This window comes from Crotalus tigris, unplaced genomic scaffold (assembly GCF_016545835.1).
Source record: "Crotalus tigris isolate CLP2741 ecotype Arizona unplaced genomic scaffold, ASM1654583v1 scf7180000018371.15429387391:27106975, whole genome shotgun sequence".
Lineage (NCBI taxonomy): Eukaryota > Metazoa > Chordata > Lepidosauria > Squamata > Viperidae > Crotalus > Crotalus tigris.
This window is the reverse complement of record NW_024096970.1, coordinates 10,877,931-11,022,109: the sequence shown is the minus strand read 5'-3', so window position 1 is coordinate 11,022,109 and position 144,179 is coordinate 10,877,931. Positions and strand designations below refer to the sequence as shown.

Genomic DNA, 144,179 nt, shown 5'->3' with positions numbered 1-144,179 from the left:
AGTCAATTCACATGTCTAGTCAAAATAGATTTCTCACTCTGATGCACGGCAAGTTTATGATCCAGGAGCAATTGTTTTATATAATAGGCTATAGTGGCAAAACATCTTACAACAAAACATTTAGGTAGCCATGTTTCTTTCCACTATTCAAAGATTGTCTCCATAAAAGAAAATTATAATGTTCTAAGCAGCCATGAAATTTCCAGTCTGTTCCTGATTTACAGTATGTTGATATTCAATGGAGTAAGGACATTTCTGAGGACAGTGCTTCATTTTAACTCAGCAAAATTTATCAATTTTGCAATTGTTTCAATAAGGAAAAGACATAAAACTCTGCAGATTTTAATCTTTTGTCTTTTTGTCTTAAATATGTTATTTTTGGTAGAGTTTCACTTCGCAACAAAGATATTTTAATAGATTTTGAAAATGTATTTTCATCTTTTTTTATGTTCTTAATGACACATTTGTCAAGTTGAAAAAGGAAGGACACTGGGATACTCTGACAAATTTTATTTACTGAAATCTTTTACAAATTTTATTTTAAGAATTTTTCAAATTTTCAAGCCATAAAAATTGTAAGTATCTAAGTGGCATTACCTAGTCAACTTTGGATATTACAGCTAAGCAGGATCATGCCTGTATTTGGATGGAGCTCTTTCAGGAATATCAGAGCATAAATTATATTGTGAACAAAATATGCCCTGGAAAAAGGCAATAGCAAGCCACTTCAGTGTTGTTGCCAAGAAAGTAAACAGAGGTTTATTTATTTTACTAGGCTACAAAACAGTGACAGCTTGTAAAGAGAATTTATACAGATTCATTCTAATAAAGAAAACCCAGTATGCAAGGATTGTAAATCAGAAATCTCCTTTTGAAATGCTCAAAAATATTTCCAAAAAGGGAAGGAAAATAAAATTTCTTTTGATGGTAACTTCATGGAAATATTCATGTTTTCTTGGGAATAATAAAGAACAGTGCCTTCTTCCAATATATTTTTTTCAGCTTCCTAATCAAGCCTTTAGCTATCCCCTCCTGGGATTTCTTTGTGATAATCCCATTTAAGTACTAACTTGATATGACTGTTTTGCATTTTTAGATTAGCACATGCTGTCTAGATGTTGCCACCTGGTGGGGCATCCAAGAAACATCAAATAACTTCCTGACATGTTTGCTAAAGGAATATATCTCTATAGCAGGGGTCCCCAACCTGTGGGCTGTGGCTCACTACTGGGCCATGCGTGCATAGCCTCATTCATGAGAACAGCACCATGAGCATCAGGGGCATTTGTGGCCCCACTTGTGCAACAATTGTGGGCGTTCTTGGCGCCACTCACTCAAGGGTTGTTGCAGGCACTTGCGCCCCACTTGCACAAGCTTCATTGCGGGCGCTTGAGACCCCATTCGAGTGAGCATCACTGTGAATGTCCCCTCTTTCCCTCCTCCCCTCCCCCCGCTCCAGGCCACCAACCCGGAATGGTTGAGAAACTCTGCTCTATAGGACATTCATAAAAATGCAGAAAATATTGCCTTAATATTCCAAGTGCTGGATAACAATAATAGATTAATGAATGAGAAGAAGCGTTTGTATTATCATTATTTTCTAGATCTCTTTGTTGAAGAGAATAATGATTACATTTTGAAACCTGGAAGATAAGATAATTTAAAACTCATTAATAGACCCCTTTTCACATAAGTAAAATATTCTTACAGTAGCTATTATTAGGCAACTTGAACCTCCTGACACAGCTCAGTGTACCTGATTAGGGTGAATGATTGCTGCTTTGTCCAGTCAAGTAGCATGTTCTGTCTCTTGAACTGGGTGCTGAGAAAAGAAAGTGAAATTGAGCCTTTCTTGTACTGCATATGAGCACTTCACTTGCCGCAAAGAATAAAACTCTAGATCTAAATCCACTAAGTCAAAAGTCAAGTTGCAATTTAATGGCACAATTAAATCACATTTTTCTGTTAGAATTGAAAACTTAGTGAGATTTAGTTGAGGCAGACTAAAATTGCAGGTGCCTTTTTGTAGGCATGTCACACTATGTGGTAACTGAAAGGTAATCTTAAAGAGAGACAAAGTGGGCATTAGCTGAGTGTGTGTCCACGCATGGAGATGGATGATCCATCTCACATTGTGTGTTTGCTGTTTGCCCTTCACAAAATAAAGTCAAAAGCTATGCATTAGAAAGAGAAGCCTATCGTGGATAGGTAATTGGCTAAAGGACAGGAAAGAAAGATATCAACATTGACTTAGAGAAGTAGGAGAATTTTCATGTAATTTCTTTGTCATTCACTCTGTTGTCTACTTGCTGAAATGCATGCAATTGTTATACGAGTTTGGTAGAAGGGTAGAGAATAGAAACCAGAGAAAGTAGCATCCCAATACCAAAAGCAATGTATGTCTAAAAAAGAATTATTTTCAAATAGATGTAGAAAATATTTAGATTTCCAATATTTATTTATGTACTAAATTTATATGCCACGGATCTCAGTGTCAGGTAATTCTGGGCAGCTTACAATAACATTAAAAGATATATTTATAGATATATTTAAAAATTAATATTAAATTACACAGAAATTAAATAAACTAGGAACCGTAATACAATGGGATGAGAATAGGATCTTCTTCCTAGTCCACCAACCCACCTCCAGCATGGAATGGGCCATCAAGATCCCAGACTGATTGGCAGAGCCAGGTTTTGAGACTTTTTTAGAAGGTCAAGCAGGCTGGGCTAGATCTCTCCTTGAGGGGCACAAAGTTCCAGAGTGTAGACAGAAAGGACCCTTCTCCTGGACCCTGCTAGCCAGAATTTCTTGACCAATGAGGTCCACAGCATGTCCCTTCCGCTGGAGCGAGTGGGGTGGGCCAATCCCATTGGGGTGAGACAGTTCCTTAGGTAGCTTGGACCTGTGCCATAAAGGGCTTTAAAGGTGATAACCATCATCTTTAAAATATCTTTTAGTTCAAGTTTAGGTGCCTGGTAGGAAAGGGAGAGCATGGAGCTCTAGCCCTGATGTTGCCTTGGGCTCCCAAATTCCTTAAACTGCCTGTAATTCCCAATACATTTGCCTTAAGTGTTACCAAGCAACTGAAACAACTTGTTAGGACAACTGTTTTAATTCTTCACTACCATTTTAGATGCTTCTTTTAGATCAGAGGTAGTCAACCTTGGTTCTTTTATGACTCGTGGACTTCAACTCCCAGAATTCCTGAGCCAGCCTGTTTTAGATGATGATGTTGTCATTAAATGTGGCCTGCAGAGAGACAGCCCCCCAAAAAATGAAAACATTTTATTGACAAATGCAATAGCAGATTATTTGGCAAAACACACTTTACTTTTTCTGCTTAAAAACTTGAACAATTGGAGAGAATTACAAATTGTTATTTTCCGCCTTCCGATCACTGTGCCTGCTGGAATATCAGTGGAGGTTGCCATAAAGGCTGTGCGTTTCTAGGTTTGCCAATTGTTTAAATTGATTTTGTGATATTCAGAGAAAATAGGAGGCAAAAACAGTCTTGTTGCTTTCTCCCTTGAAACCTTCATTCAGCATATTTTTTTAACTTGCTTGTTTCAAAATTCCACAGAATATTCAACTAGCAGTAAAGAAAATCTGCATGGCATCTGATGCCTTGCTAATTCTCCTTCAGATGTCTGATTCTCCAAGCTTGTTCAAATTATATTATATCCTGACTTGTTCTATTTTTGTGAGTGTAATAACATTTATCAATCCACGCTCTGATTAGTATACAGATTGTACTTCGATATGCATGAAACAACATCCTGATGTTGTTTACCTTTTCAAGCAACATTTTTGTGTATTAGTACAATTACTGAACAAATTCCAAAATGCCCGCTGCATAAGAATTGATAATCCTGCTGAGTCTATTGCAGAACCAATATGCACCTTCACTGCAAGCACAGGAAAATGTAACAAATGAGATATATATTTCCAAATACCAAATCAAATCCACATCCTGAGTCAAGTGAAATAGCAATTCTTATGAAAGAGGTCTTGGAAGGTGATCCTTGCCAATCCTTACCTATTACTTGAACATGGGACAGCAGAAATAAATTGTAATTCTGTACTTTCTTAGCAAGATGTAAACCAGGAGACCTGTGTAAAAACTATACTGTTTTCAAAGAAATTTAGCTCATCTGTCAATGTTTAGTAAATGATAAGAATCTTGGCTCTGAAGAGAGAAGCATAGACCTTGAGGAGCAATAGTGAGAGATCAAGGCAGGATGAGAGGCAGCTGAAGAGAAGAAGAAAAGCAGTGAAAACTATTTCTTTTCATTTTCTCTCTCTCGCCCATTAATTTTTAGAAGACTAGTTCTTCTCCAGAGAAGATTACAGGTAGTCCACAACTTACAACAGTTCATTTAGTGACTGTTCAAAGTTATAATGACACTGAAGAAAGTTACTTATGATCATTTGTCACCGTTGCAGCATCCTCAAGGTCATGTGATCAAAATTCAGAAGCTTGGCAACTGAAACATATTTATGATGGTTGCAGTGTCAGGGATCATGTGATCATCTTTTGCAACCTTCTGTCATTTAACAACCATGTGACTAACTTAAAAACTGAAAAGATTCACTTAACAACTGTGGCAAGAAAGGTCATGGGGCAAAACTCAACAACATCTGTCTCACCTTGCAACAGAAACATTGGGTTCAATTGTGTTCGTAAGTTGAGGACTACCTGTATTATTGTACAAAATTCTAAAATAATTTTTAATTGGCAAAATCTGAGATCTTTAATTTCAAACTTTGGAGAACTGCCATTCATCAGAGTATTTCAGCTTATGTATATAAAACGTCACTTCTGGTTAACTTTTTATGACTATTTGCAAAGAGACTACTCACATCATGAATTCAATTCAGACCTTCATTCACCTCAGAGCTGTATTAAAATTGCCAAAGAAAACTCAGCAGCTTCATCCTTGCCTTCGGATGAATCATTCCTAAATTCTCTTCCAAAATGAACCACTTGAAAATTGAATAAAATGTCATCCAGGGCCTAAGATTGTGTACCAGCAGCAGAAAGTGCTCCAGTTCAGATGGCTACTGCCTGTTGAGAGTCTTCACTTTGCTAGGGTAGTTGAGGATAGAGTTCATTTATATAAACTGAAAATGCATTCTTGTTTAACATAAGGACTTGGTGTCAACGCTGCTAACATCGGATGTTCTTGCTTTGACAACAGATGGAAATGTAGCCATTTTCTCTATTGCTTTAGAATTAGTTGCTGCTGGGAGGGGGAATAAGGATGAGAGTCCAGCTAGTCATAACAATAATAACTTAATCATGGGAACCCAAGGACATTGGGCCCAAAGCTGGGGAGAAAGCCCGTGCTTCAAGCTAACTGGGGAATGTGATTTATGACAGTTTATTGGAGGAAGGAATTGCACTTTGTTACTTTGTTTCCAGAGGAGAGGAATTTAGTTTCTGGTTTCAACTACGTAGTGCCAATACTTTGTTTCTCAAATAAAAGATTCTTTAAGGTAAACAATGCCTCAAAGTTCTTTTCAAGAGTTTCATCTATTGGAACCATGACACTTGGATTGCCGAAGAAGAGGTCAAAATATTATTTTATAGCTTTAAAGCACCAATTCATCTAAAGTGTGACTTACTTTAATGAGATATACATGGATGTATTCTGGTTGAAAAATATAGAAAGCCCTGGAAAACTAGGGCTCCATATTAATCTAAACCTTGACTTAAACAAAGAATTTGAAAAAAAAACCTAAGAATAGCAGTAATAAAAAATAAAAATAAGATATTGCAAATTGAAAAAAAGTATACTGAAAATAACCCAAATATCCATATGTCTAATCTTGAGGACATGTTTAACAACATATAACATCACCACCATAGTCCAAAATAATATTAATGCAAAATGATTTTTAAAGAATAAATATGTGTCTTTTATTTTAGAAATGAAAACTTCATTTCATTTTTTGTTGTGGCTTTTTTTGGAAGTGGGGGTTAGGACAGACAACAATCAAAAAGGCATTTGATGGGTTCCATATCATTCTGGAGTCCCCAGGCCCATTAGCAGAACCATTTCTTCAGAGCCTTGCAAAGAAGTGTCAAAGTGGGGCCAATCATATTTCTGCAGGATGATATTCCACAGGGAGTGAGCCACCATGGAAAAAATCCTTCTCTTGATCCTGCTAGATGGATCTCCTTAGGAGAGGATACCTATAGCATTCCCTGTCTACTTGTTCTGATGGATCGGGTGGTTATGACTGGGAAAATACTGTGCTTCAAATAACCATGTTTCCAGCCATGTAGGGTTTTGAAGGTGACAACCAGCAGTTTGAATGGGCTATGGAAGCAAATTAGCAGCCAATGCAGTTCCCATAGGAGAGGTGACACATGTGCAAATCTAGGCTTGCACAAAATCATCCAGGACATTGTATTTTGAACAAATTGAAATACATTTTAAAGGCAGTCACATGTAGAGTACATTCTTTTCTTTGGACCAAAGAATCCCAAACCCAGAGCTATTTCATCTTTCCAGAATTCATTTTTAGTCATTGCTCCCCATCCAGCCCTGTGAGAGGAAGATCACGGCATCACTTAACTCATCATAGGCTGAGACATACAGCTGGGTGTCATAGCATATTGATGATATCTCAGACCATGGTAGTGGGATGATCTTGCCCAGCATATTCATGTTAATGTTAAACAGAAGCAGAGAAATTACCAAGCCCTGCAGGACCTTGGAAAACCAGATGAGAGGATGAGGACCAGAAATCTCACTTCTTATTAATACCATCTGAGAGCAACCACAGAGGAAAAATGTGAAGCAGGACAACAGAGTACTCTCCACTCCCAATCCCTGAAGCTTCTCCAGAAGAATCATAATCAATTATACCAAAGGCCACTGAGAGATAAAGTAGAGTGAGAATAGACACATTAACCCCATCCCCTTCCCACCAGAGATCAACAAATGAGCAAACAATGATGTTTCCATGCAGGTCTGAACCCTAACTGAAAGAGTCCAGATAATACATTTTATCAAGGAACCTCTTCAGCTGCCACATAACAACCTTCTCAACAACCGTCCCCAGAAAGGAAAGGACAAAAATGACCCAACAGGGTGGAGTGTAGCAATGGTCGCTTAAGAAGAGAGTGGACCACAGACAGACTCACTACCAGAAGCCACATGCGGGTCACTTGAATATGCTGAATATTTATATTATATTATAATATTTATGTTGAATATGCATTGGGAAACATACATTGTAAAGAAAATATTAGTGATCCCCCCCCCCACAATTTCAATAGAAAACTAAAAGCACTGCTTAAATAAGCATTTTCACCAAAGGCCAATTGGGTAACATTCTTGCCAACATTAACCAGAACTATTGCAAGTTATTCAGTGTAATCTTAGCAGATAACAATGATATATATGGACTATTTTATAGTAAAGTTTTAGTGATATGCTGAAATATTTAAAAATAATTCTATATCATAACATAGTTTGATGAAATTCATCAAATTAAAGCTCAGATCACCTTCTCAGGATTTCTTTCAAGGTAATCTGTCATGCTTAATGCAATAGTTTTTATATAAAACTGATGAAATACCCCTATCCATATGTACCATTTTAAATATTGTTAACAGTTTTGGTTGCTGAAATTTTATTTAGGATGGGATAATTTAATTTGACTCATTTCACACAAAGTTAGTACTTGAGTTTATTCCTTTTTAAAGATGTTCAGACACTGCCTGATTGATGCGTACAAATAAAACTTTAATTCTTTTTTCCCATTTTTCATACTGAATTAATTTGAATAAACTATAAAGATCTAGGAATAGAAGAAGAAATTACATAGGTGCCAAAAGTTATTTCTAGCTTCTCAAAAGCCCTGATGGGATTTTAATAACCTTAATCTTTATTTCGTTTCCAAACAGAGAGGAAAAATTCAATATTTCTTAATTGTCTTTTCTAACCCAAATGATTAATTTTGGCCTTTCTTCTTGGTCTTTCAGACTATCTAGTATCATAACAGCACATTTTGACTAGGAGAAGCAATAAAATTTGTTATTAGTGCAAAAGGTTTGACAACCCAAAACGATACATTGAAAATAGATTGGATCCTCAAATTGATTTTAATTCTGTTCTTTTAATGTACAGGGGTAGGGCATTTAAAACAAGAACAGAATGAGAGAAATATTTAAGGTTGTTAATTCTGTATAATATTCTAATACTTTTTATAATGTATTTTTACAATGTATTTATGAAATATGTTATGGAATATTGTTTTCTCTCATTAACTGCACAGTAAGGTTAATTTACCTGAAAAGTCATTGAAATATATATACCATTCAGAGAAGATGTTTTTATATTCTATTTTACAAAATATGTTTCTAATAAAAAAAGATATTAAAAATAAATAGAACCTGGATATAGTGGCTTAAGGCAGACTTGCTAAAACTAATTATTTGCAGTAAATGAATTTAGGCTGCTGTTCACAGAACTGACATAAAATTATCTTTACCCAATTTTTTTTAATATCCTTGAGCACCTTCCATTCAAAAAAGAGAAACTTTATTCTACAAGTGTCAAACTTGATCATGTCACATGACGTATTGTGACGTTTTTTGCCTTTGCCAAGCCAGGGTGTGGGTGTGCTTTGTGTATGATGCATCAAGCCCATGGGCCACCAGTTTGACACCCCTAGTCTATTTCATTGAAAATGGCCTACTTAATATTTGAATTATTTTTCTCTAGAAATGCTGACTTGCTTAAACCATTTCCCTAAAATATACATCATATCCAATTTTCCTTGTTAAGGGATAACAATATAACAGGAGAAAACATTGTAATGAACAATGACGGATAGGAATGAAACATACAACATTGAGATAATGACTCAAGTTACCTAAAATGGTGAAAAATACGCACTAAAAGCACATTATATTATTTTATATACATATAACATAAATGCCTTTAAGTTTAATTATGTTAGCTTTTTTTTCAGATTTCCCCTTATCTCCAGTAACTTGGATTCTGTTATTATAATTATCAGTCTTACTTCTCAGGTTAAAATGTTCTGATGAACTCCTGTTTCTCTTTATCATTATACAAAATGACACAATCGTTGCTGAAAAATAATTAGTAGGATGCAGTACAGTTAAACTTGAAAGTTAGGCATTGTCCATTATATATGGAATCAGAAATTTTGGAAATTAAAGTGAAATAAGGCTAATGATTTAACCCAAAATTAGAATCAATTGACTCTTTTACCTGAAAAAGCAATACTTTCTTACAGGATTTGATTCAGATGGCAGGACTCTGTTACTGAGCGTGTCTCCATTAATTTTCTTTGGGAAAAGTTCTGGCAATGAAACAGAGCAATTAAATAATTTTATCATTTCCCTGGGTGATAGCTTTTTTTAATGCTGTATACATGGAAATGTCTCCTCAATCAAGTAAACCTCAAGCACTTTTTTAAAAACAGAGATTAATAATAAACCCCCAGTGAGGCACTACCTTGACGTGGTTGTGGGGCTTGTGTACTCTGAGGAAGATGAGAGCTATGCCAGAGGTTCAACCATACTGGACAGGTCTCATCAGAGGAGTCAGACAAAGAGTGTCTCTCCCATAAAAATATGGTGAGACGTAAATTTCAGAATGCCATACGGCTCGGATGTCGCCCGGGTTAACAAGGTCCACACTAGATATTGGAGTTCCTTGGATATCTGGTGAAAAATGGGTTACAGGACTCAGGACTGTTGGCTGAGCAACCAGGGCCAGCAGCTGCAGAACTACTGGAAGAAAAGGTGTTTACCCGTCGCAGATACACAGTGATGGAAAACAAAGAAATAATGATCTGTTACTACAGATCAAGTCCAACAAGAAGAGGATATCTAAAACGAATGCACCAGTTCTGGAAAGAACAACATCCAGAATCAGAAATAACAGAACAGAGACTAGCAGATCAACGCCGATTTATAACACGAAATAAAATATTCACAGAAACAGAATTGGACGAACTGCAAAGGTTTACCCAGGGCAAAGAAATCAAAGCCTTACCAGAAGTAATTCAGAATGTAGAGGCAAACCAGGGGGAGTTGGCAGTGAAGGAATCTAGCAGAGATATACAACTGTTCTCATTTGGAAACCAGGCACCTCTACCTCAGGAAGAACAAAACCCTCTAACTAAAGAAATAAAAGAATTGAAACAAAGAATAACTGAGCATCTAGAACAGCACAAAAACAACAGAATAAGGCTGCCTGCATTGAAGCTTGTTCCAAAGAAACAGCTAGCACAAGCATTAAAAGATGCAAATACTGCAATATCAAGTATAAGCACCAATTCATTGCAAGAAAAAAACCAACTAATGTACAGCACAGCTGCAGTTATAACAGAATACCTGGGGTGCAAAATCAACAAAGAAGAAAAACAAACAAACAGTGCACCAGAAAAATGGAAGGTTAGACTAGAAAATAAGATCAGCAAGTGAAGATCACATGCAAGCAAGCTAGAACAGATGAAAGAAAAGAAGCTGAAGAACAAGAAGACCAAAGAATACCTAATCAAGAAATACCACTTAGAAACAAGGAAGATCAAGGAAGCACTGGAAATAATAAAGCAACAAATAACAGCTATAGCAGGAAAATCAGTAGATATGAAGCTCGAATTGCAAACTATAGGCAGAACCTCCAATTTCAATCCAATCAGAAACATTTCTACCAATCCATCAATGGAGAAACTGCAAGGAATCAGTCAGTACCTGACAAGGAAGAAACAATGCAGTTCTGGAAGCAGATATGGGATAACCCAAAGAAATACAACAAGGATGCAGCTTGGTTAAAAGAGGTGGATGCAAATAAAACAGAAGTTGAAATGAAAGAACTAGTAATAACAACAAAAATGGTAGAAAAAAGAGCAAGGAAAATCAAAAATTGGTCAGCATCAGGTGAAGATGAACTGCATGGGTTTTGGTTGAAACATCTAACTGTTATACACCCACTCATTGCCAAACAGTTCAACAATATACTACAAGGAGGAGAAATTGAAAAGTGGCTAACAACTGGGAAAACCTACCTATAATGAAAAATCCAGCAAAAGGGGCAACACCAGGTAACTACAGGCCAATTACCTGCTTACCAACAACTTTCAAATTACTAACTGGTGTAGTAGCTGATGCAGTGCAACAGCATCTAGTTGAAAACAATCTCTTTCCACCTGAGCAGAAAGGAAACCGCCCCAATAGCAGAGGAACAAAAGATCAACTCCTAATAGACAAAATGATCTTGGAAAACTGCAAGAGAAGGAAGACCAACCTGAATGTGGCATGGATTGACTACAAAAGGCATTTGACTCTCTGCCACATGACTGGATAATCAAGTGCCTAGAAATAACAGGAGTCAGTAGAAACATCAGAAAATTTGTGCAAAGATCGATGGCACAATGGAAGACACAGTTGCAGATCAATGGTGAGAGGCTGGGAGAGGTTAATATCAAGAGAGGAATATTTCAAGGAGATTCATTATCACCATTACTATTTGTTATTGCACTGTTTCCTCTGTCAACAATACTGAATAACTCAGGACATGGCTATCAAACATCAAAAACATCTGCCAGACTATCCCACCTCCTTTACATGGATGATCTGAAGCTGTATGGAAAAACATCATCTGAAATAGAATCGCTGCTCAACACTGTCCGTATATATAGCCAAGATATTGTAATGGAGTTTGGCTTGGACAAATGTGCCACACTTACTATCAAACAAGGAAAAATAATGAAAACTGAAGGAATCAAGATGCCCCACGAAAATAACATTAAGAGTCTGGATGAGGAAGAGTACTACAAATACTTGGGTATCCTTCAAGCTGACAACATCAAGCACACTGAAGTCAAGAAAAAGATTAGAGGTGAATACATCAAGAGAGTGAAGAAGATCTTAAAATCCAAACTCAATGGAGGAAATACCATAAAGGCAATCAACACCTGGGCAATCCCAGTCATTAGGTACACAGCTGGAATAGTGGACTGGACTCAAGCAGAACTAAAAGCAATGGATAGGCAGACCAGAAAAATAATGACAATGAATCATGCCCTTCATCCACGCAGTGACATTGATAGACTTTATCTACCAAGGCAAATAGGTGGGCGTGGAATGCTACAAGTACATCAGATGGTTGAAGAAGAAAAATGGCTTTGGAAGAATATCTGAAGAACAATGATGAAGATGCACTGAAATTAGTATATCAGGAAGCTTACTAACTACTGGAGAGACCAAACTGGCCCTCAAGAAAGACCAAATGAAGAACAGAATAGAGGCATGGGAAGACAAAGCACTACATGGCCGATACATGAAAAAAATAGCTGGGAAAGCAGATAACAATAAAACCTGGCAATGGCTAAGAGCAGGAAAATTGAAGAAAGAGACCGAGGGACTAATTCTGGCTGCACAAGACCAAGCCTTAAGGACAATGCATACAAAGTCAAAATTGAGAAGACAGCAACAGACAGTAAGTGCCGCCTATGCAAAGAAGCTGAAGAAACAGTGGACCACTTGGTAAGCTGTTGCAAGAAGATTGCACAGACTGATTACAAGCAGCGGCATGACAAAGTAGCAACAATGGTGCATTGGAAGATCTGCAAAAAATATCATTTGCCTGTAAGCAAAAACTGGTGGAATCATAAAATAGAGAAAGTCATAGAAAATGATAAAATTAAACTGCTCTGGGACTTCAGAATTCAAACAGACAAGCACCTGCAACATAACACCCCAGACTTAACAATTGTCGACAAGAAAGACAAAAAAGTCTGGATAGTGGACGTGGCAGTGCCTGGAGATAGCAGAATAGAAGAGAAAGAACTGGAGAAGATAACAAAATACAAAGACCTACAAATAGAAATAGAAAGACTGTGGCAAAAGCAAGCAAGGGTAGTACCAATAGTCATAGGCTCCTTGGGTGCAATCCCAAAACAACTGGAGCACCACTTGAACACCATTGGCATTGACAAATTCGCTATTAGTCAATTGCAAAAGGCAGCCTTATTAGGAACTGCTTCCATCCTGCGACGATATCTGTAATACCATCAAACATCCACATCTGCCTATCCCAGGTCCTGGGTAAGGACTCGATAGGTAGACAAAATGTCAAATCCAGTCTGAACATCTGGCTGACTGTGCGATGATCGATAATAATAATATAAAGTCCAACCCCCTGTGCAGGCAGGAAACCCTATACCATTTCGGAAAAATGGCTGTCCAGTCTCTTCTTAAAAACTTCCAGTATTAGAGCATTCACCACTTCTAGAGGCAGGTTGTTCCACTGGTTAATTGTTCTAACTGTCAGGAAATTTCTTCTTAGTTCTAGGTTGCTTTTCTCCTTGATTAGTTTCCACCTGTTGCTTCTTGTCCTGCCTTTAGGCGCTTTTTGAAAATAGCTTGACACCCTTTTCTTTGTGGCAACCCCTGAGATATTGGAACACTGCTATCATGTCCCCCCTTGTCTTTCTCTTTATTAAACTAGACATACCCAATTCCAGCAACCGTTCCTTATATGCTTTAGCCTCCAGTCCCCTAAATCATAGTATTAACATAAACATCTGAATAATTCATTTTTTAAAAAAGGTGCTTCTATAATATGCTTTTTTCATTATAGGTATCACTCATGATTCTTACCAGCACAGCATAATATGATGAAATTTTGATTAGAAGCCATAGAAGAATAAATTACCCAACCATCTGGGTATTTATCCATTATAGTACTTTTTAAGTATCTGACGATATTGAAATATAAAAGAGGTAACAGATCAAAAGAAAAATGAGCTAATAAATAATGCATATGTTTTTTTAGCTGGACTTTCTTTGCCTCCCATATCAGCTATATAGTAATCCTTGTTTAACAACCACTTGTTCAAAGTTATGATAGCACTGACTGAGTGGAAATTAAAACTGATTCTAGAAGCTCTGGGCATCAAAAAATGTCCCTGTGGTTATATAATCATGATCTGAGCCCTTTACAACTAGCTCACAATTTGATATCATAGTATCACATAAGCCTGTGATTGCCATTTGCAACCTGTTCCAATATTTGAGGAACTGTCACAGAGAGGAGGGGAGGTCAACCTATTTTCCAAAGCACCTGAAGGCCAGACAAGCAATAACGGATGGAAACTGATCAAGGAGAGATTCAACCTAGAAATAAGGAGAAACTTTCTGACAATGAGAACAATCAACCAATGGAATAGATTGCCTTCAGAGGTTGTGGGAGCATCATCACTGGAAGCTTTCAAGAAGAGACTGGCCTGCCATCTGTCAGAAATGGTGTAGGGTCTCCTGCTTGCACAGGGGGTTGGAGTAGATAACTTACAAGGTCCCTTTCAACTTTGTTATTCTATTCTGTTCTGTTCTGTTCTATCAAGCAAAGTCATTGGGGAAGCCATCAGGAAGTCACAAATGGCAATCACATGACGTTGCACTTAAACATGGCATGAAATTCACTTAACAATGACAACTGGAAATGCCCAAACAGCCATAGCTAACTGGCCTGGTTATGTGATGTCAGACTTTATGACTGCATGGCTTAGTAATGGAAATTCCAGTCCCAATTATTGTAAATAGCTGAGGGCTATGTAGATTTCCAACACAAGAGATTTGTTAAATCTTTGACTGGCTACATCTCAACTTTAGCCAAAGCAATAGCACTTAGATTTATATACCTTTTCACAGTGCTTTACAGCCCTCTCTAAGTGGTTTACAGAGTCAGCCTATTGGCCCCAACAATCTGGGTCCTCATTTTACCAACCTCGGAAGGATGGAAGACTGAGTCAAACTTGAGCTGGTGAGAATCAAACTGCTGAACTGCTGGAAATCAGCAGTCAGCTGAATTAGCCTGTAATGCTGCATTCTAACTACTACGCCATCATGGTTCTTTAACTTTACAATGGATCCGGTATCTTTAGGAACCTAAGTTGTGTTATCATTAATTTCCTTATTTATTGATTTTATTCTTTCATAGGCAAAGATTTTAGAAGAATCTAGATATTGCACAAGTGGTTCTGTTTTAAATAATAAAATAATATAAATCAGAAGAGATTGTGGACTTAGGAGAAATTGGATTTAGTAACCACAGGGATACTGAGACAGCTACAACTATGAGGACCTGTTGTAAATATACCTTGTTCAGTGTTGTTATATCTTTGAATGGTTATTAAATGAAAAGATGTTAAACGAGACCTACCTGTAATACTCCTTTCACACAACAGATGAACATGTGCCATCAGCATTTTCCTCATTCCAACTATTTTTGTAACCCTCTAAGTAAGCTCTTACATTGTTCAGGAGAGCAGAAGCTGCAACATGGGCCACTAAATTGACCTCCACAGTTCTACATTTGTAAATGTCTTTTTACAATAGTATTTATATAGGTATGGTATGCTTTCTAATATTTACTTTAAAATCACAGCAATACCAGCAAAAAAGAAAAGAAAAGAAGAAAAAAAACTTAAGCATGGTGTTCAACGGGAGATACAATTTCCACCCCAGAAAACCAGGATTGAAGAGATGACTGGAATATTGCTGCTGAAGAGGCAGCATATCCTGGTCCATATAATCAGTAGGGTTTGAGCTCAACTCAAAAAAAAAAAAAAGCTTCTTTTTTTTCCTAAAGAAAGAATTATTGTTTTCTTGTAGTAATGTGTTCAGATTTTGCTGCCCAATAAGCTAGACAATATGCTAAGAGAAATACAAAGAACTATTTGCCAGATTAGGCAATACTTCCCTACTAATTACTATGACTCTTAAGGACAGCAAACCTAGTCATGGGACACTATATTAGCATACAATGGAACAAGAAGCAAAGCTAACTGTTGACTTATAGTGCTTTATTTTGTAGTGGAGATTTCTTGAACTCTAACTTACAGGGTTTTTCTGCTCTTGGCTACATAACATTTGTGCACTTAGAAATGTCAGATATTTACTCCCAACAGAAATCAAATCAAGCTATTTTTCTATTGAAATTTAAATCTGATATCAAACAAAAATGATGCAATGGAGGTTAAACCAAGTTGCCTGTCCTAGACCATTAGATTCTTACCTAAGAGAGGGAGAAAAGTACAAATAATAATACTCTTTTGGAAGATTAAATAGGGTGATAGAACCTTCCTTTTCAAACTGAATTATGACACAGAAAATCATATTTATTGTCAGACTTTTGGAAGAAAAAACTCTGCACAATATCCAAGAATGAACTAAGAAATTTAACAGAATTCACCTCAAGTAAGTAAGCCAGTTACCATCTTTTATCTGTAATAGTAATTTAAAATGTGCTGCTTCAAAACAGGATGTTAAAAATACCCTCATTAATTGCTAATTGAAAAAGCTAGATTTTAATTTGTCTGGTACTATTCATCTTGCAGATAAACATGTCTGAAAATTGCTGAAAATCAATTCTATTATTGCTACATTCATCTTTCTTGCTAATCATTTTTGGTATTATAGTGAACCATTTAAAAACAGGCAGAGAAAATTAGCAACTGAGATATTAAAATATATTAATATTTCTGCAAGAAAGGAAAAGGACAGAGGAGTATACAATCTATTGCTTATAACAAAGGTTTACTTGAATATTGCCGCATTCAATCAACATGTTCTTTTTTGTGTGGTCCTTGTTGCTCTCTGAGCTTGGTTGTTTTCTTCCAGATGTAGATAACATCGCCATGTTCTTTTTTCGTGGAGAAAATAACATACCTCAAACCATCTAGAAACAGGTTTTATTGGGAATTTAATGAATATACCTGGCCAAGTTATATAACTTTGACTTTATAATCTTACAGAGCTATTAAATCGTCCTGCAACATCTGAATGATCATAATGTGGTAGGAAAGATTTTTTGCTATCATTTGTTAACAAAGATGTGTTTGTGTACATCTTGCCCATTTATTCAGTATTATCCTATCTTACATGGTGTACTTATAAATAATTGCTATACCTCAGATGAACTCAGAGATACGGTAGTATATCTGCAAAACTGAGTATATTTCTCCTAAGCTCTCCATAGTAAGAAAACCCTGGGGTAGAGAGAGAAGAACAAATAGGGCATAGTTCTACAACTGATTGTCTTATCTTCCATCAAAGTGAATAGTTTTATGAAATTTTCCAATTACAGTTCTTTGCAGTGTCCAGTACATTTGAAATCTATTTTTTATTTTTAGAAGCAGGAAAGATAGTTTTGGCAAAACACATTCTACTGAAGATTACAACGCTAAACATGCTGATATTCAAGTTTTGCTTATCTTTTGTTTGTTTTCCATCCATCATCCATCTTTATCTTATAGCATTTATTAAAGTTAGCCCCAATTCAATCCAATAGAAAGTTAACACCAATCAAATAGGAAAAAAAATAGCTTAGTAATTTTACTCTGCATTTATCTCTCTGACATTTTGTAGGTTACTTGTATATTTATGTGTGTGCCATTTTCATAGTTTGCAAATAAACAAGCAACATGCTATGGAGGAGGAATCACTCTTCTGCAAAACCCACCTCAGTTTTCATTCTGACATGTCTTAGATCTATATTCTACTAATGTAACTTTCTAAATATTTTACTAAATATTGCTTTCTGAATTTCTTTCAATATCTTTAGACAAGGCTGAAAGAAACTTAAAACACTTCTGCTTATGGAATTTGACTAACATGTTATAGTGATGCATCAATCTGTTCAACAGAACATTATTTCCCAGTTGCTGCATTTATGAATGAGATAGAATAACTTTCATTCTGTTATTGAGCAAATAAAAATCATATCGGGAAAAAGTTATTGTAACCTCTCTAAAAAATATAAACTGTACTGAAGTGCCCTCTAGTGGTGATTTAAATGTGATGTGCTTTGTATACGATAACATAAAATATATTTTTGTATTTTATTTTTTTCATCTTTGTCAGACACCCAATGTCACATTTGTAAGATCAGGAGCCTTATAAATTGATTTCAATAAATATATTAAAAATAAAATAGCAAATATTAAAAATTAGCTAAAATGTTTATTTTATAAATCCATTGTTGATTATTAAATACTTTTCTTGAAAAGGTAACACTATCTTTTGGGCTTATGCATTCCATAGATGCATTTAAGTAGTTTTCATCTGCACTGATATGCATGGTCACCATCTATATTTGTCAGTGAATAAGAAAATTTATATTTTTACAGAGGTGGGTTTATAAAGGCATGGTACACAAATCACATTTCCTGCATCACTATCAATATAACCAACTCATACTGTAACATGTCTCCAACTGAGAAATCAACTGACACTCAAGAGTGGAAGGAAGCTAGCTGGAGAGGCAGCAATGGATTCACTCTGGTTCAACAGCTTCTGAGCATAAACAATTGAAAAGGAAGGGAATGAGCTATATCTAATGTTCAGTTTCTATTTAGAGTTGGAGAAGAGAATATAAATATGGTAGAATGGAGATACGTTGTTTGTTAAAAATGGTGACTGGCATACAAGCCAGGAAAAGGGTTGACAGAAGAACTTTTGTATACAGTTGATTCACCGAAGAAGCTCCATATCTGTCCAAAATTATCGTGGTGAGGTGTGGTGAAGTCCTGGAACTTTCAGATGTCTCACTTATTAAATAAATCTAGTCTTGAAAATACAGCATTAACAGGGCTGATTTAAGGGCCTGTTGCTAAGGGTATTTTCCTCTTTAAGGAAAAGGTGGAAGAGTCAGGATTAGAAAAAGGAAAGGAGGCGAATCTAATTTGAGGGCTAATCCACATGGAGTTCCATTTCCATCTGTCCTGTTTGCCATCGTTCGCTCCCTAGAGATTAAAATGGATGATCTAAAACTTCAGCTGGAAGCCATGAACAAGGAGTGTATATCGGAGGTGATGGCCCTTTGAGAGCTGTATCATTTTGGTATATGCAGATTGGTATATATTCAAAGTGACAATAAAGTTGTTGTTGTTGTTGTATTCTTCCCTCCATAGGAATGAGGGTGAAGTCTATGAATACTTAGTAGCATTTAAGACTCATATTACTTCTGAATTGGGGGGAACTATGCTTATGCTAGAAAGCATCCCATGCACATTTGTGTAGCCACTGGGTGAAATAAAATGTTGGTCTAAATAGGCCTTAGCCCCTCCTTTAATCTTTCACCACTTACAGCAGGTCTTTTAGACACTGATTTTAGAAGTTCTGTCAGAAAAGGAAAGATTCTTTCAGAGTTTCAGGAATTGCCCCAAGACTACCACTGCTTCAAACAAGGAAAACATTTTCCTGGGAAACCAAATGAGCACACTGCAACAAAGAGGGTAAGGGCCAGGTCATCAAGGAAAAATAAAAGCATAAACCACAGTGAACCCTAGAGTCTAAAAAAATATCTCCTTAAGTATGGAACTTGGTACACTGGATTTAGGGTCAGCACTAACCTTTGCATCTACTTTTCAGGACAGTGAGCAGAGGGAGAAGTGCTCTTGTTGTCTAATAAGCACAAATAAATTCCATGCCCAAAATGCTGCTTATATGTTTTTTTACTGTCAGAACTGATGCAGAAGGAAGCCAAACCCCATATAACTCAAAATGCCCTTCAGTTACTGGTATTCCACAAATGCCTTGTTGGCAGCAAGAGGAAGTCTTAATTGCATTTTCTTATTACATATTTTCCCAATGCTCCCTATAGAATTTTCAGTCCATGTCTTCTTCTGGTGTAGGATAACACAAGAATAGCCGCATAACCCCCATAAAAACTTTGAGTAAAATCAGAAGCTGTATCGGGGGATGGAGTGACAGGCAGGAAGTTTTAGTGGATGGCTACAAGACTTCAGTGACTGAGGAGAATATTGTTCATCAGGCATTCCCATGTGTTGAACTAGGACCAGGGGAACTCAGGTTTAAGTCCATTTTCAGCCACTGAAGCTCATTAGATAATCTTAAGACCCATCACTCTCTTTTAGCTTAACCTTTCTCACAAGCTGATGGATGTGGCAAAAAATGGAGAAAGTGCTATATGTAGGACAAGGAGAAAACGCCAGATATAAACTACAAATAAGTAAAATAAAACAAAGACATGGGAACACCATTTGTCTCTTAACCTCTCCCTCAAGTTTATTTAAAAATATATGAGAATGTAAATAATTTGAAAGTATGGAGAAAAAAGAAGGGAGAGAATTTGGATGGATAGGATAAACTGCTCCTCCTGGTTTTCAAGTCTGCTCCCAACGTCTTAAGTTTTTTCTTCTGGACCTTTAGTTTATTCTCCCTGTTGAGAAATGTCAAGCTTTGTAACCATGTCTGGCTGTGACGCTTTGATTTGAATTTCATGTCTGTTTATGCTCCCTTTACTATTTTGCACTGTAAAGTTTGTTCTAACGTGAGATAGACCAGAATGTGATTGTTCAGCCTTTGTGTGTTCTAAGCATGCTTTCTCCTGGGTGCAGATATTAACAATAACTATACATTTGCATGAAAACCTAATACACTAATTCCATATCGAAATACTGTTTTGCCCATTTAATGATTTAAGATTATCTTGTTCCATCAGCATTTAGCAAAACTCTGTCTAGAATCTTAGCACTGATGATGTTACCTAGATTAAGTAATTAAATGACTGTACAAAAACAACCAAGCTCTAAGAGCATCAAGGATCCCTCATTTCAACCCTGAGATATAAATATTCTCCTTTAATGATCCTTTTGTATTTTCCAACTGATGGACTCCTATAGGTACTCCTCGACTTACAACCATCATTTAGTGACTTTTCAAAATTATGATGGCACTGAAAATGGCTTAGGACCAGTCCTGACATTTACAATTATTGCAGAATGCCTATGGTTACGTTATTGTGATTCATGTGCTTGGCAAGTGGCATTTATTTACCAGAGTTGCAGCATTCTAGGTCACATGATCACCATTTGCAAGCTTCCCAGCCAGGTTCTCACAAACAAAGTCTACAGGGAAAGCTGGATTCACTTAACTACTGCAAGATTTGCTTAATGGCTTTGGCAAAAAAGACTGTGCAAGTAGTCCTTGACTTACCACAATTGGGACCGGACATTGTGTCACTAAGCAATGCAGTCATTAAGTTAACATCAGCACAGATATTCCTTCTGTTACCTTTAGGGAATATCTGCAGTTTTACAAGAGGAGAGGATTACAAATATTATAGTAAAACCAAAGGTACTTACATAAGAATTTCAATAATGGAAAGGACTTTTTTGTATCTTTGCCAATATGGGGTGGTCCCTCTCCTTTTAAGTGGAGACTTTATTAACAAAATATGTGGGAATTCCCAAATACAATCTAGGCTATTGTCAAAAATAAAATGCTCACATTGGTCCATCTCTGGAAACATCCGATATCACAATATTTTTTTATCACTGATTTATCTCTTTTTCAACCTCGTCAACTTGATTTTATTGTGACAATGACTAGAGAAATAAAATGTTTCCTATTCTCATAAAACATCTTATTCTTTTCTAGATTACATTGTGAATGGTAACCAAACTTAAAAGGAAACCTTGGAGCACAAGTGTAACATTTCCTTTCACAAGAATTTTTTATTCAATACAGGTAATGAAACTAAAAAGATACATGGCAGAGGGTGGATAAACATGCCGCCCCAGTTTTCCCAATGTGCAACATCCTTGGTAAAGACAACAGTTTGGACATAGATATGTACACACACACACACACACACACACACACACACACACACACACAGCACGACAGAAATAAAAATGAGCTACATGCAGGCAAGTGCAGAGATCTAGAGCATGATTCTACCATGATAAAAAAAACAAACCTGGAGATACAATGAACCAGCACTGGAGAACAATGAGAAACTTAGAGGTTAGTTAGGCAGTGTTCCATATGAGAAGATGAAAAGTTAGAATTGAAGCAGAAACAGTCTAGTAAAACAAAAATTATTGTCCAATAAGGAAAAGAAACACTGAATTCTGGAAGTGACAGAATCTACAGTGCCCCTGTAGCTAACAAAGACATTCTTTCTTTGCCCATCTATATCAGAGTCTGGTGAGACTCTAACAGCACTTGTTTTCTGCTCCATAAACATGATCTACAGGGAGATAAACATGCTATTCTGTTTTCCTGAGTTCAATACAATACATTCTTAATGGGTGTGTACTGGGTTCCCTGTCACATAAAGTGACAAAGACTGAGTCACTTCCCATGTTGGCTGGTATTTTAGTTACTACTGGTATGATCAACTAGTTGGTACTTCCTATGAGTTTGTATTTGTCATAGAAGTCAAAAGCAAACACATCAAAGATCCAAGATCCTCTGCCCACATGGGGAGTCTCCTCCAGTCCTTTAATATTTCTGTTTCTTGCACTTGCAGAAAATGAAATCAGAGCTAAGGGCAGCTGGAATGGCTCCATTTTGCTTCTATTGTCTCTAGATTATTTAAATATAATCTAATATAATAAACGTAGCATAGCACAACATAGCATAGCACAGCAAAACACAACATAGCCATAACATAACATAAATGTTCTGCATTATAGTCTGTACCCATGATTTGTTTTGTGTCACCCTTAACCATGGTGTTGCCTATTATCCCAACATTGGAAAAATGGAGTTAATGTTAATCTACAGTCTATGTAAATATATATATGGAGTAAGTGTTAATCTACAGTCTACAGTAAATTTCTCTTTTTAAATCTATCTATCTGTCTCTCTCTCTCTCTCTGTGTGTGTGTGTGTGTGTGCATGTGTGTGTGGGAGAGAGAGAGAGAGAGAGAGAGAGAGAAAGAAAGATTTTTAAAAAGAAATTTACTGTAGACTGTAGATCAGTGGTTCTCAACCTTTTTAATGCCACGACCCCCCAACCGGTCGTAAGTCGAGGACTACTCAACTGGTCGTAAGTCGAGGACTACTCAACTGGTGCAGCACTGTTTGCAGAATGGGACTTTTGGCGGTCTCAGCAGGGCAGAGACAGCCTGGACAATTCCTATTGGCTTTTGAAAGCCAACAGAATTAGACTCTATTCAAAAGAGTCTCTTCTATTGGCTTTCAAAAGCCAATAGAATAAAAGGGAGTAGCACAGCTAAGGAAAAGGGGGGGAAAATGGCCGACTGCATTGTTTGGCAACCCCCGTGAAATGGTTGTTCGACCCCAAATGGGGTCCCGACCCACAGGTTGAGAACCACTGCTGTAGATTAACACTAACTCCATTTCTTCAGTGTTGAGATAATAGGCAACACTATGGTTAAGGTTGATGCAAAACAAACCATAGGTACAAACTATATTTAGTGCAGAACACAAAGATGTTTAATGTATAGTCTAGGCTTTAACATCACATTATATTGGGTCAACCGGGTCAGTACAGGAGCTTTTCCCTTAAATCAGTTTTTTTCACTCTATATTGTTCATCAGTAGTATTATAGTATTGTAAAACTATAGTATTATAATTTTAAAAAGGTATTTTAGAATGTACAGGAATGCAAGCACAACAGATGTGTCTTCTGCATGAGCCTGCAAAAAAAATTTGGCTGCTTTAGGGAGTCCTGTTAAGGACAAGGCTGTATCTTGTGAGGAAGCCAGAAAAAAAGACTCAGTAGCTTTAAAGAGATACTATGTTCCTACCCATTCTGAAGCATCCTTCCTAAATCTGTTTTGAAGCATGCAAAACTATAATACACAGCAATCAACCCTTGTTCCCTTTTTGCTGGTCAAAATGGTTTTTTTTTTTTTTTTGCCTGCCAATCAGTTTTGCACACTAATCAATTGTCTGCTTATTTTGGTTGTCTTGCTTTTTTTCTTTTTTTCTTTTTTCTTTTGCCAAATGGGCTAGGATTAGAGTTATTGATCAATGGCTGACAGCTATCTTTGCAAATGTATGTACCCATACCATAATCACAAGAATATTACAATTGTGTCTCTGGCAGGCAAAAACCTTTTGGACATTAGATTTTTAACACTAACAGCAGACTAAAATGGGATCAATAACCAATAGTCTCCTGCCTCAAACTCTTCCAGTTGTTTGAAGCTTCTGGGATAATTGAGAAGTTTCAATGCAGTTCACTAAAATATTTCTGACTATATTCCCACTTGAAAAGTTTTGCTTATAGTTTTTTATGGCATGTGAAACCATGCAATTATGACTCATTCAGATAGCTGTGGTTAAACAAAACATTGCTTTGTGCAATATATAAACAAGGCAAAAGATTTTCTCCTATGATAATTATAATTAAGGCATCTATGATGATATCCAATGCATAGTAAAAAAAAAATCAGGTATTTGGCTTACTTTGAGAAACCATAATCTCATCAAAACATTATAAACAGTACAAATATAAAAAAAACATATTTTTCCACAGGGTGCATTACCTCTATAGGATTACATTAATATATCAGAATTACAGCCATAACAGTAGCTCATTTTTAATTACATAATCATATATTTCAACCAAGTCCTAAAATACTGTATATCAGTGGTGTCAAACTGCTGGCCCGTGGGCCAGATGCATCACGCCAAAACCGCGCCCACCCCATTGCCGGCAATGAGGAAAAAATCACGATACGTCGCGACACATCATTTGAAGTCGCAAGTTTGACACCTGTGCTGTAGATAGATCATGTTGATTGAAAACTTTCTGGGCCTTATCACTTGAAAATTTAAAAATATTCTTCTACCATAACATCACTTCCTTACACATGCTAAGCAAGAAATCAACAATGACCCACTCAGTATTGTACAGTTTAGGTCAAATTATCTGCTTCAATGAATTCCTAAGTGAACAGAAACTGACACAATCTCTACATGGTATAAAACGCAGTATATTTCCACAAATTTGCATGCACAACTATTTATGGCGGTTGTTATTAAGAAATTAATACGGCATTAATAATTGACATGACAGATCCATATGTTTTGCAGAGCCTTTTAGTTGGTAATTTGTGACAACTCTACCTTCAATTATTTTCTGTAGCCAATTAAGAGCCTTTTTTTCTTATATTTCATTTTTTTCGCCACTTTTCTTTGCAGAATTCTTGTAATATAGTTCAGAAATATTTTTAGTCCTCCTTGCATGCACTACATTGAGATTTGCTGACATATTATTCAATATTATTCCAGGGGCCCTGTGAAAACCATGTCTATGACAACACATGTGTCTATTAAAAAGTGTTCCTCATAGCCACATTCTCTGAATTAGCTAGATAAAAGAAGCAACTTAGAACTAAGATGAAATTTCCTGTTAGAGCAATTAATCAGTGGAACAACTTGCCTCCAGAAGTTGTGAATGCTCCAATACTGGAAGTTTTTAAGAAGAGATTGGACAACCATTTGTCTGAAATGGTATAGGATTTCCTGCCTGAACAGGAGGTTGGACTAGAAGACCTCCAAGGTCCCTTCCAACTCTGTAGATGAAAATGCCATGATGAACTCTGTGCCCAGATAAGGGCTATCCTTACTGTTTTAATGTGGGACTGGCTAAAAACGGGAACTTTTGAATGATCCTTGCTATTTTGCTCTTCTCATAGTATCACTAACTAGCAGGAGAAACAGCTATCAACCACTGTCCTTAATATGTAGCAATTTATTGATTAATCTTATGGCCATATCAAAGAAAATAAAAGCACAGGGTCTAATTCCAGGGTAAAATGGATAAAAAAATACAATAATAAAATACATATGTGGTAAATACAAAGAATTAGCATTCAGACAGATGCATCACCTTTATATGATACCCCAATTATTTGATATAACGAGTTCTTAGCAAAACTACCTTAACTAAGCAGTTCTGCTCACAATGTATACATTAGAACCCAGGAGAAAATAGACAATCGTGATTCAGATCCTAGTGCGCTGTTCTTTCAAGTATCAATGCTAAATATTTAAGATAATTAAATAAAATATGAGCAATATTTTTGATAGCTGGGGCATTGCACATACTGTACATGTTCACTCATGATATGGCAGGTAATGGAAGTAACCATGGAATCCAACAACTCAAATCTTGCTTTAGAATATGATCTGCTTAAGAACTGCATCAAACTCATTGGCAGTTATTTTTCAAATTGGAAAAGTTTTGTTCTTAGCCAGCCAATTTGAAGATCTATTTTTGCCAAGAACTCCATGTCAATTTGGGCACTGATATATTTACGGCTCTGTTTAAAAATGTCCCTTGTCTGGGAGGCAGTTGAGAGTAAATTCAGGTCGAAAACCCATTTTGTGAACTAACTTTGGTAAGTCAGCTTAGCCAGGAATGGGGCTGAACGATACTTAGCTGTCCCACTAAACATACATTAGGTAGATCCTCTGCCAATGTTTTCTTATAAGTTCCTGGAATGCTTCTTGAAAAATGGCTCTGAATTTGTTCAAGTGAGGTAAGGCCCCACAATTCCACACATTGGAATTCCACACATTTTTACCTCCAGTAATTTTAGTATAGGGGCATCCTTAGTATGCACTGAGCCAGTCTTAGGGGATAGCTGCTGGAGGAAGGCTGTAGGTATCTTTAAAGGGGTGCAGGAGTATTCTGTGATTGTGTCCAGCTACTCAGACTATTTCTAAGTATGGGCCTATTGGTCTTCTGGAAGTTCAGGGTTCTCATATCCAAAATAGCAAGGATGATTCAAAAGTTCCTGTCTTTAACCAGTCCCACATTAAAACAGTAAGGATAGCCCTTATCTGGACACAGAGTTCATCACGGCATTTTCATCTACGGAATAACAGAGTTGGAAGGGACTTTGGAGGTCTTCTAGTCCAACCTCCTGTTCAGGCAGAAAATCCTATACCATTTCAGACAAATGGTTGTCCAATCTCTTCTTGATACGGCATAGGAAGATACATGAAGGATGAAGCAGGAATCAGCTTCCAGGACTTATCAAGACAGTTCCCTCCTCTTTCATCCCTCTTATGTCCCAGAAATCTGTTGGGTAGGATATTTGTGAATACTAATCTTCCTGATGATCACTACTCATATATTTTTTTTTTAAAAAAATCTTGACTGACATTGATGGGATGTAGGAGGATGCACAATAAAGTGGGAGTTCCATGATCTTGTATAGTGCAATGAAAAAGCATCTTTCTTCATTGTATTAACAGGGATATTTTGTGGGTGAAGCTTTGCCACACTTCTAGAAGATCAGTAGATCTATGATCAGAAATAGGACAAATCACTAGTTATAAGCACAATGGAGTTCTGAGAAACATCAGGTGCATTCCTTTCCACCTCATATTATGCGTTTTGGTTGGTGTGTGACTTGTTACAAGAGGATGCTTGTCAACTTCACACCAACTCTTAAATATTAAAAATCGGTAGATACTGCATGAAAAAGCAATGCTAACAATAAGTGATCCCTGATGGAAGCATCTAGTAATAGCAATAGCAAAAGTAGGGGGGGGGGCAGGACTTACCCTTGGGCTTGGTTTGTATGGAAAGCGAGTCCGGTCAGGAAGGGAGAAGGCTGGTGAGGGTGGGGGTACTCCGGGGAGGGGAGAAGGTCGGAGCATCCCGGTCATGACTGGGATGGGCAGATACGGCGGGAGCCGAGGGGCAGGCCATCTTCGGGGAACAAGGACCCGCTATGTTAGAGCGATTCCTTGTTCCGGCCCCTCAAAAGGCTCAGCCTGTAGTACTGGTGACAGGGGAGTACAGGGCCCTAATTGTAGGCTGCTGTTGCTTAATGCCAGGTCCGTTGTCAGCAAAGCCCCCCTTGTCCGTGATTTAATATTGGACGGCGGGGCGGACCTGGCATGTATAACCGAAACCTGGCTGGGCCCTGAGGGGGGTGTCTCCCTCTCGGAGATGTGCCCGGACGGGTTTGTGGTGCTTCATCAGCCTCGACATCAGGGCAGGGTGGGGGAGTGGCAGTCATCGCTCGGAAGTCCTTGAGTCCTCGTGGGATTCCTGCCCCGGAGGTTGTTGGGTGTGAGTCCCTCCTATTGAAGTTGGGTTCATGGGTTCAGTTGGGCTTGTTGCTGACGTACCTACCTCCCAGCTGCGTTGCAACAGCCCTGCCTGCGTTGCTGGAGTCAGTAGCCGGGTTGGCGGTGGAGTTCCCCAGACTTATAGTACTGGGGGACTTTAACCTACCATCACTCGGCGATCACTCAGAGGCGGCACAGGAGTTCATGGCTTCCATGGCAACCATGGACCTGACCCAGGTAATTCAGGATCCGACCCATAGGGGTGGTCACACACTCGACCTTGTGTTTCTCTCGGGGCAATGGAGACATGATCTGGAATTAAGGGGAATAGAGATTTCGCCCTTGTCATGGACAGATCATTTCCTATTGAGGCTGGACTTCAGAGCATCACTCCCCCATCGCAGGGAGAGGGAACCGACTAGGTGGTTCCGCCCCAGGCACCTAATGGACCCAGATCGGTTCCAGGAGGAGCTTGGGGAAATACCTGACTCCCTTGTCCACAACTCGTCCGGGTCCCTGGTTGCGGCCTGGAATGAGGCGGCGTCCGGGGCCCTGGATCGAATTGCGCCTTTGCGACCTCTCTGTGGTGGTGGTCCCCGGAGGGCGCCTTGGTTCACTGAGGAGCTCCGGGAGATGAAGCGCCACAAGAGACGTCTAGAGCGACGTTGGAGGGCCAGTAACTCTGAATCTGACCGATCACTATTAAGAGCCTATCTTAGGACTTATTTAGTGGCGATAAGAGCGGCAAAGCGTGTTCACTTTTCCACACTTATTGCGTCCGCAGAATCTCGCCCAGCCGCCTTGTTTAGGGTGACCCGCTCCCTTCTTAAAGTGGAGGAGGCAGAGGAACCCTTGCAGGGGAGAGCTGAGGAGTTTGTTCAGTTTCTTTCGGACAAAATCGCTCAGATTCAGACGGACCTGGACTCTGACTGGGCAGTGCCAGCCGAGTTGCCAGGGGCTGGTCTTAGTCATATTATCTGGAGCGAGTTTGAGCCTGTGACCCCTGATGAAGTGGACAAGGCCGTGAGGGCAATGAATGCCGCCACCTGTTTATTGGACCCGTGCCCCTCCTGGCTGGTTTCGGCCAGTAGGGAGGTGACACGAGGCTGGCTCCAGGCGATAATTAATGCTTCCTTGATGGAGGGGTCTTTCCCGCAACCCTTAAAGGAAGCGGTGGTGAGGCCCCTCCTCAAGAAGCCTTCCCTGGACCCAGCTGTTTTGAAGAACTTTCGTCCCGTCTCCAACCTCCCCTTTGTGGGAAGGTTGTAGAGAAGGTGGTGGCATCTCAAATCTTGCGATCCTTGGATGAAACCAATTACCTGGACCCTTTTCAATCTGGTTTCAGGCCCGGCTACAGCACTGAGACTGCTTTGGTCGCACTGACCGATGACCTCTGGCGAGCCCGGGATAGGGGTCATTCCTCTATCCTGGTGCTTCTTGACCTCTCAGCGGCTTTCGATACCATCGACCATGGTATCCTTCTGCGTCGTCTCGGAGAGGTGGGGGTGGGTGGCACTGTATTGCGGTGGTTCTCCTCCTACCTCTCTGACAGGTCGCAGTCGGTGTTGGCGGGCGGACAGAGATCGACCCCTAGGCGCCTCGATTATGGGGTGCCTCAGGGCTCGGTCCTGTCCCCCCTCCTTTTCAACATCTACATGAAACCGCTGGGTGAGATCATTCGGCGACACGGGGTGAGGTATCATCAGTATGCAGATGATACCCAATTATATATCTCCACCCCGTGCCCTTTCAGTGAAGCGGTCGACGTGATGTGCCGGTGCCTGGAAGATGTGAGGGTCTGGATGGGGGTGAACAGGCTTAGACTCAACCCTGACAAGACCGAGTGGCTCTGGGTCTTGCCTCCCAAAGGCCAACTGGATGTCCATCTTTAGTCCTGGGGGGGGGCAAATTTACCTCCCTCAGTGCAGGCACGCAACTTGGGTGTCCTCCTAGACTCACAGCTAAATCTGGAACAACATCTATCGGCTGTGGCCAGGGGGACCTTTGCACAGGTTCGCCTAGTGCACCAGTTGCGGCCTTATTTGGACCGAGAGGCTTTACTCACAGTCACTCATGCCGTTGTCACCTCAAGACTGGATTACTGCAATGCGCTCTACATGGGGCTACCCTTGAAGAGCGTTCGGAGGCTGCAGTTGGTTCAGAACGCAGCCGCGAGAGCGATTGTGGGCGCGCCGAGGTACGCCCACGTGTCACCTATCCTCCCCGAGCTGCACTGGCTTCCTGTGGGTCTCCGGACGCAATTCAAGGTGTTGGTTATCACCTTTAAAGCCCTTCATGGCATAGGGCCAGGTTACTTACAGGACCGCATTCTGCCGCATAGCTCCCAGAGACCGGTGAGGTCCCATAGAGTGGGCCTCCTTCAGGTCCCGTCGGCCAGACAATGTCGGCTGGCGGGCCCTCGGGGAAGGGCCTTTTCCGTGGTGGCTCCGACCTGGTGGAACCAACTTCCCCCCGAGGTTCGAACTACTCCCACCCTGCCGGCCTTTAAGAAGGCTGTTAAAACCCTCCTGTTCCGGCAGGCCTGGGGCTGATGTCCCCGGGGGGCCGGGATATGACCGGACTCGCAGTATGATCGCAGTATGATTGTATTATTTTATTATTTTATTGTTTTTTGACTGTTTTTTAACTTTGTACGCCGCCCTGAGTCCTTCGGGATTGGGCGGCATATAAATATTAAAAATAAATAAATAAATAAATAAATGTACAAAAGTATATTGAAGTTGGAAAAAATGGGGCTCCAGTTCAAATAATAAATACAATAGAAAGTACAGACAAAAGAAACTCCTTGTCAACAGAAAATCTGTAATGCTCTCTCTGGCGCCAAAATCAGCAACACACAGTTGAAAGAACCCAGGTTTATTTCCTGGTTTAAATCTTCTTGCAGCCCATTTCTTAAACAAAGATTTACCACTGTTTTTAAAGCAACATTATGTCCATGTTTAAAACCAGATCAAATGCTTTTCTAGAAGAATGCTAAGCATCATGCAGTCAGATGTCTTTGCAGAATCACATGCACAATTTCTTCTTGCCAGAAAGTCAACCTTGGCATCTGGGTGATATGTGGGGGCTTCCAAGAAAGTGGCTGGGAAATTTTGGGAATTGAAGTCTACACGTGCCAAAGTTGCCAAGGTTGAGAAACAATAGACTAGATTAAGATGGCAAACATGCACGCATCTCTCTCTCTCCCTCCCTGAAAAAGATTGAACTAATCCAGTTCCCTGTATTTGAGTCAACCTTATCATCCTATTTTTTTCCTTCTGTCAATTCCAGGGGACTTCGGGCGCCGCTCTACCCAAGAGGCCACGAGGTTCTCTCTATGGTTGTTCTGCACCTCCACAACTCGTCTATCCGGTTTGTGACTTTACCCAACGTGCACTGCGGCGAAAATAGGCGACGACAATAACAAACAGCGGTAGCAAGGGTGGCGCGTAAGCCCGCGGGGCCCGATACACAGCCCGGACCGTCTAAGTACATTCGCCGCTCCCGCGGGCATCATCTCACTCTCCGGTGACAGCTCGGTCTCTTCGCGCCGCTGCCGTTCCTCATACTTCTTTCCGACACTTGTCTTCTCCGGGCGCCGGACCCTGAAGCTCTGGGTGAAGCCGCAGAAGAGGGGAGGAGCTCCCGCAGCCGCCGGTCCCCGGCGCGGGACGGTGCCCGGGGCCGCCCAGCTGTTGCTCTTGAGATGGCTCCCTGGGGGTGAGTGGCGGGAAAGGGGATATCCCAAAGCAGAGAGGAGCCCTCCGGCCGTGCCCGTGGCTGTCATGGAGACGACCAACGCCCGCCCCCCTGCGCCCCCCCATCCCTACCCCAACCCCTGAACTGCTGTGTCTTTTGCGCGAGCGGACTTGGCACGTTGGTCCCGAAAATGTAGCGTTTAACTTGTCCCGGACTCCCTTTTCCCCGAAGTTAACTCCGTGGGGGAATGACTCAGCCGTCCCGCACTTCTATAGTTCCGCCTTCCCCACCTTGTTGTGTAAGAAAGGCAGTGTAATTTTAGGGGTGTTTCTTTTTTCTTTTTTCTTTCCTGTTTTCCACTAAGCGCTGTCTTTTAAAGCAGTCTATGTAGATAGGAGAAATGGCTCGTTCCACCTCTTGGTTGTTTTTCATTTTTAATTTCTTGCCGACTTGATAGCTTTTTCGTTAAAGCCTGTATATAATTATATCAGTTTGTCGTTTTTTTGCATGGCTAATATTACCTACATTTGACTCTTTTTGTTGTTGTTGTTGTTGTGGTGGTGGTGGTGGCTGAAGTCTGATTTTCCCATAGCTAAAAAATCAGTCAACATAGAACATTTATACCAGCCCCCCTTCCCCAATGCTGAGATTCCATGTTATCTTGTGGCTGCAGGTCTTCATCAGGTTGGATGGTGAATTGTTTGAGTTTGTAGGCAACAATGGTAAATTACACTGATGTATTATTTTTCCTGTGGTACATATGAAATCTGTAAATACAGCCTGTACTCAATGCATATTTTGAAAGTAACTCCAATATAAGATACATTCCCATTAATTTTGTTCATAAAGATAACACAAGCTATAACATTGGTTTGTAAAAATTAACTGGATTTGCCCCAAATTGGCAATTCTCAGTATTCTGAACTAGCCACCTACAGTGTTACTTGGATTAGTTTGTGAGTTCCTTGCTATAGCTGACAAGCTTTTGCATTAAATTCTTATAAATGTGTTTAATCTGTTTTACAAAGTAACAGTTATTATAAAATTAATAGCTACTGTATAATGTTTCTACAAAATGTTTTGTTTTCCTTTGGTATTGTTTTCCTTTTTATGCATTCTGTTTTTCAGAGAATATTAACTAAATATTTTAATTTTATAAAAAGAAATTATAATTAAACTGACAGAATATATCAATAAGAATCTATATTAGTTGTCATGCCAATATCTTTCTTTAAGCACAATTGAAGTTGGCACAATTATTATATGGTGCAAAGTTCAACTGACATTTTTTTCTGTAAATTTAAATGCATACTTACTATTAATGTGCAGTTCAGTGTACATAGTAAAGAAAGAAGTTTAGACAATTAAAAAGTGGTTAGATATTTCAGCAACAGAGTAATCTAGAATTCCCCAGAACAACCATTATATATTTAAAAGGAAACTGAAGGTCTTGGTATGGCTTTGACAATTTGTAGATCTGAATATTATTGAAAGAGAAAAAACATGTAGTGCTTATAGAGACCTCAGATAGCAAGAATGGAAAGATTCTTAACTGACTATAGGAAATATTTGGAAGCTGTTATTTCTGCCAAAGAAGGTGTTCCAATGTACTGATTTGAAAGGGTGTCCAAACTTATGCACCTGCCATAGAGACCATTTCCTTGCTTTAAATTATTGAACATCTATACATAGTTGATGAACATGCATTCAGATTTTTTAAAAGATGGCATATTCTGTTCTGTGCCATGGAGAGGTTATGCCTGCTTGTGCTCACTCCAAAATTCATTGAAACATAAAATTGGTCCATGGGTGCCTAAAACTTTTTGTGCAACTATAAATTGTTGCAATTTCATACAAATTTTCCAGGTTTATAGTTGGTATAAAATTATTGCTGCACAATTTTGTCATGTGATAATGCATGTGGGTCTCATGTTTATATCAAATAAATGACTCATAGTTTTAAATATTTCCTTTAATTTGCAAGGATTTTTCGGGAGGAACAGACATAGTAGAATGAAGAAACAATATTCTATATTCAGAATTTTCTGTTCTTTCCAAGTATGCTATTTTACTGTAACTACCCAATGCGTGTTCCAGGATTTTCTGATGGCTGATTTAAGTTTCAGCTTTGATTGAGAGTTGTCTTCATTTTGTGCACATTTTCATTTTTAACTATAATTGTTTTGATATTTTTATCCTATGTTTATTCACCTAACTATAAGCTCCACTGAACTCAGTAACGTTTATTTTGAAGGGATATATTTACTATTGTGCTATGATCTCATGATTTAGGCTACTGTAGAAATTAAAGTGCGTTTGAAATTGGCATAAACACCACATTTTCTTATAGCATGTAAGCATGCTATTAGTGTTAAAAACCTAAACAATATTGATGGGAGAAATGAAACAATACAAATTTCTACTGATAGCATGCCTTATTTATGGAATAATGACTGAAAGTTCTAATTTTATATCTTTGCTAATATTCATAAGATTTTTATACATGTTGCAATAATCAACATCAACATCAAACATCATACCTATACAATACAAAGCATTGGGTTTTTGATCTCTGAACTATTAGGCAAATAATCTGACTTTATTTTTTTTTTCATTTAAATAATTGCCTTTTTCAGAACAGCTGGCACACATGGGACCCTCACCTACTAGGAGGCCTTGATCAGCCAGGAGGAGATAGGATTTAAAGAACAGGTGGCTGAATTCACAATTCCATGGTCCCTGTTTCAGGACAAACAAATTCAAATTCTTCCCAGATTATATATTTCTTCATTATATTGTCAATAACTCAAGGCATCAAACATACCTAATACTCCATCGTCCTCTTTTCCCCACAGCAACAACCCTGTGAGGTAAATTGGGCCGAGAGAAAATGACTAATCCAAAGTCACTCTGATAGCTTTTATGCCTAAGGCAGAACTAGATCTCAGTCTCCTTTCTAGTCTGGTGCCTGAACCACTAGGCCAGACTGGTTCACATCATTTAAGACAGCACCACAGGCACCTCCTGAAGTGTTTAGCTTTCTTGTGGTGTTTACTCATTGATTCTTATCCTGTCCTCTTTCAAACATTTACTATAGTCTAACTTAGATCAATCTTTTATATACTTGTTTTAACACTGCTCTCAAGTTGCCTCTTAGTCTTGTACATACTTTTTCCACTGCTGTAGTTGTATAATTTTTCTGGTCTTTTTCTCTAGCTCTTTAATTATCTTAATCACAGACAAGCTCCAGGCATAATCCAGAGTGTCAATATCCTCTTTAAAATATAAATTCTAGAACTAAAGATAGTATTCTAAAATCAGTCAGACTTGTGTACAATAAACTAAAGTTACAATGTCTTGTAACCTGTTTTTCCTTCCTAAGATTTTTTTATTCTTTTTCAGCAACTATATTATGTACTGTTGCCTAATATTTAGGCAGTGTTAAGTTTCCTAGTTTTCTAAGTACTGCTAAGTGGAGTCTCTTATACTTTCACTAATATCATTTGTTGGCTTTAGCCAGGTATTACTCCAGGGTTTAATCCTGATTTTCAGGTACCATCTGTTTTTATCAATTGTAGATTTGACAAATACCCATTTTCACATTTTTTTAGATCACATCAAAAAAGAACAGCAATTATGCAGGACATGCATTTGTAGTTAACCAGTGAGTAAATTACTTAACAGTAGTATATATACAATTACATATTTACTATCTTTTCAACATGAATATAATGTCATATAGTTGCTGAAAAAATCGCATTCTTGCAATCTACCATATTGAATAATAGTAAGCATGTATGCTGTATATGTTGATAAGCATGAGAACAGAAATATGAAACTGGTCTGCATGACCTACTCTTAATACAGGTAGTCCTCAACTTATGACCACAATTGAGTCCAAAATTTCTGTTGTTAAGCAAGACAGTTGTTCAGTGAATTTTACCCCATTTTACCTTTCTTGCCACAGTTGTTAAGTGAGTCACTGAAGTTAATAACACAGATGTTAAGTGAATCTGGCTTCCCCATTCACTTTGCTTGTCAGTAGGTCGCAAAAGGTAATCACATGACCCGGGATACTGCAACTGTTATAACTGAATGCCAGTTGCCAAGTGCCCAAATTTTGATCATGGAGATATAGCAATTTTCATAAGTGTGAAAAATGGTCATGTGTCACTTTTTCCAGTGTTGTTGTAACTTCAAACAGTCACTAAACAAATAGTTTTAAGTCGAGGACTACCTTTGTTATGCTGACTGCTCTGTAGTTTTGGAAAAGGTGCAAACATTCTTCCCATCTTTATTATTATTATTTAATTATCTTGTCTTTTTTAACAATTTGAATTAATGTGACCTTGGAGCCTAAGCCTTATAAAGGATTTTAATGCTTTCTTCTCTGAATTGTAAGTCCCTTACTATGTCATTTGTTCTATTTCCACGCAACTTTTTTTGTGGAAGAAGAAAGAAGCAAAGTAGGATTGTGATGTTAATAACTAATAAAGAGAAGGTATAACTTTTGAGAATTTTTCTGTAGCAAAGCTGCTTTGATCATCTTCATGTTTTCAATAAAATCAAGTGTTAGTTTGTGGTAACATAATCTTAACTATTCAGATTAGTATACTGTATTGTTTTCTTACGTCCCTTTATTACTTAATAGAAGTTGCTTCTAATCCTCACGTGTTTGGAGAGCTCATTCTAGAGCCACTTTTTGAGGCCCCCAGTTTTCTTTCTCATAAGAATAATTAGCTTTAGCATTTCAATTGTATTGGTCTTTAGCATTCAGTATGTATTTAGTGATTCTGTACAGGGGGAAGATCTCCAATTGCAAAGAAGAAAGAGACATGCGTGTATGATGTGTTGTACATTTTGGTTAAAAATATATATTCCCAAGTTAGAAATTAAGCTGAAATAGTATTTTTCATTAAGTATTCCTATTGGCTCTTGCAGTTAGGAAAAGTAAAATCAGTTAGTGGCCTGAGAAGAATGTTCTTAATTTTGAGTTTGTTTGAATGTCTCTCCAAGTGATTAATCAGCATAGTGGAACCACTGATCCCAATATGAATGGTGATTATTTGTGTGAAACAAGACCTTTCTTCTAGAGATGTGGTTGAAAAAAATCCAATTCAGGCAAGTTTGGTGGTTTCAAAGTTGTACAGTTTGCTTTTCAGATGTTCATTTTAAAAAGTTGAGAAACAGCGATTTTATGGCTACCGCTGACTACTTCCAATAGCTGAGAGACAGAAGAAGAGAGAGGAAGCTATTGAAGCCACAGAAAATTAGACAAGCATTGAGATGAATATGCTGATTATATTTATGCACTTTTTTTGGGGAAATACTCATTTCAGACTTTTCCAGAAAACCTGCATCTCTGCTTCTCAGTAATGGTACTCTTGCTATAAAACTTCCTACTGTATCTTTGGAGATGCATCAACTGTTTATCCACAGTTCAGTGTCATTGGTTGCTTACAATATGCATCTTCATCAACATGCTTGAAACTTTCAGGTAGATTTCTAGTAGTTAGAGCTTTTGGTATTAAAATACTTTGGTATTTTGTAGTATTTAATTGTTGTGATTCACTGAAGAATGGTATATAATTAAAATAAAATTTCAGGAAAGATTTAGAAGTTACCATGTTTCCCCGAAAATAATATTTGCCTCCAAAAGAGGCACCAGGTTTTATTTTCAGGGGGTGTCTTTTTCTCTCACCTTGCAGCGGCACTGACAGCCCCGTCCAGCCGGCCAACTTCTTCTGCAGCTGAGAATGGAGCTGCGGCCTGCATTTCACAGTCAGGATTTTATGGAAAGCCTCTGCATCCCAGAACTGAGCTGCGGATTGAATTCATAGCTCAGTTCTCGGATGCAGAGGCCTTCCGGAAAGGCCTCTTGAGTGCAAAATGCAGTCTGGAGCTCCATTCTCAGCTGCAGAATGAAGCTGCTCCTTTGGCTGCAGAAGAAGTGGGCTGGCGAGGCCTGTGTCGATCCATGGGAGGCCTGGCTGCAATGTTAAGCTCCACCCCCCACCCCAACTTGACTTTCAGGCGTGTGCCTCGCCCCAAAATTAGGGCTTATTTTTGGGATACACAGGAAATACGGTACTTGAGCTACCTTAATGAAAGTGATACACAGTTGTGTTTCTTTGTTTTAAAGCTTATAAATGTGTGTGTGTGTGTGTGTGTGTGTGTATACCTACATACATTAAGCATTGTATTTCAATAAACTGGGATGCTGTAACTGTTAGTTTTGTCAATATCCATATCTGAAATAAATGATTTTATAAGTTTTGTACAAGTAGATTTTATTTAGCTTTTTAATTTAATAGATAATGGTCAATCTGTCCTAAATTATTTTCATACATAATCTCCAAATAAACAGCAGTATGGAAGCATATCTGTGTTTCTGTTATAGAACTGCTTTAGGTTAGTTTTATCATTTCTGAATCCATGAACTAAAACTTTTTTCCTGAATATATCTGAGCAACAGATTACTAGCATAGATAGATATGTTGGGGTGGACTTATTTACAAAGTCTATTTGTGGTTACAGCTGTGCTATTTAAATGGCATTTTCAGTGTTGGCATTTATCAGTCTTCCACCATTCTTTATTGTAATCTAGTCTTTATTTAAGATATAACGTAAGTATTCTGTTCAAGAATTACAGAGTAGAAGTAATCCTCCGTTCCCACCTGTTAATTCAACGACCGTTCAAAGTTACAATGGTGCTGAAAAAATAACCTTTATACCAATGCCCACATTTATGACCTTCACGATGTCCTTTGATTATGTGATCACCATGATAGTAAGTGTTGTCCTTTGCCTGGCTCCCCCCCCCGCTATTGTCTTTTTGTAGACAGTCTCTCCTATTCTTGATCCACTCTGCACCTCACTCAAAGTGGAGAGATTGCAGAGGAAGGAATTACAAGACAGCAAGCTGGTACAGGATGGGTTTTTGAGTAGACCTCTTGTGACTGCTGGTAGGAGCACATTGCTTTCAATGTATATTCCCCATTGTGGGCCTACTTACTCTCTTGCAATACTTTCCTCTTCAGTGAATATACATACAAGTATTAATTCCCTTTTTGTTGTTTATCCCAGTGTCAGATGAGCATTCCAAAGGTCAAGGAAATGGTTAGGGGGCAAAAAGCCCAAGTTGTGACTGATTAGTCTTGTCAGTTTCAAGCTAGCTATCCCAGTGCTGGGGAAGGAGATCATGGTCACATGATTTCCTATTTAGTGACCACTTTGCTGAGCAATGGAGTTGCCCGTCCCAATTTTCACTAAATGAAGTCTGTTGGTATTGTTCCATTCTATATGTCACAGTTTAATGTATTCTAAATAAAGATATTTTAATAGGGTTGCCACTGACTGAAATGTAATTATTGACTAGTTTCCTCTTGCATATGTATTCACAATTTCTGTTTTTCACTGTTAGGTGTTTGATGCTCCAGAAACAACATTCTTTTGCCAAAGTCTAATGAAGAAAATACTTTGTTTAGCAATCCAGCTATTTATAAAGGCAGTGATACCTCCATGCAGTTCCTGAAGGTAAACATTCTGTCTTGCTTTCAATATAAGATTCATACAGACTCATAATAGTTCCCACTACTATATTAAGGTTTACTTTTGTGGAGTTTTTATCCTTTTAATATAATTTTGTGATGACTTACCCTGGCAATTAACTTTTAACAGTGTTTCTGGTCAACTTATACCAGCATTCTCTTACCGTTTGCAAATTATTGTAAGTAGAAAACACTAAATTTTGCTTGAATTATGGAGTAATTATTGGGGAATAAGAATAAGACAAAAATGTTTAGAAATAGAAACAACTTTTATTAGGTACACTGGCATAGCATCAGATGAAGATCTATCGGGAAGCTCAGTCAATGATAGATAGCAATATCCCTTTGGGTGGAGGAGGAAGAAATAGTGAATAACATTGATAAATGCTTGGGCTACTACAATATGACTTGAAGGATGTATTGTATAGGACCACTTAGAATGAGTCTGTGAGATGAATAGTTTGATCCCTGAAAGGATTACTTCTGTATAGCTTTACTGAAGTAAAACCCAGTACCTCCAATGTAAAAATGTAATTATCAGTGATTTATTTGAATGGCAAACTACTAATATTATTGTAGGGAAAACTACCATGATCCTAAATGCTATTAAAATTCCTGCCCAGCTCTGTTGATTGATCCTTAATCACATTCTCTAATAAAATATATTTAAATTAGTTTATTTGGGTGATCAAACCATGAATAACAAAGTTCTAGGCTAAGCCCTATTATTGTTTCAATAATTGATCTAGGATAAAAGGTTTGCTTTCCAGTGAGTTACACTGCCTCTGGCCATTTAGAGTATTATTGACTATATGAAAAACAATAAGGCAGAAAACTACCATATTTTCCGGCGTATAAGACGACTTTCTAAACCCTGAAAATCTTCTCAAAAGTCGGGGGTTGTCTTATACGCCGGGTAGCTGTTCTCTGAATTTAAAACCAATCTGCCTCCTAGTGGCCAGACCTATTTTTTATTTTTTTATTTTTACAGAAATAAGCACTAACACAGTGTTTCTCAACCTTGACAATTTTAAGGCATGTGGACTTCAACTCCCAGAATTCCACAGCCAGCAGGACAAAGCATTCAAAAATCCCATTTAAATTTTTAAAATTTTCTTTACAAATGTAAACCCAGCAAACACACTGTTTACCAACTATTAAGTGATTTATGTTTTAAAAAATCAATAAAATATATGGGGAAAAAAATACCAGCTGAGTTCAGGAAGCATTAGGGAAGCAGTGGTGGGCAACACTCGCTTTCTAGCAGCAAAGAAATGGAGCTCCTGTTGTGCTCATCTATAAACAGAAATTCAATATTGTACCGTATTTTCCGGCGTATAAGACGACTTTCTAAACCCTGAAAATCTTCTCAAAAGTTGGGGGTCGTCTTATATGCCCAGTCGTCTTATACACCAGAATATACAGTATATAAAACATTCTTATGTCCTATACCCAAGTGTAAAATATGGACAACAAAAATCTCCAAATTGAGATAATGAGATTCTAACATTAAATTCAGTAGTAGTACCATTTTTTTCTATATTCTGAGAAATAAAAGTATTGGGTATGATCTTTTTCTCTTAATATAAGAGAAAATTTGAAATTACGATGGCACTGAACAGACGTATTTACAACCCCTGGCCAAACTTAGGGCTATTGCAGCATCCCTTCAGTCACATAATTGCAGTTTGGCCTCTTGGCAACCTGTTTGTACTAATGACAGGTTGCCAAATACCCTGCAATCATATGATTGCCATCTGCAATACTTTCTGCCAGCTTCCTCAGTAAGTCAACAGGGAAGTCTGCAAACCACTGCCACAGGGCTAGCTGAAAAAGATCTATCCCGAAATCCAACCTTGGTTTTCTGTTTGGATTTTGGGATGGTCTTTCTTCAGTCAGCCTGTTTGAGAGCTAAAACACTGCTTGTTGGATTGATTTCTGCCCACACAGGGCAGAGTCTCTGGTAGGCAGCTCTTTTGCTCTCAAAGAGGCTGGGTATTGGGCTGGAGAAAAGAAGGTTTAGATCACAAAGATTCATGTTTTTTTTTCCAGCCAAGTGCCACAGTTCCCTTCTGTGCATGGAAAAGAGATGCCTGCACCCCGTTCAGTATGCAGTTCTTTCCATCTGTTTAAAGGACTGTGTGGTTGCTTAAAGACCGCACATGAGAAAGCTAGGATGCCGTGGTAAAGTTGAGTCAGGTTACATGGTAATCTACTTAATGACTGCAACAACTTACAACCTAAATTCCAGGCTGAATTGTGGTTGAATTAGATTTGGGAAAACCCAGGTTCAAGTCCACTTTCAGGTATAAAAGCTCACTGGGTGACTTTGGACTAGGCACTATCCCTCAGCTCAATGTAGCCTATCATTTGGAGGATTGAAAGAGAAAAGACGATAGGGATTGCAGTCTGTGCCACCTGCAGGAGGTTTCTGTTTTTATTTATTTGAACAGAAATAAAATTCTTCATGAATGGAGACTGGAGACTACCTGCTCCGTATAGGGATATCAAGACTGATATGTGTTGGTTCTGTGTCTTTTATATTTGTCATGTAATCTGTGCATGAATAATATCTGACTAGAGCTAAATGATTTAGATAATTTCAGTATTTATGACTAATACTGTTATGGAGTTGGGTTTTCTTGTTTTTGTTTTTTACAGTTTCAAAATAATAATAGCAAAGTCAAAGGTATAAGTTTCAGAAACCTAAAGAAGTCACCATGAAGTTATATGTATTTCTGGTCAACACTGGAACTACCCTTACCTTTGATACAGAACTTGCAGTACAGAAGTAAGGCATTTTTTAAAAAAATATTCTAAAAGTAATCTTTTGCTAGATTAACTTTCTGTCCCTAGGTATTGGAAACTTTGGAGTTGAGAATTGAAGCAGAACCATTATTAAAATACATCTGTAGCTTGTTTGTGGTGTGTGGAATAAGCCTTTCACTAATGTAGTTACAAGAAGACATATTTGAAACTTTGCTAGAAACTCTCTCTCTTTTGATTTTGCTTGAAAATATCTTACTCTTTGGTTAATTTTTTGTAAACCATAGCACATGAACTGTATTTTTTGTTATAATAGTGGTAATATAGAATATATGTCTATTCTTATAGAGTTTGGATAAACTTTTGCATGTTGCTAACAAATTAAAGGTTGACAAAGTAAAAATTGACGTTTTCCATTAATCTTTTAAATAAGGACTAAAAATCCTTGAGTTTTAAAAAAAACATTTGATACACAATGTCTTTTTTATTGTTTTATTAGTGTGGCTGATCTTAAACAAGCAATCCAAAACAAATACAGGATAGCCATTCAGTATCAGGTACTGGTTGTCAATGGTGGCGAATGTATGGCAGCTGACAGAAAAGTCTGTAGTTACAGTGCTGGAACGGTAAATATTCAGATAATTTTTAAAATATTTAAATTATTAAATAATGAAAAGAAAGTTGAAATAACTTATTTTATTTTAATACAGGATACAAACCCAATTTTCCTCTTCAATAAAGAAATGATCTTGTGTGAACGTCCTCCAGCTATACCTAAAACAACATTTTTAGCAGAAAATGAGATGGAAATAAAAGTTGAAGAATCCCTTATGATGCCTGCAGTTTTTCACACAGTAGCTTCACGAACACAGCTTGCTGTGGTAAGCAACTTAAAATCTTTAACAACTTTTATGCAATTTTGTGACAGAAATATTCAATAAAACATAGCTAATCTAAAATATTGTAAAATCATTTGTAAATCCAGATATTTTTGTTGTTTCATCTTTATGTTAATATGTTTTGTATTTTTATGTATACTTTAATTGAATTAAATCATACATCAATATACAAAACATATTAACATAAAGATGAAAAAACAAAAATATGTGGATTACAAATCTCTTGTGTTAATAATTATCAGATTTGTTTTAGAAATAATTATAGACTAAAGTAGTAAAGATTAGGATGAACTTTGTGGGAAAAGGCAAAGGCTATGGGTGTCTACCCAAATTAGATATGTTTCAAATATATGGAATTCATCTATCAGAATTCTATAGCAAGCATGGACATTTTTCAGTATTCTGGGAGTTGAAGTCCACACATGAAGCATATTTGATTTGATGTAGAATAGCTATTGATGGTTCAGAAGTGCACAAGCCCAGTGAATATACTTATTTAATTCTAGTTAATATCTATCTCTTAATGCCCTTACTAAATCCATTTTGTTCTTTAGGTTTTTCAAAAATATTTTTCTTTTCTTTGAATGGAAACCTACTCTTAAATTTGCATAAGTTACTCATTTTAAGGAAGGAGATTAGGGTAAAGAGCAGCATAGAAGCAAATGTACTCTTTGCTATGGGATAGGTAGGTTCTTGAGCTGTGTGCACATTAATTGTGTTTGCAGAATACAGAAACTTGGCTGTGCAATAAGCTATCTAGATTTCATACATCTTCTCTTCATCAAGTAGATAAAGAAACTTTTGACACTAAGGAATTCAATTCTTTCAGGAAGAACTCCCCAGCACTATTCCTTAAAATAGAATTTTAAGTAGCAGCTGATAATGGATATGATAGAATAAGTATTTTTCAATTTCTGGCATTTCAAGTGAGACATATCAAATAGTAGATAATAGGGGAGTACCTTGCCTGTGATAGCTGGGAAACAATAATCAGTAAAGCAGTGATTCAATACAGTTTCCTAAATATCCACATTATTCAAAAATGAACTTGTTATCTTTGTTGTCATAACATCCAATGTTAATGAAATAAAGCTGCTGAGACAACTTTCTATATGGATTTTATTTTTTTGCTGGCCTTGTACAATCATTATTTCTACTGTAAGTAACTGAAATTCCATAATGAATTTTCATATTTAGTAAAAACAATTGTCAGGGATAGTAGCAAAATAAACATGGGTAGTCACATTATTATTTTGAAACAATGTTTGGTTTCACTTATATAAATTATTATAGTGCTGGTGCTTATGAAAGCATTAGTATGTTTTACCAGAAATCTAAATTTATGCTAAGGGATAAAATTCCCATTACAAATGCACAGTTTTTGTTTGTTTGTTTCTTAACAGCATGCTTCTCTTTATTTTAATAGAAACACAAAATCAGTGATAAGGAAAAACAGCCTGTTCCTAATATAGAATTTGTGAAACAACATTCTTGAGTATCTTTCTCTTTGGAACTGAAGTTGTGAAAGACACTTGGGAATTCTGTTAAAAACATCCCTTTCCCCAAATTATATATTTCCTTATCACTGATTTTTGTTCTGTTACAGGTACTTCCTGGCCTACAATCATTCATTCAGTGATTGTTCAATATTTTGATATGCTGAACAAATGGTGGTTATGATCAGTCTAGGACAGTGGTTCTCAACCTGTGGGTCGGGACCCCATTTGGGGTCAAACGACCATTTCACGGGGGTCGCCAAACAACGTAGTCCGCCATTTTTTCCCCTTTTCCTTAGCTGTGCTACTCCCTTTTATTCTATTGGCTTTTGAAAGCCAATAGAATAGACTCTCTTGAATAAAGTCTAATTCTATTGGCTTTCAAAAGCCAATAGGAATTGTCCAGGCTGTCTCTGCCCTGCTGAGCCGGCCAAAAGTCCCATTCTGCACCAGTTGAGTAGTCCTCGACTTACGACCGGTTGAGTAGTCCTAGACTTACAACCGGTTGGGGGTCGTGGCATTAAAAAGGTTGAGAACCGTTGGTCTGGGAGTTCCAGCTATCCCAGTTTCCCCATGGTCACATGATTGCGACAAGGGCCCTTGGTGTCTAGTTCACACTTATGACTGGTTGCAGTTCTCCACGATCATATGATCGCCGTTTGCAACCTTTCCTGCTGGTTTGCCCAGGAAATCAGTGGAGAAACCAATTGTAATGGTATGTGAGAAAGAGCCTGAAATATAAGGCAAAGAAATGCTGCCTAGGGAATGGTCAGATAGGACAATGCATACAGATTCAACAGGGGCCTTCTCTGGCTTCTCAGGCTGTAAAGGAGACAGTGGGAGGTGGGTGCTTTCAGATTTGCAAGGTTCTGTTATTGTAGATTTACAATAATATAGAATGAACTTATCTGATTGTGTTTTTCCTCTGATCTACCTGGTAAGGCTGATATTGACAGGGAAGATTGCAAATGGCTGGAGTAAGTTTCTCCCACCCAAATACCCTACCCCAGCCTATCTGTATTTGCATTGTGCCAGCCACTCACCTCCCCCCCCACCCAAACACATTCTTATTCACCCTTGTGCATCTCCTTGTGCTGTCCGCCACCCAGCAGCAGCCACTTACCTGCTGCTGGCCTAGGACCTGCAATTTCCTGCTGGTTTCCCCACTGTCTTTGGTATGGGAAGCTGCAGGAAGTTGCCTGCCCACTGACCGTAGTATTCAGTTAACGATGGCAACTGGGTTTCCAAGGATTGCCATCGCTAACCAATGCAGGTATGCTTTGTAACCACAGCACTTAGCGATGGAATTCTGACTCAAATTGCCATTATAAGTTAGGGACTGCGTGTAATATAAATACATTTATTGAATTAATTTGATCCTCTTCAACATCAGAAATACCCCCAAACAAGCCCAATCTAAAAGGTATATATGAGTAGTTTTCAGCTTATGGTGGCAATTGGGATCGGAATTGCTATCATTAAGCAATGGGGTTATAAAGTGCAATGTTATGCATCTGTGCTGCTCAACAATTGCAATTATGGCAGTTCTGGTTGCCACTGTTAAGCAAGGACCACACAGGTTGTTAAGTGAGGACATCATGTGACTGTGAATTCTAACTTTCTGCCAGTTTTCCCAGTGACTGTTTAAACTGGAAGCTGGCAAGGAAAACCAGAATTGGTGATCATGTCGCTACAAGAACAATGCAACAATCATGCATTCAGTACCTGTCAACGCTGCAAATATTGTATATTCTTGTTTTTGACAATATGCAGAACTGTTTGGTATTTTTAGAGTTAATTCAGAAGCCAAAAAAAGGGAACAGAAGTGAATCTCTGCCCTCTGGGCTAATTGGAAGATGTGACTTGTGACTGCAAGATAAGGGAGGGGTTTAGCAAGAAAAGTTAGATGCCAGCAAGAGGAATTCAGATTCTGGCAAAAAAACCTCCATTGTGCCTGTGCCGACATTTTGTAACAATAAAAGACTTTTAGGAAAATAAATGCCTGGAAGTTCTTTGGAATGTTTCATTAGTCGGAACCATGACAGTACCATTGTAACTTTGAATAGTCGCTGAATGAATGATTGTAACCCTAGTATTACCTGTAATGGAAAGGCAAAATGGATGAGAAAGGCAAAGAAATTAAAATAGTTACCTATCCTGATAAATAGCTGGGATTGAAATTGCTCATTTAGGGGGAAAGTTTAATGAAAGACATCAGCATATGAACTTCACTTTTCTTTTTATCTACAAAAAAGACAAAGGATACTACAGAAAAATGAGAACTATTGCTACTGCCATATAGACATTTCTTCTGAGAAGGTTTACTGCAAAATGTTAGGTGGTTTATCCCTCCTGAAGGTTTAAAATTATTATTCTGGAATAAATTAAATTAAAATAAAATTAAATATTCTGGAAGCTTTTAACAAGAGACTGGATGACCATTTGTCTGAAATGGTATAGGGTTTCTTGCCTGAGCAGGGTGTTCGACTAGAAGACATCCAAGGTTCCTTCCAACTCTATTATTATTGTTATTATTCACAAATGCCTTCAAGGGCATTTCTTGTCATACAAGACTCACATTTTTCTTGAGCTATATTGTTTTTCTGTTCCATATTTCTTCCCTTGGAAATGTATGTTATGTTTATATGTTTTAACTACAAAAAATAGGCTATTGATATTTAACGTATTTGTTTATACAGGAAATGTATGAAATAGCCAAAAAACTTTGCTCCTTCTGTGAAGGCCTCGTTCATGATGAACATCTTCAGCACCAAGGCTGGGCTGCTATAATGGCAAATTTGGAAGATTGTACATATTCTTATCAAAAACTGCTTTTCAGATTTGAAAATGCATATTCAAGTTACCTGCAATCCATAGATGATATTAAACTGAAACTTACACAGTAAGTTTGCCTTTTGACTCTTCAGTAAGAAGCTATTGCTATATAACTACTTTCCTGAAAACTAAGTTTTTATGAGTTTGTACATTTGTTTTGACTTTGTTTCATACGTTAGTTCTAGTGCTTGATCTTTAATACCAATTGAGAGGAAAGCAGCAAGTAATCGTAATTATATTATTCAGGAATTCTGGAAACATGACAATATGTTCTTATGCTGAAGGCCAGATCCCTTTGAATTCAATGGAACGTAGTCATTGGTGTATTATCCAAAAAACAGATGACTGCGAACATGTTCGCAATGGATTTCATTTGCTGACTTATTATTTGTGTACTATAATTAAATTGGAAAGCATTTATGTGATCAGTTGCATATTATTAAAGCATAATTATGGTTTAATTATGGTAGCCTTTTTTCATAAGGAAAGGTCCCATACAGTTCAGTAGGTTTTTAGGCTTCATTATTTAAGATGAGGAGGAGGACGTCGACGATGAAGGATAATTACAGACTACATGTTTGAATGTTTTGAGAGCTAATTTCCAGATGATTACATAATTTATTTTCAAACTTTCCATTCAAAATTTGAAAGAAAACAGCATTACTGTATAATTAATGTTGCTATATACATAACATTGAAAGCCATTTTGGTGCAGTGATTGCAGCATCAGTTTTGCCCTCTTTTATGACTTTTCTTGCCACAGCTGCTAAGTGAATCACTGCAGTTGTTAAATTAGTAACCCGGTTAAGTGAATCTGGCTTCCCCGTTGACTTTGCTTGTCAGAAGGTTGCAAAAGGGAATTACAGGCCCTGGGACACTGCAACTGTCATAAATATGAACCGGTTGCTAAGTACCAGAATTTTGATCACATGTCCCTGGGGATGCTGCAGTGGTCATAAGTGTGAAAAATGGTCATAAGTCACTTTTTTCCAGTGCCATTGTAACTTTGAATGGTCACTAAATGAATGGTTGAGGGCTACCTATATGAGTTCTAGTCTGGCCTCGGGCACAAATCCAGCTGGATAATTTTGAGTCAGTCATTTTCTCTCAGTCAATCATTTTCTCTTAGACAAAAGCAAAGCTCTTCCAAAATCTTGCCAAGAAAATTGTGGGGACTTGTGTCAACACAGACTCAATGGCAGATACACATAAAATACATAACTTTGATAAAATAGTGCAAATTAATTTTTAATTACCTGATTTCCTAATTTAAATTTGGATGAACATTTCAGATTATTTGATAAACTCTTTTAAAGTATACATTAAATTTTTTAGTTGTAGTGAAAAGGTAATTAAGTTAAGACACATTTAATATTTCATTGTCTGATAAAGCATTTGGATAAAATTAGAAGAATTAAGGTGACGTTGTAGTGAAAAGACTGAAAAGCATATTATCCATGCAAGATATCACATCTTTGTTTATTTATACTTAATTTGTTTATTTATTTTCCCAAGCTTAGGGGCTGCTGTTTCTATTATGGCCAAGATCCCATTGCTGGAGTGCCTAACTAGACATAGTTACAGGGACTGTTTGGAACGAATGGATTCTTCCACTGATCATGGAGGAACCGAAAGCGAAGACACTGAAAATGAGAAGTCGGCTGAAGTTATGCTTTCTCCTGATACACTTAAGATGAACAAACAATTATTGATAGCGTCATTTTGCAAGTCGGTGGAACATCCAACCTCAGATGATCCAGATTTTGAAAAATTGAATGAAAATAGGGAAGCTAGTCACTATGCAGTCCAAGACAGAGATCTTTCAGTGGAGCTTAACGAAAATGATCTGCCTTCTTTTAATGTTTCACTTTTAGACTGGATAAATGTTCAAGATAGACCTAATGATGTTGAGTCCTTGGTCAGGAAATGTTTTGATTCCATGAGCAGAGTAAGTTAATGTTTTTAAAAACATCATTGTGTTCTGTTTTATAATCCTTTGAATTATTCTTTTCTATCTTGTATAGCTATTCTTATAAGTAACATACAGGATGTGAGATCTAAAGTGGCCTTTTCATGCTTGCTTGAAAATGGTAACTGCAATTCAGCATAGATTCTTACTGTGGAAGAAGAAGAAAATGTTTTTTATCCATGGCATTTTCTCCCAATAGAATTATTTTGGAGTATATAAGGTTTTTTAATATTTATAAGATATGCTACTTGCATATTTTTTCTTAAAGTTTTAATATATACCGTTACTTTAACAACTAAAGCAGTGTCAAACGTTCAAGGTAAGGATGGGAGTTTTTTATAGGTAGTCTTTGACTTACAACCATTTGTTTAGTGACCATTCAAAGTTACCACGGCACTAAAAAAAGTGACTTATGATCGTTTTTCATACTTACGACCGTTGTAGCATCCCTATGGTCACATGATCAAAATTCAGACGCTTGGCAACTGGCATGTATTTATGATTCACTTACTAACTGGCAAGAAAGATCATAAAATGGAGCAAAACTCAAAACTCGCTTAGCAAACAAAAGTTTGTGGTCATAAGTCGAGAACTACCTTTATTATATTGCTTATCTGTTGCTAGATGAGAAAAAGTTATCTGAACACTGATCAGTGTTGCTGTCAGATCTCTCCACTGTTCCATGAAATCATTTGAGTTGTTTTTCCTCTCAGTTGACTTCCTTCATTTCCAATGTTGATATTAAAAGACTTTTTTTTCTTAGCAGCCTGCTGAAAGGCTGATATTTTGAATTTCCATGCCGGTTAAAAAAGGAGAATGTTGCTTTTTATACAAACATATGTAGCATGATAGGCTGGCAAAAAATATTTCAAGTAAATATCTTAACTAAAAAGCTGTCTAGGTCTCTCTGATTAATTGCATATTAGTCTATAACGGGGGTCTTCAAAGTGGCCCTTTTATGACTTGTGGACTTCAACTCCCAGAATTCCTTAGCCAGGCCTGCTGGCTGAGAAATTCTGGGAGTTGAAGTCCACAAGTCATAAAAGGGCCAAGTTTGAAGACCCCTGGTCTATAATTTCTTATCGGTAATATGAAAAACAAAACTAACTCCCCCAGCTTTAGATTATTCATATAGCAATTGACCAAGCTCATTTCCCATCCAAGCTTCAATCCATTATCAACTGATAGAATCAGTACACAGCAGCAAAAAATATGGGCTTCAGTTGAAAGAAAATGCAAACTCTGTAGGTTTGATCTTTGAATCCTTAGGAACAGCAATGGGATATATCTTTCTCAGACTGGTGAAGTTCAAACATTTTAGTTTTAAAACTCATAGCCCTATTCAACATAATAGCTGATAAAGGTATTGTAACAAATGAGTGATAGACAGCTGCGTTTAATCTATTTCGAAATTTATATTCTATCACATAGATGCAAGTTGATCTTAGTATGTTCTACAATTGTGTGGCATCTGATATTGATGTCTACAGGTATACTGGTAATAAATATCTGTTTCATTATTTGACATTAATTATGTCTTCCCATGTATTTCTGTGTTTCAAATGTTTATTCCAGATTTTGCCCTAGACCACTTTGTATGTCATATAGGAATGCTAACCAATGTATAATTATAATGAATTTTATATCTATTATAAAAAAGTAGTAATTATTTTTTAGATTTCATGTCCTATAAGTTCTTCAAAAAAAAATCATATTTCCCAAATGCTATTTTGTTAATTTTTATTGGCTTGATAAATTATTGTTGTTCTAGTATTGATTCTAGCAATTTAATTATAATTTTTGTGAACGTCCAGTTGTTTGCTTAACATGTATAATATAATAGGATATAAATTAATACTAATCAAAATTTAATTTTCCTTTCCCTCCCTTTCCTTCTTCCCTCCAGGGTAGGGAGATGAAACATTGAGAAGTTTTTTTTTTCTAACTCTATGGCAGTATGAAATTGAACTTGGTTGAAAGTGATCAAAACAGTTTGTGATTTTTATCAGTTACTGTCTTTGCTTCAACCAGTATTTCTGAATGTTCTAAAGATCCCCTTACCTCTCTCAAACTATCTTTTAAATAAAGGGCAAAAAAGAAATAAAAGAATATATGTATGTATATGAAGAGAGGCAAGATGGTGAACATATCTAGAGTGTGACTGGCCCGAAGTCATCTATCTAGTTGGCTTACAGCTCTCATTGTTGAGGAAATTACCCTTTATTTTTTAAAGATGTAGTCATGTATTTTTTTTTTTAATATGCATCCTGTCCTTCAAATGCACATGGTTTTCAGGGAATATAGTTTACCCTGTATACAGTTAACCTGACTACCTTAAGTTATTGTATATTCTATAGAATACTTAAGACATGTTTTGCTCAGTAAGTGCCCCAAGAATATCTCTTGATAGATGAATTCATTATGCTAAAATTATTATAAAAATGTTTCCACAAAGAGCAGTATGTAGTAAATTGAATTGCATAAAGATATCCAGGACTAGTATAAAAATGCAAATGATTTTGAGTTGATCTGTGCTGTCCTTTAAATATTTTAAATAGCTGCTGGATTGAATTAATTTATGGATTAAGGGATGGTACTATGAGTGATAACTTCAAATTTCAGTCTGTTTCATTAGAGGAAATAGGTTAATCATATCAAATACTAACATGCTAATATGTGGGCATGACTTAGACATTTGCTTTAAAAAAAAATTCAGAGTAAAATACAACTAGAGGCTTTGTTTTGAAAGAAACCGGGATTGTATGATTTTAAGGAACTAATCTCTGTGAATACAGCAAGATATAAATAGTTTACTAATGTTGCGCTTTTAAGACAATTTCATAATATAAATCTCATTTAATCCAGTTCTGCCCTTCTGCAACTTTTATATTAGGTTTCTCTATATGGCACCCTGTGAACTATCTTTTGTAGAAGCCATTTTTCAACGTTTAATGTTTTATGGTGCTCCAGTGGAAGAGGAGAGGAGGAAAACCTCTTCTGCTTAAGAAATGTGATTACATAAAGGTCAATTTTACCCGTTACATGTTTCTTGTTAAGAAAATCTAGTTTAAAATGTACACGTTTCAGATTACATCATATTACTTACAGTGCATGTGTTTGGATACAGATATGTATTATGATTGGTCCCACAATCAGCCAGAGGTTTAGTCTGGTTTTGACATTTTTATTTACCTATCAAGTCCTTCCCAAGAACTTGAAATAGGCTGATGTTGTTGCTTGATGATGTTAAAGTATTCTTGGGGCGTGTAATAAAGATATTGGAATGCAATTTGGCATCAACAAGTGTGCAATTATAGCCATAATGGCAGGAAAATTGTTGAAGATGATGGAATATAGCTTAACAATGAAGATTTGATAACAGCAGTGACACCAGAAGAAGTCTACAAATATTTCGAGGATTTGAAAGCTTCCAATTTATTACAAAATGAAGTCAAAATACTTCTACTAAATATAGAATCATAAGGCTGGAAGGGCGCCTTGGAGGTCTTCTAGTCCAACCCTCTGCCCAAGGCAGGAGTCCTTATACCATCCAGGATAAATGGTTGTCTTGTAAATCTCCAACAATGGAGCACCCACAAGTCCAAGAGGGATGCTGTTCTATTGATTATTCATTCTCACTGTTAGGAAGTTCCTCTATATTTTTAGATTTAATCTCCCTCCCATTACTTTCACCCATTATTTCTTATCCTGCCCTCAGGTGCTACAGAGAATCAAACAAATTTTGAAAACTAAGCTAAATGATGGAAGCATCATTAGAGCGATTAGTACCTGAGCAGTCCCTAATATTTGATATACAGCAGGAATAGTTGACTGGACCTAGATAGAATTTGATAATTTGGATCAGAAGAAAACTAACGACAATACACCATGCTTCACACTCCAAAAGTACTGATTGGCTTTATTTGCCAACAGCTAAAATGGGTAGAGGACTTCTACAGATTAAACAAATTGGAGGAAGAAAACATGGCCTGAATGACTACACTAAGAAAAGCCAAGTACCTTTGATGAAGGCAGTCAATCAGGAAAAACTCTTGAAAACAATAAAGGTGAAGGCCAGATAGAGGAAAAAAAAAAACAATTGAAAACCAATTTGTTAATTGGAAGAAAATGCCAATGCATGATCAATATTTGAAGGATATTAAAGAAAAAGCTAATTAAAAACTCATATGGAATTAGTTAAGATCAGGAGTGTTAAAAAAAACCCTGAAGGGTTTATTTTATGACTCACAATAAGCTTTACCAACTAATTTCATGAAGGCACAGATTCAACATATCACAACAGCCAATGTCACCTTTGTAGTCAAAAGAATGAAACTCTGGTTTTAAGGTAAATAACAATAAGACTAAAATATTACCAAAAATATGTCTATGAAGGAAAAGGATATGTTAGCTAAATTAACAAGTTTTGAAATAGTGAAGAAGGTTAAATATTTGGGAGTATACATTACAGCTTCTAATGTTAAATTATACAAAAATAATTATGAAACATTATGGGTAAAAGTGCAAAAGGATTAAATTATTGGAAAAAACTACAGTTATCTTTGTTGGGGAGAATCTCAGCGGTTAAAATGAATGTTCTTCCAAAGTTTCTTTTTTTGTTTCAAATGATACCTATTTTGAAAAAAGATGCCAATTTGGAGGAATGGCAGAAGGGTATTAATAAATTTATTTGGGCGGGCAAAAAACCAAGAGTTAAGTTTAAGATTATACAAGATGTACGGGAAAGAGGAGGACTTAAGGTGCCTAATCTGAAATTATATTATGATGCGGTGGCTTTAACATTGATTAGTGATTGGCTTAATTTAACAAATAAAAATATACTTTCTCTTGAGGGATGGGATTTATTATATGGATGGCATGCATATTTAATTTATGATAAAAAGGTGGATCAGGTTTTTAAATCCCATATTTTAAGAAGTGCTTTATTGCATGTCTGGAAGAAGTATTATTATAGGTTAAATTATAAAGCACCAATTTGGGGGATTCCTGGACACGTGATAGAAGGGGTATCTAGGGGTGTGAATTTGGATAGGATTTCTTATAAAGAATTACTTAGATTGGTAGGGAATGATTGGCATTTAAAATCGTTAGCTGAGTTAAAGCAAGAAAACATTGTACAGTCTTGGTTTCAGTATAATCAATTGTTGGTTAGGTGGAAGTTAGATCAAAAGGTTGGTATTACTTTAATGGACGAGAATTTGGTAAAACAGATTAAAGATCAAAACCGAGCGCATATAAAGAGAATTTATAATGTTTTAATAGAAATGGATTTGGAAATGTAATTAGTTAAAGATTGTATGGTAAAGTGGGCTCAAAATATTCAAGAACCGATTCCATTGGATACATGGGAGGTAATTTGGGTTAGAAATGTAAAATTTACCCAGGCACAAAATTTAAGAGAAAAGTTTTATAAAATGTTCTATAGATGGCATTTGGATCCTAAAAAGATGTCTTGTATGTATCCTAATTTACAGCCCAAATGTTGGAGATGTGGTAGTTTGAATGCCACTTATTTTCATATATGGTGGACTTGTAGAAATATAAAAGCATTTTGGATTAAGATTTGGTGGAACATTCAACAGATTTTCAAGAGAAAGATATAAAGTTTACCCCACAATTATTTTTATTGGGTGTTATTATAGCTTGTGATGTTAAAGAAATTAATTTGATGTTGAATTTGATAACAGCTGCAAGGTTACTAGTAGGGCAATATTGGAAGAAGGATTGCTTGCCTAATATAAAAGAATGGATGCTTAAGGTGTCAAATTTAGCAGAAATAGCTAAGATTTCTGCTTACTTGAAGGATCACTCACAAGAAAGATATATTTTGGTTTGGAGAAGATGGATAAATTATATTCAGAATAAATATGGGACTAAAAAGTTTTATTTAGCTTATGAGTGAATTTTAGAGTATTATTATGATATTATTATTTTTAGTATTACTGTTGTTTAACAATTTGGAGATTGTATTGTTTAATAATTAGGATATTAATTTGTTTATGTTTTCATTATGTTTATTTTCAATTTGTTTATATTTATGTTAAAGGGGAGTTAAAGTGCATTATGGACTTGGTTATTTATATAGTTGGTTAATGTTAGTTAGATTATGTTTATCATATTTGTAACCCTGTACTCAGCTCTGGGAAGTTGGGGAGGGAGGAGGGGGGTTTGGGTGGGTTATATTTTAATTTTTATAAAACTTTTTAATAAAAAAAAGAATGAAAAAATTGACCATTTTGATCAGTGGCTACCGCAAAATTTCACAAACTAACTACAAGCAGCGTCATGACCAAGTTGCCAGAATTCATTGGAAACTTTGCCAGATGATTGGATTTGAATGTAGTAAAAACTACTGGACCATCGTTGAGAAGGATTTGGAAAACAAGCAGGTTGAGACCTTAAGGGAACTTTTAAGTTTCAAACAGACAGGCACCTTGTTCATAACATGCCTGATATATAGTTATTGAAAACAAGAAAGTTTGATTCATTGACATTGCTATTCCAGGTTGGAAAAAAAATATGAAATAGCAAGACTTGCAGATCAAAGTTGAACACTTATGGAATATACCAATCTTATTTAGAACCCTCAGAGTAACACCTAAAGGACTGAATTTATTGGACCTGAGTACTTTAATTTTACAAAGGATCACCCTGCTTGGAACTGCCTATATTCTTAGACATTACCTTAAAAAATTTTAGGTCCTTGGTTAAGACTTGAATTACTAAGTTTTCACTGGTCTTAGACTGTAAATCTAACTGTAGATTACCCACATATAATAATAATTTCCCCATAATTTTCTTTTCATCAGAAGTGATTAGACATTAAATTTGTCTTTTTGTTTTTCAGCTTGATCCAAGAATTATTCAGCCTTTTTTGGCAGACTGTAGACAGACGATTGCCAAATTAGATAATCAGAACATGAAGGCTATTAAGGGACTGGAGGATAGGCTTTATGCGCTGGACCAGATGATAGCTAGCTGCAGCAGGCTTGTTAATGAACAAAAAGAACTTGCTCAGGTAAGTAGTAGTTGTTTTGAATTTGGTAAGATAGATACCTTTTTTTATAATAATAGTAAATTCTGAAAAATGCTCAATAAATTGGATTTGTTTAGATTAAACTGTGCCCTTTATCTTAACAGAAGATAAATTTGAAATTAAACTTTTTTATCACAGATATGGATATCTTCCTACAATGGTATGAAATTCACTACCTCATTCTTTAGTTCAGGTACTGAATTGGTATGGAGATTTTAATATAAATTTATTTGCTGTCCAAGTCCCAGTGATTCTGAGAGTCTTTAAAGTCATCACAGAGGTTTTCAAGAACTAGGAACAAGTCAGATTTAAGTTCTGTACTTCTGATATATTCCCACTTTTTTGTGTTATTTAGTATTGCAATCATGATTGAAGTCAGTGACCACTTGTACTGAAATTAATATCTGATGTGTCTGATGTACACAAATACATTTCCTATTGTTTCTCTGAATTAGAGATATGATTTACAGAAGTTGCTGAACTGAATTATACAAAGAATCAGCCATCAAACATAAGGAAATCGCAATTCAACAATTGGAAATAGTTTAATTCTATCATATTATGAAATACTTTGCCTCATATATAGGAACTATCTCTTCCCTAAATGTAAAGAATTAAAAACTTAATTCTAGATGGAACGTTTGGAATGTATTAAGATTTTAGTATTTACCCCTATTATTCAGTACCATTGTAATGTATATTTTTATTATTCTTTTGTTTTTAATTCTCTGCTTTTTGTATGTTTGCTGCTTGGAGCCATATGGAGTAGAACACCATAGGAATATTAATAATAAAATAAATATGGCTGAATAGACAATTAAAAAGTTGCTATGCATAATGCATTAGCACAGGGCAACTCCCATCCTTGAAGTTTTGTATCTTTTTTCTTCTAAATTTTCCCCCCACCTTTATTATTTTTATAAATAAGGCAGTGAACGTAAGCTCAGCATGTCTGCTTTGAAGATTTAACGTGGAGAGTTGTCTGTGTACATACATACCATTTGAATAACCAGAAAAAGCCTTCAAACTAATTATGCTGAACCTTTCAGAAAAACATCCATTTTAAATGCTTCCATAATCCTAACATATTCCAGTTTATATAATCTTCTTTTTTTCTAGGTTAGATTGATTTGCAGTCTTATTTCAATCTGATATAGGGGTTGGGATCCCAAAAGCTAAACATCCCAAGTTTTAAAAGTTTACCTTACTTATTTGTTTTTAAGAATAGCTTTCCTGGGCCCATTTTATCACACAATACTTTTTGTAGTTGTCCTTTTCAAAAGTTCTTCCCCACATGTTGTACAAAACTATTTAAAAGTTAAAAAGTTCCAACAAAAATGCATAAATATTTCTAAGTAGTTCACGATAGCACTATAAATGCAAATAACAGAATACTGATGAAGAAACTATTAATAAAAATCTCTAAATATTTAAAACAATAACAGACTTAGTAATCTATGAATAAGTTACTGAAGTAAAAATAAACAAGACTATTAGTACTTAGTAAGTTATTCAGAATGGTGAGAAAACTAACCAATATACCTTTAATGACTGCAATTATTTCCATATTTAAATGAGATATAATTCAAACAAAAACAAAATAAAAGTAGGTAGTTTTTTAATGCATAAATTACGTGTATATAACATCTCATTCAATATGGTCAGTAGGTGGCAATATATTATAAGGATTCTTTTTATTTAGTTTTTAACATAATGCAACCTTGTTAAATTTAAATTACCTGATGCATTTTTATTGATAAAGTCATTTGGTATCCTTTAGAATATTTTTATATGAAGATATGAAACAATTCTTTAGAGTAGAATTCTCGTACCCCCAGGCCGCAGGCTGGCATCGGTCTTTGTCCCTTCAGGAACTGGTCCATGCAAGTGAGCAAAGCCCCATCCAGCACACGCGGGATCCAGGCAGTGTGTGCAGCCATGCCCCCAATCCCAAAAAAATCTCCCTCCGTAGAACAGGTCCCTGTTACCCAAAAGATTGGAGCTGTTGATCTAGAGTATTCTTATTATTTTGCAAGATATTAAAGGAGGCTATTGTGGTGTTCTGAAACCATTTTAGCGATTAGTATAGATACCAAACAATTGCCCATAGGTGATTCTGATTTGCAAAAAATAAATGTATGTCTTCTGGAGTTATTGGGAATGAATTAACATAACATTTATTTGGCACAGAGAACAGAAAATGTTTCTATTTTTAAATCAATTTATTTTATTAAGGGATTTTTGGCTAATCAGAAGAGAGCAGAGAACTTGAAAGATCCTTCTGTACTACCAGACTTGTGCTTGAGCCATGCAAATCAACTGATGATCATGTTAACTAACCACAGGAAACTTTTAGATATTAAGCAAAAATGTACTACTGCCAAACAAGAACTTGCAAATAATTTACAAGTCCGACTGAAGTAAGTTAAGCTATTGCAATAATGTATTTCACCACATGTATTTTTTTAATTGTATGTGTACTACTATTATAATTACTGTTTAGAAATTATATCTCAAACCTTCCTTCCGCCCTCCCTCCCTCTCCCCCTCCCTCCTCCCTCCCTCTCTCTCTCTCTCTCTCTCTCTCTCAACTGTAGAATTATTATATTCAGGAACCAGCAATTTATTTTGCTGCTATCCACAAAGTTTACAAGCTTCCTTTGCGATTGAGTGCATAGGATTTGATTTATTTTATTGTAATATCAGGTGTTCAATAGGTCCCTAGCACTAGTAAAATGTATCTCTGAATGTGTATAGTCACATTTTTTCCAGCTTCAGATTAATGTGGAGGAAAGTTTGCATTTGTTATGATAATATAGGGGAATGTACTATTAAAAATAAGTGAATAAGCAGAAGAAACAAAGTATATGAAAAGGAGGCAGACATGTTGACCTCAGTCTTTAGCAGATAAAAATTATTGTGGAGAACCTTTTTCTATTGAGACTCTCCACATGAATAAAGACTCTGGAAAGTCAGAATCTTTCATTGGTCTGTTGCAGGCACACTCTCATTTTGACTGTTTTTGGGGTGCTTGGCAACCAGTTCACCTTTAGGAGTGTTTTCAAAGTTGGGTCTTGTCATACGAACGCTTTCACTTATGATCATATCAACTTAAGACTGGAAAACTGGTCCTAATCTCAATCATAAGTTGAAGACTATCTGTATAATAGTTTATTTGAACAGTTTATTTGAACAGTTGAACAAAATCCAGATTCACATTAGAAATTTGAATGATATGGATTTTAATAGGTATCTGTAGAATGCAGTTACATTCTTAGGTGAGTTTATTTGCTTTGATTTTAATTGCATTTTAATGATGTAACCTATCAGAAATATTCTGTGACTGAGCGGTTTATAAAGCTTTCAAATCATAAATAAGCAAATACCTGGTTGGCAATTATTAGAAGAGACAGTTCTTTTGAGTGGCTACAGGCTGGTCAGTACTTCTTAATCCAATTTGCCTCACAGATTTGTTGTTGTGGAAAAAAATAGTTTTGGGAATATGAAACCTGTCTTCATGAGCCCCTTGAGTAAAGATAAGGTATATATTTAACAAATACCTATTCAGTAGAGAATTTTTCTTTCAATCACCAGTCCAAATTCACCTATTTTCACCTATTCTGTAGGTGGTGCTGCTTCGTCATGCTTCATGCTGACCAAGATGGAGAGAAACTACAAGCATTGCTTCGCCTTGTAACAGAGCTGCTAGAAAGAGTGAAAATTGTAGAAAAGCTCAGTAATGTCCCACAGATGTACTGTTTGGCAGTTGTTGAAGTTGTAAGAAGAAAAATGTTTGTGAAACACTACAGAGAGGTAAGTAACTTGAGTAAATAATTTAAACCTAAAATATTTTATAAATTTGTGTCTAATATCTTTTGCTTTATAGAGAAAATGTGTTTGTACATTTGTGTTTAATTATTATTATTTTTTTATAGTGGGCTGGTGCATTAGTAAAAGATGGTAAACATCTTTATGATGCAGAAAAAGCCAAAAGGGAATCTTTTGGAAAATTATTTAGTAAGTATTGTAATTTTTTCTCTCCTCTCAAGCTAAAATGGCACAAACATCATTATAACATTAGAAGAAATGTGTATCTTGAATAAATTAGTGTTGATTTTTATATTATACCCAATTATGTGCAGCATAATTATAACATATGATGATTTTTGTAAGATTTGAAGCTGCCAAGGTGGGAATTAGCGGTATCCTGCCAGACAGAACTATTATGTAAACCTTGAACAAATGCAAGGCTGGAAAAGATTGAGCAAGACTCCATTGACGTGGAACAGGTCAGGGAAAAAAATTAGAATTTAAACCCTATTGACAATGGATCCTGGAGACAAACATACATACACCTTCATTTTTATGTTTGAAAGTAACAGATCTTTTGAATATGTATGTTTTCTGGTCTGCTGAATATTATGCTGACTCAATGAAGCTCTGACTTTTAACAGCAGTATTCCTGAAGAGTAAAGATTATTCTATGTTTGATGTGAAGTCTAACAGTTTTATTGAATCAATGTTATGTCATGACTCACCCAAACTAAGTGTGTATGTACAAGTCACAATTATTCATAAGCCTGGCCTCGGTCATGCAGTCACATTATTGACAAAAGGTGTTGGGAGTGTTTGCATGTGAGAGAGAAAAAGGTAAAGGGCAGCCATTTCTCCTCATCATCTGACTATCCTGTGCTACATTGTCCTGGGCACTTTCTTCTAGTCTAACCTCTTATTTCAGGACTGTGCTAGAAAATGAAGCTGGGATCATGAATAGTATTCTCTTCACTTTTCTCCTATTAAAGGTGTGTGATCCATTAAGAGAGAGGATACTGAAAGTGAATAAGACATGATATATAGAAATGGTGCTAGTGAGAATGAATTATATTCTTCAGTCATGCAGTATATTTTTGTGGTGATGGATGATGAGTTGTACCTGAAATGTGCTGGGAAGAATTTGTTCTGCAATTCTGGCCCCAATCCATTAGAAAAAGAGAGTTCAGAAAAGACTGAAATTGCAACATTGGGCACTGGGTATGGAACAATACTAATAACACAGGATATAGAAGCACCTTAATAATGATAATACAAACACCAAGAAGAATAGGCCAGATTATATGGCTTACATGGTTTCTAAGGTGTCATAAAAGTGCTCAGAATGTGGAGACAGATAAAGACAACCACAAGTTTTAATGCGGAAGAGCAAGTATGATTTAGTAGACATGGATAACTGGAATAGGGTATAACTTATTTAAAAAGAAGTAGGCTAGTTAAAAGTGAGGGGGGGAGAAGAGCATTGGGGGAAGCACACATCTGGAAAAGCAGAAATATGAACATGAAGATTTGGTCAGTGAGGTTAAAAAAACCATTGATATTATGAGGATATGCATGTCAGGCAGATCTGGATAATTTTAGAACTTTTTAGAGAGGAGCAACATGATGATGGTAGATCTCAGCTACTGTGGATACCCTTTTAAAAGCCAACTTGACTGAATGCAACTCCCATTTCTTCTGTGGTCTTATTATTTCATTTTCCAAAAACTTGATGAGATGATGGATTGTCTGGCCTAGATCTGGTCCTAAACAATAAGAAAGAACTGGTGGGAGAAATAAAAGCTGCTTTATTTTATAATTCTGTGACTTAGCTTGCACAGTTTGTCTCATTTCTCCTGCGTATTATTTTAGTGCTGTAGTGAAAATTATAGTGTTGTGTAGCAAATCAGGTAAATAATTAGAATTGTGGTTAGAGTTAAGACTAGAACTTAGCTTTTTAACTAAGCAGGCATATTTGTTAAATGCTTTACTTTTTTCTTTCTTCAAATATCTTTATATTTTGAAATAAAAGAATATAATACTTATGAGAAGGCTGTGATAAATGGAAAATATGTTTTGTTTCAATCCTGAAACAAACATATTGTGACTTAGAAATTTGCCCAAATTGAAACCAGGAACATTTTGGTTGTTCCAAGTTTTGGCTAAGATAAATTCCAGAGGAGTCACACGGGGCAATTTAGGGCAAGGCTGAAATGTCATCTCTCCTTCACGTGGCCTGTGTAGTGATCTGCCCACAGATTTTCCCAGTGCCTTTTTTTCTCTATCTACCCTTAACTATCACTACCCTTTAAGTATCATATAGCAATAGGAGGAGGGGCAGGAAGTCTGGTTGTATTTGTTATATTTGAATGGAAGGTCAGTGGCCTGCTCATCACCCCAGTCTTTCTGGTGTTTTCCTTTCTCCACCACCTTTAGCAAACTTATGCCACTGTCCTTGAGTTCTAGTGTAGCATATCCACCTGCCCTGCTTGCCATTTCTTATCTCCTCTATGCTTTTGTTTACCTATTTCCCCTTAGCCACTATCACCCTAGCTTTTCCCCTTCTCTTCCCATCTTAAAATACTTCTGCCTAAAATGTGTGTTTCAATTCCAGGCCCAGGCAAAATATCTCTATAATCAAAATGATTTTTTTTTTAAAAAAGGAAGGAGATCTCTTGGTTAAATAAAGAAATATTAGTGTTTGTTAAGCATTAAAAGGGAGCACTTCACAAAGTGCTGAAGCATAAGGAAAACATCTCTTAAATCAGGCATGTCAAACTCACAACGTCATATGACGTCGCATGACGTATTGCAACTTTTCCCCCATTGCCGGCAATGGGGTGGGCACAGTTTCGGAGTGACATATCCAGCCTGCGGGCCGGCAGTTTGATATGCCTATCTTAAAAGTATTAAAGCAGCCATTTTCTCTACAAGTCTTGGGATAGCTGATTAGATAGCTTTCCTAATTGTCTGCATGGATGTGTCTCTCCCAGCCACTTCATTTGTCTGGCAATCCCACCTGCATTGTCATTCTGACAAAGCTTTGACCAACAATTACACCAGAGGTTTAATACTTTGATTAATGCTTTAATACTTAAAGAGGGATGTTTCCTTTGTACTATTAATAAAATGTCTCTTCTGCCAGCTTTATTATACAAATATTCATATGCTTTTGTATTGAAAATATTTTGATCTTTCTGCTTCCATTTTTGCCTTTTGAGGCCTTCACACTTTTTCTTGAAAAGTTGTTCAACTTCAGTCTTGAAATTTGAGCAAAGTGAATACTTACTTTCCCTAGAAATAGTTAATATAGTGTTCTTTCATATTAACAGATTGTCTTATACGTGAATAAAAAGAGCAACCTTTATTTCTTTGAATAGGGAAATCTTTCTTAAGAAATCGTTTGTTCAGGGGCCTTGATGCCTGGCCACCATCCTTTTGTGTGAGTATTTTATCTTTTTTTTAAAATGAAAAAATATAGTTCTTTTCTAAGAGTTTTAAATAAATAGCCTCCTGGGAAGAAGCCTATAGGTACATACAGTATTGGCAAACTTGTAAGTAAGAAATATATAAGCTTTTAATACAATAATCTCTTGTTGCATTTCTTTTATTAATAATATAGATTGCTGTAAAATATTTTAAAATATTAATTGGTATTATGTTCATTTGTACTGTATATGGTTTTAAATAACTATGAATAGCTAATTCATATTTATGGTAGTTTTGACTAATTTTCTGCAATAAGTAACAAAATCTTATACTGTGAAAACTGAATAGAAAAGATATAAAACTTGATTATCACTTTTTAAAATATGTGATCAACGTTTACATGTTGATGACCCTTCACATGATGAGAGGGAAGACTAATAACTTAAATAACTGAGCTTAAACAAATACCATAGAAATGGGATAGGATTGTTCCTCTCTCCTTTTCCCCTTGCTGGCAGATGGTCAACAGGGACACTTTTAGATCTCCCTGTTAAGACTGATCAAATTTCTGAATTAATCTCATTTATGTTAGAACTCTCTGGGGCTTTTTGTAGCTTTCTATAGTACACATCTCTGTGAGATGGTACTACATATTTGGATAATATATTTATTACAAGAGGTAAACAACCTGCTACTATTCATATTCATTTGCTTGGATACTCTTACAAAATTTAGAACTGTGTTACTTATTTTCACTGACCTATCTACAGTAACTTAAATATATTTCCTATATAATTACAGTAATTCAGATCCTAAGAGAATATAAAGTCAGATTTATTTTCCTTTGATGTGGACTATTTTGAATTATATGGTATTTAGCAGTAAAGAATTCCAAGGATGCTTTTTCACAAGGCAACTGGGCTTTCTTTCTTTTTCTTAGAAGATGTTTTGCTTCTCATCCAAGAAGCTTCTTCAGCTCTGACTGGATGGTGGGGAATGGAAAGATTTATACTACTGCAGACAGCTGTTCGTTTGCATTTTTTTAGCGAGTTATTTATGTCTTCAGGGTCACCTGAGTAGTGCAGATGGGTGTGGAGCCTTCTTGGAACTGTTGAAAGGACTGTGTTGTAGACTGGGGATAGATGATGTCAGATCCCTCCCCTCTGTTGAGAGAAGGCTTTCAGTTTTGACATAGATGGCCACTTCGACTCCTCTTTCAAACCAACGGTCCTCTCTGTCCAAAATGTGGACTTACAGCTTTAATAACTTGTTAAAAGAATGCAAATGAACAGCTGTCTGCAGGAGTATAAATCTTTCCATTCCCCACTATCCAGTCAGAGCTGAAGAAGCTTCTTGGATGAGAAGTGAAACATCTTCAAAGAAAAGCAAGAAAGTCCAGTTGCATCATGAAAAAGCATTTTTGGGATAACTATGACCTGGATGACTAAGAATCACCATAGACATTTAGCAGTAAAGAACTGTTACTGTCCATCAGTTATATAATCAATTGCATCATTTTTAATAGCAACAGGTTTAATAACCACATATCTGATAGTGCTTTCTACATTTAATATAATGTAAAATGTAGTCAATTCTATAATCTCTGTATTAATATTCATTTTCCAAAATATTTTGTATAATACTTCTCCATTAATAGTATCTGTGAATGGCATTTCTAATCTGCTTTATCACAAATAAGATAATACCAAAAGACTTGTTTGCTCAATAGGACACCACTCTCTCTCTTAAAGCTTCATGAATGTCTCATATTATGTCTGGTAGTTCCTCCAATCCTCCAGAGCAGACTGGAGTATTGAAGAGAGAATTGTTTCCAGATGGAATGATATCCATTCATGACTATGAGAATGGAATTATTGATAAAATCCATTTTTAAAAAATGATCTTTCAGATTAAAACTCTAAATTAGAACAACGTATACACGCAGCTATTGAGCAGCTGTTTACAGATTTTGTGTGTTTCAATGTTTGCCTATTTTAATCATGTATACATTTCTTTTTTATTTATAGACTCGAAAACCTCGCAGATTTGATGGTGAACTTCCTGATATTTCATTATCAGATTTGCAGTTTCTTCAATCCTTTTGTCCTTCAGAAGTACAACCATTACTCAGGTAAGGTATTATTTTAATTAGCTGAAATAAAAAACTTCTGCAGTAGATAGCCATTAAGAAATACAATTGGAGATAATAATAGAGAAAAACAAGTTTTTTCCCCTCCCTTTCTGGTTCATGAATACGCTGCTAACCAAAAAGATACAGATTTCCATACTCTCTATAAATATTAAAACACTATTTATGTAGCATATTTATAATCAGATTAAAATGTCTGCATATCAGATTTGTGAATTGGGACTAATTTCAAAAGAGAAAAAAATCCATGTAAGAAATTCTGAGCAATAAATATAAGAGAGAAACATTACTGTATTCTTGTTTTGTTATTTACATAGATTTATATTCTACAGCCATTTACATGTAGGCTAAATATTTCATCAATAATATTTTTGAATACACAGCCACAGTAAATTTAATTAAACACACTCACACACACACACACAAATGTAAAAAAAAAAACAAGAAAAAAGTGAAGGAAAAGTAAAGGTCCATTAGCAGGTGAAAGTGGCAAGAAGGTGAAAAGCAACAGGGAGAAAGCAGAACTATTTAACTCATTTTTTGCATCTGTCTTTACACAAAGGGAAAAAAACAGACCAACCAATCAAAAATAGTGCCATAAAAAAACAGAATAGAAACACAAATTAAGATAGGCAAGAAAATGGTAAGTGAGCGCCTGTCTAGCCTAGATGAGTTCAAATCACCAGGACCAGATGGATTACACTCCAAGGTTCTCAAGGAACTGGCAGATGTGATCTCAGAACCACTGAACTATATTTTTCAAAGATCCTGGAGCACTGGGAAACTACGAGAGGACTTGAAAAGAGCTGATGTAGTTCCCATCTTAAAAAAAGGGGAAAAAAATGGATCCAGGAAATCACAGACCTATCAGCCTGACCTCAATACCTGGGAAGATTCTGGAAAAAATAATCAAGCAATGAATCAGCGAACACCTACAGGCAAACAAAGTTATTACTAAAAGCCAACATAGGTTTGTCAAAAACAGATCATGCCAGACAAATCTTATTGCATTCTTTGACCAAGTGACAAAATTAGTGGATCAGAGGAAGGCTGTGGATATAATTTACTTGAACTTCAGTAAGGCATTTGATAAAGTAGATCACAACTTACTAATCAATAAGGTAGAAAAATGTGGGTTAGACAGCATCACCACCAGATGGATTCATAGCTGGCTGACTGGCCGTACTCAGCGTGTGGTCCTCAAAGGAACTGCATCTACATGGAGGGAAGTGTGTAGTGGGATGCCCCAGGGCTCTGTTCTGGACCCAGTGCTCTTCAACATCTTCATCAACAATTTGGATGAGGGGATAGATGGGGAAATCATCAAATTTGCAGATGACACCAAGCTGGCAGGAATAGCCAACACTCCAGAATACAGGCTTAAGATACAGGAGGATCTGGACAGACTTGAACATTGAGCGCTATCTAACAAAATGAAATTCAATGGTGAAAATGTAAGGTTCTACATTTAGGCAAGAAAAACCAAATATACAGGCATAGTGTAGGGGGTACCTTGCTCAATAGTAGTAACTATGAGAGGGATCTCCGAGTCCTAGTGGACAATCACTTAAATATGAGCCAGCAGTGTACTGCAGCTGCCAAAAAAGCCAACACAGTGCTGGGCTACATTAACAGAGGGATAGAATCAAGATCACATGAAGTATTAACTTAACATTTAAAGAATACCACCTTTTGGACTAATTTCAGATTCTTTTCTGATTAAACTTAACAAAAGGTGTTTTCAAAGTATAAATAGAGAAATAGAATAGTTTGTTTGCTGAAGTTTTCCAGCATTTTATTATACAATCTATTCTATGACCTGGTTTAGCTAAGCTTGGAATTCAGGATTTAACAGTGGCATCAAAATGAATGGTAGAGTCAAATAAGAAATGATATCCTTAAATTGTAATAATCAAGGCAGAAGCCTTGCAATTAATTGTTCTACAATGTGATTGTAATATAATTTATTATTTGATAAGCATAATCAATTTAAATTCTTTATTGTACTTTTAAGGGTACCCATACTTTGTGATTTTGAACCTCTCCACCAGCATGTACTTGCTTTACATAACCTTGTCAAAGCAGCACAAAGTTTGGATGAAATGTCCCAGACCATTACGGATTTGCTGAATGAACAAAAGGTATAACTGAGTGATATATGTGATTTTGTGAAAGAGCAAAACATCAGACCTTTGTGGTATTTAATTCTACAATAAAATCATTAAAGTTTGAATTGAATCCAATGCATTGTTCAAAGGGTATTGCTCAAAGGACACTCTCTATCCCCTATTTATTATCCCCGCTCCCTTTATTGTTTCTATAAATAACTCAAAGCAGGAAATATATCTAATATTCCTTCCTCCTATTATTTCCTCCAAAACAACTACTGTGTATGGTGAGTTGGGCTGAGAAAAAGCAACTGGCCTAAAGTCACTCAGCCCACTTTCATGCCGGGATTAGACGGGATTAGAAATCACAGCCACTGGCTTCTGAATTCTTGACTGGCAAGTCCTGAAAAGAAAAGATGTGGAAAATCAGGTTCAGTAGTCCATGTCAGCTCAGCACCACTCTTGATGGCTTGGGAATGTCCCTCTGTAGATATCCTGTGTTCATTCCATAGAGCCATGAAGAGGCAGATAGTCCTTGATTTAAAGCCATTGATTTAACAATGGTACAAAGCTATAACTGCCTCAAAAAAAGTGATTTATGACCTGTCCTCAAAGTTGTGAACATTGCATCATCCTTGCAATCACATGGTCATAATTCAGGACTTGGCAACAGGCACACATTTATTATTGGTTGAAGCTTTTTGCAGGCATGTGATTGCAATTTGCAGCCTTTCCAGCCAGTTTCTAACAAGGAACATCAAGTGGGGAAGCCAAAGTCGTTTAATAATAATTTGTTTAATGACCACAGTAGAAATGAGCATACAATTGGGTTTGGTCATGTAATGACTGCTTTGCAACTATTATGATTTATGATGGAAATTCCAGTCAAAGTTGTGGTTGTAAATCAAGGACTAGCTATATTTATAAGAAAACTATAGCATCTAGACTTTTTCTTTACATCTGTCTCCCACAGTATAAAAAGTTTGTTTGGGAATGTTGGTCTCTCCAGAACAGTTCTATACTGGAATATGTAATGTGGTGTACAATTAACCAATGGAAGGATATAATATTATGACTGGCACTCACTTGCACACTACTGCTCCGCATAATGAAAATACAGATTTCGAAAGACTCTTTTAAAAATGGTGTTGATAATTAATATTTCTTCCATTCAGAATTCAGAAGGAAAAAGAGTGTTCAGACTGCTCTAGATTGTTCAAGTAATGCCTCATGGTAAATCCTTAAATCGATTACATCTTTTTTTGAGATTATGTGGCTGCTCTAACAACTCTCCCACAATTATTTATGGGATTTTGAGTTTTATTTGTTCCAACAGAAGAAAAATTAATGAGTTAGAACAAACCACAGTTAATACAACTGAATTCCTATTAAAGCAATCCTGGTAAACTGCCATCCTTCATCTTAGGCCAAAAGCATAATGCAATAAAATATCTTTTTTACCCTGCTTATGAAAAGCTAGCCTCATAGAGAGGATAATGCATTAGTCCAACTGGTTGTTGATTAAGATGTCAGTTACTGTTGCTGGGGAATCCTGGTTCAAGTGGGGCCCTAATTGGTACACCAAATAGAGATAAATGAAATCCTCACCACAGTTTCTATATGGTGTTTACAAAGGAGCTATAAGTCTCCAGCACCTTCAAATAATGTACCAATCCCTTCTGGGGAATGTAGTCATTTCAGAATAAGTACTGTGATTGTTAGGATGCCATAATTTGGGATATATATATAATCTTTAATAATGGAGGTTCATATACATCCACGGGTCGTGTGTTTAATTGTAGCTAAGGGGTTATTTTTAGAGAAAAGCACAATTCCCTTTATAATTTGTGGTACTTAAATTATTCAATTGTGGCCTTCCAGATGTTGTTGACTGCATTTCCCATTATTATTTGCATGCTAGACTTGACGTACATTGGAATTTAGTAAGATCTGGATGTCATATTGACATCCCAGTTTAAAATGTTAGAACAGTTTCCAGAACAATTTTATTACATTACTTAAAGTGATGTGTTTGTATACTAGTAGATTCATGTGTACCTGCGTTAACGTACATAAATGTAAGATTTTCAGGATAATGAGATTCCTTGGAAAAGTTTGCCTCAGCAGTCTTAAACTCTTTCAGGGATTCTTGCATTTCTGTTTCTATTTTTAAGAAGACTCTTTCCTGGTCATTTCTGTAATTGTGAATTGGAAAGTATCAGATCATCCTCTAGTTTTTATTCCAAACTGGATTTTTTAACTACAAATTTAGAAAAGCACAGCAGCTTAGGATTTTATTAGAATTGGCATATGGATAGATGTAATTAGTTTTATTTATTTATTTGTTCAATTTCTATAGCCACCCATCTCAAGCAATGATTGGGAAGCTTATAGTTCAAAAACTATACTATAATTAAAACAATAAATGTATTTTAAAACAATACAAAAAATTTTGGGGGGGGGAAATCCAACAAATAAATATATATAGCAACCAAGATACTTGGCCAGTTAATAATAGAGCCAGGAAACAGGGCTCTTGATGCATTTAGCACCCAGGCTTGGGAATATACTCAGGTTTTTAGAGCCTACAAAAGGCTAACAGCTTTATGGGTATAATACTTGAATTTGAAAATAGATGCTCAGGTGTATTTATATTTAGCTTTTCCATGTGTTATGTTTTACACCACATAGATATGTATATCCATACTTTCATTGTATGGTGTTGTAATGTGCATTTTGTGCCACAGTAAAATAAAAGGAAATACTGTGTCTGAACTGTTTTTTTTTCCTTCTATATTGTCAATTTATTATATAATCAGTCTAAATAATTACACTATCTCTTATTTGTTTATTGGGCTTTTCTATTAAACATAGTTGATACAGTAACATTTAGTTTGTACTTATAAAAGATTTCACTGATCATTTATATGCTTTCACTTAATAAAATTGTTATCTGATGCAATATAGCTATTATACCTTGGTTTTAAAAAGTCTTTAAGTATAATAAGTGCACTTTCTTTTATAATTTTCTATTAGTTTAACTCTGACTGTTCTGACTTATGATATGTTACCAAATTAGCATTTTCTAGCATACACTTAGATTTCCTCTTTTTTTCTCACAAAAGCTCCTCCTGCTGTTGAGTAGCTGCTTTTAAACTGTTACGAGCTTTTAGGCATGGCCATTTCTCTAAAAGATACAAAAGGCTTAATCAACCCTATAGTATGTGTGGGACTTAGTGTATTTGACTTGGAGACTGTACTGGGAATTGTGATGAAAGAATACTATTTTAACTCTTACTTTTTATTCTTATAGGCTTCCAACAGTCAAGCCTCACCACAATCTATCACTACGCCAAGAATGGAAAATACAACAGGAACAACAATTGCTACCTCTCCTAAAACTCCATCACCTCTCAGTCTTCAGGGTCCTCTTTGCCCTTCTGTGTGTCCTCCAGCTCCTTTAGAAGAATTGTCTCCAGACAGTATTGATGCTCACACATTTGATTTTGAAACAATTGCCCACCCAAACATAGAGCAATCTCTTAAACAAGGATCTTTAGATTTGGACTCATTGGCCGAAAGTCCAGAATCCGATTTTATGTCTGCAGTGAATGAGTTTATAATAGAAGAAAATCCATCATCTCCAAATGTGATAAGTGATCCTCAAAGTCCAGAAATGATGGTAGAGTCCCTCTATTCCTCAGTTATCAATGCAATAGATAGTAGGAGGATGCAAGACCCAAACATATGTGTAAAAGATGGAGTTTTAGAAAATCCTGTTCTAAATGTTTACATGGACAAATGCAGAGATGTTGCCCAAGAATCTCGGTTAAATTTAATGAATATCAAAGAAGACCTTTACCACTTTAGAACATTTGTAAAAAAAGAACAGTGTAACTTTTCTTCTTCTTTAAAATGTACTTCAGTAGAAATAAGGAATATGATAGAGAAAGTCAAACTTTCTCTTGAAAAATCTTTAAAGGATAAGCATCAAAAAGAGCTACAGTCTATAAAAACTGAATATGAAAGTAAAATAAATATTTTAGTTGAAGATAGTGAAGAAAACAAAAAAAACATTGCTAAATTAAATTGTGACTTAAAAGAACTTGAAGAAATTTTACATGACAAAGATAATGAATTTGAAATAGTAAAGAATGAGAAGGAAGCAGTTGTGTTCTTACAAAATGAAAAAGACCAGAAATTGATTGAAGTGGAATGCCAAATGAAGAAGCTGTATCATGAAATTAAGGAACTGACAGAGTCACGTGAAAGAGTATTAGAAAGTTTGAAAAAACTAAACGTTGAAAATGAGGGAAAACTGCAACTTTTGAAAGCAGAATGTCAAACTATGGAGCAAGATCACCTAAAGGAATTGGAATCTAATCTACATGTTAGACATATGCAAGAATTTGAAGAATTAATAGCCAAACACAATGATTGTTTAGAGAAGTTAAAAAAAGAACATCAACACCAACTTGAAAAAATGCAGGAATCTCATGCTGCTGATGTCTATGAAAAAGAACAACAGATTGAGGAATTAAAGATTAAGGTTTCTGAATTATCTGACTGGAGATGTAAGCTCGAAGTTGAACTTGCATTGAAAGAAGCAGAAGCAGATGAAATGAAAGTACTTATTGAAGCAAACAAAACTCAGCAGCAAAGTAATCTCAGAACCCTTGTTAACAAAGAAACTGAAATGCTAAGAAAAGAGACTGATAAATTAAAGCATATAATTCAAGTTAGTAATGATGAATATCAGGTAGGTTTAGCTGATCTGAGGACTTTAATAACAATTGAGAAAGATCACTGCATTTCAGAATTAATTGACAGGCATGAAGGAGAAGCAAATTTGCTTAGAATAGAATTGGATAAAACAACCTCCTTGCATCAGAAAGCACTGGAAGCAGAAAAAAACCTGGAAGAACAAATTAAAGAATTGCAAGGTAAGCTGGAATTAGAAATGAATGCTGTACAGAGACAAAAAGAAGAGCTTTTAGCTTTGTGTGAACAGCAGAAGAAATATGAAGACACCATTGAGAAACTTGTAGAAGAAAAGAAACTATTAATAGCTACCCATGAGCAAGACAGGAAAGAGATGGTACAGAAACTCAGTTGTGAAAAAGAAGATGCAGTACAAAATGCCCTTAAAGAATTTGAATTACAGAGGGATGCTGTTGAAAAAGAACTTTTGGAAAAAATCCAGCAACTTGAGATGCAAGTTAATCAGAGGTATTGTATGAATTAGGGTACCTTCTAATATTTTGAATAATAATGACAACAACAACTCTGAATATATTTTGCATGAGTTGACAGACTATAACATTACAGGAGGATCTCTTCAGTCAATTTGATTGTTTAGTTGCTCAACCAGCCATATATTTTTTCCTCAGATATCATCAGCCTATCTCTTATGCTAACATACAAATCAATTTTTATTTCATGAGTTATATTGAGGAAGTGAGTTATTAGTTATTTTCTCTTAAGTTTTAATACTGAATGACATTTTATTTCAAACCATCCCATGTTAAAAAGTTGCCTTCACAGGAACAATATTTAAAATCTTTCCTTATGATGTGAAATGTTATTTCATAGAAGAGGTATCTTTCAAACAAATGATTTTCTTATACGTAGATTTAACTACTCATGCATATTATTTGCTTTTTTTTCAGAAATGTAAAGGTCAGATTTATTTTGTGGGTCAAGCTTAAATAGATTAACATAAACTAGCATAAGCTTTGGTAAAATTGTACTATCTACTTGAAAATGAACAAAATTGTACAGTTGGACATAATTCAGTACTTGCTATTTTCTAAACAGTTATTTAATCTACATACTGTTAAAACTCTCATGTCTGTAACCTTTACCTGGGCAAAATGGTCATAAGGCAAACATTTCCAGCCAAAGTACCTAAAATGGGCTATCTTACAGAATGCATTTAAAATCCCATGGACTCCCATGTAATTGAAATTTGGCAAATTTTATAAAACATTTTGTCACATAAAATTATCATAAAACATTTTATGATATAATAAACAATGTTATAAAACATTTCCTGTGATCAGTTTCTGAGGTTTGATTGTGCTATACAATTCAAGATGGGCTACTTTCAAGGCCGATACATTTAAATATCTCCTTGTATTTTAAGGAGTTTTCAGTATATTACTACCATTGTTGAAGGCAATGAGAAATCTGGTAAGGAAATATCTATGAAACAATGACCCACTATGTCACAGGTTGTTGTTTAACCTTTTAAAGACAAGTTATGACCTCAGAAAGAGGTGCTGCCCCACATGGTCACATGATCATGATTTGAGTACCTGGCAACGTATTCATGTTTACGACTGATTATCAAATGTACAGAGACCATATGATTGCCATTTGCAATCTTTTCTACCCTTACCCAGGAAGTCAGTAAAAAGCCACCAGGGAAGTTTCCAAGCTGTTACTGCCTGCTGAGAGGACTCCTTGTTTCTGGGACTGGCTGAAAGAATTCCTGCTGGAGGGAATCTCAGTTCTGTATGGAGTTTATATGCCCCCCCTCTGAGATTTTCAACCTGACAAAGGGTTCCCCTCTATTCACTGAAGAGAAATTCTCTGTTGACTGCAGAAATGGAGTTAAAATCCTGAAGCTCTGTTCCTGCACTTCAATGAAGAATGGAAAATCCTTTGTCAAGCTGCAGGCATGGAGCTTCATTTTAGTTCATTCCTACAGCCTGATGACGAATTTCTCTCCCCCCACCACTTGAGGCCCTCCCACACATTCTGGTCCCAAATGTAAATAAAATAGATTATAATTTAAGGAGTTGTAGTTCACACAAGCTCTCCGATTAACCAGTAGATTATTTTATTTATCTTAATCAAAACATAAAGCACAAACCATTCTTGAAAACTTGTCTTGGTTTTACAAGAAATTTAATATTTGAAGAAAAATACAATATTTGCCTTTGTTGTAACAAAAAACTTTAGTTTTTAAAATTATAATAAAATATAGGTGCTCAAAGAATTGATGTAGATTGTATATGGCATTAAGATGAAATATTTTTAGGCAATTCAATTTAGTCATTTTATGTCTGTCCACATTGCGGTTTATACACTTAATAGCCTGAAATTATTGAAATAATGGGAGATGCTAAATACACGAGTAATTAGCTCATAGAATTAATCTGCTATTGATTAGTGATACAAATATGAAAGTATAATTTATTTTTTTCTGTATATTCATATTTGATTGAATATCCAGATCTCTGAATATTTTGTTTTAATAAATACAATATATGTATAATCCTACAGTACATTATTTATTAATATTTAAAGAATAAAAGTATTTTATTCATACTTTCCGAGATTTCATAAACAGCTTGCATGGGGAACGATGCATAGTTAAAATAAAAATTAATTTTGATCAATAGAGGTAATAAATTGCTACATCATAAAAGCAGACAAAAGCATTAACAATTATTCCTTTCAAATCATTTTACCAAATAAAAAAGAGTAATGTTATTTTTTTTCCATATTTTATTTCCAGAGGAAAACACCTGCATTTTCCAATTCTAATGATATGTGTGTGTTTCTCTTTTTATTTGGTGAATTTCAGGTTTAAGAGCAAAAGATTTTATTTAGATATTCTTTATTTTAGAAAAAAAGCAAAAACAGTTTATTGTATATGCAAAGGTGTTTTTTCAAAAGGCAAGTGGACCATGTTTTGTCCCTTCAGGAAGAAGATGAATCTTTTTGGATGAGAAGCAAAACAACTCTTTCCTCAAGGGAAAAAACATAATCCAGTTGCCTTTTGAAAAGACCTCGGTGACTGAGAATCTCTATAGATAGTGTATTGTAGAATTCTGAATTTTCCCAGAGAAATGGCTTTCATTAAGGTTCTTTAACTATATGCAACTGTTGCTGTTATCAAATATTATAAAAATCATTGTTATATATTGAAATTCCTTGTTTTTGTGTAAACAATACAAAATGAATACCATTATTTATTAAAGTTTCCAGTTAACAATTTGTTTTTAATTAAATATTTCTTATTCTTTCTGTGCAAAGTAGAGTCACTAATAGATCCCATGCTTTTCATTCATTCTATCTTTGTCATAATTTAAATTGTTCAGTTCTGATTGTGGCTGATGGATCAGTGGTGGCGAACCTATGGCACGGGTGCCAGAGGCGGCAGTCAGAGCCTTCTCTGTGGGCATGTGCACCGTTGCCCCAGTCCTAGGCCTTCAGCTGGGTTTTATAAAACGTTTTTGCTTTAGGCCTCCGCTGCCGTGTGCAAAAAAAAAAAAGGTTCAATCAGTCAATTTCAACTTCTCGCGGGAAAAAAGAAGATCTTGCAGAGTTGGAATTGATTGATTGAACTTTTTAGTCCCACCCAGTCTGTCTTTACCACTGCAGCCACGCCCACCCAATGGGCCACACCCACCCGGCACTCGATGATGCATAAGTGGGTTTTGGGTTGCAGCTTGGGCACTCAGTCTCTAAAAGGTTCGCCATCATTGATCTAGGTCAGTGGTTCTCAACCTGTGGATCGGGACCCCATTTGGGGTCGAACGACCATTTCACGGGGGTCGCCAAACAAGGCTGTCTGCCATTTTTTTCCCCTTTGGCCACGCCCCTGGCACCCGGTGATGTATAAGTGGTTGGGGGTCACCACAACATGGGGAACTGTATTATGGGGTCGCGGCATTAGAAAGGTTGAGAACCACTGATCTAGGTTCTGAGGTTACAGTCAAGAAGCATGTTAAATGAGTTTATTCACATTGTTCCAGGATTCTCTTTTAAAAATGTACCTTGTTGCAGTTCTTGTAATATCTCAACCACCTTGTGTATCATTTCTGTAAACCTAAAATAATTTCATTCATCTTTGCACTGATGTCTATTTTTCTAAGCAATGTTTTTCAAATATATATTACAAAATAGTTAAAACTGTATGTGTCACTGAAAGATAAAATGAAGATACAGTATTAACTATTTCATCATCTAGAGTTTTACATAATTTCAGACAATGATAATATTTTCACAGCAAAACATACAGTTTTGAAGAAATGTCTAGGGTTTTTTGACAAGTAAAATTTTGGTTTGAAGACAGCTTCTTACAAAAGGTAATACTCAAAGATGACTTATTCTTCCACTTTTTTTCCTGGCTATGTTCAACACATTTAGGATAATATCTAGTATACAAAATTTATCTAAAAATAATACAGCACTGAATTTAAGATATTGTCTCACAAAAGAATGATTACTCGGACAAAAGAAGACGTGTAATGATATAACACCACAGAACATTTGTTCCTTAACTATATTTCTTGCATCTAGATAAAATTAAATAGTTTTTTTTTCAGTAAACTGTAGTACGTTATGTAATTTGTATTAGTGTATTTATTTAGACTATATGTATATCATTTATTTGTAAACTTTCAAAGCAGTTTACAGTTGTTTCTATTTAATTGTAGTTCTGGTGCCCTTTCATGTTTAACATTATTGTAGCATACTAAAGCTATGAAAATCAACTTCGACCCTTGGATATTTCTGTCATGCACATTTGAACTCAGGACTTCAGCAAATGTACATGGAATTATTGTTATAATACCCGAAGTTTGATGAGAGGGCAAAGTTACAAGCCAGGATTTCTAGGAGAAATCTGATTGTTCTCTCTGACGTGGTAGAAATTAGTTATTATTTTTCAGATTGTTATTAAAAGAGGGAAAACAAATATGGCATAATTTCTATGTCCCCCCCCCAGGACAAGGCTGCAAAAATTAGCAGTTAAATGTAGATAGCTAAAGCTCTGGAGCAAAATCCAGTAAGATTGGAGGTCATTGGGTTGGTTGAAACACTTTTTTCACTGTAGTCTATGTATAGTGCTAGCAAATATTAATTAGCTGCAGTGTATAATAACTATATTTTAACTAACAAAAATATACTAAGACACTGAATGAAAATAAATCAACCAAAGAAGAAAAATTCAGAGATGTTAAACCAAACTTCTTAATCAGAAATATATATTAACAGCTGGTAGTCCAGGATCACGAGTTGATGATTTTCTTTTTCTTTTCCTTGCAACAATATGCTCTTAATTCTAGAATCACTAGTACGTTGAATAGATGTCCTATTAGAATTAAACAGCTGGACCAAGGTTATGAGTATCCACATTTAAATCCATAAGATTAAAAAAATTCTGCACTTGACTTTAATTACTAACCTCATAAAGATGTCTGCTCAGGTGGCATTAGGGAACAAATATTCCACTCTGAACTTCTTTGAATAAAAAGAAAATAGGCATGTTTTTACTTTTATGAATCACTCCTTTCTTATTGGAAAAGGTGAATGCAAGAGTGTCTGTGGAGATTCTCAGTTATCCAGGTCATGTTTTTTTCTTCAAAAGGCAACTGGACTGTTTTTCCTTGAGGAAGAAGAAGAAAACATTTCACTTCTCATCCAAGAAGATCAGTCAGAACTGATGAAGCTTCTTGCATGGGAAGTGAAATATTTTCTTCTTCTGCAAGGAAAAAAAATAGTTCAGTTGCCTTTTAAATTAAAAAAAAAAACACATTTGAGTGAATGTAGGAGGTTTGCGTTTCGGTCCCTTCTGTTTTCTGGGCCAATAACATCCAGCTTTGTTCCATAAATGTAATGAAGTCCCTAAAGTCATTCTAGTTGAATCACTTTGTGTTTATGCTTAAATTGTTGAGTTTTGAGCTACTTTATTAAAATATCTTTTATTCTATAGATTTTGCTTTGCTATACAGCTATTTGTACAGTTGAAGTAGGGGAGACAACAGATGTGAAAATTAGAATAGGATAGAATAGAAACTTTATTGTCACTTTAATGTACACTGATCAGCATACATTAAAATGAAATTGCATTGCATTCAGCGCTCGAAAAAAATACCATTATGCATATACCCCCCCACACACACATATGACACAGAAACATTACAGTCTAGTTTTAATATATAAATATACATGGCTGAAAAAGAAAAGAATCCTGCAAATTTAGAAGATGGCATAAGGAATAATGCTGTTACAGAATCTGCTATAAATTCTTTGAAACCTCCTCCCAGAAGGGAACAACAGAAATAGACCGTGAAGTGGGTGTGTGGGGTCTCTAACAATGCTTCTAGCTCTAAGCACATAGCACTTATAAGCAATGTCCTGAATAACGGGAAGCGAGCTTCCTATAATCTCAGCTGTCCTTACCACTCTGGACCTTGTGTCTGAGGCACTGCTACCACCAAACCAAACAGTGATGCAGTTTGTTAAACTGTTCTCAAATATAGATATCCATTGGGAAAACCAGATTGCTGGAGGTCTGAATTCATTTTTTTAAAATTGGCTTGGATTTTGTAAATAAGTTATTATTGCAAGGCCAACACCTATTTTGTCCCCAAACATACTAAAACCTGATAATTACTGGAGCAACTAACATTATTCAAAGCCTTTCAGTTTTAGCTATATTTACGTATGCCAAATTAAATAATACTGAGGTTTTGCCCTTGTTTTACTACTACAGATTGTTTGATTATACTCTGAATATTTTTTTTCCCTTTTTCAAATTCATTTGAATCGTCTGCTTCAAGCTTGGTTGCAGAGCTTCAAGAAAAACTCCAGGAAGAGAAAGTGAAGTTTTTGGAACAGCTTGAAGAATATGAGAAAAGAAAAAATGAAGAAATGCAAAACATTCGAACATCACTCACTGCAGAGCAGCAGGTAGCTCTATGACTTCAGATTAGATTTTCTTGTTAGGAGATAATATAAAATAATTGGAATCTGTTTTGGTTTTGGCAGTGTGGATAACAAATTCCTAAAATTTCAAAAGTTGATGATATCCTTATGTCTTTGAATGTAAAATATGATTGCCTGGCTTTGGGGGCAAGGTCACTGCATTCCTTCTTTTTTAGAATCCATTTTAAATGAGTCTTCACTGAGTTCTCAAACCATATCTTTTACATTACTGAAGACTTGATATCTCAGGAACGGGGGACAGACTATGATTGTAAAAAAAAAATGTGTTCAGACAAAAAAAGTAAAATGCAACTGAAACAACAGATTCTGACCTGAATAAAAAAATCAATCATACCTACAAGTCAGCATTGTATGTCTCAAGTAGTCATATCTAGCAAATTTTCACTTAATTCTATTGTCAGGAAGAAATGTTTTTACACCACAATTTCTAAACATCAGTGCTATTTAGAGTTAAATGCAATCTAGTAACAGGAAATGTAATATTAGATGTGTTCTAAGCCTGTGCATCTAAAAGTTTTTAATGTGTTTTAATACTATTAAGGATTACAAAGAGAAGAGTGTGCACATCTACATTTTGTTCATTGTGTTACCAAAATTAAATTTTAATGCTATCTTTTCAGACTACATTTAATACTGTTCTAATAAGAGAAAAGCTGAAAAAGGAAAATATAATCAATGATCTTAGCGACAAATTGAAATTGATAAAACAGCAGCAAGAAAAAGACAAGGGTAAGCATGCAATGTAATACATTAGAATTGCATACCATAGCAAAATTTTATAGCAATATTAAATATAAATCATTGAAATGCCTTGCTCAGATCTGATTGAAAGTCTTTCTGAAGATCGCGCTCGTTTACTTGAAGAGAAGAAGAAACTTGAAGAAGAAGTTAATAAACTGAAAAATAGCAATCTTGTTTCATCAACATGCTTGCCTTTTACTCTGGAACCTTCTGGAGCTTGTGCAGCTGATTTCACATCAGAAACTGAACATTTGAGTTCTGATACAGCAGAAGAAGGAAAAAATGATTCCACACTAGAAACTAGCATGATGACTGTAAAGTAAGTTGTTTTGCATTGAAATAAATATCTAAATATTACAGAATGAATGAAATACCTTTCCCCTACCCCAGGCATGTCAAACTCGCAACGTCACGTGATGTCGCATGACGTATTGTGACTTTTCCCCCATTGCTGGCAATGGGGTGGGCGCGGTTTTGGCATGACGCATCCAGCCTGCGGGCTGGCAGTTTGACATGCCTTCCCTACCCCATTTAAACTGCTGGTTCTAAGGTTTTTTCCTGAGTATTGTTTATACATGTACATTATACATCTTTTATCATGCTAAATGTATATATAAGGTTTGATTGTTGGAACAAATTTCTTGATTATTATCTGTTTATTTTAAAAGATAATATATTTAAAATTAGAATGTGGATCACTTCCAAATCCTCAACTATTAGTGAATCAGATTTCATTTGACCCTCTGTTCAAGTGGAGAAAAAACACCCTTTTTTGCCACATCAGTTTAATTTTTACATATATTTTATGAAGTTTCAGCCATAAAATTTATGAGGAATGTTGTTTTATATTAACCATTTTGAACAACAGAAATCAGTTTTATTCATTACTAAAAGATGTTTCTAACCTCTTAATATCAAAATGTATGTCAAATGCATGTGGCAGTAAAACAAATTTCATTGCTGCTCTTCTTAAATAAAAAGTGTCCCTAGTGTTGTTCATGTCACCCAAATACCCAAAAGTAGCATTTGCTGCTACTGGGCCTCTCAGAGCAGTGACTGATATCTAGGCAGTATTCCATCCCATTACCAATAGCCAGTTCATTTGATGACACCTGTCCCATTTTGGGTTTGGTCTCTATCTGCCCAACTTCTAATTACCCCCAATAAGACTCTTATCTTTTCCAGAGCATTTGGTACAAGGAAGGCAGCTTCAATTGTTGCCATGTATGTAACTATATACATGAAGCTTGCATGAAATGGCAAAAGATGAACATATTATATACATTCCACTTTTAATCATTTTTGTTTGACACATCTGTAATACAAAGTGGGGTCATTTGGCCAATGCTAAACAGCTGTTTGTTAATCTTTCTTGATTCTTGTTATACTATTAAAAGTTCTTTTTCAACAATCATTATAAATATGTTGAAGAGCTAGACAAGTTTTTTTTTTTAAAAAAAAAAAACTTCATATCTTGTTAATTTCTCCTATTTTCTTTCTTTTTTTAAGTGAAAATGTCCAGATGTTGTCTGAAGAAAAACAGAGGATAATGATGTTAGAAAAAGTGAGTAGTTTTTTTGCCAGTCTCTGTTTTTAGTAGCATAACTGGTAATGCTAGAGAGAAGTAAGGTTTGGGAAAAAGCTTACATTCAGCTTTTTTCCTCCCCATCTATCCATTGCATATCCAGTACTGCTTATGTTATACTAACAATTAAAATAAAGTGTCTTTCGAATTGAGCTAACATGCTGACTTCATGAATATATCCATCTTACAAGACCCACATGCATTTACAGCAGCCTGATTTCGCCCTAATCTCCTTGCACAGTTGTGTTTGCTGTTACATTAATGATTTCTGAGCTTTATGGGCATAAAGGCAGGCTAGAAATCAAAGCTGGTACTGAGGTATGATTTGTGATTTCTCTGATTTAATTGTGTGATTGGACAAAAACATTTTAAAATGAATTATTTTATTTTAAATCTAAGGCTCTGATTAAAGAAAAACATCCTGGACCAAAAAACCTACTTTTGTATAGTTTTGTTTTTTTAAAAAAAATACCCCACAGGAAGATGTCTGTGTAATCACTAGGAACTCAGATTAATTTTAAGAAGTATTTGGTTTTGGCTGTTTTTTTTTTAAGGATGATTAAATTTATCCAGTGCTTCTGGTAGACACTAGAAATATATGGAAATATTTAAAGCCTATTTTCTGATATGGATAGTGTTATATGGCTAAGGGATATTCCCATAATTCTGCACTCTTTTATGTGCAGAATCCCAAGGTTTAATAATTTCTGTTTAGCTTAATTATTTAGGTATAAAAACTTCTAATAAGTTTTCTTCTAAGAAAGGCTTGACTTTATATTCTATCATACATTGCCTAGCCATGTTGCAGTAAAGAAGTGAAGAGTACATATTAGATTTACCTGCTTTGGTTTCCAAAAATCAGCATTTCTGGGGTGCTTGCTTACAAAAATGAAAGTTTTCTATTACTCTCATTCCCCTTCTATATTTGATAATATACATTTAAATGAAGTGGTTGATACTTTGAGACAAACATTGTGGTTTAACAGAATTGAAATGCAGGTGTATAGCTCAGATTCTCTGAAGTTTAATTGAACATCTTAGTTGCTGTAATCATGAGAATATAATGTTAGCGCGCGTGCACACACACACACAAAAAAATTGGGTTCCTGAGTAAGAGAGCTAAGTATTTCAGCTTGAATTTTAATCCCATGTTTACTCAGGGACAAATTGCATTGTGCTAGATTATATTTGTTCTCAGAAAAGAGCATCTATATTTTTTTCTTCCTTGCCAAAAATGATCAACTATAGGTTTTATTCTGCCCTTTACTAATGGAGCTTTCTAATGTGCAGTCTTTCTGTATATGCATGTTTGGGTATTTTTCTAATGTATTCCTCTGTTCATGCTATTTTTGACCTGTGAATCACATCAGAAATTTCTACAAAGTGTTGAAATTCCTGGTACATATGTACATTGTGTTTTCTTATTTGGGAGGTACAAAATTTGTTCATATATATGAAATTCTCAGACAACCAATTTTCATTTTTTTTCTATTTTGTGTTAAGAAGCTATGAATAGGATTGCACTTTAAAATACTGGGAATGCATTTATAAACTATATAATATTAATATATAATTACATATTTGGGTAAAGTAATAACATACATCTTTTTATAGACACTGCAGTTGAAAGAGGAGGAAAATAAAAGGCTCAATCAAAGATTGGTAAGATTTGTAAATTTTATTAAAAACTTATTCAAAAGAATAGATAAAATCAGTCAATTTATTTTTTTTAAATGTATTCTAAAAAATACATTGCTCTGAGGTAGGATATCCACTGTATTTTATTTTTAAAAGAAGATATAGACCAATAGGTTAGAGAGAATAGAAAAAGATATGTTCCTTCTTCTGCTTTTCACTTCATCCTCTTAAAATTAAAACGGACAGTTAGCAACACAATACTGGGAATTAGGAAGAGACATTTCACCTCTTGAATCATAGTTCATAACTAATGATAGTGACTCGGAAGAGTCATCAGACAACACATTTCCATTTTGTGGCTTCGCAACAAAATTTAAGTTGATCTCATGGATTTAACTAACTTGCTTCCCACTTTTTAAGATTGGGGACTTTTCTCATGAGAAATAACCATATTTATTTTAGAAGTTGTAAATCCCAATAGAATATTTGGAAACATCTAATGTCCAATTAAATAAAGTATGTGATTAATAGGAAACACACAACAAAGAAACTTTTCTCTTTTTATAAAAAATGGATTTATATTAGCTTTATTTTAAAAAAAATAAAAATATGCAGTGAATAATTTAAAGATAGTTTTTGCCACTTCTTTAGCCATTATCACTACTGCAGGTAGTCCTTGTTTAGTGGCTGCCTCATTTAGCAACTGTTTACTGGTACTACTGTAATAGAAAAGACAGACGCAGTGCATAACTTTGGGGTCCTCTTGGAGTCAAGAGCAGATGGCAGCCATAGCTAGAAAGACCTTTGCTCAGCTTCATGTTGTGCACCAATTACACCCTTTCCTGAATAGTTACTAAGCAAAAACTACCTGTACTTCATTTGAACTACTAAAGCAACCAAAATATTCACTGCACATTTTCCTGGTATAATATTAAGAAACCAAATGAATTTGATGATGATTTTGTGCCGTCAAATCATTTTCAATTCCTAATGACCACTATGATTTTTTCTATAATGATCTATCTCTAACCTATCCTTTCAAATCTTCCAGCTCATCATCACTGTAACTGAGCCGATGGCAAATGTTTTTAATTAGGAATATTTCTGAAATATATAATCTTTTCTCAGTTCAGGTTTTAGATATCAGTTTGAGGATTTAAATTCATTTCAGGATCCTATTGATGTCAGTCTGAATCAAATCTCCTCCAGAGTTTTTAGAAAACGATCTCTTAAATTTTTTTGTAGGTCTGATTTCATGACAGACATAAACTCTAGGTCAGGGGTAGGCAACCTTGGCTCTTGTATGACTTGTGGACTTCAACTCCCAGAATTCCTGAGCCAGCCATGCTTACCCCTGCTCTAGGTTCTCTAAATGAGAAATTCTAAATGGGCCGATTAAAAAGTATTAATCACAGCTATATGTTTTAAATTAATGGTATAGTTATTGCTGCAACAATAGGTCAGCCCAGATTGGTTACTTTTTGTACCATCTCAATTAATAAATCAGAAAAAAAAAATCTGCCCTGGCACTTCATGTTTTCTAGAATGTTGAGTATAAAAATAAATCTGGATAAATACAAAGTATAAGTTATAATGTAGGATGTATGATTGAAGAAAAGTATCTTGACATTCATAAAATCATAAGACTGCTTAAAAGTTAGTTATAATAGTAATGACTAACTTTTTTATCTTTATATGATGAAATTGTTTTACATTTATAATATGTTTTGAACAAACAGTGGATATAAAGCGTAGAAAACCACTTTTTCTTGTTTTATGTCAGTCTTTGACAAGATCAATCAATATCTATCTATGCCTAGAACATGCTTTATCATATAAGCTATAATAGGAAAATAATAGTAATGTTACCTTTTTCAGATGTCTCAAAGCATGTCTTCAGTTTCTCTAAGACACTCTGAAAAAATTGCTATCAGAGAGTAAGTATACATGTTGTTAATTGTGAAATTGTTTTTAAATTAAATTCTTTTTAAAAATAATATTACTGTGGTCATTAATACAGACTAAAATAAGTATGTCTAAAAACTGTTGAGTAGTTAATTATTTACATTTGTTTATTTGCAAAAACTTGAAAACAAGTTCCCTGCCAGTACTTTTTAAAGACTTAATAAAATTACCATGCAGTTTTTGTTAGGATAGATACCTACAAGTTAACTTGTACAAGAATTTGAAAACAAATACCAAAAAAAAGCATGCATGTACACACGCACACATGCGCGCACACAAGCTCTCTCACACACACATAGCTAATTATAATTCCTCTCCTCAAACTGCTGACATTTATATTAATTATTGGTTAAAAAAAATCTTAACCACTTTTATAAAATCTTAAAGCCATCCAGAACTCTATAGGAGTTCGGCAGTTTTGTTGCGCACTGTGAATAAATTCAATTGAAATGTGCATCTAGCTCAGGCATCCCAGTTAATGACCTTTTGTAGAAATTTCCCTTCTATAAAATGAGACATGAGAGGAATGCAACAATCCAATTTTTGCAATTCTTTCTTGATTCCAAAACCTTAAAAGAACTCTCCAGTTGTTTATTCTTTCTCTATTAAATTATGGTCAGTTGCTATTATAATAATTGCTATTGATTATGCTACTAGGAAATACAAAATATTTCACCCTTTCCAAATGTCTTTCTCTTAGAGAATCCAGCATTCTTATTACTTCTGCTACATATTCTTGCCAATAAAATAACTAAGGATTATTTTTGAATCCTCACTCATTATTGATAGAGATATATCTCTCCAGCTGGAACAATGAAATTAGAATTAGAATAGAAGCCTATTATGAGTGTTTTGCCATTTTATATACCGTATTTTCCGGTGTATAAGACGACTTTATAAACCATGCAAATCTTCTCTGAAGTCGGGGGTCATCTTATACGCCGAGTCGTCTTATACGCCGGAAAATACGGTACTTCCCTGGATCTTGGATTTAGTAATTACTTTATTTTCTGAAAAGTTTAAAAAAATTAAGATATATCATTCAGGGGAATAAAACAGTTAGCGTACCATGGCTGTTGGTTCTTAGCATGGCCCACAGAGTGGTGTTTTCTTTATGTAAGAAACATGGAACTTCTTGCTTATCATTTGAATAGAATAGAATAGAGCTGGAAGGGACCTTGGACGTCTTCTAGTCCAGCCCCCCACTCAAGCAGGAGAACCTATACATCTCAGACAAGTGACTGTCTAGCCTCTTCTTAAAAATCTCCAGTGATGGAACGCCCACGATTTCTAGAGACAAGCTGTTCCACTGGTTAATTGTCCTCACTGTCAGGAAGTTTCTCCTTAATTCTAGGTTGCTTCTCTCTTTGTTCAGTTTCCAACCATTGTTTCTGGTGCTTTGGTGAATAATGTGACCCTCTCTTCTTTGTGTCAGCCCCTCAAATACTGGAATACTGCTATCATGTCTCCCCTATTTCTTCTTTTCTTTAGACTAACCAGACCCAAGTCATTTACTGTATATGACATTATTAACCCAATAATCAGATGAGCTAATCAATAAAAACTTTGTGCTTAAAGCACTGGAATTTCAAAATGATTAGCTTTCATTAGCCCATATTAGTATACATCAGGGTTGTACATATGCCAACTTATTTTACTTTTATTTTCAGTGACTAGAAATATGTGCCACAGTTTCATCTTCAGTCACCCACCTACCATTCCAGAATGTACTTTCTGCATAAAAAAATCCCTTTCTTAAAATTACGAGTTTTCAAAGGAATGTTTTTTAGTTGAAACCAGAATTTCCTGATTTACAGTATATTTCTATGGACCAGGACACAAAAATAAATACTTGGAATATAATTTGGTTACTTGGAATTTTTCTTTTGAATACGTATCTGCTCAATATTGTACTATGTATTGCTTGCTTAACTTTTTCTTTTTTTAACTAGTTTTCAGGTTGGTGATTTGGTTCTCATAATCTTGGATGAACGTCATGACAACTATGTATTATTCACTGTTAGCCCAACTTTGTATTTTTTACACTCAGAATCTCTTGCGGCACTAGATCTCAAACCAGGTGAGTGTGGTAAGTGTCATCTCCTTGGAAAGTGTTTTTATGATGTATTTAAAAATAATATAATATATATAATTAATTATAAAAAGATTTTTGAACTATTGTGTACTTATTGATATGTGTACACGTATATTTTATAATTATGTATAAACACATGAACACAGCTAAGTAATACTAGAAACTTATAACTATGTTTAAGTAGAAACAATGTACAAATAAATATGTCATAATGTTTCTATTGTAATATAATATTTTTGGAAATCCTTATGGTCTTCATACCATTTACAGATAGGAGGGAGAAAAAATTATGTGTCCTCTGTTATCAGAATGGTATTACACATTTTTCCTATTAAATGGTTAAATATATAGACATGTAACTTTGAATTGTATTATCACGATTAGTGGAGTGGCCACTTGCGTATATATAATGTTTTCAAGTCATGAACAATTTTCTTGTAGCTTCTGGAACATCTCGAAGACCTTGGGTGTTAGGGAAAGTAATGGAAAAAGAATATTGTCAGGCAAAAAAGGTAAGGATTAAATTATTTGATTAGTCATAGTTCAATTAAATTATATAATAGAATTTGAGCATTATTTTTCTGAGAGGAATAATACAGCTTTTTTCCTACTTGCATCATTGTTCAATAAATAAAAAAGACAAATTGGAAAGATATGAAATGCCAAAATATCTAAAATACATGTTTCAAGAAACATAAACATGCATATAGCCTATGCCCATCAATATATGCATTGCAGATTACAAAAATTATAGTTTATAATTGATTGTAGATCTGATACTACTCTTAGACTAATTTTCTTTCTTTCCTTCCTTCCTTCCTTTCTTCCTTAGGCACAAAACCGATTCAAAGTTCCTCTGGGTACAAAATTCTACAGAGTAAAAGCAGTACCATGGAATAAGAAAGTATAACACATGAGGGAAACTCAACTCAATACCATATTTTCTGGCTAGTTCCTCAGTGCTCATTCATCAATCCAAGTAGCAGGCCATTTTTTTATACAGAGATCATATGACAATGCTCCATAATATGATTGTTTTTTTTTCCTTTTTAATGTGTTATATTTTAGAAACAAGAAATTAATCATAATGTCTGGCCTAACAGTTCCAATTTTTTATTCAGATAACTTTAGAAATGTGGACCAAAAGAGTTCATTTTCTGAAAGGGCAAATCTTACATATCATGGCTTGTTTACTAGCCATGTTAATTGCCTGTTTAAATATACATTAGCTCATATTAGATGTTAAATGTTAACTACCATTACCAGCATCTGTCCTTTTGTGAAACCATTATCAAACTACTTTCACTCTTTAACAGATTCTTTATAATATGTATAAAACCATCAGTTATTTATAATACAGGAGTGTTCATTGCATGCAGATAATTTTCTTCAGCATGAGTTTGCCTCAATAGATGAAAAGGTAACTCTTGCAACTTGCTTTATTGCATTAAAAAGCCGTTTAATATAAGAGAAAGGGGGGAAAAAGTATCTTGCTAAGGTAATATGGATTGAAGTTTTTGAAGGGTGGATCGCAGATCTTGAAAGGAAGTAGCTATGCTCTTGTATTTAAATAAAACACCTTCCCAGCCCTCAGAAAAGTCTTGTATTGATCTATTTAAAAAAAAATCATATAAATGAAATTGTATTTCATGGCTAAGGTTCAGGGAAGAAAAAAAACATTGTACATTAACTATACAAAGATCACTTAAATAACAAATTATTGTACTGTAAAAGATATGTAGAATTTTAAAACAATAAAGATTTGAACCTGTAAAAGTTTCAGTGGTCTAAATGCTTTCTAAATTCAATGTGGTAGGGCAGTTCTATCCATGATTCTTCTTGTAAATTTTAAAGTTGAATGTATAAGATAATTTGTATGAATATTTAAAAAAATGTCTGAAAAAGTTTTCTAAGATTTTCTATGTATGGATGTCAAGCTCATTATTTAAATTACCACTTATGTTTGCACAGTAAAGCACCCAAGTAAAATGATTTAAGTAAATTACATGGGGAATGGCAAAACAGTGTTCTAACCATTTCTCTCCTAGAATCCTAGGGTTGAAAGGGATCTTGGAGGTCTTGTAGTCCAACTTCCTGCCCATATCGGGAGTTCTTTAACAATCCCAGACAAATGGCTGTGCAATGTTTGCCTGAAAAACCTACTAATTCATGCCCTACTTAATAGCTCCCATATTCAGGATATTCCTTTTTATTTTAAGTTTGGATCTCTGTCTGTAAAATTTCCACCCTTAGTCTTAACCAAAAATGAGAATACTGAATTGTTCTGTTAAAAAAAAATACAGAACAGATAATACTAAATCTATATTTAATGACCAAGAATTTGTAATACTCTGTAATAATATGACCAGTTAAGTAATTCATGCTTGCTTTGTTACATCATGTTGATCTTGATATTTAATGACAAAGACGATCGGACTCGCGGTATGACTGCATTATTTTATTGTTTTATGATTGTTTTAACTCTGTACGCCGCCCTGAGTCCTTTGGGATTGGGCGGCATATAAATAAAATTAAATACAAATACAAATACAATACAAAGACATTATCAAATCTTAATTTTTCCTAATCATTACATCTCAGTTCATATATAATTATCATTGTGTGATTGACAGTAGTTTGTTTTTAAATGGAAATAAAGTATCTAACTTTTATGACTAGTTTTAGTGAAGATGAAACAAGTAAAGATCTTCAAGCTCAGCAGAACCTTCCAATTTCCAGGGCTTAAGTTATGCATCTTTTACTAACATTGAGTGCTTTGTATTTTATCCTATATCATTTGGAAGATAAATTTAAACAAATTTAAGCATTTAAGAATTATTTTAATATAAATGTTTTAGCAGTAGATACACTTTAAATAATGATTTATTACCATTTGTAAAAGACAAGAAGAACCGGGATGGGGATAAAACGCGGCCTGAGTCACCTTCCTCCAAAGTAATAGTACTGTCATTACATTAGTGAAAGGCATGAATTGTCTTCCAAATACACTGCACGCACCAACACTGCTCAGCTATCCAAATCAGAATAGGGTATTATATTCTGTAATGGGACACTTAGGTGCAAGAAGGAAAGTGTTGTATACTACATTCTGCATGCAGTCCTGTTTATTGTGCTGTAATAAGAAACCAGAAGCAGAAGACACTAGTATATTCACCTATCACTGCTTCTCATTACATTTGAATCTACATCATTTTGCTGTCAATATTTTAAATTACAAGCAAAATGCAACATACATTTCTATAAATGTTAACCATGAAAAAAGTGTACATTGCTTACAGCAGTGTCTCAGAAAAACGTTAGGAACATTAAGTCATGCATTTAGAATGTAAACAACTTGTGATAATGTTAGTTTTTGAGGATTATCTGTCATCTGTTTCATTTTATAATCTTTGTGTGTATCTAAAATGGAACTTCTGTCAAACAGAACTGTTAACATATTCAGTAATGATTCTAAACAGTCATCAGAAAAATATTTAGTTTACATTCTTGTTGGATATTACAGCCTGGCTGGCTTATGAACTATGAATGCTATGTACTCTTATTCCATCAAACTCTACAATAAAAAAAACCCACATCCATATTTTTATAATTCTATAAAGAGCACATACAGAATGAAGCAGATATATTAAGTGACTCAGTAGTTCCTTACAGAGAGAGGGAAAAAAATTCTCATTTTCTTACATATCTCAAATACTTTCTGATATGAACCAAGTAGTGAACAAAAATAGTTTCAACAAAAATGTAATCAACTTTTTAAAACAAAAAGTCAAGCAACTTGTGTTTATGAATGCTTCCATTTCAAGTTAGGAATAGGAAAAGAAGTGGCTGTTACATTATATAGCTGATTTGCCAAGCCAATGATTATGAACCAATCAGCTCAGTGAACATTGAAAGCCTTCATTTAATAGACTAGTATAAATCTTTCGAAATAACCCCTTTGCTATGTGCAGGAGCCTGGGCAAAGTATCTGTCTTTCAATCAATAAAGGAGACCACTGTTGCTTAAAAGCTTTTTGCAGCTGCTGTCTATTGCTGGGAAAAGTGGCTGTGCTGCAACAAATATAAGGGGACATCTGGGAGTAGTTTTCAAACAGCTGTGCAAGTCTAGAAAAATCAGGAATACTTCAATGCTTCAAACAAAAGATGTTTTTGTATGCACTTTAGAGTATTGCAAACATTTGCACACCACTATGATTTCGTCTTGTTATACACAATTCAGTATGGAATCAGCTTTCAATAATCTCAAATAAAACTGTAAACTTTTGGTAAACTATAACTTGCTGCTAAATGAGAAATCACTTTAAAAGGATTCACTTGACATAGCTGCAGAAATTTCATTAGCAATGCATATAAGCAAAATGGAAAATAAAATATACATCATTCACACCTTTAATGAAACTTTCTGAGAGCAGAATTACTTTTCTCTAAAACATTTATAGCAGTATCAAAGGACATTTGATTGATTACCATACTCCTCCTAAACCAAAAATTATATTTTAAATATCCTGATAATTAGAAATGCAGCAGAACTAAAAGTGCCCTCGTATTGTGGAATTTGCTATTTGGAAATACAGTAGCATATGAATATATGTTAAATACTATAATAAAAGACACTTAGAAAGTTTGATTTTCTTCTAAAAACTCAGTCACTGATATTACAAAAAGCAATTATCTCTGGTCAGATTCATGTATGTTTATTTGAACTCTAGACTGAATAATATGTCTGCCTCTGTCCAAAATAAAATGTAATGAACTTTGTTGGACCAAGAAGGTTTACGACAAAAAATTATTCCTGCAAGCATTCCTATACTCTTTCAGTTTACAACACAGTCAACTAACACTCAAATACATTTCTACCATGTTTGGATATTATGTTCAGTGATATAACAATTATATTTTTCTCAAGTAATTGATGGTCTTATATAATTTTGTAAAATCAGGCTAATAAAAATAAAATCATAAATAAGCCAGGGTTTGTTTTTGTTTTTTGTATCAAGTTTGTAATAAAAGTTACAGGCCATACTGACATCTATATGTGTAATTCTATTTCAATGTGCCGCTAAGGCATTTACTGATATAGTTACCTTTTTGCTCCATAGTGAACAATGGTTGACGTAAGAGTACAATACTACTAATTATTACATTTCTAAAAGATGAAATATATATTCAAAGGTAATCAAGTGAACATGTATGCAGTTAAAACAAAGAATTCAAAATATGTAACAGTAGCCTTCAAAAGCACTGCTGAATTTCTGCTTTCTGTGGATAAGAAGGAAATAGGAGCATTATGAAATAAATAGCTGAAATTTGGCCAGGTTAAGTTGGACATTTTAAAGCTACAATTACTTTCTTCTGGTCCCCGAGGCATTCATGACACTGTAGAGAAAGCTTCCTCTTCCCAAGAGTTTGGGTGAAGCAACTTCTTTACGGAAAGCCTTCTAAACAATTCTGGCTGGATTCAGATTCAGGTTCTGGATGACCTTTAAAAACTTCAGCTCCAGTATTCAATCTTCTATCTATCTTGTCAGTATTTGTATCAGCAAAGGATAACCCAAGCTACATAAAATGAAGGGTTTTGCAGTCTCCTCCCAATTCCAAAGGAAATGTTTACTTCAGATGTGAATCACAATTGATTACAGCTGGATTGATGGACAGTAATGATCCATTTCTCTAGTTATCCATAAGTCAAATCTGACATCTGTTTTGTAGGTTGGATATTCTACTCTCACTCACAATGTGGCTTTCAACTGTATTCTAATTGCCATTCTAATTGACTGAGTTGCAAAGAAGAAACAGATTTGTCCACTAGTAGAAAGAAAAATCTTGTCCTGGGGCTTTTTGAAACTAACAAATGAAAAATCAGAAATAATCACTTGATCATTTTTGTTAATAGATTAATATACAGTATAAGGAAATGAAATAAGCTTGGAGTTTTACTACAAAAAGATAAATAAGATTAAGAGTAAGGGAGCTCACACATAGTGAGTTACACGATTAAAATAACATCCAAAAAGAAACAATTAAAATTGAGTTGTATATTTCATTACAGCAATATTAATAGGAAAACTGCCAAGCAGTGTCCCTCCCAAACATTGCTGACGTGCTGTTATTGTTCCCTGGAATTTGAGACTTCATTGTTAGCATTTTAAAAATGATAGTAAGATTTTTAACATGGCACTCTAGCCTTTTTTAATTTTAGGAAACCACTTTTTCAGCTGTTAGAAGAAAATTCTTGGTTTGATCTAGGCTGGGTCAAAGAATACAGGACAGCTGCTTGAAGTGGAGGTAGAATTTATTTGACAGAAGAGGCAGTTTAGCAATTGAAGGTGGCCACACATTGAAAGGCAAGCCTAGAAAGGAAAGTTTGGTCTTTGTTTAGAAAGCATGAGAACATGCTTTGTTTCAGAGGTAGGAGGGGGGTTGAGCTGAGTCCAGTAGACCCAAGATGCCCAGATGTTCATCTTGATTCCGGGGTCCAGGGAATCTTTAGCATGTACATAAAGGATTCTTATATCTTGAGTGGCTTTCATATGGTTTTAACTGAGTTACTCCCAGCCAGAGATAGGCTTAGTCAGTTTCAACCCAAGTGCTCTGCCATTCTAGTGGGAGGGGGAGACTCTGCTCTGCTGGGAGGGGGACTTGTGGGTATATTTCCTCTACTTTGTTCTTTCTAAACTTGGATGTATCTCTTTGGGTGTGAAAAGGGGAAAGGAATATGACAGGGGCCATCTGCCTTATCTCCGCTCTGCTGCAAGATCCAGTGAAGTGCCTGGGAACCATCCCTTATCAGCTCCAGTTCCCATAACAACTTTGCACCAGTGGATTGGCTGGATGTAAACTGAACAGTTGGACTTTGGGGTGGGGTTTTGTGAACGAAAGGTTTAATGTAGCAATTCGCATGGGAAATCTTTAGATCTTGCTTTGCTTTCCTGTTATCACTCTCAATAAAAGTTCCTGTTTGAAACAATGCTAGTTTCAAGAGTTCTACTTTCTTGGGAGAATTAGCTCAGGCAAGTCCTTACAGCAGTACTGTAGACTAACTCACTGCTCACTCCAGACATTTGATTCTGAACAGTTCAAGGTTGACTCAGCCTTCCATCCTTCCAAGGTCAGTAAAATGAAGATCCAGATTGTTGGGGGCAATATGCTGAAACTGTAAACCACTTAGAGAGGGCTATAAAGCACTGTGAAGCAGTATATAAGCCTAAGTGCTATTGCTACTGCTATTATAAGGGAAGGATCCTTATTTGAGATATAACTATTGCTCTTCACTATTAATTTACTATGCCAAAAAGAAGTTTCTCTTGCCAACTTTGCCACTCAGCAAGCTGTGAAGGAAAAGAAGAGCTAAGGATAGAAATATAAAAAGTGCAAAGCGTATAATAACCATAGCAATACCACCAAGACTATCCATTTCTCCACAATGACATCCACAATGTCAAAATGGCAGACGTAAATTGGCAGTTAAAATCATATATAGTATGTGTCTCATGCATGTTGTTAATTGCAAAGTCGTGTCTGACCCATTGCGACCCCAACGTTAAAAAGAGTGGCATTATCATGACTGTTTACTCATGCCTCCCATTTTGAGATTATTAACTGCCTCTGCAGACCAGTTTTGACTTTGAGACAGTGACATGTAAGAAGACATAGTTATAAATACAGTTCATAGTGGAGGAAATGTTTCCATTTTTCTAGAGTCTTATAGGTAAAGTAGAAATTGCTTATCAGTATCTAGCAACATGGCTGCTGTTGCCAAAAAGATGACAGAACAAGTGACAATAAAAATAACTGCCCTCAAGCCCAAACTACCCTAATTTTGGACAGATCTGTAGCCAGAATATACCATTTTAAGGAATGAAACAGGAAATAAAAAATTACTAACCATATTTTCAAATCAGTTGCCCTACAGATGTACTTACTCTTTCTGGATTGTTGATCACGTTAGTTGGGTGGAAGCAGGTTAGTGACAGCTCATCTACAGTTACTGGTAGCAGCTTTTGGCACACAAAGCTTGTCCTCTACTCTTCAGATATGGCTCATTTATTTTCTCAGCAAACAGCCAAATGTAGGTAATGAAGTAGAGACTTTCTTTAGAAATTTGATTGTGTTGGCAAATGATCACAGAAATCTGTTCTTATTTATGTTATTTTTTTTACTAAATTTGTGTATAACCTAATTTTTTCTTTGCATATAAATGGATAGCTTTGTGGGTGTTATTTTCTACAAAATGAGGCTTAATTTTCTTGTAAAGCAAAATCTGAAGAGGATACTTGTAAAAGGGAGTGTGTTACAAGAATCAAATCATGCCACAGAACAATTAAAACTTTGGGAATAAGAATAAGAGTGGATTTTCTAATTAAAAAGTCTTTATTGTTTAGTTGGTTTTATTTTCTCTCATGTAGATTCATTCATACAAATGCAAAATTTATGAGAGAGAAAAAGATATATAAACATAAGCCTTACATGATGATTAAGAGATAGAATTATTTTCTGGGATGTTAGTTCTTGAAATTTCTATTGTTATTAGTTGTTTTTATTGTATTTATATCCGACTAAGCTTTGCAGTTTTGCCTTTACAAGAAATAATGTATGGAAATTTCAACTAATTACTTCAGGAAAGTAATCTTCAGCTTACTCTAAGATACTTTATCAAACCTTTCCTTGTGCAATTAAACCCTACAGTTTAATTGCGTGTTCTTGCACATATACCTGTAAATATAGTTGTTAATAACATCATATTACAACCCTCTGATGTTATTGCAAGACACTTTATAGATATATTATTAAATTGACAGGGCTAATGTAGAAAAAATGTTGCATTGGCAGAGCTCCATATTTAATATTCTCTCAGATGGATAAATCTAAGCTGCTCACATATAGAGGATACCGTATGAAGTGCTGTCTTCCAAGTATTTTCTCCTAAAATGCTTCCATTTTTCATCAGACATGTTAATGGGTTGAATCTAAACTTCATGAAGATTTAACTTGGTGGTGACTAATAAATCCCACTCATTTCATTGAAGTTACTTAAGTGTCTAAATCCACTCTCTTATTCACAGAATAGAACTGTTGGCAATCACAATCATAGTGATGTCTCTGTTGTTTTACTTCAGCTTGGCAGCCTTGAAATGTTTTGGATTTCAGGTCTCATACTGACGGGAAATTCTGGGAGTTTGTCCAATACATCTGGGGAATGTGTAGCAGAGGAAAATTTTCTTTCTTTCTTTCTTTCTTTCTTTCTTTCTTTCTTTCTTTCTTTCTTTCTTTCTTTCTTTCTTTCTTGTTTTATTTCTCTCTCTCTCTCTCTTTCTTTCTTTCTCTTTCTCTCTCTTTTTTCTTTCTACATTCAAATTATGACATATTTTTATGACAATATCATCTTCTAATACACCAACAAATTTCAGTTTTTGTCATTAGAGCTTTGGTTTAATTTCAAACATGGTCCTCATGCCTTAAAAGACATATTTTAAATACATAAATTATTGGTGCCTAATAATTATTGTTTTAGTATCATATTTTCACATTTTAAAATTTATTTTAACAGTTTTGTTAAGCTTAGCTAATTTGGAAGAATTGTGAGTGCATGTGATTTTCTGGGGCAAAGTTGGGATTTACTTGTCTTTAGAATTAAACTCTTTTATACCAACTGATCTTCCATCATGATGAATAATGCTTTTTCCTGTTCATCTTCCTCTCTGACTCACATGATGTGCGAATCACAAGGCAAATTACTCAGTTTTCATTCCTGAATTGTCACTTCTCCATTTAGTAAGGAACTGTCCTTTTATAATAAATTTAGTCCAAGATGTCACCTATTTCCATATGAAGTTAGTGCCTCACTAACATTTCACAATTTGGCCCATGAGTGGCTATCTGTCCTGGAGTTTTGAATAGGAGGTACAAATATAAGAACTCTGAGATTCTTTCCTGGTTTCTTATAAAGGAAAAGTTTAAGTAGCTTAAATATAGGGCTACTATTCACTTTCCAATTTCATAGCATCTCTAATTTGTTAAGATGTTTTTTGTCTTGTGAAAACTACTCATAAAGAACACTCCAGATTTCATCCAGATATCTAAGAATTATTGCTGTTCTTCTCTTATTAATAACATTATATATATAGAACATATATCACTTTGGTTGATAAGTAGGTATCTTGAAATGATACGGTAAAGTAGAATAAATGTATAGTCCCAAAACTTCATCAGCAGATGGCTCGCTTGCTTAATTGGTTTCTCTTTACCTAGTTTCAGGACTCATATGGAGAAAATATCACATTTTAGGTCACATTCATGTAGAACTGTTGAAAATTCAAATGGGTTCACAAATCTTTAAACATCATTCTATTTATATCAAACATTTTCCAAATTCTGGAAAAACACTATGGGCAAACCAATTAGAATGGATTTCATAATATATATAGATCAATATCCTTATATATTCCAAGATTTTAATAGCGTTTTTAAAATATATGCAGGGTATACATCTACCTATTCCACTATCCTTATTTTGGACTAATTAACAAATATGTTTAAAAGAAAAATAGATCTTATAGCTGAACTTAACTTATTTTAGAGAGCTTTTAAACAGTCTTTTCAAATCAAGCACTTTTTATTTGAATTATCCAAACCTGATAATGTTCCTGGTTCTGAAGTTTCACAGTTGTTAAAGAACAATCTTTATACCAAATTACTTATTTTAAAATTTTTATTTTTAGGACATTCATGAAATTGATATTAGCTATATCAATTAATAATACATAAACATATAAATAATATATAATAATATATAAATGTATATGAATAATTAGCTTATCTGTCCTGTTCCACAGGATTGATTGTTGACATGATTTTAGACCAGACCTGGGCATTTTATGGCCTGTGGGACACATTTCACCTATGGGCAGTGCCAGTCCAGTCCGTGGTATTGGTGGCATTGGTAGCGAGGTGTCAGCGGTGGGGAGTGGGGCATTGGTGCAGCAGCATTGGTGGGGAAGGTAGGTTCTAGCATGTTGGGGCACCAGCAGAAGCAGCCCTCCAAAACAATTCCAGTTCTCATGTGGCCCCTTAGAAAAAATAATTGCCCATCCCTGCTTTAGAACAATTATTCTAGTTTAAGGATACATGTGTTCTATTGGGCTAGACCTCTAAACATCAAACAATGTAGACATTCTGCAATGAAGAAACACTAAGCATACTATTATAAGAATAAATGTACAGAAGATTTAACACAAAATTTGCTAATATGCCTTGACTGTCAGTAGATGCTGTTTATTTATGAAATTATTTCAGTGACCTTTTTATTTTTTGAAAAAAATGCTCGTGAAGACAGCCATAGAGATGAAGGAACTATGTAGCAGAGATTACAAAAGTAAGAAACAAACAAACAAACAAAAAACCTTCAGAAAGAAACAAAGCTCTTCTATCTTACCTCCCTGGAACTTAAGAGGAAAGGAAGGGACAACACAATCAGGCTTTCATGATTCTGTTACTACAGCTTATCTCAATAGAATTCTAAGTATTCTTGAGTCAATTTTCTGATCTGCTCTACCTTAAAGAGGAAACACTATGTGTTACATTTCTGTCTCTATAATAATTTAAAAACCTTACTTTAATTATATAAATGTGAGTTCATTCTTTAACAAAGAAAATACTGGATTGAATTTCAAATCAAAAAGACATCCATAATAATAATTATTGCAAAATTTGCAATGGTATGGCATAAATCTCACAACTGTTTATAAGCTGCTGAAATCTAGAAACACTGCAGAGATTCAACATGGAATATTAAGGCCATCAGAAAGGAATCTCTCTGTTTACTTTAAAGGAAAATGGAAATAGGAATATTCTATTTCTGACATCTAATAGAGTCTTAATGAATTCTTTTACATTCATTTCACATCCAAGTTAGGAAAATCTTGAAAATGCATGTTTGTTGTTAATAGTGTGGAAGTTATGAACAATGTATATCTAACATTTACATTCATAGCTAATTATTATGGATTAAGCAGAGTCTGTACATAATTATTCCAATCATTTATATTTTAAGCACAGCGAAGAGACAATAATAAATCAAAATGTGCTCTAAAGTTCTTCTTCCTTTTATTCAAATGGTGACAAATCATTCCTTTTGCAACAACAGGAAAATAAAAACCTAGGATGTATTGCAAGATAGGCTGGTTAGTATTTTATTCACAACTGGCCAGGCATGGATTTAGCTTGCTGGATCATGGAAGTTGTTATTACAGACCTTAACAAACTGGCTAAGCAAGCTATTTGAGGGATAAAAAAAAATAGATCTGAAATTTTCTTGTGCCTCTGACTCAAATTCTGGAAAATCTTTGTGTATGAGTGAGTCTTCAAAGAAGCTAAATAAATTCCTTTCATACCAAAAGCCAAATTCAACTGTGCTTGACCATGTTCCTGATAAATGTTCAACTTGATACCTAAAAGCGGATGTTTCCCTTCATAGAACATTCTTAGGTGATGCATATTTACAAAGGGAATAACATATAGATGTAATGAGTATGAATGGAAACTAACAGTAAACTCTTTAGCTATTGTAAATCAACACCAGGCTGGTATTTTCAGAACACAGCTATTTAAGCATTTAAGGATTTGTTTAGATGATCTTTTAGGGCAGCATCCAAGAGTCATTTTAGCAGAGGACATAAGAGAGCTCAAAGAAGCAAATTATCACCCACATTCCAGAAATTTTCAATGAAAATAGAAAAAGTTCATGAAATATAAGATAATATGGTCATTTTTTTATCGGAAGGCAAGTAATGGTATGGAAAAGGATTTTAAATGTTGCCTGTGCTGACTTAGATATAATTAAAATAACAAAATTATTGTCTTTCTTTCAGGACGAGGAATTGTGTTGATACTTGTTTTATATTTTTGTCTCTCACCTGTAACATAAATTGGGGTAGTTTGGAAGGGTGAAATAAGAAATAATGGTGCTGAAGAAAATGGTTATTAGTTTTTGGAGGAAGTTATATTCCCATTTGCCATTAGATGATATGTTGTTATGTAAATTCACTTCCATTAGCTTGTATATACCTTTTGTTGACTTTATTAGTAAAATGAAATTCGGAAGACCCAAAGATTTCCAATTGCTTTCCTAATATCAGTGCATCTATACTCAGTGAGAAATTCAAAAGCTTTGGCACTTAATATCATTGAAATTTTCCATTTCCAAACAAGTCATGCTGTAGAACACAGGACCAGTTGAAGGATTCTAATCCTTAAAAGGGAAAACTAGAGTTCCTAAATTATAAGTCAAAGAAGACCAAGAAAGAAGTTTCCATGTTTCACTTCTGCTTGCTGGAGTCAAATAGTAACAAGGTTAGCACAGCTCCTCATCTTGCTATTCACAAATGATAAGTCAGAATCTTGAATAATAGCGCCATAATATGGAGAATAATGAGTTTAATAGGCACTTGATAAAGTAGAACACAACCTACTCCTTGATAAGCTAGAAAAAGGTGGAATAGACATCACCACCAACTGGATCTGTAGCTGGCTGGCAAACAGTATTCAACGAGTAGTCCTCAATGGCACTACATCCACATGGAGAGAAGTAAGCAGTGGTATACCATAAGGTTCCGTCTTAGGCCCAGTACTCTTCAATATCTTCATAAATGACTTAGATGAGGGAATTGAAGGGGAACTCATCAAATTTGCAAATGACACCAAACTGGCAGGAGTAGCCAACACCCCAGAAAACAAACTCAGGATTTAAAAAGATCTTGACAAACTTGAATAATGGGCCCTATCCAACAAAATGAGTTTCAATGTGGAGAAAAGCAAAGTTTTACATTTAGGCAGGAAAAATCAAAGGTACAAGCACAGATTAGGCAAGGCTTGGCTTAAAAACTGTGAGAGGGACCTTGGAGTCCTAGTGGACAATCATTTGACTATGAGCCAGTAGTGTGCAGCCGCAGCCAAAAAATCTAATACAATCCTGGGTTGTATAAACAGAGGCATGGAATCAAGAGCACATGAAGTATTAGTACTGCTTTATAAAACCCTAGTAAGACCACACCTGGAATACTGCAACCAATTTTGGTCACCGTACTACAAAAAAGATGTTGAGACCTTGGAAAAAGTTCAGAGAAGAGCAACTAAAATGATCAAAGGCCTGGAGACTAAAACATATGAAGAACAGCTGCAGGACTTGGGTTTGGCTAGTCTAAAGAAAAGAAGGAATAGGAGTGACATAACAGTATTCCAGTATTTAAGGGGTTGCCACAAAGAACAGGGGGTCAAACTATTCTCCAGAGCACCAGAGGGCAAGACAAGAAACAATGGTTGGTAACTGATCAAAGAGAGAAGCAACCTGGAATTAAGAAGAAACTTCTTAACAGTGAGGACAATTAACCAAAGGAACAGCTTGCCTTCAGAAATCGTGGGCGCTCCACGAGAGAGAAGGCAGGAAATTATTTTGTTTTAGTTTAGGATTCCCCCTCCCCCTCCACTTTTCTATGAACAAGGTTTCCTTTCTTTTTCTTTTTTTTTAATTGGCTATTTTTGAGTTAGTTTAAAAAGTTTTTCCATCGTTAGACAATTTTTCTTTTCTTTCCCATGACCCAAATAAATATTGGTCTTTGCAATTTTTCTCTTTTCTTCACTTAGTCTTCATTCAGCATGACCTCTTTATTTTTTTAATGGAATGTAAAAGGCCTTAGATGTTCTTCCAAGAGATATATAGTAAATTTATTCCAAAGAAAAATATCTCTTAACTAGGAGATAGATTGGCCAAGTATATGTCAGTAGAAATTTCAGACCTTCTGGGTGTGATTAATGAATGTGCAATATAGTGGTAGATCAAGAGTTAAACAATGCTAAACAGAAAGATTTTTTTAAAAAATATTGGTAATTAGTTTTAATAAATATATTGCCATTTATTGGTTGTTATTTTCCCACTAAGGATTGTCCAGATATATGACATAGGTGTTTTCAGCATATTTTTATTTTATATGTGTCAGATAATTATGGCTGGAATTTTAATAAAGGTTCAGATCCTCTGATCATAATTCTATTCTACTTAAGTTTAATACTTAAAATATTATAAACTTATACATCAGAATCAGTTTGGCAGCTATACGGCAATCCTTAAACCCTTTAAATCCCTTAAATCCTTAAATCCCTTAAATCTTTCTTAAATTCTTCTCAAAAGAATATGGATTATAGATTAGTTTATATACATAGAAACTCTGTAAACTTAATAGTGGTTTGGAAGACACATATATGTACTTATATGGTTACTTGTACTTTATGGAAAAAAATAAATAGCATTCAGACCTCAAACGAGAGAATTGGACAGGGGAATTAAAGAGCTTATTGACTGAAAGAACTTTTGAAGACAGCTACATCAGAGATATATAAAGCTTTTATGGATGTTAACTTAATTCCTCTTGTATACTTTGTACAGAATATTTACTGAATCATACAAAAATATTTAGGAGCAATGGGAAAGTCTGTAAATTATTAGCTTCATGATTAAAAAAGCTATAGCAAATAATACTATTCTTATTATAAAGAATACTGAGGTTAAAATATATTTTTCTAGAAAATGATGCCAAAATAGCAATTGTAGCCACAGCCAGGAAATAACAGGTAATCTTACATTAGCTTATTTATTCTTCCCAGTCTGTTTTTATGAAAAGTAGACAAATATACAATATTAGATTACTCATTGGTATTTTGTATATTCATTCAGAATCACTAAAATCAACAGTCATGATTTTATCAGATGTGAAAAAGCGCAATGAAAGTTTGTGACACCATTTTTCTCCAGACATGGATTTCTGTCATTGTATTTAAGTATAGTACCCAACTCTCTATGATTATTACAAATTATTCAGTTATTCATCTATAAAGATGGCTCATGAAGCTAAACAAAGATGCCCTTTTTCTCTTGTTATATTTAATTTGACATTGATGTCAATGGCCTGCTTTACAGATACACTGAACAGATTTTGATGAATATAAGTGTTCACGGAACATAGGACTTTTTATATGATGGTTCCTTTTATGTTTAATTGACAAAATGTATGTTCCATATCAAAACTTTTTAATATTTTGCAACAGTCAGGTAAATATAAATCTCATATATTTCACACAGTTCTATTGGTTCTACCGAAATTTGTAAAGGTGGAAGTTTTGGTTCTATAAACTCTTTTAATTATTTTGGAACAGTGATTCCAAGGAAAGTTGCTTCATAGTACAATACATTATAAATATATGAAATTGTTTATCTCAAATTAACATTAGTTTCAATATATATATATATATATATATATGTTTTCTGAGGTTTTCGCGGGTGTTTGTATGTAGATCTTTGGTTATTCGGGTTTTCTCCCGCGACAAATTGGAAGTGTCTTGGCGACGTTTCGATGAAGTCCCATTCGTCATCTTCAGGCTGGTGTTTTCGGCTTCTTGCTTCTATACACACACAGAGAGAGATATAGCAATACAGTATTTAAGTTGCTGAAGTCATTGGGGAACCCTAGGTTTAACACCTCTCAGCCCAGGAAGCTCACTGGGGGATTTTGTGCTGGCCACATTTTCTTAGCTCAATCTACCTCATGGGATTATTTATACAAAAAAAAAAAAAAAAAAATGGGTAGAAGGAAGCACCATGCACACAGACTTGAACTTCTGAATGAAGGCCAGGATATCTAATAAATTGAATTATTTTATTGTTGTAAGGTGGCAGGAGTGATGTAGTCAATTGTTATTGTTTATTTCTTTTGCACTTTTCTGTATTGCTTTACACCCCACTTTGACTTCTTCTGCTGTCTGATTTGAGATGTGTTCATGGGAGCAGGGATCTTATGATGACTTCTGTTGAGATTTAATTGAAGTGTAGATAGACTACATAAAAAGGCAGGACACATCAACATGTATTTTAATGATTTTGAAACAGTATAGGACTTACTTATCCTAAGTTAATCACAAGTTCATAAACAGCAATGTTTTAAGTGAATAAGCAACAAAGTTCTAAATAAACAACAATATTCTAAATGTTCCCTATAATTCCAGTTATTGACTGATACTTTATAAAAAATGTATTTTAGAATGTATTAAAAATGATCAAATTTATGAGAGGTATTTCAATAATGAAATAAATATTTCATTTGAATAAGAAAATATTTTTGAATAATGAAATAAGATTGCATATTCTTCTCTCACTTAAATTTAATTATACATATATTACACAAATAAACTAGAACATATTTATGTGGCTAAGCTTAACAGAGATGAAACAACAAATTAGTTTTAATCTTAATTTAGTCTTAATTACAGTAAAATATCAACAGCTCTTTTAAATATATGATATTCATTGGAAGGAAACCAATGCACCTATTGAAACAGATCTACAATGACATTATTAATGTATTATAATCCTACTGTTCTTTTTATACTGGTCATATCATTTTTTTAAGCAAGCTTTTTACTAATTGAAACTAACATTTTAATTTGATATTGTTTATGAAAACGTCTTCATGAGTAAATGTACATTTATATGGGAATAAAGCAGAATTTTCTCCTCTATTAAGTAATGTTAGATTTTTTAAAAAGTCAAAATTATTCAAAAATGTTCTCATTTCAGAAAAGGAATTATATTGTCCATATATAGTATAACAAACCCATCAGTTTATTGGTTAACGTCTTCATGGATTTGTTTCATTAGTCCAGTTAATTTCCAAATATACATTTAGAAGAAAACGACCTAACACAGAAAGCTAGCAGTTCTTCAGCCATGCCTTGTTTTTTTCATCTTATTCAGTTAATTAATTTTTTTAATGCTAAGGCTACATAAATAATTTGCATAGTCTTTCTGTTGCTCAGAAATAAACTCCATTGTATTAAGTTAGGTTACTAAACAGTTCCTACTTTATTCTTAGTATAGTATTTTATAAATAAAAAGAAACTAAGGCATGCTTTGCCGGTTAAGGAGGCAAATGAAATGATGCCAAGTATTTATTTTCATAGATAAGTATCATTTCAAACCAATGTTAAGACTGCCAAAGATAATTTGAAAACAGCTGGAAGAATTGTTATGCTGAAGTTTTGCAGATGGCTTTCAAGAGGCTCATTTCACTTCTAGGTTTTTAAGTTGTATGTTCTCACCCAGAACCATTGAAAAACAAATAGGGCTATCATTTGCATCTGCAGCCCACATCTGGTATCTCTAGTCGTAGAAGTTGGCTAATATTGGAACAAACCCTTTGGCTTTTCTTCTGCAGTTTTTTCACTGAGGTAGAGCAGCGTTCCAGGTACAGAAGTCAGAGGGTATCTTGGTCCTATAGTCTAAGACAGGAGTCTTCAAACTTGGCCCTTTTATGACTTGTGGACTTCAACTCACAGAATTCCAGTGGGCCTGGCTGAGGAATTCTGGGAGTTGAAGTCCCCAAGTCATAAAAGGGCCAAGTTTGAAGATCCCTGGTCAAGAGGTCTGCAGACCAAAGATACCATGAATGGAAACCTTTTAAACTGGAACTTTTTAAGGAAGGTCATAATACCAGGGGGGCACATTTTTGCAAACATGTGATCCCAAATTGATCTTTTACATTTCCATTGGAAAATTTCCTGTCCGGAAATTCAGAAAATATTGAAAATCTGGAGATTTACAGAACAAAGGCTAATTTATTTTAATTATATTCACTATGTTTTTAAACCCAAACAGTATCTTTTTTGATGATTTTTGCACAAAGTAAATCTACATACTTTTGTCACACATCAGTAGCTAGCAGAATCAGTTTGTGGTTATGCTCATACCTTAGCAAAGAATCCTCCGCATGTTGGAGTTCCCTTATTCTGCTGCTAAGTAGGCCTTGTGAAAGAGCAACAAAAAAGGAAGTTTATCAGAAATGTTATTATTACCATCAGATTCTTTCTGTTGCTTAATAAGGTCTTTCTTTCTTTCTTTCTTTCTTTCTTTCTTTCTTTCTTTCTTTCTTTCTTTCTTTCTTACTTTCTTTCTAGAAAGCATTATTAATTCACTCTTTCTTATAATTCAGGGAAAAAAAGTGATGAATCAGGCAGAGAATCATTTCTCCACACTCCCTAGAAGCCCAATTGTTTTCTGATGAGGATTTTTACTTAAAAAAAAAAAATCTTTGCTTTTATTATTTGATTAATAATTCAAGGCAACTAACACTCTCTCCTCCTCCTCCTCCTCCTCCTCCTCACAACAATGCTGTGAAATGATTTGGGCTGAGAGAGGATGACCAGATCAAAGTCACCCAGCTGGTTTTCATACATAAGATAGGACTAGAATTCACAGTGTGTTCACCACTAGGTTGGACACCATGAACTGGACTGGATGAGACCATGTGCAGGGGGCTGGATAAGATTATGGGGTCACCTCTCTTAGTTTTAGTTGGCTTAATATTGCCAGATGACCTTAGATGATCAGAAAAGATGAGTTGGAAAAGATCGGGAGCTCTGACCTAATTACAGACAGGCAGACAAAGAAAGAAAGAAAGAAGCCCTTATTTCTAAGATGTATTTGACCTATTTTTCTAAATTAAGTTTGAAAATGTTGAATAAGCAACCAGTAGTAATTATGAAACTTTCTACAAAATCAAAGGCATCTCAAGAGAAAGCATTCCCTCGAAGCCTTCAGTGAGATTTACCCTTTATGGTCATAAGCTGCCAGTAAAAATAAATAGAAATCAAGCCAAGTCATTTGGGCAGTGTCTGAGGAAGCCGATGACCAAGGGATTTGACATAATAGGTATTTTTAAAAGTTGCCAATGGGTTTTGATCTGAACAAAAGTATAGACAAGTTTCTTGTTATAAGTAAATGCAAGCTAATAGGATTAACAATATTACAGATAGTCTTCAATTTATGACCACAATTGGAACTGGAATTTCTATTGGTAATGAATCTTACCTGATTTTATGACCTTTTTTACTGGAGTTGTTAAGTGAATCTGGCTTCCCCCATTGATTTTGCTTGACAGAAGGTCCCTGGCATGGTTATAAATAATAATCACATGACTCTGGAAGCTGCAACTATCATAAATACCTGCCGGGAGCCAATACCTGTATTCTGATCACATAACTGCAGTAATGCTATGACAGTCATATGTATGAGGACTGGTCATCACTTTTTTCAGTGCTGTTGTAACTTTGAACAGTTGTTAAACAAATATTGTAGTTGTAAGTTGTGGACTACCTGTACTTACTTTTCCTCTTTAACTTTCCCAAATAATTCTACTGTGCATACTCTATTGACCATCATCCCCCCATATGCTAGTGAAGATGCAGTGGCTGCTGCTACTTATTACTAGATAGAGTTAGCCAAAGGAGTAAGCAAAAGAAATAGTTGGCAACAGTGAGAAGGAGGAAGAGAAGGACTTATTTTTACCTCAGACAGCACGATCTACCATGGCAATGTTTGGTGAAATGGCAGCCATTTCATCAGAAAAATCTATTAATTATTAACATACATTTGGAAAAGTGGTATAAAATCAGAGCACAACTGAAAATGTTGTAGGAAAAGAAGTCAGAATTAAGACATATTCAAATAAATAATAGATTATAAAATATGTATGGATTGTGTAAAATATCACGGTGCATAGGAGTATATGAAAGCATGCAACTGGGATCTGTGGAAAAGTCTACATAATAGCAGTTGCATGACTTTTTTTAAAAAAAGAGCCTATTAATAAATTATCCATGAGGCACTGAAGTGATCTCCCTTCAATTCAGTTGTCCTAGAGTCCTGGTCTGGGCATCAGAGAGCAGAATGACACTGCATATTCATGTACAGAAAGCAAGACGTTCAGAAGAAGACCTGCTTTAGATGTTGATGAGTTCCAGCAATAAACATGGACAACAGTTGGCTATGTGATCATACCTAGTAGAAGCCACATTTTTATTTACTTTAATGTAAATAAGTCACGTTAAAGGACTGAACATCAAACTATTTGGACAAGGTAAAATTGAGAGGAGAGCAGTAGGTAGGCATCAATTTTGCAGAACTTGAGGATATGACTAGGTAAGTGTATATTAATAATTTTGGTATAATACCAAAATATCACAAAGACAGCCAATTTGGCATAGTTGTTAGACCACCAAAGTATAAACTGGGAGAATGTGAATCCTACCTTTGGCAAAGGGCCAGTTGGGCAACCTTGGGCTAGTCACCGTCTCTCAGCCTTAGGAAGGAGGCAATGGCAAATGACTTCTAAAATGTTGCTAAAAAAAACTACAGGGACTTGGCCAGGCAGCCATTAGGAGTCAACAGTGAGTTGAAGACACACAAACCTCTAGTACAGAATGTCACTGTGTAGGCCAGATATGTCAAACACAAGGCCTGGGGGCCAGATGTAGCCTGCGAAGTAGTTTCATGTGGCCTGCGAAGCCATCCTGGAAACAGTGACGGAATGGCCCCCACTGCCTTGGCAATGTACAATTTTGTTGTGGCCATCTATGCTGAAACACATTCAGTCTTAGCTCCACAAGGCCATCTGGAAACAGCGAGGAACCAGCCCCTGCTGCTTCAGCCCTGCCCCCTGGGTGCATGCTGGAGAGGTGTCATCTTTTGTGAGGAATGAAGAAATGCACCATCGCCTGGAAATGGCCAGCAAATGGCCCTCGCCTACTTCACATATCCAGCTTGATGGGCTGTGGCAGAGGGGTTTCAGCAGGCAGTGAGGCTCCTCCAGTGGACCATGCCTTGGCACTTGCCCCGGTCCCACCCCCTTCTGCCAGAGACCCTCAGATCTGTCCCACTCCTGCCCAGGCCCCCACAGGCACCCTTGAATCGAATGATGTAGAGCTGGCCATGCCCACCCAATAGGCCACACCCACTCCATCCACACCCACCCACCCTGGCCACACCAACCCAGTCCCCCGAGGGCAACCACAATGCTGATGTGGCCCTCAATGAAATTGAGTTTGACACCCCTGGTGTAGGCAGTTATGGTCTTCGATCTGCACATATTACACCTCTGTTCTATAATCAGCATTGGTTTGCAATTTGCTTCTGGGTTCAGTTCAAGAGGCTGGTTATGACTTATAAAACTATATATGGCATAGACCTGGGTAATTTGAAGGACTGCCTCCCCTCAATTACATCAACTCATCAGAACCAGCAAGAGAAGCGTGTTATGGGTGCCATCTACAAAGGAGTATCATTGGGTCAGATTCAGAAAAAAACACCCTTTTCTGCTGTGGTGCCCAACCGTGGAACATCATTCCCTGAAACCTTAGATAGGCCCTACTTCTCTTGGCCTTTAGGAAGACCCTGAAAACAAGAGCATCAGAGTACCTAAAGTTCCAGGGTGCCTAGAGAACTCTTATAATGGCTGTGGTGAGCTGAAGTAGAACAAATCCTGCTGCTGGTTGTGATGCTCTGTTTTTAAAAGTTGATTATGGACAGTTTTTAATATTTGTATATATTTGTAGACTGTTTTTTAACTTGTTTTTGTTGAATTGTTTTTATCTGTTTTGTGAGTTGCCTAGAGTCACTTAGATGAGAGAGAGAGAGAGAGAGAGAGAGAGAGAGAGAGAGAGAGAGAGAGAGAATTTGGAATATTTACCCAGTCTTTTCACAGGTTTTTTATTTCAAAGACATGATAATATGAATGTTTACTCTCAAACATTTCAAATTGTCACTGTCTTTATTTTAAAACATTGATATGCCACCTTCATTAAAAAAATCAAGGGGGCTAAAGATAAGAATGAAAACATTAAATTGAAAATTTGAAATACTACTTTAATTTAATATGAAGACCTAAAATATAAAATAATAGAAGTGCTAAAGTGAAGATCTAATTTCTTTTACAATTCTCATTTCATGTTGTAGGATGAGATTGCTTATATGTGCATGCATTTGTTTCTTTGTGAACTAGAAAAAATTTTCAGGAGAATTTTATGTGTAAATTTGAGGTTTCTTGCACTTAGGGTGTGCTCCATGAAGTTTGCACCTGTTGAAACATGACACTATTAATGTATTATAATCCTACTGTTCTTTTTATACTGGTCCAGTAATGGGATTCAGCCAGTTTGAACCAGTTTGATAGAACCGGTAGCTAATTTTTTCGTTGACATCAGCGAGCCAGCTGATGCCCTAGTCCTTTTTTTCAAGGCCCAGAATGGACCTCTGGAAGTGTGTGGACGCCACTTCCAGAAGTCTGTTCTGAGCCTGGAAGGCCTCACAGGCCCAGAACGGACCACCAGAAGTGCATGGATGTCATGCAGACAACCGGTTGTTCAGGTATTTGAATCCCACCACTGTACTGGTCATATCATTTTCTTAAGCAAGCTCTTTACTAATTGAAATGTGTAAGCTGTCCTGAATATGTTTTAATCTAAAAGTGTACAAAATAAATGCATGCAATAATGAATATGAAATTATAATTGTTCTTTGATAGCTTCCAATTGGATAGCTTTCACATTCCAAACTGAAATTTCTGCAAATTCTAACAAAGCATTTGGATTAAGAAACCATGCTTCAAATTTAACTGGAAGTAGCCTCATAACAATATATATTTTAGTCTGATTTTTTTATAATGAACAATCACTTAAATATGAACCAGCAGTATGCTGCAGCTGCCATAAAAGCCAACACAGTGCTAGATTGCATTAACAGAAGGATAGAATCAAGATCACGTGAAATGTTAATATCACTTTATAATGCCTTGATAAGGCCACACTTGGAACACTGCATCCAGTTTTGGTCACCATGATGTAAAAAAGATGTTGAGATTCTAGAAAGAGTACAGAGAAGATCAACAAAGATGATTAGGAGACTGGAGGCTAAAACATATAAAGAACGGTTGCTGGAATTGGGTATGTCTAGTTTAATGAAGAGAAGGACGAGGGGTGACATGATAGCATCTTCCAATATCTCAGGGGCTGCCACAAAGAAGAAGGGGTCAAACTATTCTTCAAAGCACCTGAAGGCAGGACAAGAAGCAATGGATGGAAACTAACCAAAGAGTCAACCTAGAACTAAGGAGAAATTTCCTGACAGTTAGAACAATTAATCAGCGGAACAACCTCCAGAAGTTGGGGTTGGACTAGAAGACCTCCAAGGTCCCTTCCATCATCATCATCATCATTATCGTTGTTGTTACTACTATTACTACTATTTATTTAGAAATAATAGCCCTGAAATTTGTCAGAGTCTGAAATTCTTTGAAAGTAATACAGAATTCTTATTTTTTTTTAATTGAAAATTTTTAAAATTTTTACAAATAGAGAAAAAGAAAAAAAAACAACCCTACCCAACCCACCCCAACCCTCCCACTCCATCCCCCCAACCTTCCCAGAGCTGAATATAGGCTTAATTAGAATTTCTACAAATCTTAAAAAAAAAAATTAAAAAGTATAAACCATAGATAAATCTAAATACATTACGTAAACAACTTATAAAATGATTAACAATAATATATAAGTAAAAAAACCCTAAATATTAAAAAAAGAAAAAACATAAAAGGAAAAAGAATAAAAAAGAAAAGAAAAGAAAGAAGAAAAGAGATATAAGAAGATAAAATAAAAATGAGAAATATAAGTAAAGAGAAAAAAAAGGATACAATCTGTAAAATATTAAAATTTATATATAAGTTATTGAAAAACTAAATAATATTTTTTATATCCAACTTATGTTGTATAAAAGCTATCCATTTTTCCCATACCGCAAAAAACTTCTCTTGCGATTGGTCCTTTAAGAAAGCCGAAATCTTTGCCATTTCCGCCAGATAAGAAACTTTAAAAAACCACTCTTGCAAGGTGGGCAGAGATTCCTTCTTCCAATATTGCCCTACTAACAACCTTGTGGCTGTAATTAAATTTAACATCAGTATAACCTCCTTAGTATTACAATCAATAACAATACCTAACAAAAACAATTGTGGAGTAAATTTTACCCTCCTTCTAAAAATTCTTTGAATATTCCACCATATCTTAAACCAAAAAGCTTTTATATTTTTACACGACCACCAAATATGGTAATAAGTAGCATCAAAACAACCACATCTCCAACATTTAGGCTGTAAGTCAGGGTACATACGAGACATTTTTTGTGGATCAAGGTGCCATCTATAAAACATTTTGTAAAAATTCTCCCTTAAGTTCTGGGCTTGTGTAAATTTAACATTCCTCACCCAGATGGTTCCCCAAGTATCTAGTAGGACTGGTTCACCAAAATTTTGTACCCATTTAATCATACATCCTTTAATTAGTTCTGGTTCTGAGTCCAGTTCTACTAATTCTCTTAATGTGAGTTTGCCTTTGGTCTTTTACTTGTTTAAAAAAATTTTCATCTTCTCTGAGCAGACCCACATTACGATCTATCTTCCATCTATCCGCTATTTGTCTATACTGAAACCATGAATATATAATATTTTCATGTGCTAAATCGTCCAAAGATTTTAACTGCCAGTTTTTACCATCCCAGCTGAGTAATTGCGCATAAGAAACACTATCCATCTTAACTCCTCTCCTTATCCCCTCTATTGCATGCCAAGGTATAGCCCAAAATGGTATTTTAAGATCACTTCTATAATATTTCCTCCAAACCCGAAGTAAAGAGATCCTTATAATATGAGATTTAAAAACCCGATCAAGTTTTTTATTAAAAATTAAATAGGCATGCCATCCAAAAACTAAATCCCAACCCTCCAAGTGGAGTATTTCTACATTTGTTAAATTAACCCAGTCACTAATTAATGTTAAAACCACAGCATCATAATACAATTTCAGTTTCGGTACCTTGAGTCCACCTCTCTCACGAATATCTTGCATAATTTTAAGCTTTACTCTTGGTTTTTTCCCTGCCCAGATAAATTTATTGATACCTTTCTGCCATTCATTTAAGTTAACCTCATTCTTTAAGACAGGTATCATTTGAAATAAAAAGAGAAACTTCGGCAGGACATTCATTTTAATCACAGCAATTCTTCCCAAAAGAGATAATTGAAACTTCTCCCAATTTTTCAAATCTCTTTGTACCCTGACCCACAATCTTTCATAATTATTTTTATACAATTTTACATTAGAAACAGATAAAATAACCCCCAAATATTTTACCTTATCAACAACTTCAAAATCTGTCAAATTAACCAAAGTCTGCTTATCCAAATTAGTCATATTTTTGGGTAATATTTTAGTCTTATTATTATTAATTTTAAAACCAGAGACCCGTCCATATTGGTAAATCAATTGTAATAACTCTATTACAGAATAAGTAGGTTGGGACAGGGTAACCACCAAGTCATCTGCAAAAGCTCTTAATTTATATTCTTTTTTGTTGACTTCTATTCCTTTTATTTGCTGCGACTCTCGAATTTTAATCAGCAATATTTCCAAAGTTAAAACAAACAGCAATGGTGACAATGGACATCCCTGTCTAGTCCCCTTTTCTATTGTAAAAACCTCTGACAAACCCCCATTAACTATAAGTTGTGCCGTTTGTTTTTGATAAATAGCACCAAGAGCTTGTAAAATTTTTTCTCCAAAATTCATATTCTCAATTAATCTTAACATAAACTGCCAGTTCAATTGGTCAAAAGCTTTTTCAGCATCTAAAAATATCAGTCCTGCAGAAACTTGGTTATTCTTATCTAAATATTCTAATAAGTTAATAATTTGTCTAACATTATTCTTCATATACCTACCAGTTATAAAACCCGTTTGATCCTTATGTATAAGCTGATGCAAAACCCTCATAAGCCTATTAGCTAAGATTTTTGCAAAAATCTTATAATCTACATTTAAAAGAGATATAGGTCTATAATTCTTCGGTAAAGTAAGATCTTGATCTTCTTTTGGAATTAAAGATATAAAGGCTCTACCCCATGACGGGGGAGTCTCTAAACCCTGTAATATATTGTTAAAAAGCTCACATAAAGGTTGAATCATCTCTTCTACCAAAGTTTTATAATAAATAGATGTCAGGCCATCCATACCCGGTGCGTTACCTAATTTTAATTCCTTGATCACTGTCACAATTTCCTCACTAATAATTAAACCATTAATTTCTTGCTTCTGATCTTCTGTTAATTTGGGGAAGTTGGCTTCACTTAAATAATTATTTATATCTAGAGTTTGTACATTAGTACTCTTATATAGTTTTTGATAATAATCTAAAAAAGATTTCTTAATCAATTCCTTCTGATACACCAATTTACCATTATAATTTATTTTATCTATAATTCTCTGTCTCTGTTTCTTTCTCAATTGGTAAGCCAACCATCTTCCTGGTTTATTGGCATTGCAAAATGTATTTTGTTTCATATACAATAAGTTAGTTGCAGTTTGATCAGCCATCAACATATCAAATTGTGTTTTAAGCAATTTTATAGATTCTTTAACCTTTTCATCTGTGGGATTTAAAATCAAAGATTTTTCTTTTAATTTAATCTCGTCTTCCAGATCCTTACGTTTCTGAATCTGCTTTTGTCTCTGAGCACTATTCATTTGTATCAAAATCCCACGCATAAAAGCTTTACCTGCATCCCATACCATTGACACTGAAGTTCCCTTATGCATATTTAAAACAAAATAATCCTTTAGATGCTTCTTTAATTTTTGAATATTCTTTTCTTGTCTAAATAAATTTTCATTCACCCTCCACGATCTCCTCTCCTCTTTTTCATCAACCAGCTCCATCCAGACTGGACTGTGATCCGTCAATGTCCTAGGAAAAATTTTCACATTCTTTACCCTGAAATATAAATCAGTTGTAATAAAAAAAAGTCAATTCTTGAAAAGGATTGATGTCTGTCTGAAAAAAAAGTGAAGTCTCTCTCCTCCTGGTTGCGTTCACGCCAGTAATCTCCCAACTCCCAGTCCTCTTTCAAGTCAAAAAAAGCTTTGGGTAGTTTAGCCTGTTTGAAAAAAGTGGAAGATCCTTTTTTATCTCTTTGTATATCTAACACACCATTCCAATCTCCCATTAATATCACAGATCTATAATCCAACAAAGTTAGTTTCTGATGCAACAATCTATAAAATTGTTCCTGTTGTTGGTTTGGTGCATACAGTCCGACTATAAGTATTTTCTTACCATATAAACCAACTTCAATCATAATATATCTCCCTTGAAGATCAGATTCTACCAAACGGGCTGATAAATTTTGCTTAACATAAATGACTACACCCCCTTTTTTCCCAGGAGCAGAAGATACAAAATGAGATCCCAGACGAGCATTGACTAAATATTTTTGGTCTTTAAGTAAAATATGTGTTTCCTGCAAGCAAATAATGTCATTATTATGTTGTTTTAAGTAATGAAAGATTTTCTTTCTCTTTTGCGGGGAATTAAGGCCGTTAACATTCCAAGTCAGGAGCTTTACCATCTCCCTTAACCAGAAGCCTGGAGAAGACTGCCTGAAGATCTGCCATTGAAGAATGTGCTGCAGAACTCTTGGGTCTTGCTCCTCCCACCGGCAATGAAACACTTTCTTGAAGAGATTCTTTAACTTCTTTCTTCTGTTGTTCCTTTTTCTTACGTCTATGTGCTGCACGGGTCATTCTTTGCTCTTTGATCTCTGTTTGTCGCAACCATTCTGTCTGTAACTTTCCAGCAACCATCACACCTAGTCCTTCAGACTGCTGTTCCGCCTCTTTATCATCCAAAACTTTCTGCATCATAGATGATGATGAGCCTGCTCCCAGGACCGAAGTATAAAACTCCTTTGCTTTAGTGATTGTGTTAAGTCTGTAACGCGTCCCCGCATGGCTCACAACAATACCCATCGGAATCTCCCATCTAAATGGCATCATTCTTGTTTTAAGTTCATTAGCTAAAAAAGCAAAATCTTTTCTATTTCTTAGAATTTTAGATGGGATCTCCTTTAAAATGATAACATCTTGAGCAGCAATCTGAAACCTCTTGTTATAAAAAGCTTGTATAATTTCATTGCGCAGAGATCTCTTTGCAAAATAAATCACCACATCTCTTGGTAAGTTCTTCTGTTTTGCGACCCAGGAGTTAACTCTGTAAATTTTTTCCACTTCTCTAAGTATTCCATCTTTCTCCCTCTTCAAAGCAATGGCAAAGTCATTAACCACAATCTCTATCAAATCTTGATTCATATCCTCTTTCAGGCCCCTGATTCTTAAAGCATATTCCATTTCCCTATACTGAGACATAACAATATCATCTTTTGTGATATCATCTTTTTTTCCATTCCTTCAAATTTATCTTCCAGGATATCAACCTTATCTACGACCTCTTCCACTCTAGAATCAAGCTTCTCAACCACAGAAGCAAGTCCTAATAGAGCCGTAACTATATCTTGCCTCAAAATAGTGTTATTCTGCTCTAAGAGGTTCTTCATTTCTCCTCTAATTTCAAATTTATTCTGATCTAAAAGCTCCTTCATTTCCTCTCTAATTTGAGATACAGCGTTTCCCATTATATCTTTCATATCTTGTACAGATAATACTGGCAGTGGAGGGGAAGATGGTGGTGTAGCTTTAGGTTGTTGTACTGGTAAGATTGTAGGAGAAGAAGCCACCTTAGGAACTGTAGAAGCTGCTTGCCTCTTTGAAGCCATTTTAAAAAGGTCTTATTTCCTCTTTCTTCCCTCAAAAATTAAAAAAACAAAAACAAAGGAGAGTTCAAAAGAGATTTCAAAACCACAGAATCACTTTCAAAAAAAAAAAGTTTAGAAAGTTTAAAAAGAAAGAACTATATAGTCCATTACATTCCATTTAACTCGCTTCTTTCCGGAAAAGAAAAGTAAGGAAAAAAAAAAGCACTTTCAAATCGCCATTTTACTTTCACTCTCCACACCAACAAAAAACAAAACAAAACAAAAGATCAACATAAACTAAAAAGCAAATAAAACTCAATAAGTTCAATCCTTTATCCAGCTCTGTCTGCTTTAAAATTCACTCACCCGATCCCTTTAAGCGCGGAGATGGTAGCGGCGTTTCACTTTGTTTCCGAAGAAACAAAAACAGCTGGGAGGCGGAGGCAACACAAACTCCGAGGGAGATCTCTTTCACCCCCCCCCAAAAAAAGTCCCTGGGGGGTTCAAGAGGCTCTACCTCTATTCGTGTAATTCTCTACCCCCTCCCTTCGTCCGGGAGGGGGATTTCGAGCCGCGGGACAGCTGGTATCCGCTGTGCTCCGCAGTTCTGATGCCGTCCCAGGAGGACGGCTACAATGTAGCCGCCTTCATTGACGCTGACCACCGGAAGTCCTCACAGAATTCTTATTTTGACATGTTTGCAGATCTTCTAATAGTTTATTCTATATGCCAAATCTCAAAGTGCTAGTTAATATGATTTAACAAGTCATCTATAGGATGTAAGCCATTTTACACATCCTTTACATGTCCTGCATACACAAAAGGGAAATACTAATTACTCTGTTGATTAGTATATATCTCAGCTATAAGTTTATTAAGAACTGGCTGTCTTACAGGACTTTTAAAAATATTAAATATTAAAATATTAAAAATATTAAAATTCAAGATTGGCTCCAATTTTGGCTTTCAACCTTGAATATAATAATAATAATAACAACAACAATAACAACAACAACAACAACAGGAGTCAGTAGAAACATCAGAAAATTTGTGCAAAGATCTATGGCACAATGGAAGACACAGTTGCAGATCAATGGTAAGAGACTGGGAGAGGTTAATATCAAGAGAGGAATATTTCAAGGAGATTCATTATCACCATTACTATTTGTTATTGCACTGTTTCCTCTGTCAACAATACTGAATAACTCAGGAAATGGCTATCAAACATCAAAAACATCTGCCAGACTATCCCACCTCCTTTATATGGATGATCTGAAGCTGTATGGAAAAACATCATCTGAAATAGAATCGCTGCTCAACACTGTCCGTATATATAGCAAGATATTGTAATGGAGTTTGGCTTGGACAAATGTGCCACACTTACTATCAAAAAAGGAAAAATAATGAAAACTGAAGGAATCAAGATGCCCCACGAAAATAACATTAAGAGTCTGGATGAGGAAGAGTACTACAAATACTTGGGTATCCTTCAAGCTGACAACATCAAGCACACTGAAGTCAAGAAAAAGATTAGAGGTGAATACAGCAAGAGAGTGAAGAAGATCTTAAAGTCCAAACTCAATGGAGGAAATACCATAAAGGCAATCAACACCTGGGCAATTCCAGTCATTAGGTACACAGCTGGAATAGTGGACTGGACTCAAGCAGAACTAAAAGCAATGGATAGGAAGACCAGAAAAATAATAACAATGAATCATGCCCTTCATCCACGCAGTGACATTGACAGACTTTATCTACCAAGGCAAATAGGTGGGCGTGGAATGCTGCAAGTACATTAGATGGTTGAAAAAGAAAAAAATGGTATTGGAAGAATATCTGAAGGACAGTGATGAAGATGCACTGAAATTAGTATATCAGGAAGGCTTACTGACTACTGGAGAGACCAAACTAGCCTACAAGAAAGACCAAATGAAGAACAGAATAGAGGCATGGGAAGACAAAGCATTACATGGCCAGTACATTAAAAAAATAGCTGGGAAAGCAGATAATAAAAAGACCTGGCAATAGCTAAGAGCAGAAAAATTGAAGAAAGAGACTGAGGGATTAATTCTGGCTGCACAAGACCAAGCCTTAAGGACAAATGCATATAAAGTCAAAATTTAGAAGACAGCAACAGACAGTAAGTGCCACCTATGCAAAGAAACTGAAGAAACAGTGGACCACCTGGTAAGCTGCTGCAAGAAGATCGCCCAGACTGACTACAAGCAGTGACATGACAAAGTAGCAACAATGGTGCACTGGAAGATCTGCAAGAAATATCATTTGCTTGTAAGCAAGAACTGGTGGGATCATAAAATAGAGAAAGTCATAGAAAATGATAAAATTAAACTGCTCTGGGACTTTAGAATTCAAACAGACAAGCACCTGCAACATAACACCCCAGACTTAACAATTGTCGATAAGAAAGACAAAAAAGTCTGGACAGTGGACGTGGCAGTGCCTGGAGACAGCAGAATAGATGAGAAAGAACTGGGGAAGATAACAAAATACAAAGATCTACAAATAGAAATAGAAAGACTGTGGTAAAAGCAAGCAAGGGTAGTACCAATAGTAATAGGCACCAAAACAACTGGAGCACCACTTGAACACCATTGGCATTGACAAATTTGCCATTAGTCAATTGCAAAGGGTGGCCTTACTAGGAACTGCTTCCATCTTGCGACAATATCTGTAATACCATCAAACATCCACATCTGCCTATCCCAGGTCCTTGGTAAGGACTCGATAGATAGACAAAAATGCCAAATTCAATCTGAACATCTGGCTGACTGTGTGATGATCAATAATAACAACAACAACAACAACAATTCAATTTAATTCAAAGTTGAAAGCCAAAATTGAAAGCCAAAATTGAAGCCAATCAGTGTTAGGTTAATAATGTTGCCAATGTAGCAGTAGCAATAACAATAGCACTTAAACTTATATACTGCTCCGTAGTGCTTTACAACACTTTCTGAGCAGTTTACAAACATCAGCATATTGTCTCCAGGGATCTGGGTCCTCATTTTACTGACCTTAGAATGCCTGTGGGTAGAGTTAACCTGCAATACTGCATTCTAACCACTGCACTACCATGGCTCATGTAATGTAAGCTTTATCGTTCTACTCTCTGAAATTGCCCGTGTGTTGGAATGAGCACAATATCTGACGCTATGTACTTATTCAGACTAAACATTATATTCATAATGTTGTATTATTATATTAATAATATTCAGCCTGCTAGCCAGCCATTGGCATATTTGTGTGTGTGTGTGTGTGTGTGTGTGTGTGTGTGTGTGCCAAAGGATGAAAAGAAGACTTATCTAGAAAATAGCACTCTGAGAAATACTTAAGATACAAGGAATTTAAGGAATGCAATGATTGGTATATAAATTGATAAGATCAGCTTATCATAGATCAGCCTTTCCAAACATGAGATCTTCCATATCTCCATTATATCCAACTAACATGGCTAATAGGCATGTTTTCTTGAAAACATGGATGTTTTATGCCATCCCTTGTGGAGGGCATTGCACCAAGTTATCCTAAATTAAGGAACAAATGAAGAGGTAGCTATTTTACCAGCTTTTGCATAAATATTTTCATATATTCATTAATACAAAATACTTATACCCAATTCAAAAAAGTTTAAATGCAAAGAAGAAAAATTATCTATGTTTTCATATGCAAATATAGATGCTGATTTTTAAAACCCAGAAATTAATGTGTACATGAAATGAAATGCAAATGTGGCAGGACATGAAAAAGGTTGTTATGGAATCAAATGAATGAATTAATAGACCTTTGTTTTCAGATTGTGGAGATTTCTCTTATTTGGCTTTGCATTCTAAAATGGAATTCCAGTTTCATTTATTTTGTTTATCTTGTTTTATCTTTGAAATTCTGCAGAATACTGGGGTTTTTAATCTCGGTTTTTAGTCTTTAGGCCTTTTGGGATAAAAATGCAGTAAGAAAATGGGTAGCATTCAGACTGTATAAGGCAGGATATTCTTGAAGATAAAATGAAAATGTATTCAGTGAGATCTATCCCTCATAAATTGAAGAAATTTGACTCAAAGAGGCAAATGAAGGACAGGCAGAACTTGTTCCTCTCCCTCAAATTTAGAGCATGAAGCTAGTTTTGCATTATCTACTTTAATACTAATAAAATACAGCATTTTCCTTCCTTCCTTCCTTCCTTCCTTCCTTCCTTCCTTCCTTCCTTCCTTCCTTCCTTCCTTCCTTCCTTCCTTTCCTTCCTTCCTTCCTTCCTTCCTTCCTTCCTTCCTTCCTTCCTTTCTTTCTTCCTTCCTTCCTTCTAGAAATAAATATTACTCTAGTCATCAAGTTTTACTCTGAGAAATGCCACTGGCATGGAACAAAATCAGCCCTTGGTATTTTAGTCCATCTCCATAATAGGGATCTCATTGAATGCATTTTTATTTTATCTTCAAGAATATCCTGCCTTATACAGGCTGAATGCTACCCATTTTCTTACTGCATTTTTATCCAAAAAAGGCCATTGTAAAAATGAACAAGTAAATATCAATATTTAGAAGCTAATAATATAATGCATAATTTTAAATATTTAGCTGAGTATAACAGCAAGCAAAAATATTAATGATCCTGATTTGGTTTGTAGTTTTAGAGATGGAATATCTCCATATGTTAAGCATTAAAAGGAACTAGAGCTACTTTCAGCAGGGGGAATTCCAGATTTGACTTCCCATGGTGTGAAAGATCATGGAAGAATGCAAACCCATACAAACAATACTTCAACACCATGTGCAAGTGAAATTCTGCATTAAATTGGAACTTTCCTTGAAGCAGGATGAAAGAGTAACTAGAGGGGAGACATCGATATGTGATCATGATTTATTAGAATGTCTGGTGCCACAAGCTATCAAATACCAGATGTATTTAGTAAATGCAACCAGACATAGAGATATATGGCCTAGTAGTCATTTTTAAAAATTAGGAGGAAATCTTATTAGTTACTCCAATCCAAAGCCCAAAGCATCCTAAAATGTACATGTGAAACTTTTGCATGCAAAGGATGGCTTACTCTTAAAGAAAATTAGATAACCCATGCTTCATTGGACCACTGTTTGAGAGACATTTCATTACCTAAACAGAATGACCAATGTTAGGCGAAAAAGTAGTGGAAGAGGGACTGACTTCTGACTTCCCACAAGCTTCTCCTGTGAGAAGCTGACAGAGAACATCAGAAACTGCCTGCCCTCTTTTCTCTTCTGTCTCTCCCTCTCCTTTACTTCTTCTCTCTCTCAAATTCATCCTGGCTTCCCCATTTATTTTCCTTCTAGGAAACCCGTAAGGAGAAATTCAGTAAAGAAGCCAGCAGGAAGTTGCATGCCAAGACCAGCAGATAGGTAAGTAATTGCTGTCAGGTGGAGGAAGGAGTGAGAGGTTGCATGGGGGTGTGGGTTAGGAATGGTATGTGAGTGTGCATGAGAGATGCTGCATGGGTTGGGCAGGATGCACAGATGGGTGGTATAGATTGGAAAGGGTGCCCAGGGGTATACAAGAGGTGCTGTATGGGTGGGGTAGTGTGCCCAGAGGGACTGAATCAAGAAGGGTGCATGGGAATACTTGAAAATGTGGGTCAGGGAAGGCAAGTGCAGGAAAGGTGCACAGGGGAATGCAAGAGGTGCCACATGGGTCAGAGGAGATGCATGGAAGAGGTGGTGTGGGTCAGGGAAGGTCTGTAGGAATGCACAAAAGGTGCTGCATAACTCAGAGAAGTCACAAGGGGGATGGCACAGTTTTGAGCAATATATAAGGATTGTGGCATGGGCCAGGAAAGGTGCATAGGGATTTTTTTCCTCCCTTTTCCCATTTCCCTTCCCTTCCTTTTCCAGCAGGCAGGTAAGTGGCTGCTGCTGGATGAGTGATGGTGGGAGTGATTGCGAGACTGGCTGGGAACTGTCATGGAATGTTGAACATGAAGATCATATGACCGCAGCAGCAGCCCAGCAGCAGCTAATAGTACTGAAGCAGCCACAGCTTCCTCAAATTTCATTCCCTTAGGAGTCTTGGGTCCTGGATTTTGGATGCATTCTGTAAGTTATCTCATTTGAGGTACCTTGGTTTAAAAACTGTTGCCCTATGATGCACTGTTTTGCCCAGTTAAAGATCAGGACAATGAGGTGTTTAGTAGTATATAGTTGTGAAGTACCAGGATACCAAAACACACCCTGTACTTAAACATAGCTCTATCATTGGGAGGTAAAAGTGGTTTACCCAGGTATCAAATGGAACCTAAATACAACTCAGTATTGGAATACAATGTCAAAGTAGCTTCTTGCCTTCAAAATTAGTAGAGCAAGGGAATCCTGAACAATTGTCAGGACTTAAGAAAAACCCAATGGTAAATTCATGTGACTTTTGCATCTATTCATGTGACTTTTGCACCATCTATTCAAATAAATAAAACAAATTCAATGCTTGTGGAGATCAGGTTTAATTAATTATTAGTTATACCCATTAATAAAACTCATACATATTTTCAAAAATAATGATAGTGCACATATTCCAAAACAAAAATAATAGGCATATATGAAAACAAAATCCTGTGTTAATACAACTCAAAAATCTCTTAGTGATATGCATGAAATTTATCTCTATTTTGCTAACAAACAAGCAAAAGGTAGGATTTTCCTATGCCATATGAAGAAATGAAATTCTGTTTGTTTGTTTTTTAAAAAATGGAGCACCATTTCTGGACATTGAAAGACCTGTTTGATTTTGATCCAATTTTAAAGTTTTAGTTTTGACATGTATCCATCCACACCTCTTGTTAATAAGATTTTAGTCTATATCATGGATGAAAGAAGGATTAGCAGTTCTGTTTATTAGTAACAAAGTGTGAGTTACATAACACTGCAAATTGTATTTTTTGAAAAGGCAAAGGGAACACTGCCAGTCAAGCACATACAGCTTCATAATCCATTGTGAATTGTTTACTGCTAACTAGGCGAAATACTGAGGTTGTTGAAAAAAAATGGAAAAGCTTGTAAACAAGATCACAAGGATTCATCTTGATATTTCATGGATTTATCAATTATTCCAGTAGTAGGATATTGATCTAGTTGTACGTTTTAATGCACATGATTGTTTGCTAACATCATAAATGATGTCAAATCTTTACAATTATCTGTTTTGTTTCTAATTTTAATTTGATTAAATTTGCTGTCAAAACTATGCTAGAAATAAAAAAAATAAAGCCTGCAAGGGATTTTTTTTAAGTTGAAAGACTAGGCATGCAAGATTTTTCCAGATATGTCGTAAACATCAGTACATTTTGCTCAGTACATCTCTAAAACAAAGCAAAACAGATTATATATTTTGAGATTAATGTGTGACTTTAAATTACTACAGCCAACATGCTGTGATGGCTCAAATGTTCCTCTTTTACTACTGAGAGTAGTAATGTCCTTAACTTAGATCAGAGGTTCTCAACCAGGGGTACTCATGAGAGATGATATTCCAGGGGGTGCAAAAACATGGGTTTTCAAAATTATAGTGTGTATGCCTAATTCGTTGCAGTTATTTCAAGCTTTTGTAAGGAATGCAAGAATATATCAGAAGCAATCTAGGGGTGCTGGATATAGAAAAGGTTGGGAATCACTGGCTTAGATGAATCCTCTCAGAGAATATATCCCTCTTATGGTCATAAGTCATGATGGTCATCAAGTGGGTTATCAAATGACTGACCCCATTTTACAAACTTTATTTGTTGCAGTTGTTAAGCAAACTCATTGTTATAGTGCAGCTTTAACTGGAAATAGATGCTGTTTTTTGGCAAAAATATCATAAATCACAGTCATATGATTGCACGATGCACGATGCTGTAAATGGCCAAAATGTGGGCCAGTTGCTAAACACTCAATACAAAACACAGAAAAGGAGAAAAGAAAAGAAAAATACTAACAAACATCTGACACTAACTACCATAAAAAGAGAAAACTCATGTGTGCAAAAAAAAAAAAAAAAACCCACCCAAATGCCAACTACATCTAACATTAAACATAAAAAAAAAATCCCTCACCCTGGTTGAATGCTGAAAGATACATCAAACATTTAATATATTCTTCTACCCTTACATAACAGGTCTACAAATAGTTATAAACTTTCCCATCTGTATTTAGCAAAAATGTTACATTATGTAAACAAATATTCCTGATGTAGAAATCTATTTAGCTAATAATCGAATTGACCCTACATCTGTTCACATACCCCAAAGTTAAAACTAATCTTCAAATCCCTCTGTTAACCATCTGTCATTGTATTTAATATGTGGAAAATCTACAAATAGTTTCCAATCTCTTTTTGTCCACCTACCAAGTCCTTCCCAGGTCCTGGAATAGATAAATGTTTTTGTTTTATGATTTTAAAGTATTGTCACAGGATGTAAGCTGTTCCAAGAGAATCTGCCTTTTGCAATTGATTGATAGTGATTTTGTCAATGCTATTGATATTCAATTTTGTCAATGCTGATGGTATTCAATGCTGATGGATTGTACTCCAAACCGCTATTACTATTGGTACTATTTTTGCTTTCTCTTGCCACAGTCATTCTACTTCTATCTGCAGATCTTTATGTTTGTTTTGTGATTTTCTCTTGTTCTTTCTCTTCTCTTCTGCTCTCTCCAGGTATTTCAATGTTTACTACTGAGATCTTTTGCCTTTTTTTAATCTTCAGTTGCAACACTACCTAGTTCAATGAGCTTGCATTAAAGTATGTCCTTCAGTTTCTTGAAACTTTTCTATTTTCCTTCCAAATGAAATTTTGTCTCAATACCCACTTACTCCATCAACTGTCCCCTTCAGAATGATTTAGAATGGAATTCAAACTTCTTTGCATGTTATTTTGGAATTTATTGTTGCACACCTGTGGATGGTATTGCTGTTTTGTGGCTGTCGTGATTTTTCATTTAAAAAAAGCATCATGGGAAGGCTTTGGATAGATAATTATATAATGAGAAGCAAGTGGCATGAAAGACATTAGCTAACAGAATAGCAGAGCTGGAAGGGAGAGACCTAGTCCAACTCCCTGCCTTTACTAGTTCATGCCTTTTGGAAATCTGTGCTCCTTTTATATGTATTCCTTGATTATTTATAAGTTGCCCAGTTTTTAAAGAATCAGACAGACTTGAAATTAGAATAAATAATTCAACATACCAGCCACCAGAATTACTTAAATTTTTTAAAGCAAGTTCTTATTTTCAACAAATCAAGTCAAAATGTTGTTTTAAAAATGCCTCAATCTTTTGGTACAGCATTTGACCACAAGTTTATTTAGATACATAAATTATACTTCAATGATGTGTAACACAAGTCTAAACTCAAAACATAAATTACTAGTTTTTATATGCAGAATTAGCTGATGTGTTATATATCCTAGGATTCTTTTCAGACATCTTCTTCAATTCATTTATGAATTGATATGAAAATCATATCCTCAGTTTCAGTGAGAATTTAACAGCCAAGAAGAGGAGCCATCTATTGTTTTATTGTCATTGGATACACTTCAGAAGCACATTTGTCATGACAGTTACCTTTTCAATTCTTTTTAAATCACATGTAATTATATATTTCAATTGCTGGCATCAGTTTTAATTATTATTATTTGTTTATTCTGTAAGAAGTGATTGTGACAGCTGCTATGTAAGTGTGATGTATTAGGAATGATGACACAATAGGAATAGAAGTCTGACAGCAGCAAATGATTTTGCATTTAATGAAATAATTAAAATGAGTCACCTGCTGTTAACTTCTGTGCTTGAACAACAAACTAAATTTATAGTAACCAAGTGAATCCCTTCTTGCCTCTCATTTTAAAAAGCCTTATTTAAAATGCTGCTGAAAGAATGCTAATCTACAACTGGATGAACTCTTTATACATTGGTGAATAATAAGGAAATACCCGTGTTTTCCCAAAAATAAGACCCAGTCTTATATTTTTTTGCCTTCAAAAGATGCACTAGGTTTTATTTTCAGGGGATGTCTTACCCGTTTACCTTAGGATCACCACAGCCAGGCCTCTCATGTCCCGACACCTGTCGTGCCACTGCCTGAGTTCTTCTGCGGCTGCTTGCAGCCACATACCACGTGGTGCATTGCACGCCAAGCTAAGTGGTGTCCTGCCATGAGCAGCAGCACCAGCATGGTCAGCACAACAAGCCATGTAGTATCCTGCCATGAGTGGAAGCACCAGCACGATGTGCCACGTGGTCTGCAACCACAAGCAACCACAAAAGAACTCGGGCAGCAGCATGACAGGTGTCAGGGTGTGGGAGGCCTGGCTGCAGCAGTCCTAAGGTAAGGCAGCTCTACCCTGCCACCCCTGCGCTAGCCAGATTTTTACATGTGTCCCTTGCCCCAAAACTAGAGCTTATTTTGGGGCAGGGCTTATATTAGGCATATGTGTAAAAATCAAGCTAGGTCTAATTTTCGGATAGGTCTTATTTTTGGGGGAATACAGTAGATCACTACAGCATAAAGATTAAAAATTGAGAAAAAGATTAACAAGATTAAAAAACTAAGAAATTAAAATTTGAGAAAAAGGAAAAAAAACTAACAGCTTTTTTCTCAAAAAAACCCAAACCCCTAAATATGCAATATACCAGCAGGAGACTGCTATAGGATTCTAAAACAGTGGAAGAGTAACTCCTTTTGTTCTTTTATTATTTATTTAATTATCTGGATTTGGAGTTTTCATTGGCTTGTATTTGTTTTCCAGCATGTTTTGTTTTCTATATCTATACGGCATGTTGTAGTAATCAGATAGTTAATGCCTGGATAATGATATTTGAAAACATTCATATGATGCTATCCACATTTGAAGATTTTTGGGAAATACTTTTCTCTTTGGACATACCATTATGGAAATGAGACTGTGGTACCTCAACATCATCTGTGAGGCCTACAGAGCCCTTGTTAGACTGGGAAGGGCTGAAATTTTCATCATTTGCTTTTAGAAAGCAGCCTAGAGGATGCTGTTCAAAAACTACACTTAGCTAAAGGGGGTTGTTTTTTTCTCCTGTGCTGACCTTCTTAGTGCTTGTCTGAAGATGTTGGAATTCTGTTCAAGGAAATTAGCACTTCTTCTATGTTAATCTCTCTACCAGCATTTATATTAATTTGCCTGTTGAACTGAGTTTTAACTGCTGGTATCTTCTCTGCTTCTTTATTTTTTGTATTTAAATCATATTTTACTTGTGTTTTAAAATATGGATGTGCTTTTGCTCATATCTGTTCTTTGTATGGTCAAGCATTCTCCATAATATGTCTAGATATAAATGTGCATTTCTAAAAATAAGTGCAGAGATTAAGCAAACGTATCAGTGAAGACATTGCCATAGCCTGGAAAAAGGTTAATTCAATTTTCATTCTGCTGAACTGTAGAAACAGCTTTGATTCCTTTCCATTATCATCTCTTTTTCAATCACAGTTTCCAAAGTTGTTTATAATGGTGATGGGAAAGCAGCTTTTTGAAATTGTTCATGGAATGATTATTCAAAATATTCAGTCACATAAATTGGGGACTGGAAAAAAGTACGCTTTTTTAAATTCTGAGGAAAGCTAGATATTCTGTAAGAAAAATAGCATACAAATATTTCTGGTGTGTTTCAAACCAGGAATAACCTTATTCTAAGCCAAGAATATAGCCGCTATATTATTTCAGGTCAGCAGGTGATGAGGCACGTAGAAAATATTTGAGTGCATAATATTCATTGTAAAACTGTATTGATCTAATTACCCAATCCCTGACTAGTAAAACAAAAAATAATTTCTATTTTCTGATGAAATAATACATAAAGTTGTCATGTTTTGCATGGCAGTATAGAAAATCAGACAAACAATAATTAAGAGCAATTTAAGTTGCCTGGGTATGGATAGTCAGAGATGACTCAGTCTCAGTTTTAACCATTGGCCTTGGGTTGCCCATGTCATGTCCACTCTCATTCTAAAATTTGCTCATGTTTAGCAAGGGAGAGAGATTAAGAGAAATTATATTTTTCAAACACCTTTTGTATATTTTATTGTTGAATATACATATATATTTATATATATTTTATTATATTTATATATATAATATATTATAGTGTTATTTCAAAATTTATATTTGAAATAACACTATTTTAATCTCTTTTCTTATTGTTGTGTATGTGTAGCCTGAACAAGCCCTTTAGCATAGTTTGATTTACATATTGTATCTTAGCCATTTTTTCTGTATGTACTTATCTTAATTATCCTGATATTTTCAATTTATTTTGTATATTTTAATACCAATTCTCTTTATTGGTTAATGACCACAATAAAATTAAGTATTCATTGGCTCAGTTGAAGGAGCAGCCTTCCTCTGCAAATTACTAAATGAACAGCTATGTTTATCTCACAAAAACAGAACTACTCTACCCCAAAGACAGGAGCACTTGTAGTAACCTTATAAGGAAAAGTATACTTTGGAAATGAAGTAGAAAAACATATCCCGAGATTACTTTGAAGATGACTAAGGATTATTACAGGGCAACATTACCTGTTTTGTCCTCTATAAATCATTGCCAGCCTGTTCCAGTAATCAGGCAGCCAGAAAGTGCAGATAAATCCCAGTTTCTGTCAAGATTGTCAGCTTCGTTACAAGCAGAAAAAATACAAAAGAAAAGTTGATTGGGTGGAAGAAATCATCCTGCCTAAATACATCAGAAAGATGGAGTTTGCTAAACGTCCTATAATATTAAATATGACCAACTGAATGAGCATTGTCTTAAAAATAAAAAGTAATAAATTATGTAATGACTGCAAGACCACTATGTAGGACAAAAAGCAGACTGGCAAAATGCATCCATGAACATAAACAACTAGCAGTCAGAAGACATGTTGAAAACTCTTTAATTTCACATTATATAGACAGACTTAACCATAGTTTCAATTGGGAAAATGTGACCATCCTAGACTAAGCCAAGTCCAAAAATACCAGGGGATTTCTAGAAGCCTGGCATGCTAACAAATTAGCCATCAATATACACATAGACATTAACAACTATAGACTATCCAAAAGAGACAATCAATCAGCCAAAAAGGGAACAAAAAGACCCAAGCACCTCTCCACTAGCAATCAGCACCCAAATAAGCATAGATTAACTCCAAAATTAACATCAGACCAACAATCAAGTAAACATTACCCCGAACAAGAAACTGCCAAAGAACCAACAGTAAATAGCCTGACCAAGAAATCTCTAAGACCACCCCCACCAACACTGACAGGGCAAGCCGCTAGAACAGAGGTCCCCAACTTTTGGGGTACCAGGGACCAGTTCCATGGAGAAAGGTTTTTCCACAGACCAGAAAGTGCATGGTTTTGTGTGCTGCCTGCATCCCATAGATGGGGCTTTGCTTGTTTGTGCAGACCAGTTGCTGGCATGCCACGGCCTAGTACGGGTCCACTGACAGAGGGTTGGGGACCCCTGCACTAGAATATAAACTGGCAGCAAACAGCACTCCTTACTAGCATTGATGATAATACCTAGTTTGGGTAATGAAATGTCTGCAAGAAAACAACCAAACTCAGCACCAAAGACCTCTCAAAAGTAAGTTAGCCTGGGAAAAGAAGTCATAGAGTGCATTGTAAAAAGATACAGTTGCAATCAATTGAAACAGTTAGCAGTGCAGCTGAATACTTCTCTGTTACTTAAGCTTGAGAAAGTTCTTATCTTGCAGTTAGAAAATTATACAGATTTGGTTACTAAGGTAGAAAACTTGAGCATTCCATTCTACATTACAAGGTTATGATGATCAAATGTAAAAATTAAAGACATTAAAGTATAACACAACCCATGTTGTAGTTGTGTGGCCCTCAACTTGATATTGCGGTTTTTATCTTTCTACACAAAATATTTATAATTTATATATAATGTATATATGAAAGGTTTTATACATAAGAAATATAAATTATATTGTAGCTTAGGAAGGAAGAAAAAATATTGAGAAGTGTTTTTCCCAAAATGTTATGGTTTATTAAGTAACAAATAAGTACATCATAATATAATTTGATATAAATAGTAAAAATATAGGAAAGACAAAAACAATTAAATCACTATAATAAAACAAGAATTAGATTAGATGGAAGTCTTATTCCTTGCTCCTCTTTTGAAAAAAAAATGTTTGGAATAAATGTTGGTGAACAATATATTTTGGAAATGAACTGCTAACGAGGTGTAAGTTTCTTTTCAATATTATTTAATTTTTCTTGCTAGTTACCCTCATTGCCCTGCCACTAAGTGTGTAAAGGATTCAGGAATGCTTAGATAAATTCCAAGTAATTTGGATATTTTTCTTATCCAGCAAAGGGCATGGAAACTTTGTATGGATGAAGCTTTTTATCATGAAAAATGTATGTATTGGTACAATGCCTTTTGGTTTGTTTCCCAAAGTGCCCATAACATTTTTATTACTTGGATCTTTCTGAACCTTTGTAGCATTAAACTTTTCCTCAAAGTCTGATCAACATTTAGAAAATTTTGTCTCAAATTTTGATCTTCCATTCATTTTATTAGAATTCTTTCTATCCTGAAGTGTATGACTTATGTTCATATCTTAGCATACTCAAAATGAGTCCTAACAAAAAACCACATTGCTACTGTGTTTCCAGCGGCACCGGCATGATCAGTGCAATAAGCCATGCGGCCTCCTGCCACAAGCTGCAGCACCAGTGCAATTGGTGTGATGAGCCATACGGTGTCCTGCGGTGAGTGGTGGCACCAGCGTGATGTGCCATGTGGCATGCGGCCTCAAGTGGCCACAGAATAACTTGGGCAGCAGCGCAACAGGTATCAGGGCTGCAGTGGTCCAAAGGTAAGTGGGTAAGACAGCCCCTGAAAATAAGACCTCGTGCCTCTTTTGGAGGGAAAAAAATATAAGACTGGGTCTTATTTTCAAGGAATAGAGTATGTGGAGAAATCTTTCTGTGTTTGTGTTTAATTGTAGATAGTGCTTGACTTACAACAGTTGATTTAGTGATTGCAGTTACAATGGCACTGAAAAAGGTGACATATGACTACTTTTCACACTTATGACCGTTGTAGCATCCTCGTGGTCACAGGATAAAAATTCAGATACTTGGCAACTGGCTCATATTTATGACAATTGCAGTATCCTGGGCTCATGGTATCCACATTTGTGACTTTCTGACAAGCAAAATCAATGGGAAATCCAGATTCACTTAACTATGTTAGTATTTTAACAACTGCAGTGATTCACTTAACAACTGTGGCAAAAAGGATTATAAAATGGGGCAAAATTAACAATTGTCTCACTTAGCAACAGAAATTTTGGGCTCAGTTGTGGTGGTAAGTCAAGAACTACCTGTATTTAGGAAGAAATTGATTAATAATATAGAGCTCTGCTGCTCTGTCTTTTTTTTTTTCATTAGCACAGGAAGTTGATGTCTGTAACATACATGTCAATTAAATCTCTCCTCCACATCCACTTTCAAATATATGTTTTAACACAGTGCATTTTTTTGAAAAATCATAACTTACAATTGTGCAGATTATAATTATGAGAGAACTATTCCACCTTCTATAATGTCATCCATAAATAGAGGCTTAGCACTGATTGCTTTTTTGCATTCAAGGCAGTCTTTCATTCTTTTTTGCTTAGGTTAGTTATAAAGACTTGACTTTTCCTAAATTATATCAAAGTCTATCTTATACGTTTAAAATTAGAAATTAGTAATTATATTTAAAATGAGAAAATTAGAAAAAAGTCACGAAACTTTGTTTTTGTATATGATAACCATAGCAAAATTGTTACATGCTGAAAAGTAGAAAGATTTGACATTATCCACCATGAAAGAATAACTTGTGAAGATGATGGAACTTGCAGAGAAGGCTACATTAACCTCTTTGATTGGAGGGGAAAAATATGTACTTATGGCTGACTGGAAATCTCTTTTAAACTTTTTGTATGAAATAAAAAATGCACTTATGATTTATGGTTTTAATGATTAGAAAGAATTGAATAATAGAAAAAAATGATCTTTTTGGTAATAGTAGAGTAAGAAACAATATTGTAATTTTATTTGTATTTGCTGCAAAAAAAATTAAAAGCTGCTTCTTTCTATTTCTTTCATTTTATTTTTCTGCACTTTTTCTTTTCCTTCTTCCTTTGATTTATTTAGTCCTTTATTAGTTTGTGTTACATTTTATGTTTTTTGTAAGAACTTCATTAATTTTTTTTAAAGGAAACATGTTGTAGATATTCTGGGGGACAGATGGTCAGTGGTGGGATTCAAATATGTGAACAACCGGTCCGTTCTGGGTCTGGGCAACAAAAACTTTGCTACCGGTTCTGCTGAGCTGGTGCAAACCGGCTGAATCCCACCACTGCAGATAGTTATGCAAGTAATCTGATCCTACGCCATGTAAGGCTTTAAAGGAGATCACCAGTACCTTGAACTGCATCCAGAATTCAACTGAAGCCAGTGAAGTTTGCGAAGTAGAAGCATCATATAGGTATCCACTGCAATCCAGTCCATCCCAAGTTTCAAGTGCAGTCTTATATAGCATACATTGAAAGAATTCAGTCAGGAGGTGACTCAGATGTGAGTGACCACAAGCAATGCCTCCCAATTACATTTTTAAAGGACTTATTTCTCAATATTCTCTGGATTTAGCCCTTTGTGGTTCTCTGGTGAATCAAAGAAACAGAATTCTTTGGAGAATATTTCTTTTTAACTATAATATATGTTCTTTTCCTATTTTCTGTTTCTTCACTCTTATTCTGCAGTTTTCCTCAATCATATCCAACACTCAGAATAATATATTAAATGTAATATTTTGCTATTCTAAGGACTCTCCTTGCTTGATAAAATCATTTTTCCTTCCTTACCTTCCTGTTTGCTTTTCTTTTTAACTTAGATTTTATTTTATTACTTTTAAAAACTTTTATGTTGAACTCAGCATCAATAGACTAGGATTTGATAGGGTCTTTTCTACTTTGTATTTTATTCACAGTACTGTTTTTACATTGGCAGCAGCAATTCTTCCTTGGTTTCTTTAATTCTCACTATACATTGCCGTTAGCTACATTCAGTTTCTATCAACTGCACTCACAGTTAAATAACCGACTCAATTTTTAAACTACAAAGCAACTCTTACAGTTGTCTCTGAAACTCTCCTTCATTATCTGAATCGCAGCAGGACCTGAAAGGAGCATAGAGCTTGACTGCATCATATCATCATTGTTATTATACATACCTGAGTTTTGTTGAACTTGTATCAAACTAGAGGATCACTGCCATCTGTTGGTAGATGAGAAACAAAATATTGCATTAGTTTCTTAGTCAATGCAAAGTTTTACAATCCATCATTTATCTGGACAGAGTCTTATTTCATTTTACAGAGTACTTCTGCCACACTTATGTCATACTCCTAACAATGATTCCTGCAGGAAAAATAAAGCGATTAATATTTTCATGTGTATCTTGATATAATAAGAATGGCTAGACCTTGACAACTTAGAAAATACTGCTTATTCTTCTGATAAATATAATTTACCTTCTCTGAACTATCTAATATGCATTTCTTTCTTTGAAAGCATTAAATATTGGATCTTTCAGACATGTTTCATTTTGAGACAAGCATGAAGGGTTAGAGGAAGAAACTAACTGAAAATGAAACAGCGTGTGAGTTAATATTCTGACTTAAAATTTCATGAGTAACTTTTCTGTGTATAAGCTGCCTATACTTAGAAAGTGCTGTACTGTATACCCATCATTTCCACTTTTAGAATCTCTCTGTTCAACTATACTGCTGCAGAAATAGAAGAACAATGAAATGAATTTACACAGTCTGACTCTTTAAAAAGGCAAAGAAATAGCAATAATCATATTCAGGCACACACAATATGTCTGTATCTTTTTGATTAATTCAGTTTAACCAGAACTCTGTTTTGCTGACTTCTAATATTTCCATGTTAATGTATCGGGTTTTCTCTGATGTTTGTTATGGTTATGTTAGCCACAACAATGCTAACACCCACAGGCAAAATTATTTTCAGATAAAAATACAGCAGCTAATCTCCTGTTGCGCATAAGGATACCCAGCAATAATTCTTGTATGTAGAAAGGAAGAATTCATTGTTCTGCCTTCTAAAAGATTTTATATTTTCAAATTATTCCTGATAGAAGTAGTGGATTTTATCAAAAGATTTATATATTTACAAGAATCATAACTTAATTTTTCTCCTTATTCTTTCCAAACATCCTCCTTGGGCATTGCTAAAGATATAAAATTTAGATGTAAATGTAGGAGAAATGTAACTGTAGCCTTAATTAGAGTTGGTAGAAAATAAGGAATTTACAGGGTTCAGAAACAGGAGAACTTGTGTGCTATCAGCTTCCTACTGCAGCAAAAAGAAAACATAAAGAGAATGTGAATTATAGTTGAAGGTATTATTTCCCACAATAAGAATATCGCATATTAACCAGCACACTGTATCTAAAATAAAGAATATATAACTTATTAGAAATATATAACTTACTATATTAATTACACCCAATGTCAAAACCATTCAAGATAAATATATTTTGTACTTTGGCTGTGCATAGCTTTGGAAGCACTTCAGTTGAAGAAAGGTTCAGGTCAATACATTCCTTTGAAGCGGTGACCCTGGATCAAAGCAGTTCTTTCCTTTGAAGTACCCCATTAGAAGAGCATTCTGAGTTTTCCACGTGTGCCAGAGAATGTGTGAACAGATATACAAAAATTATATTTGAATTTTTAATTGATTATTCAAGAATGTATTTAATGCTACCTGTGTGCAGTCTGGTTAAATGCAAACAGAAGAAGGAAGTATGAAACACATAAGAAAGTTCAGCAGGACTTTTATTCTTAATTTTTTTACTTTATTTATATACAAATGGAAAAACATACTTTTCCTTCAACCATGTTGAACTAATAGAATTTCATAATCCCACAATATAGTTATACAGCAAATGTTTCATAATTAACAACTCGGACATGGATATATTTTCCACAGCAATGTGGCAAATATTACTGTTTTATATTACTATTTTGTCTGTGTTTTTTCCTTTAGAATATGTTCTATTGCCGTTGCCTACAAAAAAAGAGAAAGAAATTACCTCTGCTGTCTTCTGTATTGTGCAGTCTCATATAGATAGGATTTATAGAAAAACTCTTCCTTTGAATAGAACCAAGAACCAGATTAGAAAGAAAAATTACAATGTATTTTGTTTATTATGTATATCTATAGTAAAAAAAAAAATGAAAAGCTGGATAAAGGCGAAATGCTTTAGTTTCAAATTCATTACTTTTAAACATCTCCTCCCTTAAGCATTAGTTTTTGTCAACCATGTTTTTCAAGATATAATGGTATATAATTGCATATGCATGCGTGTGTGTGTGAATATAATGATCAATATATGTATTTATTGTTTTCAGAATAGTTGTAACAAATAGCCTGATAAAGAAATAATTTTGTGAGCATATAAATTGAGATACTGAATTAGGTAGATTTTATTATCAGTAACTGAATATGTTTTATATTACAACATCTTAACATAGCAAATTATTGAAAGAGCAATTAATTGGAGAATCCAAATGTAAAACAGTTTTTTTTATTAGGAATGACAACTCTTTATTTTGTTATACAGGTTTGGAATCATAAGAAGTTCTCATTGCCACACCTCAGAAGAGTACTGGTTTAAAATATCATGATCCAAATATTAGCAACTTCCAGACCAAATAATTTGCTTTTTAATAGTACCAAATTAAGTAGCCTTGATCATTAAATTACTTATAAATCAACTCTGGACATTTTTATTAACATCAATATAATATATCTTATAATTTATATATGTTTCAATTAAAAAACAATTGAAAAAAGGAAACATGACAACAACAATAAGAAAGCATAGTATAAAAAAGGAATTTAAAAAACCCCTACAGTCTTTTGGAGCACATTTACATAAACAGTGCCATCTCCTGAAAAAATGGTTACAGCAATTTTCAATATTTCTACCTGGAGATGAAAGTCAAACCTCACTGATGTACCGGCTAAAAAACAGAATCTAGTTGCCAATAAAACTATTCCTGAGTGTACAGTATTTCAACATTCTTTGCTGTTTTGTTACTTTTTCTAACAATACTATTTGCACCATGTTTAAATTTGATTGATCCAAAGAAATAGATATTGTTTTCTTTTTCTTGGCTGTTACCAGTTTCCTAAGCTGTGAGCCTCAAATACTAATCTTTAGTACCCGTGATTTGGATGTATCATTGAACCTAAAATTATTCCTTGCTCTTTTCTAGCTTCTTGGCTGCAATGAAATGTTTGTCAAATAAAACATCATATGATTTTTTTGCTGGTTCTTGGAAGGGATCATAATATTTAAAAATAATAACTGAAAATACAAATTTCTATAAATAATACATCTCATGCTATAAAATACAAGTTCAGAATAGAAGCCTGTAGAAGAAGAATCTGGGCTGTATATATGTTTTGGGGTTTTGTTTTTATTTTAATCTTTGCAATTTATCAGGTTCCCCCCACCAATAAATGTAAATTCTAATTATACTGACATATTGTTTTTTAAAAATATTCTCTTATTACCTAGTCAAATAAACTTTGGATTATGTTAAGTACTTAAATTAGATAGTCTTGGATAAAATTTGAGCCCTATTTTTCTGTAATTCAAATGGGACTAGAATTGTTCCATTTGTAGTGCAATTGGTAGTAAACAGTGGTGTCACTATGATGTTAAGCAATATCATTGCATGAGCTCTATTGTTCTAAAATTGTAGCTTATAATAATTCTAATTAGATCTCTAAGACTTCTGATTATATCCTCCGATTTTGTGTAGTTGACTTTTACTGCATATTTCCAGGGATTTCATTTTTCAGACTTCTATTTACTGAAAGCAAGATTATAGCAATTAGCATATTCTGCAGAATGCAAACTGGGTCAATCACTGGGACCACAGGTTTAGTCTCCTCAGCTTTCAGACTTGTGCTAGAGCCCATCCTCAGGGAACTTCTCTCTCCCCAGAATGTGGGCTCCAGCACAAATCCAAAAGCTCAGAAGACTAAACCTCTGGTCCCAGTGATTGACCCAGACTGGATCCTGCAACATTATCCTGGGACACGTATATTTGCTTTCATTCGTGAGTAACATGTTCTATGCAAATAATTTGCCCGAGGTAATTTTCTAATTTCCAGTTCTATTTATCACTTAGAAATTATTTAGATTTATTTATTTAACTAAATATTTATTTATTATTATTTAGATATTATTTTTGCAGAATCCGTGCTTATTACTTTTTAGCAAAGCTTGCCTAGTTGAATGGAATTGTTTCTATTACTTTTTCTACCAATTTGACCTGAACAGATGTTAAGGCAACCAACATATAAATTAGTGGCTCTCTTCTGGATTCCTTTTTAAAAAGTATTGATTACTTTCTGGTTCTCTAACAATGCACCTGATGTCACTAACAAGCCACATAACTTTACCCATTAAATACCCTGGCTAAATTCCTATTCTCACTTGTTCTCCTGTTTGCTATGTTTAGAAGCACCAGCTGTTCTCCTTAGCATATCTTTATAAAACAAAGGAGTTCTCAGTGGGTCTGAACATTGGCTGATGATGTGGCTACACATATTAGTTAACTATTTGGTCAGTGAGTCAGTTGTAGCTTAAGCATCTCCCTCCTGAAACTGTGTGCTCAACAAACAAGAAGCAAGGAGACACCCCATTCAGCTAAAATAATAATAATAATAATAATAATAATAATAATAATAATAATAATAAAAAACAACCCAGTCTGACCAAATTAACTAAAATGATCTTCTTTAAAAGCATTTAATTAGCTCTTCAAACTCACCAGATCCTTTGCAGACTTTCCCTCTTTCTGATTGCTCTCCAGTTCATTTGCTCCAGGCATAGGTTTCTGAGTTCCTCTGCTCTTCCCAAGAGTGTTTGGTCAAAGGTCTCTAATAATCCGCATTCAGCTGCCAGATAATTTTCTGATTTTTTTGGTGAGATACATGATATCTGACATTAAACATTTCCTTAATTAGACAAAGCAACCACCAACCTTCCCCTACAACCACCCCCATTTTCCTTTTAGTTATCCTCCATATTCTACTATATATTATTGAGGATAGTGCCAATGAAAGAAAAAAGGAGCAAAAAGGTTGAACTAAAAACATCTAATCAGGAAATTCAGATGATCTTTCATCAATGAACCTTAGCATATATTGAAGGTATGGACCTTATTCAATGATATAATTTTTTGTAGATAATCATTGCTACCAGTTTTTAGCACATTCCCCTTTTACTTATACACTTTTTTAATATTTAGAAATTTGTCTAAATTGATTTAATAATGGAATGTTTCATTAAAATCTTCATATATAAACTGTGTAAACTTGCCCTGTTACACTTTGTATCTTATGACCAAGACAAAATGTCTTAAGCTTTCTGGATTTGTTTTAATGAGTACTTGGAAGAAAAGGTCTTTCAGTGAGATTTTTAATTATCCCCCTCTCAGTTTATAAACATTTTCAAATAGTTGCTATTGCCATTGCTGTTGTGTGCTCAGGAATGACATTGAAAAAAACAGATCAGAATCTGAAGATTTAAGTTCCAAATTTAATAGAGTTTGGTTTTTTTCCTCCAGTCAGATATTTGGACCTGGTTCCCTAAATTCAGTAATTTTCAAGGCATCCCTTGTATTACCTTCCTTTTCTGAGGATAAACCATTTAGAGATGCTATGATATATGAGAAGTTGTGTATGGAGGAAAAACAAAAAGAAAGGGAAGGAAAGGAAAATGTGACTATTTTATTGTCAGTATATCTCTGAATGCCAACTGGTGGTGAATAAGGTTATGGGGATGCTGTTTCATTAATGTCTTGCTTGTGGCTTCTCACAGAGATTTGGTTTGCTGCTGCTGGAACACAAATTTAGATTATACTGACTTACAACAGTTAGTGTTACTGTTCTCTGGAACTACTCATTCAATTTCATCAAGTGTTCTTAACTCATTAAAAGTGACTGTGGGGTATAACCAATTTTAAATATATGTTTTTAAACAACATTTCCTAATTTGTATCAATTTCATACACTTTCAAGCTTTTTGTAACATACACTTTTAAAACTCCATCCATAAATTTTGTCTTTCAGCAACTTTCCCAATTATATTTGTAATGCATTAATATTTGAACCAATAATAGATACAAACATATCTTATGCATTGTAACTTGCAATCTAGCTGGCAGTTTATGCCATTTCTTTTTAAAAATAAATAATAAACTAAAATATGACTTTAACCTATTTAATTCTTTGCAGCTGAATGCAGGAAAACGGGAATGCTAAAGACAAAAGATCCCAAATACAGAAGTAGCACCAAAGCAACCTCTCAAACAGGTGGGGAGTCTTTGGTATTCTCTGAGCTTGGTTGTTTTCATGCAGACATTTCATTACCCAACTAGGTAATATCATCAGCACTTTCTTAAACATTATGGCTAAGATAACTTCATTTATTCTCCTATAAAATATCACATGCCATCAAGAAACAGCCCCCCATTCACTCTCCCTAAAATGGGACGTGGCAAGTTTAAGCAGATTCTTAGAATATTTTACCCACCTGTTAAACTAACATATAGCAACAACTAAGGAAGCACAAGCATTCATCTTCATTTGTCATCCTCACCTATTACTATACCTTGGTAGTGAGGCTATCGAGCTACTTCTGAACATAGGTATAGTGCTCTTCTGTGAAAGCAACTTATGAAAAGGACAAAGGATATTCAATACTCATGGTTAGCAGCATCTGAAAATAGACAAGGGAAGGTCATGTTAGAGCAGTGGTTCTCAACCTGTGGGTTGGGACCCTATTTGGGGTTGAACAACCATTTCACGGGCGTCGCCAAACAATGCAGTCCGCCATTTCCCCCCCTTTTCCTTAGCTGTGCTACTCCCTTTTATTCTATTGGCTTTTGAAAGCCAATAGAATAGACTCTCTTGAATAGAGTCTAATTCTATTGGCTTTCAACAGCCAATAGGAATTGTCCAGGCTGTCTCTGCCCTGCTGAGCCCACCAAAAGTCCCATTCTGCAAACGGTGTTGCACCAGTTGAGTAGTCCTCGACTTACGACTGGTTGAGTAGTCCTCGACTTACGACCGGTTGGGGGTTGCAGCATTAAAAAGGTTGAGAACCACTGTGCTAGAGGGAATTTCTGAAATTACATGATTGTGATTTACTCTCTGGTGATAAGAACAAAGATCACCATATAGTGGTAAAACCAGAACGGAATGGCAAAATAGTGGGATATAAATAAACATGCTTTATTACAGAAGCAGCCATCAGGACTGCAGCTGAATGAGATTCATTATTGGAATATTGCCCAGTCAGGGTGATAATTGTAGCTCTCAGAGATAATGAAAATAATAAAATGGTTAAAAAAATGTATAGCCACACAAAAACCTCTTGTTTGCAAAAGCAGAAAATCTATAATCCATGAAAACTACAGCTGTCAAAACCCTCTTTTTCCTAGTTTAAATCAACCATTTATGCAGTGTAAGATTAACATTCTTTCATTAAAATACTTCATATCTCTATATAAGGAACCCATGTAAAGTATTGGTCAGGCTCTATGCGTGTGGCCCAGAGAGAACAGGGATCCACCCTTCCCAGAACTCAAGCCAAAATGTCTACAAAGGGCAGTATTCAGTGATAAGAGGGAGGGAATACATCCACAGAAATCTGCAGCTTCTTTGGAGAAGGCAGGGCAGATCTCCATACCTGAATGTATCAACAACCAAGTGGTCAATGAATGTGTCACATGATATCCACCCCTTGCAAAAATTCCATTGCAAGAGAAAATACTACTTTAAAACTGGAATAACTAAGGATGTCTCAGATGTAAGCAGAGGATAAGGTGAAGGACAAGGCAGTGGAAAAATGTTACTGGGACAAATTCATTTTATAGGACTGCCTATTCACAATGGTTTCCTGACATTAAATCTAAGAAGGTGGATCTACTCTGAGTTCCCTCAGTTAAAAAATGTTGCCTGGTAGGGCCTTCAAAGTATTCCTTGCCTGTCATGGCACCTGCTCTATAGAACAGCTCCCAGGAGATATTGATGGCCTTGATCAGCGTTCCTCCAAGCACTGGGACTAGGATTTTAATGAAGCTGGCATAGTGTGGTTGATTTATGGATGTGAATTTTATTGAGGCCTCAATGCTTTTAAATGTTTATAATAATTGTATTATATTTTTTTATTCTTGTTTGCCTCTAACAGTTCCTTATTGTAGATTGGCAGCGAGTATATAAACACATAAATATATAAAGTTTGGAGAAAATGGAGGAAAACTTATTTCACACTAAGCTCCACATTTTAGAACTGGAAATGATTTTACACTGAGCTAACTATGTCAGGAGTTGGTTCCTTGGTTGGCCTTGGTTGGCTTTGATTGTGCCTTGACATTACCACCATATTCTGCTCTGGATGTATTTATTCTGAAAATATATTCTGTGCTACATCTATTTTTTCAGTAATTATTGGATAAAACATTATTTAGTATACTTAAACCCATCTTTATACCATTAAGGTCAGTATCTCCACTGTAGTACCAATCAGATCTTTTTATGGTTACCATTAATAAGACAATTGTATTATCTTTTAGACCATGTACCAGAACTTGAATCTATTTGTAACCATACATGACAAGCACATCTTCCTTTTCAAAACTGTATATCAGTACATGCCAGTGATGTGGCACTGAATGCTTTCTTTTTCAGGTTTGAAAACAGGTGTTTGTGTCATATGCCATTCAAATTAGAAAATAATTCATATGTTGATATGCTGATAGCAACTGATAAGATTTATATTCTCTGCAAACAAGTATCAAGTTTGTCCTTCAGTTCACATATGGAGAACAAAGATATATGTGGAGAAGCATGCTAGATCTTGACATATGAAAAACTAGCACTCAAGAAGGATCAATACAGTATGTACTTTAGAAGACAATATTATTTTTACTAATTTCTTGACGTTCTTGTATGACAATTTCCCATGTACAGGTATGACCACAGTTGAGCCCAAAATTTCTGTTGCTAAGTAAGACATTTGCTAAATACGTTTTGCCCCATTTTATGACCTTTGTTGCCACAGTTGTTAAATGAATCACTGCAGTTATTAAGTTAGTAACACGGTTGTTAAGTGAATCTGCTTACTTATTGATTTTCTTTGTCAGAAGGTCACAAAAGGTGATCACATGACCCAGGGACACTGCAACCATCATAAATATGAATCAGTTGCCAAATATCTGAATTTTGATCATGTGACCATAGGGATGCTGCAACAGTTATAAATGTGAATAAGTTACTTTTTTCAGTGCCATTGTAACTTCAAATGAACTGTTATAAGTTGAGGACTATCTGTATACAAATTAAAGAAGGAAGTGGGCCACTTTGAGTCTATATAAATACTTAAAGTAGCATATGCTAGTCTCTTCTTCTCATGTTTCAATGCTGCAAATTGTTAACTGTCTATATGTTATATGATGCTGTCTCAGATCCTGACTAGCAAACATAACAAACATTATGGGCAAGATAAATTATCAGAATAAAGAAGTACTATTGTAACCTCCCTGTGAACACTGGCTGGATCTAGAGCAGCCATCTCCAATCTATTCTATCCAGATGCATTAGAATTACAATTCCCAGGATTACCCAAACAGCATGCCAATTAGGAATTCTGGAAATTGGAGGTCTAAAACTGGGCTTTTCAACCTTTTCACAAATTGTACCACTTTTAGGATATGGCAATATTCGAGTACCACCAGTTGCCTAGTAAGGTGTCAAAAACTTGATGACCAAAAAAAAAAAGGAACAAAGTGATAAAGTACAAGTAGTCCTTGACTTACAACAGTTCGCTTAATGACTGTTTGAAGTTACAATGGCACTGAAAAAAGTGACTTGTGACCATTTTTCACACTTATGACTGTTGCAGCATCCCCAGGGTCATGTGATTTACATTCGGATGCTTGGCAACTGATTCATATTTATGATGGTCACATTGTCCCAGGATCATGTGATCCCCTTTTGCAACCTTCTGACAAGCAAAGCCAGTGGGGAAGCCAAATTCACTTAACAACTGTGTTGCTAATTTAATAACTGCAGT

At 35.4% G+C, this 144,179-nt stretch overlaps 1 protein-coding gene across 4 annotated transcripts; it reads left to right on the top strand.

Annotated features, from left to right (window-relative positions):
* The first annotated feature begins 30,816 nt into the window (after positions 1 to 30,816).
* On the top strand, positions 30,817 to 89,190 carry RB1CC1 (RB1 inducible coiled-coil 1). 4 transcript variants are annotated; one of them, XM_039351369.1, is made up of 24 exons: positions 30,817 to 31,598; positions 39,001 to 39,113; positions 41,789 to 41,918; positions 42,393 to 42,519; positions 42,604 to 42,774; positions 46,988 to 47,190; positions 48,639 to 49,071; positions 55,961 to 56,131; positions 58,385 to 58,569; positions 59,776 to 59,962; positions 60,085 to 60,166; positions 63,340 to 63,401; positions 65,416 to 65,519; positions 67,552 to 67,678; positions 70,959 to 72,874; positions 79,225 to 79,354; positions 80,011 to 80,119; positions 80,210 to 80,450; positions 81,641 to 81,695; positions 83,331 to 83,378; positions 85,233 to 85,291; positions 87,272 to 87,408; positions 87,856 to 87,926; positions 88,247 to 89,190. In XM_039351369.1, the coding sequence occupies exons 3-24, from the start codon at positions 41,848 to 41,850 to the stop codon at positions 88,322 to 88,324; spliced, it is 4,767 nt and encodes a 1,588-aa protein (XP_039207303.1). In that variant the 5' UTR covers positions 30,817 to 31,598; positions 39,001 to 39,113; positions 41,789 to 41,847; the 3' UTR covers positions 88,325 to 89,190. The 4 variants fall into 4 exon arrangements, with proteins under 4 accessions (XP_039207303.1, XP_039207302.1, XP_039207301.1 ...); XM_039351368.1 differs by having other exon boundaries at positions 79,201 to 79,354; positions 87,272 to 87,399; XM_039351367.1 differs by having other exon boundaries at positions 79,201 to 79,354.
* The last annotated feature ends 54,989 nt before the right edge of the window (positions 89,191 to 144,179 follow it).

Excerpts from the sequence above, each read along its gene's own strand:
- RB1CC1 (XM_039351367.1), top strand. The coding sequence starts at position 41,848 with ATGAAGTTATATGTATTTCTGGTCAACACTGGAACTACCCTTACCTTT. Across the intron at positions 80,120-80,209 it reads GCAGCAAGAAAAAGACAAGG|ATCTGATTGAAAGTCTTTCT; the intron begins GTAAGCATGCAA and ends TGCCTTGCTCAG. Across the intron at positions 87,409-87,855 it reads TCTCAAACCAGGTGAGTGTG|CTTCTGGAACATCTCGAAGA; the intron begins GTAAGTGTCATC and ends ATTTTCTTGTAG.